Here is a 136,282-nt window from a genome sequence, read left to right on the forward strand (position 1 = left end):
AGGATTATAGGGTACCGAACCCCCTGATATGGGTTGTTTGGTCCCTATATGACCGATGTCAGAGTTTGGTCCGCATATCTGGCAGTAAGTCTGTCTCATTTCCCGTAGGAGTTGGTTCCGCCAAGGCTGCCCTTTGTCACCGATTTTGTTCACAATTTTTAAGTGCAGCCAAGGTGTAGCGGGGGTCCAGTTTGGAGGCCAAAGCATTGCATATCTGCTCTTTGCAAATGATGTGCTTCTGTTGGCTTCATCAAGCCGTGATCTCCAACGCTCAATGGAACAGGAGCTAAGTCGAAAGATGAAGCTCTCAATTTACCAGTGGATCTATTTTACTACCCTCAACTATGGTCACGAGCTATGGGTCGTGACCGAAAGAACAAGATCCTGGATCCAAACGGCCAAACTGAGTTTCCTCCACAAGGTGCCCAGGCTTTCCCTTAAAGATAGGGTGAGATGCTCTGTCATCCAGGAGGGGCTCAGTGCCGCTGCTCCTATGCATTGAGAAGTGCCAGATGAGGTGGCTGGGCCATCTGATTACTACCCCAGGTACAACCCAGGTCACGCTGGAGAGACTGTGTTTCTAGGCTCGCCTGAAAACGCTTTGGGATCCCTACGGAAGAGCTGGATGAAGTGGCTTGAGAAAGGGAGGTATGGGTATCTATCTGGGTCCTAAAGCTACTGCCACCACGACCCGACCCGGAAAAGCAGTTGAAGATGGATAGATGGAAATAATATATTTCTAGAGGTAAGATTGCTTTGCAAATTTTGGACTTAAGCTGAATTTTACATAAACCAGATCATTTGTAACAAGGTTCCACTCTATAAACAAATTGTTGTAATTCCTACACTGGTCACCTTTTTTGGAAATAAATATAATCAAATTAGACTTTAAAGTGCCACTGATACCTAAAACATAAAATTTAGTATGTTGTTAACCAACCTGACAACAACATGCTTTTTTTTTCTGTGTGAAAATGTTGATGTTTTTATATGAAGTAAACATACACCACAGAACTAGATTCATAGCATTTTTATTGAACTGTATGCTTACATTTTGTATAAATGTTCTATAACATTTGCACAGAATTATTTGCTCTTTCAATAAGAGTACTTTAAGAATGCCTGAGGTTGAAATACATGTTACAGTATTCTCTCTGCTGTTGGAAAGATATGTGTTCCTTTCGATGAATAGGCACTTCATCAGTCTGGCAACTTCTGGAATGGGCCAAAGATGGAGATTCAGCATCTGCTGGTTCGATGTCAACCTATTGTGCAGTAGATGCTTCCTGCAACATCTGTAATTAATAGAGAAAAATAAGGTTCAAAGTTTATAAAATAAGAAAAAAATGTGCACCTAAAGCACGGGTTCATTTCAATTTATTTCATGGTGCACAAATAATTTTTGATAAATTGCAAACAGAGCTCCTATTCTGTGAGTGACTAGTATGTAATACTGCTTGTTTTAATACTACTTAGTATTTTACTAAAATTAAAAGGTTTGTATACCTCCATTTTCTTTGCCGCTTATCCTCACAAGGGTCACGGGGGTGCTGGAGCCCATCCCAGCTGTCAACGGGCAAGAAGCAGGCTACACCCTGAGCTGGTTGCCAACCAAACGCAGGATATATTGAGACAAAGAGCCGCATTCACAATCACACCTAGGAACGATTTAGAGACTCCAATTAATGTTGCATGTTTTTGGGACATGGAAGGAAACCGGAGTGCCCAAAGAAAATTCACGCAGGCACGGGGAGAACATGCAAATTCCACACAGGGAGGGCTGGGATTGAACACGGGTCCTCAGTACTGTGAGGCCAATGCTTTCCAGCTGCTCCACTGTGCCGCCATTTGTACACATTATTATCCTGTTTTTCAAGCGCAAATGCAGCCCTATGGGGGCACAAACCAGTGCAATCTGTAGGCCGATCCAAAACCCGGATAAATGCAGAGGATTACGTCAGGAAGGGCATCCAGCGTAAAAACTGTGCCAAACAAATATGAGCGTTCATCTAAAGAATCCCATACCGGATTGGTCGTGGCCCGGGTTAACAACGCCCGCCCCCAGCACTGCTAACCTACAGGGCGTCGGTGGAAATTCAGCTACTGTGGGTCGAAGACAAAGAAGAGGAGGAAACCGGATCCATTGTCAGAAGAAAAAGAGGAATGCACACAGCCTACAACTGAGTGTAGGGACTTTGAATGTTGGGACTATGACAGGAAAAGCTCAGGAGTTGGTTGACATGATGATTAGGAGAAAGGTTGATATTTCTGTGCATCCAAGAGGGCAGGTGGAAAGGTAGTAAGGCTAGAAGTTTAGGAGCAGGGTTTAAATTATTCTACCACAGAGTAGATGGGAAGAGAAATGGAGTAGGGGTTATTTTAAAGGAAGATCTGGCTAAGAATGTCTTGGAGGTGAAAAGAGTATCAGATCGAGTGATGAGACTAAAATTTGAAATTGAGCGTGTTTTGTATAATGTGGTTAGCAGCTATGTCCCACAGGTAGGATGTGACCGAGAGTTGAAAGAGAAATTCTGGAAGGAACTAGATGAAGTAGTTTTAAGCATCCCAGACAGCGAAAGAGTTGTGATTGATGCAGATTGTAATGGACATATTGGTAAAGGAAACAGGGGCGATGAAGAAGTGATGGGTAAGTACAGCATCCAGGAAAGGAATTTTTGAGGGACAGATGGTGGTGGACTTTGCAAAAAGGATGGCGATGGCTGTAGCGAACACTTATTTCCCAAAGAGGGAGGAACATATAGTGACCGACAAGAGCGGAGGTAGAAGCACGCAGGTGGATTATATTTTGTACAGATGATGTAATCTGAAGGAGGTTACTGACTGTAAAGTAGTGGTAGGGGAGAGTGTAGCTCGACAGCATAGGATGGTAGTGTGTAGGATGACTCTGGTGGTGGGTAGGAAGATTAAGAAGACAAAGGTAGAGCAGAGAACCATGTGGTGGAAGCTGAGAAAGGAAGAATGTTGTGCGGCCTTTCGGAAAGAGGACAGCAGAAGCTCCCGTAAGACTGGACAACAATAGCCAAGGTAATCAGAGAGACAGGCAGGAGAGTACTTGGTGTGTCTTTTGGAAGGAAAAGGGAGAAGGAGACTAGGTGGTGGAACCCCAAAATACAGGGAGTCATACAAGGAAAGAGATTAGCAAAGAAGAAGTGGGATACTGAGAGGACTGAGGAGAGGCGAAAGGAGTACATCGAGATGCGACGTAGGGCAAAGGTCGAGGTGGCAAAGGATAAACAAGAGGCATATGAAGACATGTACACCAGGTTGGACACGAAAGAAGGAGAAAAGGATCTCTACAGGTTGGCCAGACAGAGGGATAGAGATGGGAAGGATGTGCAGCAGGTAAGGGTGATTAAGGATAGAGATGGAAATGTGTTGACTGGTGCCAGTAGTGTGCTAAATAGATGGAAAGAATACTTTGAGAAGTTGATGAATGAAGAAAATGAGAGAGAAGGAGAGTTGAAGAATCAAGTGTGAAGGACCAGGAAGTGGCAATGATTACTAAGGGGGAAGTCAGAAAGGCACTACAAAGGATGAAAAATGGAAAGGCATATGGTCCTGATGACATACCAGTGGAGGTATGGAAGCAATTTGGAGAGATGGCTGTGGAGTTTTTGACCAACTTATTCAACAGAATACTAGCGGGCAAAAAGATGCCTGAAGAATGGAGGAAAAGTGTTCTAGTTCCCATTTTTAAGAACAAAGGTGTGGGAAATATAGAGGAATAAAGTTGATGAGCCACACAATTAAGTTATGGGAATGAGTAGTGGAGGCTAGACTCAGGACAGAAGTAAGTATCTGCGAGCAACAGTATGTTTTCATGCCTAGAAAGAGTACCACAGATGCATTATTTGCCTTGAGGATGCTTGTGGAAAAGTACAGAGAAGGTCAGAAGGAGCTACATTGTGTCTTTGTGGATCTAGAGAAAGCCTATGACAGAGTACCAAGAGAGGAACTGTGGTACTGCATTCGTAAGTCTGGTGTGTCTGAGAAATATGTTAGAATAGTACAGGACATGTATGATGGCAGCAGAACAATGGTGAGGTGTGCCTGAGGTGTGACAGAAGAATTTGAGGTGGAGGTGGGACTGCATCAGCGATCAGCTCTGAGCCCCTTCCTGTTTGCAGTGGTAACGGATAGGCTGACAGATGAGGTTAGACTGGAATCCCCTTGGACCATGATGTTCGCAGATGATATTGGGACATGCAGTGAAAGCAGGGAGCATGCAGAGGAACAATTAGAAAGATGGAGACATGCACTGGAAAGGAGAGGAATGAAGATTAGCCCAAGTAAAGCAGAATATATGAGCATGAATGAGAAAGGTGGAGGGGGAAGAGTGAGGCTACAGGGACAAGAGATAGCGTGGGTGGACGACTTCAAATACTTGGGGTCAACAATCCAGAGCAATGGTGAGTGTGGTAAGGAAGTGAAGAAACGGGTTCAAGCAGGTTGGAACAGCTGGTGAAAGGTGTCTGGTGTGTTATGTGACAGAAGAGTCTCTGCTCGGATGAAGGGCAAAGTTTACAAAACAGTGGTGAGGCCGGCCATGATGTACGGTTAGAGACGGTGGCACTGAAGAAACAGGAAGCAGAACTGGAGGTAGCAGAAATTAAGATGTTGAGGTTCTCGCTCGGAGTGAGCAAGTTGGATAGGATTAGAAATGAGCTCATTAGGGGGACACCCAAAGTTGGATGTTTTGCTGACAAGGTTCGAGTGAGCAGATTTCGTTGGTTTGGACATGTTCAGAGGCAAGAGAGTGAGTATATTGGTGGAAGGGTGCTGAGGATTGAGCTGCCAGGCAAAAGAGCGAGAGGAAGACCAAAGAGGTTTATGGATGTGGTGAGGGAAGACATGAGGGCAGTTGGGGTGAGAGAGGAAGATGCAGAAGAAAGGCTAAGATGGAAAAAGATGACACGCTGTGGCGACCCCTAACGGGACAAGCCGAAAGGAAAAGAAGATTATCCTGTTTTTCAAGTTGAGAATGGTCAAACGATTTGCAGAAATAAAATATTTGTCGCTAAAAACAACATGTGCTTCTATCATTCAACCGCGTTAACGGTGTAAAAGTTTTCAGGAAAAAATAAAAATACATACCTCCGTAACTTGTCTTCTAACAAAAGCTCTTCGCAGTTTTGGTACTTTCTGTGGGGAAGGGGGGCTGAGCTTGTCGAAGCGTGTCAAGGTTCAGCAGCTGATCCAAGTTCGTGTTTGGTCTCTTTCACAACACCAATCTGTTCAGGTGTCGGAACAGGTTGTATAGTTGGCACTAGTCCAAGTTTTAACATTTAAAACCCATCTCAGTCCTGAGACCACCAGTATAAGTGTCTGGGGTGAAATGTTCACTGCATATAACAAAGTGCTGATCGGGTTTTGAAAAATTAGCCCTCTTCGTTTGCACAAACCTTATCTACTTTCATCTGTGGCTTGGGTATTTTGGAAAACAATGTAAACTGTGACCAGAATAACTTGGAACTGCTACAAAACTGAACCACACACGTCTTCACCATTTTTACGGCTTGCTTTTAGCTCACAATCACTGAGGAACTCTCAAAACGAATGGGTTTTTCTTTGGCGTGAACAAGCAAGGCGCCAGGCTAAATCTTGTCGCACAACAGCAGGTCTACTACGTGTGATGTCAGCCACACAAAAGGAGAAGTTTTTCAGGTACAGGAAACTAGGTCAAAGTTCCCAGACTTTAATTCATGGACATATTTTTTGGTAAAAACATCGAACAAGATGTGCATTTTACGTAAAAGTTGAACGTATGTATATTTTTGTCTCGATAGGATAATTTGCGTTAGAAATTAGACATTCCATACACTTGAAGCTTATACAGAGTTCCCTTACCCGATCACAGTTCATGTTATAGACCAGTGCAATGATAATTGTGCAAAAGGAGCAGTTTAAAGTGACGAGTCGTGTGAAAGTCTACAGAATATATTACTAATACTGACTCACACACAGGATATGAGGGTGTGTCCCAACAATGGCACAGGGCAAAAAATAGTAGTTAGCTTATCAAGAATTTAGTGACTTAATTGCCAGAGAGAGAAAAACTGACCTATGCATTGCCCGGTGCAGCGCCTCTGCGTACCTTGTGCAAAGTTTGCCCCACCCAAAACAAACAAACAAACAAACACACACACACACACACACACACACACACACACACAAAAAGGTTGCTATGTAGCAAGAACCGCGGAGCACATCTATCATGATTGGCCTGTTGAGTCACATGTTGTGATGACGTACTCACTGTTCCTCCCGGGTTTATATGATGGGTTCCTTGTTAAGCAAAGGGAAGTAAAAACGGGGAGCGGAAGTAACCAAAATGTGCTGAGGAAACCCCACCCGGTGGCATCCTTGCCAATCCAAGTCGTAGCACCACCAATGACTTGGAGAAGAACTGCAGTACACTTTCACAACTGAGCGTGTGGGTTGCACTCAAGTATAAGGGTTAACTACACGGAAGAAACCCGCGATCACATCAGCGTGCTCGCGACGCGTGTGTATAAAGAAGCCTTTAGTGTTTACATTGATTCACCATTTAACTGAAACGATTGGGCGACAAGATACAAAAAATTAAATGTGTGGCAAAACAGAGAGAAACGTTCTGGACCCTCCATGTCCTGGTCACCAGCTCTTCCAGCTCCTTCCTTTAGGTAGACGCTACCTAACAATACAAACTAAAACTAGCCGAGATTCCAACAGCTTCTTCCAATTAACTTCTTAAACAGCTAACTTACAATTCCACTGCAACATGCTGCCAAATTTTGGTGATTTTTGTCAACCCAATTATACATTACATTGGCTGTAGGAGTCTCACCACACTGCATTATTTGCATAAATGCTCTTGATCAATACTGGCCACTCATATACCTGAGCAGCATTTGCACCACTTGCAACATTGTCTCCGATTATCACAGAAGTAGTCACTTTAAACTGCATACATTTCTTGAAGTCTCAGTGCCCTTTGCACAATGGTCAGTGCATCAGAATAGTGCTCTATTCTTCATTCAAACTGCTCTTGCTGGAGGACTGCATTTTTTTTTGCACAATTGTTTTTATTTATTGTACTGTCATTACCAAGTTACTACCAACATTTAATTGATCAGTAACTCATTCACAACATCTTTTCGTTTCAAAAGTATTGTCTGTCAATTGACGGTCTGTTGTACTTGAGCGCCTCCAACTACCGGAGACAAAGTTCTTGTGTTTTTGACATATTTGAAAAAATAATGATGCCAAAACCACAAATTGCGCATCTAAAAATTATTATATTTGGGCACTGAGAAATCATAGCACTGTCAAGCAAAGTAAGGGGTTGTTTTTTTTGTGTTTCCAAAAATTAATGGGTATAATGAAATACATTTTCCTCACAATTGCTTCACAAATCATGGCATTATTAGGTACCGTTCCTTGGTATGAAATCAAAGCGGTATCAGTGTACTTGTGGACTTTATTCTTCAAGTACAAAAGACCATGGAAATCACACAAATATGAGCAATTCAAGTCTCTGGGATTTGTATTTTCACTGCATTAAAATCCTTGCTACAGGTGTGAGGTGTAATACATTTCCACACGTTCATAACTTCAAGTATTAGGGGAGTAAAAAGTCATTTCAGCATTTTGCGATTCATATAACCATTCATTGCCAATTTGATTATAGGCTATTATTGATTTAGAACATTCTGATTTGAAACAATTCATCCATCCATCCATCCATTTTCTTAGCCGCTTCTCCTCCCAAGAGTCCAGGAGTGCTGGAGCCTATCCCAGCTGTCAACGGGCAGGAGGCAAGGTACAACCTGAACTGGTTGCCAGCCAATCTCAGGTCACATAGCGACAAACAGCCGCACTCACAATTACACCAAGGAGCAAGGTCAAGGTCTATTTAATGTTGCATGTTTTTGGGATGTGGGAGAAAATTGAAGTGCCCGGAGAAAACCCACACAGGCACGGGGAGAATATGCAAACTCCACACAGGCAAGACCGAAATCGAATCCGGGATCTCAGAATTGTGAGGCTGACCCACCGTGTCGCCTGAAATATTCAGTGAATGGAAATTAATTCAGTACCTTTTTAGCAAAAAATGTATCCATTGTGTAGTGGAATAAATTCCTGCATAATGAACAGTGATTATTTTTTCTTTTTATCTTGTACTGGAATCGGAAATATATTCCTGGTTAGTAAAAACTATTTTAAATGTATTGGAAATGAATAACACGGTGAAGCTATACTTTTACAAATACTGTGACCACAAAACAAAGACATGAAAACTAGATTTTGAGAACCGCTATACCCCAAATTTGTATACACACATAGATCCTAAAAAAAATGTTGTAAGTGAGAACACATTTCACTTAATTAAGTTTCAATATTTTAATTTTGTACATGAAAGGGTAGAATGACAATTTCCGCATTTGGAGTGAGGCAAAAACCAATACCAATAAAAATTAATACCAAATGGCTGTTTAATACTTTTTAAATACATCTATAGAATGTCAACTTTTTTTATATAATAAAAAGATAATAGTTTTAAAGATGGAAAACTTTCCAGATTTTTTTTTTTTAAACTCCATACTAGGAATTTTAATTTTAAAACTCCACTGATTCGAATGAATTGTTTCAGGATGAACAGCTGTTTTTGTAATCGCTCTTACATTGGCCCAGAATGCAAAAAATGTTGTTTTCATTTTATTTCGTTTTGAGGGTCTGCATGATATACGCACAGTAGTTTTTTTTTTTTTTTAAATCCTTACATAGGACACAAAACGTCAACAGAATCTAATCGAGACAAACCTATAACGTGTAAAGGTTTGTTGAAAGAAAACTTTCGCAGCCACAATTAAACAGGATACTTTTCTCTGGTAGAGAAAGACCAAGCAAATGAAAAATCCAACAAGGTGGTTCAGTAATTAATTAGTAATCTGTAATTTGCTGTGGGCTGTTATGTTGGCAGAGCTGACCAGAACGACCATGTCGCTCAGTAATTAGTGGAGAACTTCTTAATGCTTGTGCAAAATTTAATTTTACGTACGTGCGATGCTACAACCCAAATCACAACTGTCAACGACCATAGTCATTTGACCAGCAGCTGCACCAACCACATCAACAACGTCAACCTTCAAATTTCAAGTCACCTATACAACGCTGGTTTTTAACATGAAGTCAAATAAATGCATATTTTGTGTTTGCCGGAGATAGAATCGCTGCTGATAAGTCGTTAGTGCAGCACCAAACATGATGCGGTCCGGCAAGTGCACCTACCAACAAATTTCTGAACGCCAAGTCTCACATTTATACCTTTCCAATAATCCAGCGACAGCTATGGGTCCCAAACAAAAATCCAAATAAAACGTAGTGGGAAAATAAAACATTTAAAAATGACGTGAAGTGGTTAGCAATGGAGGATCCTTTCAAGATGGCGTTCCCGTCCAGTCAATGGGATCAATCCCTTCCCCCACAGCATTTAAGGGGTTGGTTGCTTAGGCGCATACAGGAAGACCATTGGTTACAATCCAATCACTCTAAACTGAACGGTGTGTTTTATTGGCTGCCAAAGCTCCCTGTGCAACAAAAATAGAACCAATCAAAGTGCTGGTTGCTATTTAGTTTTGGATCCGCCATTGGATCCGAAGATAAAGAAGCCTGCCCCATAGATAAAAGTCGGGAGCTCAGCTAAACCGACATGGCTATAATTGCCATGTTGGAAAGGTCATAACAGGCAACGTGTGGACACTGAAATTAAGTCGTAACTTGCTTCTTCCTCAATCAGTTTTCTTGACTATTACTGTTTTGTCAGTACCAAAGTGTATGGTATTAATAAAGAACATTTTTTAAAAGGCAAAAAAAGTATGAATGTGAAAAAGACAGAGCAGCACATTGACGTAGCTGGAGAGTGTTGGCCTCACAGTTCTGATGACCGGGGTTCAAATTCCGGCCTCGCCTGTGTGAAGTTTGCGTGTTCTTCCCGTATCTGCGTCGGTTTTCTCCGGGCACTCTGGTTTCCTCCTACATCCCCAAAACATGCAACATTAATTGGACACTCTAAATTGCCCCTGGGGGTGATTATGAATTCGTCTTTAGGTGCCCTGCGATTGGCTTGCAACCACTTCAGAGTGTACCCTGCTTCCTGCCCGTTGACAGCTGGGATAATCTCCAGCACTCCCGCGACCATTGTGAGAATAACCAGCTAAGAAAATGGATCGATGGATGCTTTTCATTGCAGCCCTATGTGGGCACAAGCCAGTGCAATCTGTAGGCCAGTCCCAAGCCCAGATAAATGCAAAGGGTTGGGTGAAGAAGGGCATGATTGGGGAGAACGCCCCCCCCCCCCCCCCGATCAGGTTTACTGTTACTGGACTTCTGTGCTCATCACGGATTGTCCATAACAAACACAATGTTCAAGCATAAGGGTGTTCATATGTCCACTTGGCACCAGGACACCCTAGGTCGCAGTTCGATGATCGACTTCGTAGTCATGTCATCGGACTTGTGACCGCATGTCTTGGACACTTGGTTGAAGAGAGGGGCGGAGCTGTCAACTGATCACCACCTGGTGGTGAGTTGGCTCCAATGGTGGGGGAAGATGCCAGTCTGATGTGGCAGGCCCAAACGCATTGTGAAGGTCTGCTGGGAACGGTTATCAGATTCCCCTGTCGGAAGGAATTTCAACTCCCACCTCCTAAAGAACTTTGCTCATGTCCCAGTGGAGGCGGGGGACATTGAATCCGAATGGATTCCGCGCCTCCATTGCTGAGGCGGCCAACCGGAGCAGTGGCCGTAAGGTGGTCGATGCCTGTTGTGGCGGCAACCCACGAACACGTTGGTGGACACCAACAGTGAGGGATGCTGTCAAGCTGAAGAAGGAGTCCTGTCGGGCATTTCTGGCCTGTGGGACTCCCGAAGCAGCTGATAGGTATCGGCTAGCCAAGCGGAATGCAGCTTCGGTGATGGCTGGGGCAAAATTCCGGGCGTGGGAGGAGTTTGGTGAGGCCATGGAGAACGACTTCAGGATGGCTTTGAGAAAATTCTGGTCCACCGTCCGGCATCTCAGGAGGGGGAAGCAGTGCACCGTCAATACTGAGTATAGTGGGGACGGAGCGCTGCTGACCTCAACTCGGGATGGTGTGAGTCAGTGGGGAGAATACTTCGAAGACCTCCTCAATTCCACCAACACGTCTTCCCACGAGAAAGCTGATTCTGGGTGCTCTGAGGCGGGCTCTTCTATCTCTGGGGTTGAGGTCGCCGAGGTGGTTAAAAATCTCCTTGATGACAGGCTCCTGGGGGTGGATGAGATTCGCCCAGAGTTCCTAAAGGCTCTGGATGTCGTGGGGCTGTCCTGGTTGGCATGCCACTAAGACATCACGTGGACATCGGGGACAGTGCCGTTGGATTGGCAGACTGGGGTGGTGGTCGCCCTTTTCAAGAAGGGTGACCGGAGGGTGTGCTTAAACGAAAGAGGGATCACACTCCTCAGCCTCCCTGGTAAGGTCTACTCAGGGGTACTGGAGAGGATGTTCTGTCAGGAAGTCGAGTCTCAGATTCAGGAGGAGCAATTTGATTTTCATCCTGGCCATGGAACAGTGGACCAGCTCTACAACCTCGGAAGGATCATCGAGGCTGCATGGGAGTTCCACCCCAGTCTACTCTGTGTTTTGTGTCCCTCAGGAAGTTCTGTGGGGGGTTCTTTGGGACTATGGTGTACCAAATCCCCTGATACGAGCTGTTCGCTACCTGTACGATCGCTGTCAGAGTTTGGTCCGCATTGCCGGCAATAAGTCGGACTCGTTTCCGGTGAGAGTTGGACTCTGCGAAGGCTGCCCTTTGTCAGCGATTTTGTTCATAACTTTAATGGATAGAATTTCTAGGCGCAGCCGAGGCATAGAGCGTGTCCGGTTTGGTGGCCTCAGCATCGCATCTCTGCTCTTTGCAGATGATGTGGTTCTGTTGGCTTCATCAAGCCATGATCTCCAGCTCTCAGTCAAGTGTGAAGCAGCTGGGATGAGAATCAGCATGTCCAAATCAGAGACTATGGTCCTCAGTTGGAAAAGGGTGGCATGCCCTCTCCAGGTCTGGGATGAGATCCTTCCCCAACTGGAGGAGTTCAAGGGTCTTGTTCACGAGTGGGGAAGAATGGAGCGGGAGATCAACAGACCGATCGGTGCAGAGTCTGCAGTGATGCGGACTTTGTATCGGTTAGTTGTGGTAAAGAAGGAGCTAAATCGAAAGGCGAAGCTCTTAATTTCCCAGTTAATCTACGTTCCTACCCTCACCTATGGGCATGAGCTATGGGTCATGACCGAAAGAACAAGCAGCCGAAATGAGTTTCGTCCGCAGGGTGTCCGGGGTCTCGCTTAGAGATGGGGTGAGAAGCTCGGTCATCCGGGAGGAGCTCAGAGTCGAGCCGCTACTCCTCTGCATTGAGAGGAGCCAGATGAGGTGGCTGTGGCATCTGATTCAGATGCCTCCTGGACATCTCCCTGGTGAGGTGTTCCGGGCATGTCCCACCGGAAAGAGACCCCGAGGACGACCCAGGACACGGTGGAGAGATTATGTCTCCCGGCTGGCTTGGGAACGCCTCGGCATCCCTCCGGAAGAGCTGGAAGAAGTGGCTGGGGAAAGGGAAGTCTGGGTATCCCTGCTGAAGCTACTTCCCCCGCGACCTGACCCGGAAAAGTGGTAGCTAATGGATATATTGATGGACAATATTTTCTTCAACTAAATCACAACAAAACTGAGACAATTGTTTTTGACCATAAAGAATAGAGAATTACTGTTATTAAAAACCTTGACTCTCTATCTTTAAAAACCAAAGACCAAGTCCGAAACCTTTGTGTTTTGATTGATTCTGACTTGGCTTTCAACAATCATATCAAATCAATCACAAAAACTGCCTTCTACCATCTGAAGAACATATCTAGAGTGAAGTCTTGTATGTGTCAAGCAGACCTGGAAAAGCTCATCCATGCTTTTATCTCAAGTAGACTTGACTACTGTGATGGTCTTCTGACTGGACTCCCCCCCCCCCCCCCAAAAAAAAAGAGGATTAAACAGCTGCAGCTCATTCAGAATGCTGCAGCTCGCCTTCTGACCAAAACAAAGTGGTCAGAGCATACAACTCCAATCATAAAGTCCTTGCACTGGCTTCCTGTCAGTTTTAGAATAGATTTTAAAGTTCTGCTACTGGTCTATAAATCACTAAATGATTTAGGTCCTGAATACACGAAAGAAATGCTTACGGAATAAAAACTCAGTTGAGCTCTGAGATCGACTGAATTAGGTCAAATAGTGAAGCGCAGAGTCCAAAGCAAACATGGTGAAGCAGCATTTAGCTATTGTGCTGGACAGAAATGGAATAAGTTGCCAGTAGAGGTGGTCAGCCCCAAGTGTGAATGTTTTTAAATCCAGGTTGAAAACGTGTTTTTTCTCATGCTTTATATATATCCACTTTTTGATCATATTACTTGCACTGTATACGGTGTTAATTGTCTTTTTTTTATATTTTGTCATTTTTATTCTTTTTATGCCATTTTAAATCTTTTATCTCTTTGTTTTCAAATGCCTTTAATCGTGTAAAACAACTGAGTTACCTCGTGTATGAAATACGCTATACAAATAAATTTGCTTTGCTTTGCTTTCGTGTGATGTTTTGTTGTAGTGAATGAAAGTGGGACACAGAAGACTGAAGAGAGGTGAAAGGAACGGATTGAGATGTGACACAAGGCAAAGGTTGAGGTGGCAAAGGCTAAACAAGAGGCATATGACGAGATGTATGCCAGGTTGTACACGCCAGGTTGGCCAGACAGAGGGATAGAAATGGTAAGGATGTGCAGTTGGTTTTGGTGAGGGGGGGGGGATTGAAGATTGAGATGGAAATGTGTTGACTGGTGCCAGTAGTGTGCTGGACAGATGGAAAGAATACATTCAGGAGTTTAATGAGGAAAATAAGAGAGAAGTGTAGAAGACGCAAGTGTGGTTGACCAAGAAGGAGCAACAATTAGTAAAGAGGAAGTTAGGAATTAAATAGAATGAAAAATGGAAAGGGAGTTGATTCTGATGACTTTTCTGTAGCATTATGGAAGCATCTAGAACAGGGGTCTCAGACTGTGACCCCCGGGACGATAGTTTGTGGCCCCCGTCTTAATATGAAAGATTAATTTTAGTGCGGTCCGCAAGTTTAATATGAATGACACTTGTATGCGGAGCTATACGAACCAATCACACCGAGCTTATTGCAAACTCACGACAGACGAAAGCTCGAGACACAGTCAAGATCAGTCCGTCCAGTGCCTCACCGCATTAACTCGCTCACATGCTCAGTACGTCCAATGCCTCACTCGAATCAACTGGGCGGAGGAGGAGCCATGAAGCTGCTGACTCTGATCATAATGATCTCAATCATCTGTGTGGACGCCTGCGAACACTCAAACTGAAATTTGAACGTGTCACTGACTCCAATTGGAATTATTACACAACCCTCAACATGTCTTTTTAAAAGCCCGCAGTGAAGAGAAAATCGGTGATGAGCACAGACTTCAGGAAAAGTGGAGTGCGCAATATTTCTTTGTTGAGCACAGAGGCACCACAACGTATCTTATTTGCACTGAGAAAGTTGCAGTGCACATGGAATAAAATTTGAAACGTCATTACACAACGAGACATGCTGAGCAGTATGAAAAATACCAGGGAGATGAGAGAGCCAACCAACTTGCGAATCTTAAAACAGGTCTACTGAGGCAACAAGATTTCTTTTAAGAAAACAACCAAAGAGAATAATGCAGCAGTTGAAGCTCACTACATGGTCTGTGAGATGATTGCTAAAGCAAGAAAGCTATTCACAGGTGAATTTGTCAAAAAGTGTATGTTACAGGCTGCAAATATTGCCTCTCCAGAAAAGAAGTCAGTTTAACAACATCAGCGTTTCTGTCAACATTGCGGCAGAGCGCATTTCTGACATGTCAAGTGATATTTGTGATCAATTGTGTGAGAAAGCAAAATCTTTCAGTGTATATTCAGTCGCTCTTGATGAAACCACAGACAGCACAGACACTGCCCAACTCGCGATATATGTCCGTGGTGTTGATGACAATTTTGAAGCAATATATTTCCAATGCATGGTCAGACCACTACTCGGGAGATATTTCCCCAGCTGTGTGATGCCATTGAGAATGCCGGTTTGCACTGGAAGAAGTTTGTTGGAATTATAACTGATGGGGCTTCCTCAATGACAGGGAGGGAAAATGGACTGCACTTGTTTAAAAGAAACTGGAAGAGGAGGGTGTGGAGGAGGCCATAGTCCTGCACTGCATTATCCATCAGCAGGCCCATTGCAGCAGATGCCTGAAGTTTGACAACGTGATGTCTTTCGCTGTGAAATGCATCAACAGAATTATATCCAGGGGCTTAAAGCACAGGAGGTTTCATGCTTTTTTTTTTTTTTTTTTTTAGAGGAAAGGGAGTCAGAATATGGGGACGTGCTCTACTTCACTGAGATACGTTGGCTCAGCTCGTGTTGAGATTTTTTGAGTTGAGAGCCTTCATGGAGAAGGATGGGATGGCGGTGATCCCAAATGGCAAATGAACTTAGATTTTCTTATTGATATCACACACAATCTTAATTTACTGAACAAGAAGTTACAAGGCCAGGAGAAACTTGTCAGTGCTGCCTATGACAACGTGAGTGCATTCTGCACAAAACTTGTTATGGAAAGCCCGGCTCTTTCAGACAAACCTTTGCCATTTCCCAGCATGCAAGGCACTCGTGGATGCAGGCACACCATTCAGTGTGTTGAGGCCATTTTGAAGCTGCAGGAGTAATTTGATGACGGATTTGCAGACTTCAAGACACACAGACCTACATTTAAATTTTTTTTTGCAGAGCCCTTTTCCTTGGATGTGCAAGATGCCCCTTCTGTGCTTCAAATGGAGCTCATTGACCTATAGATCAACTCTGAACTCAAAGCCAAGTTCAGAGCGGTGAGTGGAGAAGCAGACAAGGTTGGGAAATTTGAGAAAATTGACCCTCAGCTTCTTTGAACTTTCCCAAATGTTCAAGCTGACCACGTGCCTTTTTGGGAGCACATACTTACAACAAACACATACATACAAAAGAGCGAGAGGAAAACCAAAGAAAAAGTTGATGGATGTTTTGAGGGAGGACATGAGGACAGTGGGTGTTCGAGAGGAGGATGCATGAGATAGGCTTAGATGGAAAAAGATGACACGCTGTGGTGACCCCTCACGGGACAATCTGAAAGAAAGAAAGAAAAGTTTTCCTTGAGGATACTGATGGAAAAGTAGAGGGAAAGTCAGAAGGCAGTACATTGTGCCTTTGTGGATCTAGAGAAAGCCAATGAGAGATACTGTGGTATTGCAAGCCGAGGTTTGGAATGGCAGGGATGTAAGTAAGAATAATAAAGGAGAACATGTAGGGAGGAAACGGAAGAGTGGTGAGGTGTGCTGCAAATGTGACATGAGTTTAAGGTGGAGGTAGGACTGCATCAGAGATCAGCTCTGTGCCCTTTCTTATTTGCAATGTTGATGTATTGGGCTGACAGAGTCTTCTTCATTTCCTTTCAGCATATCCCGTTGGGGGTCGCCACAGCGTGTCATCTTTTTCCATGTGCACCTATCTCCCGCATCTTCCTCTCTAACACCCACCGCCCTCATGTCTTCCCTCACAACTTCCATCAGCCTTCCCTTTGGTCTTCCTCTCGTTCTTTTGCCTGGTAGCTCCATCTTCAGCACCCTTCTACCAACATACTCAATCGCTTGTCTCTGAACATGTCCAAACCATCTAATTCTGCTCTCTCACCTTGTCTCCAAAACATCCAGCTTTGGCTGTCCCTCTAATGAGCTCATTTCTAATCCTATCCAATTTGCTGACTCCCAGTGAGAATCTCAATCTCTTAATTTCTGCCACCTCCAGCCCTGCTTCCTGTTCCCCCTTCAGTGCCACTGTCTCTAATCTGTACATCATGGTTAACCTCACCTGTTGTATAAACTTTGCCCATCATTCTAGCAGATATTCTTCTGTCACATAGCACATCCGGCACCTTCATCCACTCATCCAGAACTGTTTGGATATGTCCCTTTACTTCCTTACCACACTCACCATTGCTCTGGAACGTTGACCCCAAGTATTTGAAGTCGTCCACCCTCGCGGTTGCTTCTCCCTGGAGCCTCACTCTTCCCCCTCCATCCCTCTCATTCACACACATATATTCTGTTTTACTTCGGCTGATCTTCATTCCGCTCCTTTTCCAGTGCATGCTCCATCTTTCTAATTGTTCCTCAACCTGCTGCCTGCGTTCACTGCAGATCACAATGTCATTTGTGAACATCATGGTCCTAGAGGATTCCAGTCTAACCTCATCTGTCAGCCTATCCATTACCACTGCAAACAAGATGGGGCTCAGAGCTGATCCCCGATGCAGTCCCACCTCCACCTTAAATTCTTCTGTCACACCTATGGCACATCTAACCACTGTTCTGCTGCCCCCATACATGCCCTTTACAATTCCAACAGGTTTCTCTTCCACATAAGACTTACGCGTGCAGTACCACAGTTCCTCTCTTGGTAGTCTGTCATAGGCTTTCTCTAAATGCACAAAGACACAATGCAGCCCCTCTGACCTTCTCTATACTTTTCCACTAGCATCCTCAAAGTAAATAATGCATCTGTGGTACTCTTTCTTGGCATGAAACCATACTGCTGCTTGCAGATACTTCTTCAGTCCCAAGTCTCACCTCCACTACTCTTTCCCATAACTTAGTGTGGACAATCATCTTTATTCTTCTATAGTTCGCACAGCTCTGAAAATCGTCCTAGTTCTCAAAAAGTGGGAACTAGGTCACTTTTCCTCCATTCTTCAGGCATCTTCTAGCCCACTTGTATTCTGTTGAATAACTGCCTATCCAAATTGCTTCCGTAGCTCCACAGGTGCACAAAATGTAATCCATTTGCGTGCTTCTACCTCTGCTCTTGTAGGTCAACCTATGTTCCTGCCTCTTCTGGAAAAAAAAGTGTTAGCTACTGCCATTTCCATCCTTTTTGCAAAGTTCACCACCACCTGTCCCTCCAAGTTCTTTTCCTGGATGCCATACATACCCATCACTTTTTCGTTGCCCCTGTTTCCTTCACCAACATGTCCATTACAATCTGCACCAATCACAACTCTCTCTCTGTCTGGGATGCTCACAATAACTTCATCTAGCTCCTTTCAGAATTTTTCTTTCGACTTTAGGTCACATCCTACCTGTGGGGCAGAGCTGCTAATCATATTATACATAAGTTTCAAGTTTCAGCCTCACCACTTGATCTGATACTCTTTTCACCTCTAAAACATTGTAAACCAGCTCTTCTTTTAAAATAACCCCTACTCCATTTATGTTCCCATCCACCCCATGGTAAAATAATTTAAACCCTGCCTCTAAACGTTTAGCCTTAATACCGGTCCACCTGCTCTCTTGGATGCACAATATATCAACCTTTCTCCTAATCATCATGTCAACCAACTCCTGGGATTTTCCTGTCATCGTACCAACATTCAAAGTCCCTCCACTTAGGCTCTGTGTGTTACTCTTCTTCTTCTTCTGATGACAAATCTGCTTTCCTCCTCTTCTTTGTCTTCGACCCACAGTAGCTGAATTTCCACCACCGCCCTGCAGGTTAACGGTGCTGGGGTGGGCGTTGTTAACCAGGGCCACGACCGATCCAGTGTGGTATTCTTTAGATGAACGCTCATTTTTGTTTGGCAAAGTTCTTCACCAGATGCCCTTCCTGACCCAACTCTCTTGATTTATCTGGTCTTGGGACTGTCCTACAGATTGCACTGGTTTAAGCCCCCATAGGGCTGCATTGATAGGGCTGACAGAATAATGCCATTTATTGTCATCGTACAACTGTACAATGAAATTGGAGAGCCTCTCCTCAGTCAGTGCATACACAAAAGCAGTATAAAAATGAGAACAAAAATACAAATGGTGTGTAAAACAGATTACATAAAAAGCATTGGTCAACCTATCAAAATCAGTGTGCCTTTGCATTAATAGCACAGCTTGAGGAAAGATGAGAGTTCACCGTTGTTGTGGCTCCCCGGGTTAAAAAAAAAAACAAAAAAACCACCCTCAGTCTGTTGGTCCTTGCTTTTGCGCATCAGTACCGACTTTCAGATGGCAGGAGCTCAAACAGTTGTTAACCAGGCTGTGTAGTGTGCTTCATAATCTTTTGAGCTCTGCTGAGGCACTGAGAGGAATAAATGTCTGCCATGGAGGGGAGAGGGGAACCAAGAATCTTCTCTGCTGTTTTGATTGTCCTCTGATGCCTTGCTTTGTCTGCTTCAGTGCAGCTCCCGTACCAAATGGTGACAAAGTATGTCAGCAGGGTCTCAATATATGAGTGGTATAAAGGCATTCTTAATCTTGTCTTAATCTTTAATCAGTGCCAAATTGTTGTCTGTGCACCAGTTTGTGATCATCTGGGCCTCCTCTCTTTAAGGTGGCTCGTCTCCCTCTGAGATTAGACCGATCACTGTTGTGTCTTCAGCGAATACAAAGGTTATTGACTGAGCTGCAGTCAAAGGTGTAGAGCCAGTACAGGAGGTGGCTTAGCACATAGCCCTGTGGTGAGCCAGTGCTCAGTGTATGGGTGGAGGAAAGATGAGTGCCGATTCTCACAGTCTCGGGTCTGTTGGTCAATAAGTCCTTGAACATGGTGCATGTGTGAGGAGGGAGGCCCAGATGTCCAGTTTAGTCATCCGAATGGCTGGAATAATTGTATCAAAGGCCAAGCCCCAATTCACAAAGAGCATCCTAGCATAGCTCTGCAGTTGTTCCAGGTAACAACACAGCGTGCAGCTATGCCGATGGCGTCTTCAGTTGATCTATTCGCCTTTTATACAAACTGGTGGGAGTCGACGTTGAGGATTGAGGGTCATTAATTGTAACATTGAACAAAAACCCACTTTTTCCTCTGCCCTTTTATCATTATATTGCGCTTGTGATACTGTGCAACCGATACAGGGAGTTCTCGGGTTAGGACGGTCTTGACCTAAAACATTTCGACTTTATGACACCTGAGTCTTATCCACCATGATGGCCACCATCGTGTTTCTGCTTAGCTAATGCATATTGGTTATCTGTGTTTCTGCGCTAGGAGTTTATTTGCCCTTTTCACCCAGCCCTTATTTTTACGCATAATGGCCCAAAAAAGAAAGCTGCTTTTTCTTAGCAATGCTGGTCCAGCCAAAAGAAAACCAATGACCATGGAAATTAAGCTTAATATCATTGGGGGGGGAAAAGAAAAAAAAAATAAAATAAAAATCGCAGAAAGGATTAACAGTGACGGACATAAAGACGGGCTTCAGTCGGATGAGCGCGGCAATTATTATACAGGACAAAGCCCGTATTTTGGTGGATGTGAAGGGTTTTGTCCCTATGAGGGATACAGTAATCACAAAGCAACTTTTTGTGTGAAGAAAAAAACCCCGAAACAACATACTTCTGTTGTTGCTGACATGGAAAGATTATTTACATTATGGATCAAGGATCAGAATCAATGTAGGCTTCATATCAGCCTAATGTTCATTAAGGGAAAAGGCACGGCCTATTTTCCTAACTTTGAAAGAGCAGAAAGGAAAGGACGCTCAGGAGGAATTTACCACTAACAATGGCTACCTGCACTTGCTTCCTTAGCAATAGCTGAGCGCAGCCTCCCTTCATTCTTCACCATCCCAGCTTCCCCTCCCAAATGGTAAGTGAAGCATCTTATATTTTTAATTTTAATGTATTTTACTTTTTTTTATATATATAAGTCCCAACACCCATCCATTTCTGAGCCCCTTCTCCTCTTGAAGGTCACGGGAACGCTGAAGCCAATCCCAGCGGTCATCGTAAATTTTGACTTTAACAATGAAATCAGACTTAAAGTCAAAATTTGAGTTAAGTCGCTACTGTAGGAACGGATCTCAGTCGTAGACCGAGGACGCCCTGTATATTGGTAGAAGGGTACTGAGGACCAAGCTGCCAGGCAAGATAGCAAGAGGAATACCAAAGAGAAGGTTGATGTATGTCGTGACGGAAGACAGGAGGGCAGGTGTTGTTTGCGAGGAGGATGCAACCAGCTTTCATGGGCTTGGAAAAATAAAATGAAATGAAAAATATATAATAATGAAAATATTTTTTGTATTCTTCACTTTCCTTTAGTTGTAGCAGGTATTTATAATAACAAATAAGGGTGGTCATTTTTTTTAATGACTGTATATATTACAGTATACTGTATATACTGTTTGTTGATGTACAATTTTATATACAAACGCATGTCATAAAATATGACAATGCCGGCATTGATCTTATTTCAACAATGACTATTGATAGGCTCATTTCATTACTGTATAATATTATTATATATGTATAAAGTTTGTCATGCTTTGAATGAATATAAACAAAGCATATTTTGAAGTTGTTTTAATTTTTCATCTCACTGGTTTTACTGATAATTTTGATTTCTGCCTTGGTATTGTTTCAGTCGAGGTACTTTGTGCAGGTCTCGAATCAGAGTCATAATTTTGGTAGTGTAACACCACAAAAAGAACTACTTTATATATAAATTAAGAGTTTTACAGGGTGTTTAAAAAAAAAGAATACTTGGACAAGTAGTGGTTAAAACATTTTCAACTTTATTCTTAAAGTACAATAACAGACTGGGTACCTGATTAATCAGGATGGGATAAAGAGACATAAAAAGTAAAAAAAAAAAAAAGAAAAAAAGCAGCAATTCCGGAAAATCCTGCAACTTTTGTGAAAATGATCAGATAACTTGTTGCAGTAATTGAGTCTCAGATAAAGCTACCATAACTGAGGGGTCCTGTTATTCATGAATTCAAAATGTGTTCACCACGTTGCAGTTATTGTCTGACTTTCAAATATTTTCTGTGGTTATTTCTGGCATTAACAATTCTGGAAAACAAAACAAAATAAACTCACAAAGGAAACAGCAACTGAATAGCCTCCAATATGTACACAATATCTGTTATCTATCGTGGCCAGAAGCAACAGGTAATATTATGTGCTAAGGACAAGGATTTGTTTCTTCTGCATAATTTTAATGCATTGAGAATACTCCAAGGCAGTATGGAAAAATAATAGTAAGATAATGGAGTTATATAAGGGTTACTTAAGAAAACTACATAGGAACAGTCATCTTTTCCATGCACATCATTATTACAGTCATAAGAAAATAAAACAGGACGACTCTGGGGAAGAAATAATGCCTTGGACTTACGCTCTTTTATTTAATAGGGTTAGGGCAAGCCTTTGTTGGTTATGTTGAAGCATTTTTATCCTATACTACACAAAATATCAACGATAAGGCTATATCTTTTTGTTCTTTTTACTTGTCCTGTTTGGTTATTTCGGAAATGGAAAATGTCCTTTAAAACTTGTTTCAAGACTTTGACAATAGACATCAGTTACATCACAATATCAAACTTTTTGGGGGGAGTTACAGTATTCTATAAAACACTCTCGACACCACTGAGGCTCTTGCATATCTTCAGTTAAACTCGGAAACACTGCAAAGAGAATGGTTAGATATCATTCTGGCTCTTCTTAACGTGTTTAAGTCTTAAAACACACAATTTATTGAAACACAATGACCTTGGCCCTAACAATGTATAAAACCAGAGAATGTCAATAGTGGGTGGGAATTAGTCTGAAATTAAATTAAACTCTTCTTTGGTAAACATGTCTCCGCCCCATGTACAGCCTGCAGTTTCAATAGTGTTGACCACTGAGAAGCAATACATAGTCATTGTTCTTTGTTAGCACAATGTCATCTTGCTAACTGACTATGACCTGAGCCAGCTCAAATAAGCAGCATGAAACCCACCAGCATGGTCTCAAATCGATAGCCTGTTGAGACACTCAGGGCTCTTTTGAAGAGTTAGATGTCTTCTATTAGATTATACTACATTTAGCCGTCTTATTTTGAAAAGTCATGGGCTTCAGTCCAACACTCAGTTTCTGATGTGACTTGGTTTTATTTCCAAAAGACATCTGTAGCAGTCCTCTTAGTCAATTACCTTCCCTTTTACTGCTTAAAAAATATTAGACCACCACCCAAATATACAGCTGATGACAATTTAACAAAAGTGACAATATTGGACATCAGCAAAATGTTTTATTATTTTAGGTGACTGTAATTTTTAAACTACCAGTGAGCTAACATAAAATTTGTGTACAAAAAAAGTGAGATTCCTGATTTCTGTTTATATTGCTAAACCATCAGGTGCTCACTGAAATTGAAATCGTAAATTTTAACAGCAGTTCGTGACACTGGTCTTTCTTTAATGACCGGTGGTTATTAGATTTTAAGCACTGTACAAACACGAAAGATTCTTTCAATATTAATACAAAGATATTTTGTGCTATAGCGGGTAATCTATTAAAAAGAGTCTACATATCTCAAAAACACAGGACGAGTATTAAGTATGAGAGTATAAACGCCCCACCATGTGTTAACACTAGACTAGCTCAGAGGAATTCAGCTTTCTCCTCTTTGTCAGGGCAACTAAGGATGTTTTACAAAGATTAATTCTCCAACAACATCACTGGGGTTCATTTTCAACAGTAGAACACTTTGTGACTTTCTTTATATGGTACCCATGATGCAGGAATTCTATGTAAAATCAGTAACTTATGTGTATGCATCTTTGTGTGTGTGTGAGTGAGTGAATTAGAGAAAAATTAGGATGGGTCCACAGCTTGAATTTATGCGGAAATCAACTGGTTCTTCAAAAGATTTTTCCTTTCTTCTTGTTCTTCTCCATTGTCCTATGTAAGAATAAAGAATGGATTAGAAAAAGGATTATTACATTCTCCAGTTTATAGGTACTGTAAGTCTTTTTTTTTTTTAAAACACTTGGACTTTTGAACTTTTCATTGAGACACATTGTCCAGACCTGAGACACCCACTATCTGTAAGATGTGAAGGAAGGTGGAAATGACAGATGTCATTCTCTGATAACAGTGGCTGTCTATAAATCATGGAACATGGAGTTTTCATAAAAATTGTGACCATCATTGATATCAATGAAAAAAAGATGTGTGGACCAGCAAAAAAATCTTCAGCATTGCATTCAACACCGTTCTTAGCAGGTATCCAAACAAACAAAAAAAATATACCTGCCAGTCTTTTTAGGTAGTATGGTAAATGGCAAACAAATCTGGTTAGCAAAGTTCAATTCCACAAGACTGCTAACTTGCTGAAAAGTGCTCCGTGAGCATTGTTTAGGGACTTTTGGATGAATCAGGGGTTAACTGAATATTCTTCACGAAGAAATCGTCAAATCATTCTTTTGTTCTCGTCATCCATGGCTAATTCCACTGAAAAGCTAATGGACACTGTGCAAGGCCTGTCACGATAGCACATTTTTCAAGACTATATATTTTCACAGAAACAAAAACAATTAAGGATAGTATTGCTTTTTTTAATGCTGCCAAGCCAATAATACCGCCATAAATTTGCCTATTTTGCTCCTTGCAAGATTTCTGACAGAAGAGTGCAAGGATTGGGCTCTGGGGGCAGTCCTCTTGAGAGGGGTTGGACTAAGTCTAGAGTTGTTCAGGTAGGAGGTGCCGAGCAGGGATACTTTTTGCCCCCGGGCTTGGCAGGAGTTTCAACTCCCACTTCATACAGAACTTTACTCATGTTCCAAGTTATGCAGGAGTCAATCCGTTCAAGTGGACTCTTCCACGACGCCATTACTGAGGCAAAGCAAAACAAAACCAAAGCAAATTCATTGATATAGCGTATATTATACACAAAGTAACTCAATGTGCTTTACATGATTAAAATGATTTAAATGCAAAGAAATAAAACATTTAAAAAAGGGAAAAGAATTTTATAAATTGACAAAAACTGTAAATAAGAGTACAATTAAAAACACCATACACTACAAGAAATATCATTAAAAAGTGGAAATAAAGCATGAGGAAAAAAGTTTTCAATCTGGATTTAAAAACTAACACTTGGGGTTTGACGTCACCTCCGTTGGCAAGTTGTTCCATTTAAGTGGAGCATAATAGCTAAATGCTGCTTCACCATGTTTGCTTTGGACTCTGCGCTCCACTATTTGACCGGAAGGTGTCGATCTTAGAGCCCTACTGGGTTAGTACTAAGCATTTCTTTCATGTATTCAGGACCTTAAGCATTTAGTGATTTACAGTGAAGAAAATAAGTGTTTGAACACCCTGCTATATTGCAAGTTTTCCCACTTAGAAATCATGGAGGGGTCTGAAATTTTCATCATAGGTGCATGTCCACTGTGAGAGAGATAATCTAAAAAGAAACATCCAGAAATCACAATGTATGATTTTTTTAACGATTTATTTGTGTGATACAGCTGCAAATAAGTATTTGAACACCTGAGAAAATATTTGGTAGAGTAGCCTTTGTTTGCAATTACATAGGTCAAACGTTTCCTGTAGTTCTTCACCGGGTTTGCACACACTGCAGGAAGGATCTTGGCTCACTCCTCCACACAGATCCTCTCTAGATCATACAGGTTTCTGGGCTGTTGCTGAGAAACACGGAGTTTCACCTCCCTTCAAATATTTTCTATTGGGCTTAGGTCCGGAGACTGGCCAGGCCACACCAGAACCTTGGTATGCTTTTTCCGGAGCCACTCCTTGGTTTTCCTGGCTGTGTGCTTCGGGTCATTGTCATGTTGAAAGACGCAGCCATTACCCATTTTCAATGCTCTGACTGATGGAAAGAAGTTGTTCCCAAAAATGTTACAATACATGGCCGTGTTCATCCTCTCCTTTATACTGTGCAGTCATCCTGTCCCATGTGCAGATAAACACCCAAAAACATGATGCTACCACCCCCTTGCTTCACAGTAGGGATGGTGTTCTTTGGATGCAACTCATCATTCGTCTTCCTCTAAACATGATTAGTGGAATCATGACCAAAATTGAACTTTTTGGTCTCATCTGACCACAAAACTTTCTCCCCTGATACCTCTGTATCATCCAAATGGTGAATGGCAAACTTAAGACGAGCCTTGACATGTGCTGGTTTCAACAGGGGAACCTTCCGAGTCATGCATGATTTCAAACCATTCACTTTGGAAACGGTGGTCCAAGCTCTTTTCAGGTCATTGACCAAGTCCTCTCGTGTAGTCAGTGGCTGATTCCTCACCTTTCTAAGGATCATTGAGACTCCATGAGGTGATATCTTGCATGGGGCTTCACTCCGATTGAGCTAGACCGTCATGTTTAGCTTCTTACATTTTCTAATGATTGCTCCAACAGTGGACTTTTTTTCACCAAGCTGCTTGGCAATTTCTCTGTAGCCCTTTCCAGCCGTGTGGAGTTGTACAAATTTGTCTCTGGTGTCTTTGGACAAGGCTCTGGGGGTCTACAACCAACTTAGCATTGAACAATGCTTTGTTTGACCGGCAATATGGCGACGTAAACAAAAGTCACGTGATTTTATGACGAAGGTACACGAGCTCCAAAGGTGATTGCAACCGACGATGAGTCTGACGTAACCGACGTAGAAGAGGAAGTCGCGCGTTGTCTACCTCTGGTGTTGGTGGACTTGTTTAGAAGTGACACCGAGGATGAAGATTTCATTGGATTTTAGTTACTGGGTATTTGGAGTGACACGGACGGTTTTAGTAAACTTCTTAGTATGTTATTTATGCTATAGTTATCGGAATAACTCTTAATATATTATGTTAACATACCAGGCACGTTCTCAGTTGTGTCATGTAACGTAACCATACTGTCCAGCCTGTTTTTGCCTCTATTCTATTTTTATTTTAAACTGTTCTTCATTTAAATTTTAAATGACGTCTGTTCTTGGTGTTGGATTTATCAAAATAATTTCCCCCAAAAATGTGATTTATAGTCCAGTAAAACATTTATGTTTTCTTATTCTTTTCTATGGATTTTATGTCTGGTCCGACTTGTACTACAGAGCGACATATATTGCGGAAAATATGGTATTCCAGTGAGTGGATGTATAATGGAAGACTAGATGTTAATATACCTTTATTCATGCATACTAATATGTCTTTATTCATGCATGCTTTAGGATCCGATGAGGCTCTTAGGGATGTTCAATTAAGTGATGGCACCCAATGGGTTATTAAGTGGGCTTCCTTCCGTCATCAAGTGTTTCATTGAAAGGCCCATGACACTCTCGAGAGGGTTCAGCAATGAATCCCAGTGTCCCAGGTTCACCCCATAGGTGTCATTAATTCTTTTGAAGGCCTAAGTGGGGTCTTTTCGCTTTATCCACAGCCACTGGCTGGCCATTTCCACCGCCTTGGAGAGATCTCTGCCTGCCAGCCTTCCCTCAGACTCCCATTTCTCTTAGCCTGGATGTTGAAAAGGCTATAAACCCTCTGCAGCCTACTTCCACCAGGCGTACTTCTGGTCTCCAGCCATGCTGTTGCACTTCGGCCTCAAGTCCTCCATTATCGCTGCCTCTTGCGCTCATACATCTCAACTGCAGGGCACCGTGAAACCGATGATGTAGATGAGTTTGAGAGAGGCAGACCAAAGCACAAGATCTGGTTGTAATAATATATGTAATGTAACAATGTATGATATTTAATAATAATTGGCCTGGCACAATGTGACAACAAACTCAAGACAAAAAATTGACAGCATGTTGCAGCTAAATTTTAAGTGAGCTGTTTAAGAATTTAATGGCCCTTTCTGACCTGTCAATCACTCATACAATAAAACTCAATCAGATAGCTGCATTGTCTTAACCCCTCTTTTGATACGCCCCTGCCACCAAGTTGTCCCACAAGCAATACTGGTTGTCAGTAGCGTGCGCTTGGAAAAGTTAATGTTATGAAGAAAATGGTCCTCAGATGTGCTTGTGGAACGTGCAATTCTAATGAAAGATATCCTGCTAGGTTACAAGGGGCCCGGTGGATTCATTTTCCGAAGCCTAAAACACAGTTGACGAAGTGTCTATGATGGATTAAGGCTTGCGGAAGACCGCACGTACAACTAAATGTGAACAATATGAACAAACACAAGGCTGTATGTTCAAAGGTAAGTGAGGTAGAAGTATCTTCTCTGAGTTTGATTTAATTATCAGTGCTTTATACATTGCAGGAGAACAACTTTCACTTTGTTAGTGCATCACTGAACTGCTGAATAAAGTGTGTAATGTTTTTTGTTGAAAAGTTAGTGATACGCATTACGATTCGGCAATTTTATCGTGTTGGATTTCAATATCAACTTTGTGAGGTGTCAAACTTTTTTGCACTGATCGCCAACATTTCACTGTACATTGCGTCTTGCACCGTCCAAAGTCTTAATTCCGTGTACATATCCTTGCGTGAAATAGTTGAGACCTCTCTGTAGAACTCTCTTGGACAAGTCTCACACATTTGGCAAAAAACATACCGCAATATTATCAGGAATACACGATAAGAGAATTAACTTCAAACCTGTTCTGTTCAGTCGCCATTTTGGAACCACGTGGGACATGGCAACCTTAGCTAAGGGGGCGGAGCTTAAGATCGCCAGTCGGAAATGTCAATTGCGACAGGCAAGAAGCTGTTTGGAGTAACTGGAAGTTTTGGTTTGCATTGTTTGGTAGCGCCTACCCGATGGAAGGAGTTGGAAAAGTTGGTGGCTAGGATGTGGAGGGTCTGAGAGGATTTTGTCTTAGTTTGGGTAGCCGCCAAGTCCTCAAGGGTGGGAAGGAGGGTACCTACCAACCTTCCAGGAGTTTTGATTGTCTGTTGCAGTGCGAGTTTATTCCTTTTTCTGGCAGCCCTAAACCAGATTTTTATGGAGGTTGACAGTACTGATTCAATTATCCCTGTGTAGAATTGTCTCTGCAGATCTCGTGGCACGCTGTGTTTCCTTAGGAGCCACAGGAAATACATCCAGTTCTGGGTCTTTATTAGAATGGAGTTGATATTGATCTCCCACTTCAAGTCCCGAGAGACGAATTCCCAAGAACATGAAGGTCTTGACGGGTGACACAATACAGTTGAACAGCGTGAGGGGAACCTGCTGTGAAGGATGCTTCCTGATGTTCACAATCATCTCCGAAATTTTTAGTGCGTTCAGCTCCAGGTTGTGTCAGACACATCAAAGCTCCAGCGTCTGCACTTCCTGTCAATACGCAGATTTGTCACAGTCTTTATGAGGATGATGCTGATGACTGTGGTGTCATCTGTGAACTTCAGGACAATTGACCCCTCCGTACAGGGCACTTAACCACGCCTCCTGAATTGACGTCACGCCACGTGCGCTGACGTAAGACAAACAATTAGTAAAAATGGCAAATACAATACAAAACAATACATTCTGAACTGAGACAGACGCCATGCTTCTGATTTCATTCAAATCAACGATATATTATAGATTCTAAATACAATACATTCTTAACTGAGAGAGACGCCATGCTTCTGATTTCATTCAATCATTCACACGTAGCAATGTTATACTAGCGAAGAATGTCTCATTCATTTATACGAGACGTGTATTAAAAATCAAATATAGGGCATATCTTCGTGCAAACACAGTCTGTTTAAGCATCGGCCGCGAGCCGGCAAGAAAGCGACACGTTTGTGCAGTCCGATCATCGCTAAATATCGCTCAACAAAGAATAAGTGTGTCAATCATTCACACGTAGCAATGTTATGCTAGCAAAGAACGTCTCATTCATTTATACGAGACGTGTATTAAAAATCAAATATAGGGCATATCTTCGTGCAAACACAGTCTGGTTAAGCTTCGGCCGCGACCCGGCAAAAAAGTGACACGTTTGTGCAGTCCGATCATCGCTAAATATCGCTCAACAAAGAATAAGTGTGCCAATCGTTCACACATAGCAATGTTATGCTCGCGAAGAACGTCTCATTCATTTATACGAGACGTGTATTAAAAATCAAATATAGGGCATATCTTCGTGGAAGCCCAGTCTGGTTAAGCTTCGGCTGCGAGCCGGCAACAAAGCGACACGTTTGTGCAGTCGGATCATCACTAAATATCTCTCAACAAAGAATAACTGTGTCAATCGTTCACACGTAGCAATGTTATGCTAGCGAAGAACTTCGAATTCATTTATACGAGACATGTATTGAAAATGAAATATAAGGCATACCTTTGTGCAAACATATCTGTTCCGGTTGATATTAGATGGATTTAGTTGATGATGCGGTCTTCCACAAAGTTTGATCCATCGAAGGCATTTTTCGTACTGGGTCTTCGGTTTTGGGAAGGGTACCGCATCATCAACTAAATCCATCTAATATCAACCGGAACACATATGTTTGCACGAAGGTATGCCGTATATTTGATTTTCAATACATGTCTCGTATAAATGAATTCGAAGTTCTTCGCTAGCATAACAGTGCTGCGTGTGAACGATTGACACAGTTATTCTTTGTTGAGCGATATTTAGCGATGATCGTACTGCACAAACGTATCGATTTCTTGCTGGCTCGCGGCCGTAGCTTAACCAGACTGTGTTTGGACGAAGATATGCCCTAAATTTGATTTTTAATACACGTCTCGTATAAATGAATGAGACGTTCTCCGCTCGCATAACATTGCTACGTGTGAATGATAAAATCAGAAGCATGGCGTCTCTCTCAGATAAGAATGTATTGTATTTAGAATCTATAATATATCGTTGAATTGAATGAAATCAAAAGCATGGAGTCTGTCTCAGTTCAGAATGTATTGTATTGTATTTGCCATTTTTACTGTTAGTCTTACGTCAGCGCACGTGGCGTGACGTCACTTCAGGAGGCGTGGTTAAGTGCCCTGTACGGAGGGGTCAATTAGTCAGAGCACACCTGCACCTTGATCCAGCTGATGCCTCCCAGTATATATAGGACTTGGGGGACGATTTGTCCTTCGCCAGATCGTCGTCTTTGATACTTCGTTCCCGCACTCCCGTTCGCCTGACTACTGCTCTCTGTGTACCGACCTCCGCCTGTTCCTTGACCCCGCTATTGAGCCTGCCGCACGAATACTTCTGCCTGGTTTGGATTGCCTACCTGAACACTGACCTTGGACTGAATAAAGGTTTCCTCTGCACCGTCTGCGTGTCTCTGGAGTCGTGCATTTGGGTCCGCCCTCGTGCCCCGTTCGTGACAGTAACAATATTATTTTGGGGGTGTACATATTTATGTAACCAGGTTCTTTTAATCTTCACATATATTTGTTTTTCAGTTGAATTTTACAGGTTAAACATACCTGTCAAGTGGTACACTTTTGGTGGAATTTGTAAAACTGAAAGCTCATTTTAAAATACACTAAACTTCAAACTTCGTCAAACTTACTATCTTTAGTGAAAAAGCCTGAAGCCGATATCTATGGAGCTTTACATTGATTCCGCTGACTGGCTGATTAAAAATTACCACGAGACTTTTCCTCTCAAGCATTGTCTGTTTTCGGTCACATTGATCACATCGATTCCCTAGTTGAAAAAGTACAAGAGGTTGTATTGTTTGAGACAAAAGTATTAAAAATGGCAGAACCACCAAGAAAAAAAAGGAGAGCGGATGGACAGCATCTAATAGGTGTGGGAAATCCAGATAGGTGAAAACGCAGGTTGGATTCAATCGTCCACAAAAGGCTCAGAATATTCCTTGTGTGGTGCTATGTAAAGCAGATGGAAAGGTGACTGCCTCTGGATTTTATAACCTTCGTAAGCTTTTTGATACAAATGCCCACAAGGAAGCTGCTCATAGGATGAATATATTCAAACCCATAAATGAACATTTTCCATCAAGTAAAATTGTGACCCCTTCAAATGGTTCGACAAGGGCAGAGATATTAACACAATTTTTTGCCGAACAATACCTGCTTGCCACAGTAGCTGATCATTTCAAAGGGTTGCTTAAAGAAATGTGCAGAGATTCGAAGATTGCATAGGTGGGTCTTTTTTACACTTTGACAATATTACACATTTATATTTCAAGTATCTGTTTTGCGGAACCTGTATTTTCAAACCATGTAAAACTAATAATCAATGAAACCTCACACATTTAAAGAATATTTCCTGCCGGAGTACAAATATGACGATGATTGCAGACCTTTGCCTGGCTCCAACCAACACTGATCCAGTCATCACAAGATGCAAGTCCAAAACCTTCACCCTCCTATTTGATGAAAGCAATGACAGAAATGCTGCTAAAAGACTAGTCATTCTGGCCAGATTTTTTGATGGCGAAAGTACAAAAACCAGGCTTCTGGATTTACCAGAATTTATCTCAGGTACAGCTTTGACAGTTTTTGAAGTTGATGCATTTTTTTCAAAAAACGAAATTCCTTGAAAAATTGTGTCCGATTTGCTAGTGATAATTGCAAAACTATGACTGGCCGCAAAGATTTTGTTTTTTCAAGATTAAAAGTTCAAAATCTAAAAATGTTCAATTTGGGATGGATAATTGTGGAGTTTGCATTTTCGCCCTGTGCGTAGGTTTTCTCCGGGTACTCCGATTTCCGATCCATAAATGATTCTTTTTCTTACTGGGCAGGACATGCCACCGAACATTTAGCAGATTATTTCTATCCAAATTATGGCAAAATTTCATGATACAGTAAGGTATTTTCCTGTGTTCAATCGTGGTGGTACTGCATGTGAAGACACTCAAACCGGTGATGATTTCTTTGTTTGCGCATGTAATATGTCACATCTGCACACGTAGGTCATGTGACTCGCCAAAATGGCGCCGCCGATGAAAATTCGGGCTTGCCGATAAAAATCTTCTCAAAACACCAATAAATGATCATGGAATAACCTCAAATTTTCAAGGTACAGTACACATGACATGACCTATCGGATACATTGTTCATCCAGATGACTGGAGTAACCTTTTAAAAAATTACAAAAATTGACTCAGTCAAAGGAGGAGGGAATACTCAAGCATTGCCCTACAGGGTGGCTGCCTTTGGGGAAAATAATAGAGAAATTTAAGTCAGTCCAGTGCATGCAAAAGTTATTTCACAAGCCATGCAGATGTCGAAAAGCCTGGCAATGTACAAAGTATTAGCAACCAACTTAATGGGCCAATAACAGAGCTGGTGCTGAACTCATTTGACTTCATTTTACTACATTTGGATGCATTTAGCGCAATTTTTCAGAGTGAGAGGTGCATAATCGGAGACGTACTGTTGTTCCATAAATGAGCAGGATTTTGAAACTACAGCACTCTGTGTGATGTTTGTGCAAATGAAACAGTGGCAGTAAAAGAGAGCTTGTGGGAGATCGAGTACACAGAGCATCAACATGACAATAACAAACTTTCTGTGGGAATGAGTGCAAGAAGGATTTTAACTGAAAGAGAGTTAGTCCAGCTGTCGGGGAGAAATTATTTCAATTAGTAAGAAATTTCTATCAAGCAATTGTGTCAGAAATGGTGGGCAAGTTTCCTTTTTAAAGATCCTGTACTGGAGGATTTTGCAGTTTTCGATCACAGTAAACCGCTGGATTAGACACATGCTGTTAATCTAACAAATATGAGGTTGAAATTGATGAGGAGCGAGCATTTTCAGTTGTAAGAAAGATGAATACTGAATACAGAAATACTTTGGGAATGGACACACTGTCAAACTATAAGCAAGTGAAAATGAATTGTGATAAGACGTTATGAGGTCTATAGCGATGATATAAATGGCAAAATCAGTCACTGCAAATTACAATAAACAGCATAAGTAGAAATAATGCGACTAAACTTTTCCATCTCATATTACATGAAATTATTGTCCATCCATCAAAATTCTGAGCTGCTTATCTTCACGAGGATCGTAGGACTTCTGGAGACTATCCCAGCTGTCATCAGGCAGGAGGCAGGGTACACCCGGAACTGGTTGCCAGCCAACCGTAGGGCATATGGAGACAGACGACTGTTGCACTCAATCAGACCTCGGGGGGATTTAGAGTGTCCAATCAATGCATGTTTTTGGGATCTGGGAGGAAAACGGAGTGCCTGGAGAAAACCCATACAGGCAAAGGGAGAACATGCCAACTCCACACTGGCGGGGCTGGGATTTGAACCCTGGTCCTCAGAAATATGAGGCCAATGCTCCAGACCTGCATCACCATGGCATCATGACATTATTGTATTTGATTTAAATCATGACGTTAATGGTCAAGTGCCATCCCTATAAACATTCTAAAATAGATATTGAAATGAAAAATACTTAACACTATTCACTTCAATCTCCACACGAAAAAATAAATATGAGTGGAGAGCGCGTCATCCATGCGCAAAGTTGCGGAAGTGTCATTCGACATCCAAGTGGTCACCATATTTGCTCTATCTACTGTCCGCCCGGACATTTGCAATTGAAAACATGCTGTGGCCCCGAGTATGGGACTACCCCTTCACACACGGAAGCTCTTTTCGAAGAAGAGAACATCTCACAGTTGAGTGAAGTGTCTGGGGCAATATTACCCTATAGTTTCGAGCCATATTCAGATGATATGTGGATGACGCTCAAACCACCTCCCCACCCGATCCACCTCCGCGCCGGCGAGTGACGACAACACCGCGGCAAAACCGCCTCCCCTTCCAATCCACTTCCGCGGTGGAGATGAGCCACCGCGGCCTGGTGCCACGACGTGGTCAAAAGGCTGCGCTCACGGGCTTAGTGTGTTTGCTCAGACACGTAAAAAAATAGAGGGAACGTTGAACATCAACCCATCATCCATCTCGTCGCTTGATTCAGGTGTGGCAGATACGTCGATCGCACGCAAAAAGGTGCGTTCTAGCAACTTGGCCTCTTATTTATGATCGCTCTTTTGCTTTAGGGTTACCTCCCTCCCCCCATCGATAGGTTGCAAGAGGCTGGCTGCTTGAAAATTAAATCTTGGGGTAAGAAAGTCTGGGCACCCCCACTCTACGTGCTTGTCTCTGTTACAGCAGAAAGCACGATCTTACTCATAAATGTGGAGGACGCGAAAAGTGAAGCATATGTGGACTGCAACATTTTATTTTAAGATAACATTTATAGTGTTAAAGTTGTTTAAAAAAAACAAAAACATTTCAACCTCTTTCAACCTGATACCGTCATAATATTGGAGAGCTCCATACATTGCTGTCTTCTTTACCACGTCATTACATTTCTCATGTCCCACAGCTCGAGACACTGGAACACCTGATAATTTTTTCCTCCATTTGCACCATAATATTTTCATTGTATGCACTTCAACTTCACCAAAATAGAGATGAAAGTGGACTTTTGTGAAAATTCCTGAAAATACAAATGCGAGCACCCCCGGGAAATTTTTTTGCGGTGAATTCTGGCGATATCTGTAAACAAAATTCAGACAAAAATTGAAAGTAAAATTTCCAAGTCCTAACAAAAAAAAAAGAAAAAATTGGGCAGAAGTTCCCCAAGGGCCAAGCCCAAATTTTTTGCCCGCCATCCCCCTATCTCTGGATAGCACAAAATCACATTTGTCATTAAAATATGCTTAAAATATGCTATCTTATCTCAAGACAAATGAATTAAGTGAACTATTCAGTAAAAAGACATCTAAAATTGTCCTTTTCCCCACATTATACATATTATAGTAAAGATATAGAATATACACGAAAATATATCCTATAATTTCTACACCGTACAGCAAAACATGTTAAAGAAGTTGATCTGTAGTAATTACTATCAACGTTTAAGTCTCAAACTTGTGACGTCCCGTTGTACTGATACACTCAACCACATTGCTCACTATCTTAGATGTAGATCGAGTAATACTAATAGTACAATCAGCTGCCTCTAATATATATATATATATATATATATATATATATATATATATACATACATACACACACACACACACACACATTTGAAAAATGTATGGATGTGGACAGTCATGCTCGCAGATAAAGTTGCGGGTGTGATTAACGATGGGCTTAAATTAACTTACTGCATTAATACAACCTAACTGTAAATTAAAAACAAAATAAATACATAACTAAAATAGAAAATGAAAATATAAATCTCAGAAATAATAATTTCCAATTTCAACTGACAACTGACATTAGTAGAACATTGATATAAAACGGTATTTAAAATTTTTCATCAATAAAAATTCTTGATCTGACAAACTATCTGAAGAAAAGTTAAATGTACTGCCCTGTCAAGGAATAAACACGAACGGTCTATACTCGTAATGTTTTGAAAATGCTGGAAGTTTAGTTCAACATAATCGGCGTTCGTGGCAACAAGCCAGCAATACATTGGAACAAACATTCCTGTCGGCAATCGTGACATATTGTTGGGGATGGGCACGCACCACGGGACAGCCGTAAATAGGAGGCCGGCTTACTAGAACGTCCCTTTATGTGTATGCGCTCGATTTATTGGCCACACCTTAATCAAGCGACGAGGTGGATGATAGTCTGTTTTTTTTTTTTTTTTTTTTTACGCCATCACACTGCCTCGCGATGGATGCAATGAGCACCCCTGGTGTAACTGATGGCGCTCGCATTACGTGAAACAGTTCTAAAAATGCACTTTCGTACTTGCTCCATACATGCTCAGTACGGTTAACTTGCATTTCCTGTTTACGGGTGAATACAGGTTGTTTTGGAGCAGACTCTTTTAGTTATCAACGTTTATGAAATAAACACGTAAATTAATGTTAAGACCACACAAAATAAGCAACGTCTTGAGAGAATTCGAGTGGCGGGGCGTTACTGTTACTAGTGTTAGTGCCTCAACATGGCTACGTTTGTGAAAGCAAAATAACAAATTCAAATGCATGTTCGTTCAAAGTTGTCAACTAATATCCGGATTAATTTTAGGCAATTTTTCCTCAATTTTTCAGAGCAATTTTCAGGAAAATAAAAAAATCCGAAATTCCGGAAAAATACGGAGGACTTTCATCACTGCCAAAAGCTCGTGCTGTGAACTTTAAAATAATTTCCCCACCACTACTCCAACTGAATGCAGTTTGTCGTCAAAGGAGAATACCACCTGAACGGAATATAGTGTTCCTTCGTGACAACATGGTTCACTTCACGAGACCTCACTGTTCAGCATAATTTTTTGTGTGCGTGGAATGTTTTTAGTGTAGCAGGATTTTTTTCTTTTTTTTTATGCAGCATATGAATGCGCATTGTGTTCTGGATCCTGATTCTCTCATGGCAACGCCGCATCGTGTTCTGCATCCCGATTGGCTATAGGAGTGGAACCATCGTCAATTGCCCTAAGTACAGGGACCACGGGGCCCGTGATGTTTCGGTGCAACTGTACAAAATGTCGCGGTCAGTTCTCAAACATAATCGAAGATGGCATGTCTGTTGAAAAGAATATTCTCACCCAGAGGAAAAAAAGAACAACAACGAACCATAAGAATGTTTTTCACTCACAAGACACCTGCACCAAGGATGCGACAGAAGAGCCGCGACAACCGGCCAAAGGAACTGTAAAATAAGCCCAGTCACTACAACTAATTTCTTGTGTCCAATGTCATAGATTGATCATTACAATTCTTCTTTTTCTTTCGGGTTGTCCTGTTATGGGTCGCCACAGCGTGTCATCTTTTTCCATCTGAGCCAATCTCTTGCATCTTCCTCTCTAACCCTAACTGCCCTCATGTCTTCCATCACAACATCCATCAGCCTTCTCTTTGGTCTTCCTCTCGCTCTTTTGCCTGGCAGCCCCATCTTCAGCACCTCACACTACCATTCTCTCGCCTCTGGACATGTCCAAACCATTGAGGTCTGCCCCCTCGAACCTTGTCTCCAAAACATCCAACTTTGCGTGTCCCTCCAATGAGCTAATTTCTAATCCTATTCATCCTGCTCACTCCGAGTGAGAACCTCAACATTTTCATTTCTCTTCAGTGCCACAGTCTCTAATCCGTACATCATGGCCTGCCTCACCACTGTTTTATAAACTTTTCCCTTCATCCGAGCGGAGACTCTTCTGTCACATAACACACCAGACACCTTCCGCCAGCTGTTTCAACCTGCTTGGACCCGTTTCTTCACTTCCTTACCACACTCACCAAGTCGTCCACCCTTGCTATCTCTTGTCCTTGAAGCCTCACTATTCCCCCTCCACCCCTCTCATTCATGCACATATATTCTGTTTTACTTCAGCTAATCTTCATTCCTCTCCTTTCCAGTGCATGTCTCCATCTTTCAAATTGTTCCTCCACCTGCCTCCTGCTTTCACTGCATACCACAATATCATCTGCGAACATAATGGTCCAAGGGGATGCCAGTCTTACCTTATCTGTCAGCCTATCCATTACCATTTCAAACAGGAAGGGGCTCATACCTCATCCCTGATGCAGTTTGACCTCCACCTTAAATTCTTCTGTTACACCTACAGCACACCTCACCATTGTTCTTCTGCCATCATACATGTCCTGTACTATTCTAACATATTTCTCAGACACACCAGACTTACGAATGCAGTACCACAGTTCCTCTCTTGGTTCTGTGTCATTGGCTTTCTCTACATCCCCAAAGACCCAATGTAGCTCCTTCGGACCTTCTCTAAACTTTTCCACTAGGATCCTCAAGGATAATAATGCATCTGTGGTACTCTTTCTAGGCATGAAACCATGTTGTTGCTCGCAGATACTGACTTCTGTCCTGAGTCTAGCCTCCACTAGTCTTTTCCATAACTTCATTGTGTGGCTCATCAACTTTATTCCTCTATAATTCCTACAGCTCTGAACATCGCCTTTGTTCTTAAAAATGGGAACTAGCACACTTTTCCTCCATTGTACAGGGATCTTTCCGCCCGCTAATATTCTGTTGAATAAGTTGGTCAAAAACTCCAAAGCCACCTCTCCAAATTGCTTCCATACCTCTACAGGTATGTCATCAGGACCAACTGCCTTTCCATTTTTCATCCTTTGTAGTGCCTTTCTGACTTCACCCTTAGTAATCATTGCCACTTCCTGGTCCTTCACACTTGCCTCTTCAACTCTTCCTTCTCTCTCATTTTCTTCAGTCATCAACTTCTCAAAGTATTCTTTGCATCTATTTAGCACACTACTGGCACCAGTCAACACATTTCCATCTCTATCCTTAATCACCCTTACCTGCTGCACATCCTTCCCATCTCTATCCCTCTGTCTGGCCAACCTTTAGAGAACCTTTCCTCCTTCTTTCATGTCTAACCTGGTGTAAATCTCATATGTCTCTTGTTTAGCCCTTGCCATCTTTACCTTTGCCCGATGTTGAATCTCAATGTACTCCTTTCGCCTCTCCTCAGACCTCTCAGTGTCCTACTTCTTCTTTGCTAGCTTCTTTCCTTGTATGACTTCCTGTGTATTGGGGTTCCACCACCAAGTCTCCTACTCCCTTTTCCTACCAGAAGACACACCAAGTACTCTCCTGCCTGTCTCTCTGATCACCTTAGTTGTAGTAGTCCAGTCTTCCGGGAGCTTCTCCTGTCCATCGAGCGCCTGTCTCACATTTCCAAAAGGCTGCACAGCATTCTTCCTTTCTCAGCTTTCATGACATGGTTCTCTGCTCTACCTTTGTCTTCTTAATCTTCCAACCTACCATCAGAGTCATCCTACACACCACCATCCTACACTGTCGAGCTACACTCTCCCCTACCTCTACTTTACAGTCAGTAACCTTCTTCAGATTACATTGTCTGCACAAAATATAATCCACCTGCGTGCTTCTACCTCCTCTCTTGTAGATCGCTCAATGTTTCTGCCTCTTCTCGAAAAAAGTGTTCGCTACTGCCATTTCTCACCACCATCTATCCCTCAAAGTTCCTTTCCTGGATGCCGTACTTACCCAACACTTCTTCATCGCCCCTGTTTCCTTCACCAACATGTCCATTACAATCTGCACCGATCAGAACTCTCTCTCTGTCTGGGATACTCAGAACTACTTCATATAGTTCTTTCCAGAATTTGTCTTTCATTTCTAGATCACATCCTACCTGTGGGGCATAGCCACTAACCACGTTATACATAACACCCTCAATTTCAAATTTCCGTCTTATCACTCAATCTGCTACTCTTTTCACCTCCAAGAAATTTTTGGTCAGCTCTTCCTTTAAAATAATCCCTACTCCATTTCTCTTCCCATCTACTCCGTGGTAGAATAATTTTAACCCTGCTCCTACTAAGTTGTAGGCTCTGTGCATTCCTCTTCTTCTTCTGACAATGTATCCGGTTTCCTCCTCTTCTTTGTCTTCGACACACAGTATCTGAATTTCCACTGATGCCCTGCAGGTTAGTGGTGCCCGGAGCAGGTGTTGTTAATCCGGGCCATGACCGATCCGGGATAGGATTCTTTAGATGAACGCTCATATTTGTTTGGCACAGTTTTTAAGCAGGATGCCCTACCTGACGCAACCCTCTGCATTTATCTGGGCTTGGGACCGGCCTACAGATCGGACTGGCTTGTGTCCCCATAGGGCTGCATTATAACAATTCAATTTATTTCTAAAAGCGACCATATTTTTCTTTTTATAGGAAAACGTTTATACCCGGTCCTCGATAAAGCGGAAGAAAACTGATGGAGGGATGCTTATATACACATCGTAATTTCTCGAGTATAATGCGTCCTGAAGTATCATGTGCACACCAAAAGTTGACCTAAAAAAAAAAAAAAAAAAAATCAGGAAACCCCTCTACCAATGAACAATGCGCAAGACCACTTTGCTCCTACTCATATGCTCAAAATATTAGGAATTATCTGTATTTATAGTTTGTCAGGTTTCTACTTGTATTGTTTTTCAAAAACTGTCTGTACAACAATCATTAATAATAATCATTGTGCATGTGCTGATGTAGCGGTAATATACAACTCGGGACAGGCCACAGGACACACTTGTCCTGGTCCCTGTAATTGTCAGAACAGAATCCCTCAACTGACTAAAATAAATGCTCAATCATGGCATAACATTTTATTAATACCGTTGATAACATATATTACAGTCTTAAATAAATGAACTTTTTAACACAGTTTAGCGTAAACATTTTCTTGCATTAAATATTTGTGCAAAAAAAATCAGTTGTGCACAGTGCAGTTTATCTTCTACATTATACATCCTTGGCCAAGACTTCAAAAGAAGCATCTGATTCATCTCCAATCTGAAAAATATCCATTGTGGCTACCTTTGGTGCATCACAGTCGAACTCATCATTGATGACTTGGTCCATTTCCGGTGCCTCCTGCATTGTATCATGAACATCCCATCTTACTCCCAACGCATGTCATCCTCTGTGCCAGCTATGGCGTTTGTGAGGAAGCATTTTTTTAATCCCAAGAGTTTTGGTTCAGCAGCGCACCCTCTCCCCCTCTCCATTCGGCTCCAATCTAAAGGAGCTTTCCCTACGGTGTCTAGTGGCTATCAAAACAACGTCAGCTCAAACTAGGTAGAAATTAACATAATGGGGACATTTTTAAAAAAGCAACGATTTCAAATGTGTGCCCTCTCATGTTTTTGTTTTCATGTACTCGTGACGCTCGTAGTATGTAGTTTGAGCTCCTGTTGTTTTGTACCGACGCATTGCTTCCGGGTTTCTCACGTCAGCGATGACATTTTTTTTAAAGCGGCTGCACAACTAGTCATTGTAGTCGACATTTTTTGTCTTAATTTAAGTTAAAACCAACTCAAGGGCAGCCGTTTCTGATCGTTGGTGCAGTAGCAACAAGCATGTTACACTAACAATCGTAAAATGTGAAGCTCCCCTGAGGAGGTAAGAGAGCTCAGGTTGGTGGTGCACATTACCGTAATATAAATAAATGTGTAACATAAGACAGGGTTCATACTCAGTCTGACCAAAAAAATTTAAGTGCTTTTTAGGGGCATCGATGACTGGACAACTGTAGGTGCGCATGCACTGCTAGTACCACTGCCTGAAGTTGATGCTTCACTATCTTGATATTTTAGAAACAGATTCATACCAACGGAAGATGAGAGTCTTCGCCAAATCAGCGTGTCTCCTGTTTTTCCGGTGCGACTCCAGCGCTTTGACGCCCATCTTTTCAAGCTGGTAACTCTGCTTGCACAGATCGCAGTAAAACATGTGCCGATCTTTTGGATCTCGACGAAACCAGCTCCCGAAATCCTTACTTTCAACCCAAGCATATTGAAAAATGCACTTCCCCATGATACAAGTTGGATCGATGAAAGAACTACACTACGTCGTAACGAAGATGAAGTGAAATGCCTGCTCACGGAAACAAACAATGGAATATCGACAAGATGGCGACAAGTTGTCAACACGATGACTTTCGTTGACAATTTCAGATGGATCGCTGTTTTTTTTTATATCAAAGATAATTTTTGGGCGGTAGAGGTCCTCCCTTTGATTTTTTTAATTTAAGGCCTTTTTAGGAGCTTGAGCGGTTTTCGCGTATTTTTAAGGACTTTTAGGAGCCCCTCAATGCACCTTCGAAAATTTGGGGTTTTTTAGGGACTTTTAGGGGTGCGTGCGAACCCTGTAAGACATCGAATATCATATCAAAATGTATATGTATATTTTTTTTACCACTCTACATACTTGTATGTGACGATTGAACGTGATTGTATTTTTAATTTTTTTCCACACCTCAACATAATGCGCTCCATTAACTTTTTGAAAATATTTTTGTAAAAGATTGCGCATTACTTTCGAGAATTTACGTTATATAAATGTGGAACATAAGACTTTGAATATCATTGAAATGTTTACCTTTCTTTTAACTACTCTATGTACTTGTATACAACTATACAAAGTGATAGTATTTTTTATTTTTCATCCATAGCTAAATAATGCGCTCCATTAACTTCTTGAAAATACCTACTTTCTTTTGGCTTGTCCCGTTAGGGGTCGCCACAGCGAGTGATCTCAGATGAACGCTCATATTTGTTTGGCACAGTTTTTACGCCAGATGCCCTTCTTCAATGAGAAGCGAGCTCACAACCCCTGGTTTTCTAAACCAATGCACTAACCACTGAGCTATGGGGCCTCCATTAACTTAAATATAAATAAATAAATATTCTAAAATATTTGGGGAAAAAATTGCGCACTATTTTCAAGAAATTACGGTATTTATTTCTCAAATGTTTTGGCCTAAAACAGATTTTGATCATTGGTTTTGTTGTACAATACAGGCGTGTACATTTTTTTTTATTTATTTACAAAGGTTTGAACTTTGAGAAATGGAGAAAAATATTAATGCCTGTCTGAGAAAAGTTTATAGTGAGTGTTTAGGGCTTTAACAGCGTTAAAACAAAACAAAAAACACTGTAAATGACAAAACCCTGCAAATGCAAAAAAAAAGAAAAAAAAAAAAAACAAAAAAAAAACCTGCAAACTAAAAAAAAAAAAAAACATGCAATGTAAATGAAAAAAAAAACATCCTGCAAATGAAAAAAACACCCTGTAAATGGAAAAAATGACAAAAAATTCAACCTTTACTACATGGATTTCACTGAAACCGGGTATTTTTTGGAGCGTAACCCCGCGTTAAACGAGGGAATACTTTTTCTATTTAAAAAATGTGCCAGCAGGATATAGACAATTAACTGACTGGTTGAGCTTGACACCATACTACAGTATGTTGTGCTAAGTGCAGTGTGAAAAGGCCTTTACTTTACTCAGTAGTTGACAAACCTGTACCATTTTCTCTGGCTCAAACTGCTTAAGGATTTTTGTTACTTACTTTGAGGCATCCAATTTCTGCTGCTCAAGGATTCTCTGATGAGCTTCCCAGTTGGCTTTCTCATCTTCAAACACTCTTCTCTTCTCCTCCAGCTCTTTGTACTGTGCCTCCAGGTTCCTTTTCATTTGTTCATGACGTCGTTCCAGCTTAAGGTTGAAACAGCAGACACGCACATATATATATATATATATATATATATATATATATATATATATATATATATGTGTGTATATATATATATATATATATATGAACCACAAACAAATTCTGAACATCTGGATATAAAATGAAATTAATATTTAGGCAACACAAGATTACCAAACACATACCTCGGCCTCAGAATCCTTCAGTTTCTGCTTCTTCTCCCTAACCTTCATTTCAAAGACTTGTTCCATTTCTGCCTCCATCTTCTTCATTTTCATCACATGTTCCCTCCGCTCTTCTTCCATCTGTGCCAAGGGACTCCTGTTGAAATGGTATCAGATTTTTTTTTTTATGTAATGTCTGATTATCATCAAAATAAGAATAGAGCCTGCTTAAACTAATGCGACACAATTATAGGATTTCATTACTTAAAGATCACATGAAAACATTCAGAAGGTGGCAGATAAAGTAAGTGAAGCTCAAAGATACGGATTCTCAAAAAGCTAATCAGAGTCAGGTTTTAAACAACCTGGAGTCCTATGAATAGAAGTTTGAAAAAGTGCTGTCAAGCTACTGTGACCACAAGAAAGACTACTGTAATTCCTCATGTATAATGCGTCCTGAAGTAGAATGCGCACCCCAAAAGTTGACTTACTAAAAAAAAATAAAAAATCTGGGAAACCCTTCTACCAATGCACAATGAATACCACCAATTTGCTGTTATCCAAATGGTCAAAATATTAGGAAATTACTATTGTTTGTACTCTTATTGTTTTATTAAAAAAATTGTACAACAATCATTCATAATAATCTTTGTGCATGTGCTGATGTAGCAGTAATATACAGTGAAGAAAATGAGGATTTGAACACCCTGCTATATTGCAAGTTCTCCCACTTATAAATCATGTAGTGGTCTGAAATTTTCATTGTAGGTGCATGTCCACTGCAAGAGAGAATCTAAAAAGAAAAATGCAGAAATCACAATGTATGATTTTTTGTAATGATTTATTTGCGTGATACAGCTACAAATAAGTATTTGAACAACTGTCTAACAGCTAGAATTCTGACCCTCAAAGACCTGTTAGTCCGCCTTTAAAGGTCTACCTCCATTTCATGTATTATCCTGAGTCAGATGTACCTGTGTCAGGTTGTTAGCTGCATAAAGACACCTGTCCACCTCATACAATCCGTAAGACTCAAACTTGTAACATGGCCAAGACCAAAGAGCTAGCGAAAGACACCAGAGACAAAATTGTACAATTCCACACAGCTGGAAAGGGCTACGGAGAAATTGCCAAGCAGCTTAGTGAAAAGAAGTTCCATTGTTGGAGCAATCATTAGAAAATGGAAGAAGCTAAACATGAAGGTCAATCTCAATTGGAGTGGAGCCCCATGCAAGATATCACCTCGTGGGGTCTCAATGATCCATAGAAACGTGAGGAATCAGCCCAGAACGATACGACAGGACTTGGTCAATGACCTGAAAAGAGCTGGGACCACCGTTTCCAAGGTGACTGTTGCAAAACATGCGTGTGTATAGAGCTATTAAAAAAAATAATAGTTGGGAGGGACAACATAATCCTCTCAGTAGTAACAAAAGATCTGCGTCATAATTTAATAAAGAATGTAAGTCAGGGGTGCTCAATGTGTCAATGTGCTGGGAAACAACGCTGCGGCCGCAGTGTTGTTCGTCGTCGCTCGCGGGCACGGGATTGTCGTTCATTGCTGCTGCGTAGGTGGACCGGGCAGTTTGGCCGTATGTGAGAGGAGAAAGGAGGTGTCCCCCCCCCCCACCGGCCAGTTACTTCGCCTGGCATGGGTCCCCCTGAGTAAGTTACATAGTGTCATGCATTCTGTCGGGGAGTCTGTTGTGAGTTAGAAGTGATCCGCATATCATCTAAATATGACTCAAAACGATTGGGAAATATTGCCCCGGTCACTCGATTGTGAGATGTTCTCTTCTTCAAAAACGGTTCCGTGTCAGACAGAGCGTCAGAAAAATCAGAAAATCTGTTGTTGTCTCCCATAGCAGGTGGCACAGCGTCTTCTCAATGGCGACTGTCCCAGTGGTCGCTCGATCATTCTAATGCAGTCACTGCCCAGCCTTCTAAGGACACTCACACCCGACGAGCGTCCTAGAGAATGACGGTATGATAAGAAAGGCACAGGTTGTGCAGACGCTCAGTCGTCCTTTCTTGAGAATAGACGAATGTGCAGTGCATAAAAACGAAGGGAAAATTGAAAAAAAATCGCTAAGGCGGCAAACCGAAAATCCCGACACCAGAGACAGACGAGTCTCACACCAGAGAAGAACATTGACCGATTTTGTTGAGCAGAACGACGCTGAATTGACTCAATACTGTTTCCGTCTGGAAACTTCACGATAAGAGCATTCGACGTGGCTCTCGAGAGCCCAAATATTCAAACCGTTTTTGAGTACAAATCGTGATGTGTTTTCATTAAATTATTTTGTTACATACATTTTTGACGTTTCAAGTTTTTCGAGAATACTGTATACAACTATACGACAATAGACTGTTTGAATTCGCACGCAGGAACTACTCTAACTGAATTCAAGATGAGAAAATCGTAGCATCTTTATCAGGGAGAATAAAAGTAAGTCTCAAATGCCGCTGATTTACGTTAGACGCTTAAAGCGTTCAAATCTTATGGTGAAAACAACTGCGTTAACCTCCTTTGCTGAGACAATGAGTTGTAGCAGGGATGTCAAACTCTTTCGAGGCGGGTAACATTATAGTGATGGATTCCCTCGGAGGTGTGTTTCTTTTCAGTGAAAAACAGAAATCGATCATGGCCTCGTCAGATTACATTTACACCACAATTCTTCTCTTCGTTTGGGCTTGTCCCGTCAGAGGTGGCCACAGGGTGTTATCTTTTTCCATCTAAGACCATCTCCTGCATTTCCCTGTGTAACACCAAGTGCCGTCATGTATTTCCTCACAACATTCGCCAGCCTTCTCTTGGGTCTTCCTCTCGCCCTTTTGCCTAGAAGCTCCATCCTCAGCACCCTTCTACCAATAAACTCACTCTCTCTCCCCTCTGGACATGTCCAAACCATCAAATTCTGCTCTCTCGAACCTTCTCTACAAAACATCCAACTTTGGCTTTCCCTTGAATTAGCTCATTTCTAATCCTATCCAAACTACTCACTCCGAGATCTTCATCTACATTTCTGCCACCTCCAGTTTTGCTTCCTGTTGTGTCTTCAGTGCCACTGTCTCTAAGACGTACATCATGGCCTCACCATTGTTTTATAAACTTTGCATTTCATCCCAACAGAGACCCTTCTGTCACATAACACACCAGACACCTTCCGCCAACTGTACCAACCTGCTTGGAACCGTTTCTTCACTTCCTTCCCACACTCACCATTGCTCTGGATTGTTGACCCCAAGTATTTGGAGTCATCCACTCTCACTATCTCTTCTCACTGGAGCCTCACTCTTCCCCCTCCACGTTTCACATTCATGCACATACAGTGAAGAAAATAAGTATTTGAACACCCTGCTATATTGCAAGTTCTCCTAGTTAGAAATCATGGAGGGGAGTTTTCGTAGGTGTATGTCAACTGTGAGAGAGATAATCTAAAAAGAAAAATCCAGAAATCACTATGTATGATTTTTCATGATTTATTTTGTGTGATACAGCTGAAAATAAGTATTTGAATACCTGTCTATCAGCTAGAATTCCTGCCCTCAAAGACCTGTGAGTCCGCCTTCAAAAGTCCACCTCTACTCCATGTATTATCCTGAATCAGATGCACTGTGTGAGGTTGTTAGCTCCATAAAAACACCTGTGCACCCCATACAATCAGTAAGACTCAAACTTGGAACATGGCTAAGACCAAAGAGCTGACCAAAGACAGACTCAAAGTTGTACATCTCCACATGGCTGGAAAGGGCCACTAAGAAATTGCCAAGCAGCTTGGTGAAAAAAAAATGTTGAAGCAATCATTAGAAAATGGAAGAAGCTATACATGACGCTCAATCTCAATCGGAGTGGAGCCCCATGCAAGATATCACCTTGCAGGGTCTCAACGATCCTTAGAAAGGTGAGGAATCATCCCAAGACTACACAACAGGACTTGGTCAGTGACCTGAAAGAGCTAGGACCACCATTTCCAAAGTGACTGTTGGTAATACACTAAGACGTCATAGTTTGAAATCATGCATGCCACGAAAGGTTCCCCAGCTTAAACCTAAACCACCACATGTCAAGGCCCATCTTAAGTTTCCCAATGACCATTTGCATGATACAGAGGAGTCATGGGAGTAGGTTTTGTGGTCAGATGAGACCAAAATTGAAGTTTTTGGTCATAATTCCACAAGCAGTGTTTGAACTAATGATGACTTCCATCCCAAGAACACCATTGCTACTGTGAAGCATGGGGGTGGTAGCATCATGCTTTGTTTTTTTTTTTTTCTGCACATGGAACAAAACGACTGCACTGTATTAAGGAGAGAATGACCGCGGCCATGTATTGTGAGACTTTGGGGAACAACCTCTTTCCCTCAGTCAGAGCATTGAACATGGGTCGTGGCTGGGTCTTTCAACATGACAATGACCCGAAGCACACAGCCAGGAAAACCAAGGAGTGGCTCCGGAAAAAGCATATCAACGTTCAGGTGTGGCCTAGCCAGTCTCCAGGCCTAAAATAATTGGAGGGAGTTCCATTTTGGTCTCATCTGTCTACAAAATATTTTCCCATGACTCCTCTGTAACATACAAATGATCATTGGCAAACTTAAGACGGGACTTAACATGTGCTGGTTTAGGTTTAAGCAGGGGAACCTTTTGTGCCATGCATGATGTCAAACCATGACGTCTTAGTGTATTACCAACAGTCACTTTGGAAACGGTGGTCCCAGCTCTTTTCAGGTCATTGACCAAGTCCTGTCGTGTAGTCCTGGGCTGATTCCTCACCTTTCGAGGGATCATTGAGACCCCACGGGGTGATATCTTCCATGGGGCTCCACTCCGATTGAGATTAAACATTATGTTTAGCTTCTTTCATTTTCTATTGATTGCTCCAACAGTGGACCTTTTGTCTCCAAGCTGCTTGGCAATTCCTCTATAGCCCTTTCCAGCCATGTAGAGCTGTACAATTTTGTCTCTGGTGTCTTTGGACAGCTCTTTGGTCTTGGCCATGTTACAAGTTTGAGTGTTACTGATTGAATGGGGTGGACAGGTGTCTTTATGCAGCTAACGACCTCATACAGGTGCATCTGATTCAGGATAATACATGGAGTGGAGGTGGACTTTTAAAGGCGGACTAACAGGTCTTTGAGGGTCAGAATTCTAGCTGAAAGATAGGTGTTCAAATACTTATTTGCAGCTGTATCACACAAATCATTAAAAACAAAAGCCATACATTGTGATTTCTGGATTTTTATTTTTAGATAATCTCTTTCACAGCGGACATGCACCTAAAAATGTCAGACCCCTCCATGATTTCTAAGTGGGAGAACTTGCAATATAGCAGGATGTTCAAATACTTATTTTCTTCACAGTAAATGACCATAATGGGCATATTAAAAAACTGAGCATTTTAATTATGTGCGCCTTGACACTTTTTTATCATTATGAAATGTAAATGTATTTGTATTTTTATATTTTAATGTATTTTTACCACCTTATGTACATGTATACCATAATACAATGATTTTATTTTTAATCTATACCTAAATATAATGCACTGTACACTATTGACTTTTAAAATATTAAATATTAAAATATTTTTCGCCTTACGCACAAGAAATTAGGGGAGGTGAGAAGTGTCTTATCAGACGGTATTACCTCAATTGTCCCATGCCTAACTCAAAAGGAGCTTCCAGAACACTTACCATTAGGAAATGTTGACTTGTATATACCTGGGAAAGGTTACAAAATATATCCCTGGTCTTGATGTTCATCAGGCCTCAGTTAGAAATGGATGGTTAAAAATTGAAAAAGTTTAGCATTGTTTGCCTTTCTTCTAAGGAGCGTCCTGTCAAGATAGCTGCAAGAGCATAGCACAGTATGATCAATGAGGTAATAAAAAAAAGAAAAAAGGAAAAAGTAGCCCTTTGGGTGTCAGCTGAAGACACAGAAGTCATTCGCACATCCTAACCTCTCTCTTGGCAAATATAACCTCAAAGTACTAAACAAAAGGGTTCAGGGGTGGGGTGGGGGGTGGGGGGGCTATCTTAAAACCCTAATTTTCCACAGGACATCTGACAAAACATTTGGAAGAAATCAAAGCTGAATTCATTAGGAGGAACACATAATGCCCTGTGTGGAGGGAAAATGTCACACGGCCATCAAGACCTTTCTACCAACCTTGACACATGGTGGAGTGAGAATCATGGTATGAGAGTATTTTGCTCCCTTTGGGGCCTTGAAAGCTTTCCATCAATGGAAAAACAAATTCACAAGTTGATCACTGTATTTTGCAGAAAAACCTAAAGCTCAAAAGATGATGGGTGTTGCCCCTGCTAAAAAAAATTCTGTAGAAATTCTATAAAAACCTATAGAATATGTACAATATCGAACTTTGGCTGTGACTTTCTATAGAATGTTTCTGTAGAAATTCTATAGAAAGTTTTGAAGAACAGATAGTGGCAGAGTGCTTGATTTCAAATTTCTATCGAAATTGTACGGAAAATAATTTCTGTAGAACAATTTTCAAGCAACAGAGTTAATATACATGCTGAAGTCCCATAATAAAATGCATCAAGTATTTGTTACAATATATAAATACTGTCATCACTAGGGAGATTTCAAAATAGGGCAAGTCCATCATGTAAAACAAGCCACTATTATAAAGCCTACATCTTGAAAAATCGGAAACCACCTGTCAGTGTGTTGAAGAGGGCACTATATTCACAACCCTTCAATTACTATCAACCAAATGGCCAAACAGACCAAGGAGACGTCATCTGATCAAATCCGGATTTGAACCATTATTCCACAGTTTTAAAGATGCGGGTTGTGAAAACCACTCAATCAACTGGATTTCCATCCATTACATCTTGAGTACCAACATGACCAACAAAAATAAACATGTGACATGTTTTTTTTCAAGTTCGAGTATTAAATTTTGCAGAGATAGCCACACTTAATATTTCCAACTGTTCTCTGGGTGTGGCATGTTTTGCCTGCCAGCAGCTGGCGGTGAGTTGTATGCTGATGCAGTTGACTGAAGGAGAAAAAGAAAATGCGTCATATCCTTAAATTAAAAAAAAGGCGGTGGCTGCTGCGAGTCTAGAAGATTCCAGTTTTCTTGCTGTGAAGGCAATAAATTAACGTTTTCCACACACCACCTAAGGCGTCTGTCGTGAGTGGTGTAGGGAATGTGCTAGAAAGCATGTGTTCGCCTTCAGACGGCTTTCTAGTTTATCGTCACAAACCTTGAATGTGCAGCAAGCTAGCCAGCTAGTTACCACGGTTTCGTGGGGATAACATAAGTAGACTACAACCCGTATAGTACTTTTTATTCAAAACTCAAAATCTGTCGGTAAGTATATATTTCTTTTCCAAATTACTTCATTTGTTTTATTTGTACTTATAGATGTAAATGTAAGTAGATGTAGTAGATGCACAAGTGAAATATGAAAGTGATATGACTGCTTGCACTTTTTTTGATGCTCGCAAAAATGTTGGTTGCGATGCAAAATCGATAAAATTGCCGAATTTGGTGCTTTGTATGCAATTATAATGAAAATAAGTGAAACAAAAAAACTCATGACATTTTAAAGATCCTATAACCGGGAAGGTCACAACTTATTGTTCTTTTCTATTGTTTTACCAATACCATAATTAGCCCATATTCCGAATCTTTAAATGTTCATAACGTTGGTTGTTGGAGCTATTCAGATATTTTAAGTCAGATTTTAAGGGGCTTTAGAAGCACTTTCCAATGATAGTTTTTTAAAATTCCATCCATTCATTTTCTTATATGCTCATCCTCACGAGGGTCGCAGGAGAGCTGGAGCCAATCCCAGCTGTTAACGAGCAGGCTCCTGGAACATCAGGCAAAGGTACCTTGGCAAATCCATCGAAGAAAAGATAAGTTTAATCTTGAGAGTGGTACGCAATTTTAGTAGATGGAATCTTGCTACACAACCAAATATATTTTAAATATCCTGAAACACTGGCCTCCACCATTGAGGATATATATTCCATCAATTAAGGGTGCCGGCTGTGCCGATTACATTTAGAATTAATCCAAAATATCTGTTCTTTTTTCAGCTAACACAAGTGGGTTATAGTACCCACCCAACTTCCTTGGGGCAGAATAAGACGGATATAGTAAAAGTGACCGGTAAGTTATTTTTCCGCAGTTATGTATGGTAGAATCATAATTGGCATGTCTCACTGCATGCATATCAATAGTGTCATTCATTTATGTAGTATTTTTTATATGAATGTATAATTTGGGATGTTTTGTTTTCATTTTTCAAAGAGTCCAGGAATTCAATGAATTTATGTCATGACTATATTTATAAATTTTCAGTGATGTGATATTGCAGGTCATGGTTTATAAACAGCTCCAAAAACCTCCTGAGGTGGAGGATTCGAAAAGTGATGCCAGTGTTGTAATTGCCCTGCAAGACCATCAAAGTAAATACATGTTCTGTTTAAAGCACTTTATAAGAAGAAATCTGGCCCAAAGAGCACAATAAAAAAAAAAACTTAGTTGCTATGATATTTTTATTCATACTGTTTTCGGCAGTGGAACAGGTGGGTTCACCTCACCATGAAGAACCCTAAGACATTCAAAACCAAGACATCCACCATCAACCTCGAGCCATCTGCCGCCAAGCATGAGCCTCTATCATTCCTCCAAAGAGAGTTGGCCCATGTAAGAAGCAAGTAAGCCAAAATTGTCTACGAATAACTCGTCTCAAGACCTTTTTGCCATATTTGTGCTTGTGCATTGTGCATGTTGTTGTTCTGGGTTCCAAAAAACACAATTGATGCTGCTTATTGAGTTAAGGGACACCGGCAGGAATCAAGACCATAGGGCAGCACAAGAAGAAGACATCAACGTACAGATAAAATATCTGGCTGACTTCATTGTCCTTGAACAGAAAGTGACGGAAGACCCTTGTGCTTCTGCAGAACTGCTATGAAGTATGGAAAAAGTTGTTTAATTTTAACGACAAACTAATTCCCAATTTTGTCACCCTCTTTTTGATTTTCAGAAATTCCAAATGTTGAAAACTGGATAGGTAAACCTCAAGGAAAATAAATGGATCCTGAAGAGGTAATTGAAAAATATATATTTTGCACAGAATGTTTTTTTTTTTTTTTACCAGTAATATACAGTTGAGAATCAGGTGAAGATTTTGTACTTTTATAAACTTTCAAACGATATTGCATTTATTAATACAATTATTATTATTATAAGTATTTTGTTTGCTGTATGCAGACTTCTGAACAATGCTCTTTCTATAAACACAATATGGATTCTTGTGTTTGATAGAGTCCTAACTGATAGTTATAGTGTTTGGCAGACGTATTAACCAAGTCTCTTAATTTTGAACTCAGAATGTGTCTTGAGAAACCACGAGGGGACCCTGAGTGATGCATGAAGTGCAGCCACGTCATGCCTGAAATATGCGCCTGACGGATGCGGTGGCAGTGGCAGGAAACAGGATGGGAGAAACCACGATGGACAGTAAATATGAGACACACATAGTTCAAGTTCACATAGTGGAATATTATATTTTAATTGTAACATAATTTAAGAAAAAGTTATTTGTTCTAAATGTTAAACATGTATTACTGTGGGCTGTATTTTGATTGAAAAACAGTCTGGCTTCACACTGCCTAATAAAGGTTTCAATCTGTTTTAATGGCTCAATTTCCATCTAGCATAGCAACGTTGTTTATGTTCAAAGGCAACGTTGATTGTATGTGGGATTGTCACGTTAATGCACTTTACAATACAATGTTGAAGCAATGTTTCGGTTCTTTAGAACGGTTCTGTAGAACTTTTTTCAGAACATAGTTCTATGGAACTGTTCTTCAGAACAAGTTCTTTTGAACTGTTCTATAGAACTTGGGTCCTAAGGTTCTATAACATTTCTATAGAATATTTCTAGAGAATTTCTAGAGAACCTGGGTCCTAAAGTTCTATAGCATTTCTATAGAATGTTTTTATCGAAATTGTTTTAGAAATGTTCTATAGAAATTTTTTCGCAGGGGCACCAGGTAAATGATTCAAAATAGAGACACAAATGAACAACAGATTGGCTTCAGAGGAAGAAAACACACCACAGTGGCCCAGTCAGAGTCCTGCCCTCAACTTGATTGAGATGCTGTGGCATGAGCTTAAGAGAGCTAGCTATGCACACCAGTGATCCAAAGAATCATGCTGAACCTCGACAGTTTAGTTAAAAGGAATTTTCAAAAATTCGTCCTGACCTGCAAATATAGTAAAGGAAACATTTGGTTGACGCTGCTAAAGGAGGGTCAACCAGTTAAATTCAAGAGTTCACTTTCTTTCCCCTTTTCTGTGAATTTTTACAGAACTAAAAAAAACAAAGCCTTTTATTGTATGGATGTTTTTTAGTTTAAGCAAACAGTTTAGTTTTGTGATTTCAATGAAGTCTAAACTACACTTTATGGCCAATTTTCACCTGCTTAAACCTATTTCACTACTGTAAACATATGGTCCTGTACTGTTTATAGCAGGGGTGCTCAATGCGTCGAATCAGTTTTGGTCAATTGTGTGATGGAATGGGAGAAGAAAAAAAAAAATGTCCACCAATTATCTACAACTTCGCTTGATTCAGGTGTGCCCAATATAGTGTTCCCATTATTGGCAGGGATTATGTTCCTGACAACCCGCGAATAACAAAAATCCACAAACATTGGATGCAGTATTAATATGCCTATGTATAATATGGACCATATTTTCGCATTCATAAGATGCACTTAAAAGTCTTACATCTTCTCCAAAATGGACATCATGCCTCATGTGCAAAATTGTTGTGTGACTTGTCCAATGAAGTACACTTGAACAGATGTATGTAAGCTATCATATGATGGCGCTCAAAAGGCAGACAGGAATAATTGCTTTTTACATCTGTAAGCAGACTCTTACATTTCCCCACACACTGCCCGTGTATACTGTATTACTGACAATGTTGTTCACACTCATGGTGTCACGTTGAAACTAAAATCATCACACCACAGCAAGCAGAAAAGCATAGCTAGTAATTCATAAAACAGATTAAAGAATGACTCATGAAATAATTGATACAAAACATGCACTTACGACACTATTTACATCCTGCTAGCATGCAAGGGCACACTGTACGTCGATGAACTGATAGTCTGTCTGACCAATCCTGGCCTTTTCTGACATCACTGCAAATGTCCACACAAAGGCGCGTTCTAGCAAATTGGCCTCCTGTTTTGTCTCTTGGTTTTTGTGATACACCCCCCCAACACACACACACACACACATACGCACGCACGCACGCACTGAATTACATTGGGTATGCCCCTTTTGTTTGGAGCAGTGGAATGTCTGAACTGCAATCGAAACGCAAGTCATTACACTCAAGTATCCTACACCTGCACCACCCAAAAGTAAATAAATTAATTTAAAAGATAAAATATAATTCAGGAACAGTCCTACCTTGAAAAATTGGCTCTCATAAGCCAAGGGATCACTATTTCTAATTGTATTTTTTCCAAAAAGAGAGGAATGCAGAACAGTACAGTACGCAGAAGTGTGATCCTACTTAGTAAGTTGTCCTTTGGTCTTGGTGTTATCCACTCCGTTACAGGTGACGGCAGCAAGTTTCTTACTGCGGTAATTCTCATAGTGGACATTGTTGGTCACATCTTTCAAATCCTGCATGTGAGTCCTGTTGATGGGAAAGAAAAAGGAAAGTTGAATATAAAGATTCATAGTGATCCAGGTCATTGCTCTGTCAGACAATTGAACCAAAAGGTAACTACACTTGACAAAACTGATACCTGACTCAAAATGGGAGGTAGAGTAGGTGCTAGTCCGTGATAGTTGAGATGTTATGTTCACGAGAATCTAAAATTTGATTTCACCAGTCTAATTCAATGTCAGAAACGTCTTACCTGATTAACATGTTGCGCAACACAGTGAAGTCGCAGTGTTCCCCATTCTCCACTGAAAAAAAGGAAAAATAAGGAGGTATAAAAGGGAAATACAGATAAAGGAAGAGGGAAAAGATATTTTAAACTTAAACGTTAACTTTTGAAATTAATAGGAAAGAAGAAAAAAATTTGTGGTTTTGGTTATTTGTAAAGTAAAAAAAAAAAAAAAAACTTTTTACTGGTTATGATGAATCCAGTTCATGAGTTATTTTGACTATGGTAAAATAGGAGTCAGTGTTTGTAATGAACTCATGATAGGTGCTGGATGGAGAAATCATTGAGATATTTAAAAAGACAATGTGTTTCAAGTCAAACCAAATATAAAACAAAATGACATTACAAATACACTGGTTGAAATAAGTATTTTTTTCAAATATTTTTCCAGAGCTGTAATTGAACTGAAAATTTCACCAGATGTTAGGGACAGCTCAAGTAATCTATACATACAAAAAAGTACAACAATTAAGATCAAAAATTTTATCTGATAACGTGAAATGTATTCAACATGTCAACTGGTATTGATTTAATATTTTGTACATAAGCCTGCTTGTAATGACAATTTCAAGATGCCGCTTGTATGGAAAAAGGAGTCACATGCATTGTTCCAGTATGATTTTGGTTGTTTACCTCGCTTTATTGCCGGTCAAGCTAAGCATCGCTCAATACTATTTCAACGGAAATATATCTTGTAGCACGACGCCCACAGTCTTCTCCGATACCGTCAAATATTTGGAAGGTGAAAATAAACGACGGTACATGGAAAAATTAGATAAACTCGGCATAGAGGACCCATACCGAAATCGATCTTTTCGCCGATAAGAAATTGGACTGTTAATTCCTTTCCGCTTGTCTTGGACAACTGGATATACACATGGATCTGGTGAGTAAGTTGTCGAGATTTACACGGAAAAGTTTGAAAGCGTATAAAAGTCTGGACGCATATGAATACTTTGTTGGTGGATCTGTTCTCATCAGGAATAAACATAGTGACGGTTTTGACAGCTTGTGAACGCGGAAGCATATTCGGATACACATTAACCTTTGCTGGAATACATCCACCTTTTTTCCGCTAGTATTCAATACAAATACCAATACTTAAATAAATGACCCCAGGTTTTACACAAACTCCAATTCATTAACTATGACAGGGGAAAAAAAAAAAAAAGAAAAAAAAGAGGACGGCGTCTCCATGGAAGGTGCATGGAAGCGATTGTGGTCACACCTAATCTCCGTAAACCTCTGCGACAGTTTTTTTTTTAATACGCATTGTTCTTAAATAAGAAAACTTGGCATTATAAATACTTTTGGTAATTTGAGATTGAGAAGAATAATTACTACCTGAAATGAAGTGATCGCAACACAGGCGTGTGTGTATTTTATGTATTTTCCATCATATTCAATTGTTGAAATCATTCGATATTTTCTGGTCTTTTCAGCTGGTATTCCATAGAAAGGTGTCTTGGAATATCTGTCTTGTCTTTTGTGAAAACCAACAGCACAACAGGTCTCGGGTATTGTAAATATTCTCCTCCGGTTAAATATCTCCCACAAGGTCGAGCAGCTCTGTTTGACCGGCAATATGGCACTGTGAAAATGGTGACGTCACGTGCACGAGCTCTATTCCTCTACACAAGTCATCTTAAAATCTTGAAGGTTCCATGGACTTCTTTTATGGACCTTTCAGTTTCATCCCTCCTCCAATTAATCTGAAATTCACCAGTACCATTTGCTGAAAAGCAGCCTCACACAATCAGGTTCCCACCTCCAAACTTCACTGTTGGTATAGTGATTTAAGCGTAATGTGCAGTGCCATTTCTCGTTCAAACGTGATTAGAGGTTAAGGGGCTACTATATACGTGTGCGTCCAGCGACCGTGCTGACATCATTGCGGCTCTGGAGCTGCACACCGCTCCTACTTCACGTTCTCTGACAGATTCTATTGACAGAGATTAGATTTTTTTTTGTGCACTAACAAATGGAATTGTCATTTGAAAGCCGTATTTTTTTAATTCCTTGGTTCGTCTCTGAGTGATGTTAAAATTGGTGTGTGATATGTAGGCAAAAAATGTGAATTTTTGTATGAACACCGCACTGTTAACACTTGGTGAACAACTAAACCAATTTGGGGGATGGGGGGGTCAAGTCATCTCTCAACATTGGGGAGTTTTATTAGTTTAAGCAAACAGTTTAAAACTAAACTCAACCACGAACTCCCTAAATACAACCACCACATTGACTGTCCTACCAGGGAAAACAAAGTTCGAGGCCACTGCAATACCATGGAAAATGAAACATACCATGATTGAATAACAACAAGCTGTGGTTCACTGCACCAGGCTAAAGAGGATGCCTGTTGTAGTGAGGACAGAACCCTGCGTTAGCAATCAGATGAAAAAAAAGTAAAGAAAAGTAAAGTCTAAAAAAATAAAAGGGTCATTTATTAAAAAAATGCCTCAGAGACAGCACCGTGGATCAGCTGGAAAGCATTGGCCTCACAGTTCTGAGGTCCCGAGTTCGATCCCGGACCCGCCTGTGTGGAGTTTGCATATTCCCCCTGTGCCTGCGTGGGTTTTCTCCTGGAACTCCGGTTTCCTCCCACATCCCAAAAACATGCAATATTAATTGGACACTAAATTGCCAGTGAATCACAATTGCACTCAGACCTCCAAGCATGTGAGTATTTCAGTGTTGCATTAGATGACAGTTGTGCCATACAAGAGAAGACTTGGTTGAACTGGTAGTTGGTCTGTGTGAGAAAGAGGACAGGTTTTTTTTTTTCTGATTACTGGCCTGTGGTCTTTGTACTCTGTAGGAGTTGATTTTTCTTATCATGTTGGTGTATGACATTTACAACAAATCAGGCTGAGCAAATATGTGTGTGAGGGGGGAATGATATCCTGTGTATGATAAGGCTCTTTGATTTGTAAGATGTGGCTCTCTGCCGTAACACATTAAAAAAATGTGGCTTTGTCTCCGACTGGTTGGCCACCCCTGGTCTAGAAGCTAAGCTGTAGCAGTTGGGAACTGCTTGGACAAATCTACAGTAAATCTGGGAAGGTGTAACCTGGAATGTAAAAGTAATAGCGGAATCACCAGAAATATAAGATCTGTAATTTTTTGGCGGTTTCAAGAAATTATTCAGTTGTGAATATTTCATCGAGGGGAAAAAAAATAAAAATGTGTATTTTAAATGCAGATTTTAGTTGATTACAATTTTGAATAAAGGTTTATTATTGCCACAAGATAAATTAAAGTTCTGGTTAAACCCATGGTTCATTCCACTGATTTTGTAGGAATAATTGTGAATATAATTATCATACATCTGCTTCCAATAAAGCAATGCTTTGCTCTGCTCTAGATAACATTCACAGGCTTTGCTCTGTTGTGCCTTCCAGCTCTCTCAGTCATGCTGTCCATAACCCTCGTCCCTAGAGACTTTATTATGTTTTTCTACTGGCTCCGTGTGTGTAAAACTTGGTGCAGCTGGACGTAGATAATTTTTCATCTTTCTCAGTCTCTCTCACTTTAATAAAACAGTGGGGCTGGGATTTGAATCCCGGTCCTCAGAACTGTGAGGCCAACGCACCATGTGCACCACACTTCCGCCCCCATAACAATCCACTTTTAAAAAATTCAGATGTTGAAATTAAGACTGTATTAGTTAACTTTGAATGCATCTCATAGTCAAATTAAGGTTAAAAAAAATATTTGAGAGCATGTCAATGCCCAGAGCGCTCCAGCATGTTTAATGGCTCTCGTCAGAGCACACTTTGAGGTCTTTTTGCAGGAGAAATATGTATCACAGTATTAAAAAAAAAAAAAAAGAGGGGGGGGATCCCCACGGGCCCCTCTGAAACATTAACATAAATTAAGCAATCTGGAAGACATTTAAGAGTACAGTAAGGCAAAAAAAAAAAAAAAAAAAATCTCACAGAAAGCATTGCTCACATACTTGTAGAAATTTAGATTGAAATTAAATTCCCCTCATTTCTTTGCTCCGTTGTTATGGGCTCCAAGTTGACCCAGGCCCATCTCAACCTGTACTTGATGCCTGCTTCAAGCTGTACCACATGAATAGAGTCCTCCTCTTTAAACACTCATTCTGAAATTTTATTTACTCAAATCATTTTGTTTTGCACTTCATTGTTTCACTATTACCAACTTCAAAAGCTAATCTGGTTGGAGGTGGGGCTCAAATGAGAGTGCCTGGTGGCCATGCCTGCACCCAAGGGCCCGGCTGGGGACAGCGTGAAAGGGTGACTTGTTTCCCCCCTTCCGATGGGCTCAGCACTTGTGGGAGAGGATACAGGGGGTCGGGTGCTGGTCGGGTGAGCTGAGCGGTGAGAGAAGGCACGGACCTTGGCAATCCCATCGCCAGCTACAGAAGCTAGCCATAGAGATGTGGAATGTCCCCTCACTGGCAGGGAAGGAGCCCAGGCTGGTGTGTGAGTTTGAGAAGTTTCGACAAGATCTAGTTGGGCTCACCTCCACACATGGCTTGGACTCTGGTACCATTCCTCTTGAGAGGGATTGGACTCTTCCACGCTACAGTTAGCCATGGTGAGAGCCGCAGAGCAGGTATAGGTATACTTATTGCCCCCTGGCTCGGCGCCTGTATGTTGGAGTTCACCCCGGTGGACGAGAGGGTATCCTCCCTCCCCCTTCGGAACAGGAACAGGTCCTGAACGTTGTGCTCATGCACCAAACAGTTTAGAGTACCCACACTTTTTGGAGTCCATAGAGGGAGTGGTGGAGAGCTTTCCTGCTGAGGACCATTCTGCTGGCAGACTTCAATGCTCATGGCGGCAATGACAATGAGACCTGTCAGAGCGTGACTGGAAAGAACACCCCTCACGCTCCCCCCAGCTGATCAGAACCCCAGCGGTGTTCTGTTACTGAACTTCTGTGCTCATCACGGATTGTCCATTCCAAACACCATGTTAAAGCATAAGGGTGCCCACATGCGCACTTGGCACCAGTACACCTTGGGTCCCAGTTTGATCATTGACTTTGTGGTCATGTTATCAGACTTGTGGCCATATGTCTAGGACATTCCGTTAGAGCTGTCAACTAATCACCACTTGGTGGGCGAAGTTGTTGGTCCGACCTGATAGGCACAAATTTATTGGGAGGTTTTCCTGGGAACATCAGGCAAATTCCCTGTCTGAAAGAGTTTGAACTCCCATCTCTGACAGAACTTTGGGGGGATGCAGAGGACATTGAGTCTGAGTGGACTAGGTTTCGTGCCTCCATTGTTGAGGCGGGCGATTGGAGCTGTGGCTGTAAGGTGGTCGGTGCCTGTCGTGGCAGCAACACCCGAACCCATTGGTGGACAGCAGCAATGAGGGATGCAGTCAAGCTAAAGAAGGAATGGGGAGAATACTTCAAAGACCACAATTCTACTGACACACCTTTTCATGAGAAAGCTGAGTTTGGGGTCTGAGGCAGGCTCTCTTATCTCTGGGGCTGAGGTTACTGAGGACTTTGAAAAGCTCCTCGCTGGGGAAGCGCATGAGATTTGTCTGGAATTTCTAATGTCTCCGAATGTTGTGGGGCTGTTCCAGTTGACACATCTCTGCAACATCACATGGACATCAGGGACAGTGCCTCTGGATTGGAAGAATGGGGTAGTATTCTCTTTTTTTTTAAGAAAGGGGACCGGGTGTGTTCCAACTACAGGGGGAAATCACACTCCTCAGCCTCCCTAGTAAGGTACAGTGAAGAAAATAAGTGTTTGAACACCCTGCTATATTGCAGGTTCTTCCACTTAGAACTCATGGAGGGGTCTTGAACTTTCATCATAGGTGCTTGTCCACTGTGAGAGAGATAATCAAAAAAGAAAAATCCAGAAATCCCAATGTAAGGTTTTTTAACAATTTGTGTGATACAGCTCCAAATAAGTATTTGAACACCAGTCTATCAGCTAGAATTCTGACCCTCAAAGACCTGTTAGTCCGCCTTTAAAAGTCCACCTCCACTCCATGTATTATCCTGAATCAGATGCACCTGTATGAGGTCGTTAGCTGCATAAAGACACATGTCCACCCCATTCAATCAGTAACACTCAAACTTGTAACATGGCCAAGACCAGGGAGCTGTCCAAAGACACCAGAGACAAAATTGTACACACGGCTGGAAAGGGCTATGGAGAAATTGCCAAGTAGCTTGGTGAAAAAAAGTCCACTGTTGAAGCAATCATTAGAAAATGAAAGAAACTAAACAACGCCATTTCCAATGTGTCTGCTGGTAATACACTAAGACGTCATGGTTTGAAATCACACATGGCATGGAAGGTTCCCCAGCTTAAACAAGCACATGTCAAGGCCCGTCTTAAGTTTGGCAATGACCATTTGGATGATACAGAGGAGTCATGGGGGAAAGTTTTGTGGTCAGAGGAGACCAAAAAGTTCCATTTTGGTCTCCTCATAATCTTTTGTGGACCAATCCACCAAACTTGTAAAACAAAATCCCGGGTACAAGCGGCAGAATTGACCCCTCCGTAGAAATTGTGTCATCCGCGTTGCTGACCAATCAGAGACCAGAGATCTGCATAAACCACGCCCCTTTTTGGCGTCCGCCATTACCTCAGACAACGTTGCATGGCCCAGAATAGCTTTTGTTAGCGTTTTATCGCGTATTTGGGTTCCTTAACAATAGATATGGTTAAGAGGTGTAGTCACGGACTTTGTAATAGTGACGACAGGTATCCTGAAAGGCTAGTTGGTGGAGTTCAATTCGTACCCTTTCCAAAACCGAAGACCCAGTACGAAAAATGTCTTCGATGAATCAAACTTTGTGGAAGACCAGATCATCAACTGAATCCATCTCATATCAACCGGAACAGATATGTTTGCACGAAGGTATGCCCTATATTTGATTTTCAATACATGTCTCATATAAATGAATTAGCAGTTCTTCGCTTGCATAACATAGCTACGTGTGAATGATGACACACTTGATCTGTGTTGAGCGATATTTTGCGATGATCTGACTGCACAAACGTGTCTCTGTTGTCGGCTACCGAGCTAAGCTAAACCGGACTAGCGAGTCCTAAAAGCCTTCGACATGCAACGAGACACCAAGACTGAAGGAAGGATGTTTGAGGACACTATAAAGTAGTGATTGTCGTACTTGGTCGGCACTTACGTAGGTTCGGCACTAATTCAAGAATAATTATTGAGGGGAGCGCGTGACGTTACACAAAGAAAACGAGAGAAAGAACTAGTAAATCAAGCCTCATCTTCTTTTCCTTCATACGGCGGTTCACAAACGGCTATACAGATACACATACATATTCTGCACACCAGTGTGATATGTAACATGAAAATAGGAAACTTTCAATGACGAATTTGTCTTTGGGTTATAATATGTGGCTTGTTGGTCTGCCTCTGACTCCGGAAAGATCTTGCGCTAATATCAATGGTTTCTCCGTCGATATGCATGTAAATACCATTGAAATACCCCTCGCTGAAATACTTGAAGCCCTGCTGTCTGCTTTTCAACGATATTTCACTGTTAGCTAAGAATGCGAGTGAGAAATTAGCTGGTAAATTGGACAGTTTTGCTCTAGTCTTTTCTTGCTGCGCCGCCATTTTTTCCAATTGTTTGTCTGAGGTTAGCACACGTGGGGTGATGTAACTTCAAGAGGCGTGGTTAAGTGCCCTGTACGGAGGGGTCATTTGAGTTTCCTCTGCAGGTTCTCAGAGACTGCTGGTCTACCAACCAGTCTACATGTGTTTTGTGGACATGGAAAAGGCATTCGACAATGTCCCTCAGGGAGTCCTGTGGGGCGTGCTTCGGGAGTATGGGATACCAAACTCCCTGATACAGACTGTTCGGTCCCTGTCTGGTGTCGTACAGGGGAGCCTGGGCATCGCTTCTAAAGCTACTTCCCCCAACACCTGACCTCAGATCAGCGGCAGAAAATGGATGGAAGGCTAATCCTATAGCCAAAAAAAAGTACAATATTTTTCCGTTTTTATTGGGTATTTCAGATTTTTTTTCCCTGAAATTAGTTCATTATGTGTTGTGACAATCCCAACATCACTCCGCCTGCCACTACATAGTTATCATTGACATCCATAAACTAGATAATCTGATGATCAAAAAGTGTTGCTTAAACGTAAGTAGCATGAGAGGATGTGAGTTCATTTGGTGGGTAGAATAGCCAAACGTGTTCTAGTAAGTAATGTTACTTGAGAATAATGTGACTCCTGTACATTAAAGTAAAAAGTACTAAAAAAAAAACTTGAATAAAGGTTCATACAAGTGCCGAGTAAATAGTGAATAACTTCTAATTTCTTTAACCACAAAATGTAGAGGCTCTCCTCCTGGGGAGCCTTACGAAGCCTGGTCACTTCACTCTGACTCGCGCCGTGGGAGGCGCCCTTTTCCCTGTGACTTCGCTTCGATCAGCTGTACCACCTGCCAATGGGGGTTCCACAGGACCTGCTCCGGCCAGACGCAATATTCAAAGGGACTTCAAGGCTTCGTTTGCAGTTTCTGCTTTAGTTCTCTACCGCTGGCCTTGGTGACGCAGGCTGGTCACAGCGCCCCCTCTACCTCCATATCTATCACCGTGTCATCATTTGCTCCAGACATTCTCTCGTCATCTTCTTCAACTTTTTTTTCCCCTCATCGGAGGACTACAGAGGCTCCCACATGAGTCTAGTGCTTCTGAGGGCCATCCTGGGGCGCCTCAAGTGACTCAACAACAACAACCACCACAACATATATATAAATAAAAAGAAATTACAATACAATATAATTATGACATTGTGTATTTCCTTGTATGCACAGTCAAAACAGTCAAAAAAAAAAGCTGAAATTTACTGAGTGAGATGAAAAATCCATGTTTGGGCAGACAATGCCAGACAAACTACAATACATGAAAGCTGCTGATTTTTGTTCAAACAAACATGAGCAGCGGGTATCTAGTGTTAATTCCTATGCCCAGTAAGCCAAATGGAAGATGTTGTGAGGTCATATGTGACTTGTGTCGTCTGATTGGAGTTTGCATGTTCTCCCCATACCTGCGTGGGTTTTCTCCGGGCACTCCGGTTTCCTCCCACATCCCAAAAACATGCAACATTAATTGGACACTTTAAATTGCCCCAAGCTGTGATTGTGAGCGCGACTGTTGTCCATCTCTTTGTGCCTTGTGATTGACTGGCAACCAGTTCAGGGTGTCCCCTGCCTCCTGCCCGATGACAGATGGTATTAGCTCCAGGACTCCCACGACCCTCGTGAGGATAAGCAGCTCACAAGATGGATGGATAGCGCTTAAATTAGATTTGTGCAAACAGCGCCCCATGCGTAATTCAAAGTCTTGCACACAATATAGTTGAAAAATAACTATAAATCAAGAAATAAAACAACTTATGACATTTAGATAAGTGTAACAGAGAAAATGTATCTTTACTTCTTAACAGCAGATCTGGCGGAAGTGGCTTCTGGTCTCGACAAATACTATGACTTATCCAAAGAATGTCCCGAGTGCATAACCGGAACCAAAGCCAATGTGCTTGCATATTAGTCCGCTGTGAAGTAATATTCATAAATGATGCGTGTGGATGGCGGATGTGTAGAATGCCCCTAGCTGCCAGGGTCCAAGGAGTACAAAACAGTGACCCCACCACACCAGCAGGAAAAACTTACCGGATCTATACGATTCAAGGAAATCTGCTATTTTGACTTAATAACGGAAAATTTCACTGAAAGGTGATTGACTTGCAAGTATGATGTATTTTTGGACAAAGCCTACATACAGTCATCATTATTGTGAGTTTAGGATTATTCTGTCAAAAGACCATTACGAGTAGCATATCAAAGCAGCTGTGCCTAACCACGAGCATGGGGATGTGTCATTCGACCAAAACATTTTCATTTATTTTTTCCCTTGAGTTGTTCACATAGTTCAAATTGAAGATGCATATAGTTCTGGAATAGTTTTTGTTGGCCTCTCTTTTTTTAAATAAACCAAAATCTTACTACACTTTCAATACAAAATGAATAAATATAAATTTAAAGAACTTTTAGTAAAATGCATATAGCTGTGGTTGCTAACCTTACTTTACAAAGACAAAAATTCCCCACAGCTGAGCAGTGACTCCCGCCTATCTAAGAACACCTCTGTTGTTTGATTACACAGACAAAAAAAAAAAAAAATGATAACAATATTGCTCAAACCAAACAGTGGAATGGTGGGATGGTTAGTGAGTTTAACTACACAGTCATGGTATATGATCAGATGGGATTCAGGAAAAGGACAGCAGAAAAACTGCCAAGAGTGAATGTAGCAATGTACATCATGGATACAATCTCCACCCACTTCGTTAAAAATGCTGCTCCTCATTGGTTTAATTCCCAAGTCCACTGGTAGGTAATTGATCATCAGGAGAGGGAATAAGGAGGACAACCTTACCATTGATGAAACTTAAGAAGTCTTGCCCCTTGGCCTCCCAAGCCAGCCACTGACCTCCTGTCTCTTCTAGAGGAGGGAGCTCTGACGAAGGGGAGGGGTATGGTCTTTCAGTTATGGTCTGTGCCCATTGGGGCAAAATCTGGGACTGGAGTAACAGGGGTTTTAAAATTTTCAGATGCTGATTCTGGCCCACAATCAGTCCAGATTTGGCCCGGGTCATCAACATAACCTACACGTGTCGAAGATGACTGGCTTAAGAGTGTCAGGGGTTATATAAAGGGAGTTGGATGTTTGGAAGATAGGGAGGATTTATGCATGACCAGCTGTGGGAGCAATTTTAGGGAGACAAAAAAGGATTTTATGGATTAAAAGGAGAAAAAAACTATATGGCTTGTTAATGATAGTAATCTGATCCTGTAGGCATAAAATACCTGATGAGTTGTTCTTACCAATGTATGTCTGTTCTATTTGTCTATTAATGCAAACTCTAAAAAATATTGTCACGGTCCATCAGGTGTTTTGGGCCGAGGGATGAATGTCCAGTCATAGAAGCATTATTTGAATTTTTAATCCATCATTTAATCAAAATTGTTAAAAGCATACAATTTTTTATTTGAAACATGCAAAAGCGTGGGTTTGTGTCTTCTGTATTGCTCTCGAATGCACACGAATAATGTAATGATTAAGGCATGTTAAAGAAAAAACAGATTGCTACATTGGGAGCTCATGAACTTATTATTCAAGATGCGTGGATCCCATTTTGGTCAGTGACAAAGGGAATTAAATCACATGGTACAGTAAGCAGAAATGTAGCAACCTTAAAAACTTGAAAAAAGGAGCAAGGCCAGGCCCTATGCAATGTATTGCTTTAAACAGCTTTTTATTTATTTTTCAAGAAAATAGCCAAAGGATCAGACCTGGGACAACAAATCTGACGTAACTTGAAATAACATGACTAGATGAGGAAGGAAGAAAACAAAAAAAGATTTATAACATTCAACAATATTGATGTCAGATAGATTGTACTTTGCGATCGGAACAAAAGGCACCAGAAAACACTCTGTTAGACCAAAGGCTCCTTTTCCTCATTATTAATATTTTTAGCTTCAACTAAATATAGGTACAGTGCTGTGAAAAAATATTTCCTGGAGAGAGAGATTAGAGGGTGAAGCACAAGGATGACTGTAATAGAAAGTTGACTGCTGTCTTGTTACCGTTTCTGATACTGAAGTAGTGTGGCAAAAAAAAAATCTAAGCACATATCACCATAAGAATATAAACCATTGAGGCTTATATCCTATGGTAGCCATTTTTATATTGCACAGGCCTAGGTTCAAGAGGGAATTAATTACAGTTTCACATTGGATCTGAATTTTATAAACAAAATCTGTATTTAGAAACTACATTTTATTTTCATTTAATCAGGTAGTCCTTGTGAAATTAAAATTAGTTGGTGTACTGTAAAACAAAAAAATTGTCAGAAAGAGGTCTGGTACTTTTTTTACAGCACTGTAGAGCAAATAGAGATGAACTGTTAGAGTTGCCAGTACCTTAAAAATACAGAAATATAATAGTTTGACTGCTAATGTTTACACCAACCAACAAGGTTTCTGTGTATTTCACTGGGATATAAATACAAACTCTGCACTGCAGTTGGATAAAATAAAAGAGCCATGCCATATTGTCATGGTGCATCTGGATGTTAATACTATCATGAAATATTTGGATACAATTTTTTTTTTAATATAGCTTCATCTTGTGAAAGTAGTGAATCTTGTAATATTTGAAAGTTGCAATCACTATCACGCCCAAGTCTGATAAAAGCATCAGTGTGATAATCAGCCTAATGATGTGAGTGCAGCAACAGAAGAGTAAAGAGGAAAGGAGGGATGGAAAGATTAAGGTTAGGGATGCTCTGATGGGGAATAAAAGGTGACAAAATTGGGTTAAAATAAAGATAAGGCTTGTTCTGTTTACCAAATATGCCCTCTGTCAGTCATGGAAAAGAATGAAAGAAAACAGAAAGGGGAGAAAATGGAAAGAATGAAAAAGTTATCTTTCAAACACTAGCGTAAATAAAAATCACAGATAAAAACATAAGGCTATATTCTCCCATATGCTTAAGTCAGAAAAGACACGCAGCTTGGTGCCCATTCTGCCGTCTGTTTAAAATCTATCACTTGCATGTCTTCTGGCCAAGTGAGCCTTTTGCGTGGAGTAACCCTAAAATGTGAACATTCTCACGTTTGGCCTTGCACGTTCCAGAGGTCGTATTAAATCATGTGCTCTTGTAATGTGAACAATCACACTCCACGTTATTTTTGTTCACGTGCCCGGACCCTCCGATGGCTGCTATTGGCGTGCTGGAGGCTGACTTGGCACGCTAACGGACACCTGAACCATTGCTGAGCTCAATGGTCCTATTTGCCTGACCATATGATGTCGATCGATGGCATAACGTCAACACATCATCTCATATTAATAATTTCATACACTTGCTGCAAGAGCCAATTTTGTTTCAAATATGCTGCATGGCGGGTTGGGAGTTTGTTGAAACCACCACTTACAAAAACTGCAGTCTTATTGATGGCACGAAGGTGTGTTGGATATGGAATAATTCTATTTATTTTTTTATTCATGTCATTTAAGTGACGTGCCCCCATGTGTGGCGCAAGTATGGTTGCTGGACAACACTGATCAACAGCTGGTTCACTCGCTTCATTGGTGGCCTTCCATATGCGTTCATTTATAAGCAAAGTATTATTATTCAATTATATATAATGCAGAGTATGTTATATAGGTTACAAGACAAAAAACATGACCCTAAGGGGGGGTACTGATGTCTCAAAAGTGACTTTTCACTTCTGTTACTGCTGAGGGTTGATTTCACATTCAAAGTGTGATATTCTTCAAGTAGATTTCAAAGGCTTTCACATCTGAAGAAAAATCCACATTGAGAATCCTACCCCCCTGCAGACAAGGAGTTACATGCAAAGGTTGTGTCAGAAGCCATGATGGTAGAATCCATGTAACTTGAAAATGTACAAACCAGGCGCATACAATATTGACTTACGCACCAACAAGAGAATATGGCCGATTGTGAATATTTTTTTTCTTTTTAAAAGATGGATGCTTAGTGTCATAAAGAAGCACTTTTAAAGGCACAGAAGGTCCTGCTCCCTTTTCCAGAATCCTTACCAGGTTAAAGACGAACATGACCAGAAGGAATGGTCTGATTTGGATTTGGATGTATTAACTGTCATGATAAACACCCACTAACTCAAAACGTAACATTTGATGGGATATGTTGGAATTATTCATTGCACTAATTGTAAAAATGCAAAAGCTGAATAGCTACAAAAAAGTTAGAAAGGTTGGCCATTACCCATACCTCTAAATTGATTCCCAAACCGACATAAAAGACTAAAAACTAACAAATGTGTCTCAAAATATTTTAAATAATAACAAAGCACTTATACATCTCCTTCCAGAAGGAAAAAGGCAATTATCAGCTCTGGCTTTGATCAATATAACTTTCTAGGTCACATTTTGACAAGATTAATTTATCATCTGGTAGTTAATGCATTTAGTGGCTCCAATGGGGATTTGACAACATACAGGTATGAGAATATGTTTTTTGACCATCCTATTCATCAACCTACAAAAACACTGCAAAATCCTTTAACATCAAAGAGCAATCACACAGTGCCTGAAAAGTACCTTCTTGTTGTCAGAAAATCTCCTTTACACCTACCTTCTGCTACACCCCACGGGTACTGGCGACCTCTGACCTTCTTTCCATTTACTTCAATTACCACGTTGCTGCCAACCACAGCCAGTGGCATCTTCTCCTGCAGTGTTAAAAATAATGTTTTTCTCAGCAAATTACCCCTAAAAATGAGTTATTCAGTGGTATTTTACGATCACACAATTATTTTCCTTTATTCGTCACATGACAATTAAGCCTTTATCCATGACTGACATCCCCATGCATCTCATTGAGGAAACAAACTCTAGATTAGTGTTTCTAAACCAGGCAACTGATACATGGCGTTTGATTTCTCCCCGGTGCGACATCGACCAATGAGAACGTGTGGATTTATCTCATGAGCTGATTGGCTGTGCATCATTGAAGCCTCACCCAGACACTTCCGTTCCACCCTTACCCTTGACCTTCCTTTCCGCCATTTTCATCTACGCTGTTGACTGTGCCATAATCTCTCTTTTTCACAATGCCGACGAAGTGCTGTGCTAATGCGAAAGCGTCCTCCGAAGCACCACGGAGGAAAAGGTAGATGGTGACTATCAGAGAAAAAGTGAAACTTTTGGATATGATCAAAGACGTAGAAGTTGCGCTTTTGTGGCATGCCATTATGGCGTTAATGAATCCAGCCCTATGGGAGCACAAGCCAGTGCAATCTGTAGCCCGGTCCCAAGTGCGGATAAATACAAGGAGTTGTGTCAGGAAGAGCATGTGGCGTAAAACTGTAACAAACAAATATGAGTGTTCATCTAAATAATACAAAATCGGATTGGTTGTAGCCTGGGTTAACAATGCCCGCCCCTGGCACCGTTAACCTGCAGACCTTCGGTAAAAAAAAAATTCAGCTATTGTGGGTCGATGACAAAGAACAGGAGGAAAGCAGATTTGTTGCCAGAAGAAGAAGAATGCACAGAGCCTACAACTGAGTGTAGGGATTTTGAATGTTGGGACAATGACAGGAAAAGCTCAGGAGTTGGTTGACATGATGATTAGGAGAAAGGTTGATATTTTGTGCATCCAAGAGAGCAGGTGGAAAGGGTAGAAGTTTAGAAGCAGGGCTTATTTTACCATGGACTAGGGGTTATTTTAAACGAAGACCTGGCTAAGAATGTCTTTGAGGTGAAAATAATGTCAGATCGAGTGATGAGGCTGAAACTTGAAATTTAGGGTATTTATAATGCGATTAGCGTCGATGCCCCACAGGTAGGATGTGACATTGAGTTGAAGAGGAAGTGTTTGGTAAATATGGCATCCAGGAAAGGAACTTTAAGGGACAGATGGTGGTGGCCTGTGCAAAAGGGATGGAAATGGCAGTAGTGAACACTTCCAGAAGAGGCAGGAACATAGAGGGACATAGAAGAGCAGAGGTAGAATCACCCAGGTCGATTACGTTTTGTATTGACAATATAATCTGGAGGAGGTTACCGACTGTAAAGTTGTGGTAGGGATGAGTGTAGCTTGACAGCATAGGATTGTGGTGTTTAGGATGACTGGTGGCAGGGAGGAAGATTAAGAAGACAAAGGTAGAGCAGAGAACCATGTTGTGGAAGCTGAGAAAGGAAGAATGCCTTTAGGAAAGAGGTGAGACAGGCTCTCGATGGACAGGAGGAGCTTCTATATAAGACTGGAGTACCACAGGCAAGGTGACCAGAGAGACAGGCAGGAGAGTATTTGGTGTGTCTTCTGGTATTAAAGGGGAGAAAGTGGTAGAACCCCAAATTACAGGAAGTCATACAGGGAAAGAGGCTAGGGAAGAAGAAGTGGGACACAAAGGACTGAGGAGAGGAGAAAGGAATACATTGAGATGCGACGTAGGGCAAAGGTAGAGGTGGCAAAGGCTAAACAAGACGCATATGACGGCATGTACACCAGATTGGATACGGAGGAGAAAAGGATCTCTACTGGTTGGCCAGACACGGATAAAGGTGGGAAGGATGTGCAGCAAGAAAGGGTGGTTAAGGACAGCCATGTACGGGAGGAAAAAGAACAGCCCCCCCCGGTGCGGGAGGAAAAAGGAGAGCCCCACAAACCCCCCCCAACCCCCGGGCAACGGTGCTCCACCCGGGATGGGTCCTCCTGAGTACGCTACATACTTTTATACATACTGTCGGGGAGTCTGTTGTTAGTTAGAAGTGATCTGCATATCATCTAAATATGGCTCAAAACGATAGGATAATATTGCCCCGGTCACTTCTCTCGATTGTGAGATGTTCTCTTCTTCAAAAAGAGCTTCCGTGTCAGAATGGGTGTCAAAAAACTCTGAAAATCTCTGTTGTTCGTCTCTCATAGCAGGTGGCACAGTGTCTTGTCAATGGCGACTGTCCCAGTTTGACAGCTGTAAATGACATAGCAGGGAATATGGCTCCCACTTGGATGTGGAGTGAGACTTCCGCAAATTTGCGCATGAATGACACGCTCTCTGCTCATATTAATTTTTTTGTATAGACGAAGTGAATAATATTATATGTAATTTTCAAAATATCTTTTTTATAATGTATATGGGCATGTCAGTAGACCTTTAAAGTGTGTATAGATTTTTTGGGACACCCTGTATATATCGAAAATATCAATTGTGAACTACTACTGGAGATGACAGAAATTTATTAAAGGCCATGTCGGCCATATCTTGGATTAAAAAGAAAAACAATTGGGATAGAGTAGGAAATTGAGAGCGTGAAATTGTCTGTTTTTTTTTTTTTTTTTTTCCCATATCCTAGAAAGGTTTATGCTCTGAAACATTATCAACAGTGGACATGAAGCATGGAAAAAAGCAAATCGATACCACGTTTTGTTTTGGCTAAAGGCAACAGTTACTGGGGCATGTTATATGAATGAACATCTCTGTAGAGTTAATCAATGAGTTTGTCTTTAAGCTAAAACTAGAACTTGGGCAAAACTGTAACAATGGAAGCAAAAGAAAGCACAGACTGCCTTTTGGCGTTCTTTTATACTCAGCAAAATATGAACAACATTTTCTGGTCCAGTACCTTGATTTTCCGGATCAGCTTGTTGTCCTCATCATCATCCATATCTGGAAATTCATAAATTTTGATTTTGTGCTCCTGGATCTCTTTCATAATCTAAAAAAAATGTTATTAAAGTCTAACATTATTTTCAAATATTTAGAATGAAATATTTTCAGAATACAGTACAGATTAAAAAGGCAAACATGGCTTTACTAGAGATCACAAATTCACTAAATAGAGTGGAAAATAAATATTTGAACACCGTGTGATTTGCAAGTTCTCCCACTTTGAAATCATGGAGGGGTCTGATATTTTGATCTTAAGTGCACGTCTACTATGAAAGACAAGCTAAAAAAAATAAAATCCCAGAAACCACGATGTATGATTTTTTAAATAATTTATTTGTATGTTACTCCTGCGAATAAGAACAAAATTTTGGTCCTCAAAGACCTGTTAGTCCGCCTCTCAATGTCAACATAAACTCCACTTGTTATTCAAATTGATAAGAACCTGTTTGAGATCGTTAGCTGCATTAGGACACTTGTCCACCCTACACAATCAGTAAGACTCAAATTACTAACATCAGAATCAGCTTTATTGGACAAGTATGTAACAACACACAAGGAATTTGTCTCCGGCAGATGGTGTTGCCTGGCTAAGATCAAAGAGCTGTCCAACGACACCAGAGACAAAATTGTAGATTTCCACAAAGCTGGAAAGGGCTATGGCGCTGCCAAGCAGTTTAGTGAAAAAAGATCCAGTGTCAGAACAATATTAAACAAATGGAAGAAACTAAACATGACTGTCAAGCTCCCTCAGGTTGGCCCTCCAAGCAAGATCACACATCGTGACATATCAATGATCCTACGAAAGGTGATTGATCACCCCAGAACTACACAGGAAGAGCTGGTCAATGACCTGAAGAAATCTGGCACCACTGTTTCCAAGGTTACTGTGCATGATACACGAGGATGTCATGGTTTAAAATTATAGTTGGCATGGAAGGTTCCCCTGGTTAAATGACCCTTTGAATGATCCAGAGGAGTCATTAGAGCAAGGTATGTGGTCAGATGAGACCAAAATAGGAGGAAGACTGATGGATACCATTTCATAAAAACCATCCCTACTTTGAAGGATGAGGGTGGAAGAATCACGCTTTGGGGGTGTTTTTCTGCACATGGGATCGAATGACTGCAGTGTATGCAGGAGAGGATGACTGGGTCTATGTATTGGAAGATTTAGGGGAGCAACCTCCTTCTTTCAGTTAGAGTATTGAAGATGGGTCTTCCAACATGACAATGACCCGGAGGACACAGCCAAGATAACCAAGGAGTGGCTCTGTTAGAAGCAAATCAAGGTTCTGGAGTGGTCTAGCTCATCTCCAGACCTAAACCTCATACAAAATACTTGAAGGGACCTCAAACTCAGTGTTTCTCAGCGACAGCCCAGAAATGTGGGTGATCTAGAGAAGATCTATGAGGAGGAATGAGCGAAAATCTTTGAGGCAGTGTGTCAAAACCTGGTGAAAAACTACAGGAAACTCAGTAATTCCTAACAAAGGCTACGGTACCAAATATTAACATTGATTTTCACAGGTATTCAAATACTTATTTGCAGCAGTAGCATGGAAATACATTTTTTAAAAAATAATTTGTTTTCTCATTCACAGCGGTCATGGACTTAAAATGAAAATTTAATTCCCTTTCATGATTTCAAATTGGGAGCCTTTGCAAAATCGTAGGGTGTTCAAATACTCATTTTCCTGACTCTATGTAGAAAATATGTCTAAGTTGATACATACAGTATTTTCTTACAGTTCATGAATACCTGTTTCTTAAAAAGCTGGCATTCCTCTGGAGTCAGAGTATCTGCTTTTGCAATAAGTGGAATGACATTAACTTTGTCATGAAGCCTCTTCATGAACTCAATGTCAAGTGGCTTTAGTCTGAAGAATAGAGAGACAAAAATCATGAGAAAAACAGATATGCAACAATTTGTGGAAATTTCAAGAACTGAAGAGGCCCACAAAAACTTTGATCCGATTGCATTCCCCCCCTCGCCCCTCTTGCAGGGGCACCCGTCTGACACCTATTTGCATGTGTATATTACGTGAAGAAATAAAAACGGAAGCTACAGTAATAGAAAGTACATTTTATTGGGCCACTAGCAGGGAACCACAGAATGATGCACTAAAAAATCTATGTTGGCACTAGCCTTGACAGCACAACTATTACCAACTTGACATAAATAAATATATGGGAAGTTTAAAAAATAGGACATCAATAACACACAAATGAGGGAAAACAGTGTCATACTTCTGCTGGGCCTCATTTTTTCAGACCAACATTAAAACATGACAGAAATAATGGGTGCTAACCTTACGTAAACTTTATGCCGATTTAACTGGTGAGATTGGTATTGGCTGATCATGAGCATGTTATACAGATTGGTTGACCGGTTTTATAGTCATAATTTGTGGATCTGATAGATCAATGACGTAATTGATTATTTTACTATTCCATCGTGCCATCGTGTCGCCATTGTGCCAGTATATTTAAACACAAAAGCGAATTAATTTTGAGCCCAAGTGAATGTCTTTTGATGTAGAACAGTAAATATGTGATGGCGATTAAAGGAAGACTCTCCACAGATTTCATATGTACAATAAACCCTCCAATGTGAAGTAATATTACATATATTTTGTACAGTAATTGAAAAAAAAAAAAAGTTGGAAACATTTGAAATCCAAGCAAAATCTGGATATGTGCCAACTTTCAGAGCCAAACTGAAAGAAACATCCTTGATGTTGCCGGTGCTTAGCATAACACACCATTCGTTCAAGCTAATCCAAGATGCAGACTTGTTCTGCACCAAAACTGAGAAAACGCTCCCAAATTTGTCCTTCTTTAACCTCCCGTGGGGTCAACCTGGCAGGATAAAGCTGTGGCTGTCACAGTTGAGGCTCATTGATCAGTGGGGAAATTTGCACGCATTTAATCATTACTGGTTATTAGCCACTAAGTTATATAGCCTCTTGTGATGGTACGGTAAAGCAACAACATACGTTATGAGGGTGGTGCAATCCCGGACCTCCGTCTGTGGAGTTTGTATGTTCTCCCCGTGTCTGCGTGTGTGTAACCTTCCTCCTGCTCGTTAACAGCTGGGATAGGCTCCAGCAGACCTTTGACCATTGTGCGGCTAAGAAAATGAATGGATGGATATATACGTGTAACACTTCCAGGTTTCGATTTATCGCAATCCACATGTGCAACAGCACAACCCCCCACCTCCGCCACCGGTGGATCGCGAGAAGCTTTGCTGCTTGAAAAGTACAACTTGGTGTTAATAAAAAATATGGCCACCTGCTATATATTCTCTATATCTAAACCAACTCCTCAGCAAAGTACCAAATCTCCACAGTCCATTTCATGGGACTGTTGTTGTTTGTCGTCAGCGCCACGTCCCTCCCAACACGTTGACTTCTGCCTGTCTGTGTGTTCTGGCTCAAACGCTTGAACATTGTACATTGTTATTTTTATTTTCTTTGCTCAATGGTCGGTATAGTAATAACACAGAGCATCAACTCGCTTTGATACTCACTTTGCTGGCAGTCAGAACACAACACTTCCCGGTTACCATTTACGGCGATCCGCGCGTGCAACCCTACTGCTGCTGAATCGCGAGAGGTTTTGCTGCTTGAAAAGTACAATAACAGGCTTGCTGCTGCTTGGGGTTTAAAAAAAAAAAAAGTCAGGCCACGTCGGCTGTATATTCTCTACATGTAAACCAACTCCTCACAAAGGCGTCAAACAAATCTCCCCAGTCCATATAATGAGATTATTGTTCGTTTTTAGTCCCACGTCCCCTCTCCAACAAATCACCTGGCGGCTGAGTGTATTCTGGCTCAAGCACCCAGGCTTGAACATTGTAGGTCATGCTACTTTTCTTTTTATTGTTTGTAATTATTTTTTCACAAAAATCGGCCACAAAATGCCAAATAGTGGACGTTCTCTGTTCGGTGAAATGTATCCACAAGCAATGTGGGGTCAGAACAGGAAGCACTGCAGGCGTGGCAAACGCTGATTGGCTGTCAGTTTTCCAGCCGGTCTCATTGGAATGTCTGAGCGAGAGAGGAATTTTGATACTTTTCCAATTTAGAGATGTTTCTCGGTGAAATCTGCAGATAACGCTGGCATTAAAAGAAACACTGAACCCTCATCTACTAACTTGTAGTGTGTGCTACCATCCCCATTAGTTTCGACAAAGTCTTCCTTTAAAGTTATTAAAAAGAAACATCGGTGAATGGGAAAGACAAGATGGGTGAGACAAGACACTTAATGCGCCGATCAGACTACAAGACAAATTGCTCTTATTATAATGTCAGACTACTGCAATAAAATCTTGTATTTCGATATCACCGCATCTCGTTTTTATGATCATTCGGTTTTATCTTGTCAACTCAAATGCGACCGGAGAGATAGTTCGATCATGAAAGAGCAAATTTGTCTTGTCATCTGATGCGGGAATTATCTGTCTGTAGCAGATGTGTTGTCTGTCCCATGCCTCTGACATATTTCTTTTTAAGAACTTTATTGGCCGTCAGATATTTTGTTTACGTGAAAAGATGCACATGAAAACTAGATTGTGGATTCAGATATAATGTGCACGATGGCAACGTGGAATAAATGTCTTTTACGAGCCTGACTGATGGGCGAATTATGGCTAAATCGATTGGCATGAAATGCTAGTTATCAGTCGATACCAATCAGGCCGATGAAATCGGTGTTAAGTCCAAGACATATTTGTGTTGAGTATCATGGTGGTTGTGTTTTACCACTTGCACGATTACGGGAATTAACTTCTTTTGAGCTCATGCCTCACTCAAATACCTTCCTCCATTCTCAACACCCCGTATCTTGTTGAGGGTTGTGGGGTGCTAAAGGATTTGCCAGATAACTTCAGGTGAAAGGTGGACTATGCCCTGAACTGGTTGCCAGTCAGTCACACACAGTGCACATGTAGACACGGAGAACCATTCACATGGTCTCTGAGTGGGAACTGAGCCCAAGCTGCTTGCACCAAAACCAAGCAAATTTCATCATTACGTTACACCATCAGTGACTATATTTTTATAGATGCGCCTGCATATATTACTGTTAAATATTACTTTGACTATCCATCCATTTTCTTAGCTGCTTATCCTTACAAGGGTTGTGGGAGTGCTGGAGCCAATCGCAGCTATCAATGGGCAGGAGGCAAGGTACACCTAGAACTGGTTGCCAGCCAAAAGCAGGGCACATGGAGACAGACAACAGTCACACTCACAAACATATCGGGACGCAATCTAAAGTCTCCAATTAATGCATATTTTTTGGGATGTGGGAGGAAACCAGAGTTCCCAGAGAGAACCCAAGCAGTCACGGGGAGAACATGCAAACTACACAGAGGGAGGGCCGAGATTGGAACCCCAGTCCTCAGAACTGTGAGGGGAACGCTATACAGCTGTTTCACCGTGCCGCCATTACATTCGCCAGTTGAACTTTATTTTTTAGGCCATATATTGTAATACAGCAGTCCGTCAACATGGTGTCCAGTGTTTTGATGGAATCGTGTGCTACATACAAAATAATCTGATTAGATGTGTCACCTACCCGTGTCCAGAGGGGGCAATGAAGTATAGACAGCAGTGGACCCTGTTGTCTGGCATCGATCTGCGGTTCACCCTTGATTCTGCATTCAGGAAGTCCTCACACTTACTGTCAATGTAGTTGATAACTGGCTGCCAACTGAAAAAGTGGAGAATATTGTATCAGCAGAAACTTGAAATAACAGTTCTATACCATAAAAATTGGAGTGAATAGAACAAGAACACAGACAATAATGCTACTAACCAGTTACTGTTGTCTACTGCATCTCCAAATCCTGGCGTATCAACAATTGTCAGAGTCAGCTGGACTCCTCCTTCTTTGATGAGCACCTTAGACTGCTCCACCTGAAACACAACCTTTCCATTAACTTAAAACATTGCAATTCCAGGGGTGCTCATTATGCAAGATTGTAATAATTTTTAATCCAAGTTCACATACGAAAGGGTCAGTAAAAAATGTACTGAATAGCATAGAGTAGAACAGTCTCTCAAAAACGAGTTTGAAGACTAATGGCAGTCTGTGAGAAAGCAAATGGATGTAGAAAAATCACATTTAAAATAACCAACGAATAAATTAAGGATTTCTCAAACTATTGAGATGAGTGTAAAGTCCATTTTATACTCCCGCAGTTAACAACACCCTGGATTGTTTCATCCCCTCCCGCTTGGCAATTTTTCAATTCCCTCTCAAACCCCCAAGCAGGTTGAGGGGGGATTAATCTCCAAAAAGTGGGGTGTGCCCCAAAAAAGTTTGAAAACCACCGCCTGAGTGCCTCTTCTCACTGTCTCGCACGCATAGTCCTCCAAATCAAGAGGCAAAGCCATGTAGTCATGACTGCAAGTTTAACTATAAAATTAACACTGAAAGAAAAGGAAATAAAACACTGATTACATGTATATTTAAACAAATGTTTAATGAAACCATAATTTGTAAAGGTCTGTTAACGTGATACGAACACAATGCAAAACACCATTGACAAGCTAAATCAGCAAAGATGTTACAGTAATCATAAACCTTCAAACAGCCACTATGTTTGAAGGGGAAATAAACCCATTTATCCATCCAGCCATCCATTTTCTTCATCTTATCTGAGGTTGGGTTTTGGCGGTCTCTCCCACTAGGCATTTCATCCAGGTCTTCCGGGGAATTCCAAGATGTTCCCTGGCCTTCCACAGAGCCGGGTGTCTCTAGGATGTCCTGCGTCATCTGTGAGGACGCCTCTCCATGGGATTTGCCAGGAACACCTCACCAGGAAGGAATCTGGGGGCATCCTAAATACTCGGAACCCCTCCTGGATGACCGAGACCATGCAGAGGAACTTCAATTCTGCCACTTGTATCTGCAATCATCTTCTTTTGGTCACAACCAGAGCTCGTCACCATCAGTGAAGGTAGGGATTTCGACTAACCAGTAAATTCTGAGTATTGGCTTTTGGCTCAGCACTTTCTTCAACAGACCGATAAAGAGTTCGCATCACTGTAGATGCTGCAACAATCCACCTGTCAATCTTCCGCTACATTCTTTCTTCACTCATGAACAGGACCTAAAGATACTTAGACTTCTATGTTGGCAGATTTATGTTTTGCATATATACTAATTATTAGTTCTATCTTCAACTTTAAAAGGTTTTATCCTGTATGGGCTCTAGTTCTCCCGGTCAGGCTATTCCTCATGTGATGGTGTATTTACCGGCTCCTTGTGTATACACCTGGAAATAACTGTCTTGTCTTGTGTCTTGTCTCTCTCTCTGTCTCTCTCTCTCTCATATATTCAAAGGACTTCAAAGGACTAGTCTGATCTTGAGTGTAAGGGGTGACAAGACTTGTACCTTTGCCTCTCTTCACAAAGAATTTCCTCTGTTTTGTAATAATCCACAAAGACAAAATTCTCTCCTTGCTGATGTGTCAGAAAAATATTTTGCCAAATGTATCCAAATTGGTGTCAGAAGTGGGATTCCAGTATTGATCGTCAATCCAGAGGCTCTGCAGACCAGTGACTGATCATCCGGGACGGGCACACTAGTCCTGCCCTTACCCAAGAATTTGGACAGGGGACTTCCCAGCTGCCTTCCTGGATCGGTTATGGTAAAGAATTTGTATTATTTATTTCTTGATTTTTGGTGGGAACAATCTTGTCTTTGTATTAAGCGGCATTGGTAGTTGCTCTCCCCATGTTCCATTGGTTGGGTCCGAATCTGTACCGTGAGTACAGTTCTCTGAGGTTTCGAGGCCACAAGATCTGACTGTATGGGGTTCAAGGTCCCAGGTTTAAATTTAGTGAGGGGTTTGGTGCCACAAGACCTGTTAGCGAGGAATACAGTTCCCGGGCTTAAATTCAGTGAGGGGGTTGGTGCCTCAAGATCTGACGGTGAGGGGTTTGTAATCTCAGGACCCAACTTTTAGGGGTTCGAAGCTCTGACAATTTCAGAGGCGCTTGAATCTTGTGATGGAGGGAGCCGCTTCCATAAAATGGAGAGTGGGAAGAGCAAAACCAGTGAAAAGAGACAAACCAGTGAGAAGAGCAAAAACAGGGATTTACCAGTGTACACATCACTAATTATGATCAATATGAGGGGTAATATGGGAAGAATGTATAGCGTGGATAGAGAAATGGGTAACTGACTATGGTTTTGTAGTTATGGGAAGTTTGATTATCCGGAAGTTACAACATTTAAAAGAAATGTTGGAGGAGCAGAAAAGTAGTTTAAAGAAGAACAAAACAATTAAAATTAAGGATTTAGAAGACTGAGAAAAATGGAGAATTGTCTGGAAATATGGTTGACAGAACTTAATAATGGAGGGAATAGTCAAAAGAATTTAGATAAGGGAAAAGTGAAAAAACAAAAGGAGTCTAAAGAAACTGATAACTGTGCATCTCCTCCTGTGACACTGTATCTGAGTTTTGCCTGGTGGAATACGTCGTGACGACAGCCGTGACCGCAAGTCAAACAGCAACCTGAGCAACCAATTGACGATGATGGCCAGTGGCCCCCTGTCTGCTTCCAACTGCTGCGCTCCCTCCCCTCTGCACACAAGTTGCTGCTGCTGCTTCTTCCTGCTCTCAGCCTGCTCAGCTGGCTCCTGTTGGCAGCTTGCCAACTCCTGTCATGAGACAGAAAAAATGGGTTCTGGGTCCGCCATTACTGGCAATTAGCAGACAGAAGGCCAATATGGATCTGAACTTCCGCATGCCAATGATCGAGTTCCCTGGTCCGGACTGTCAGCCTGTCATAGCATACAGTCACATGGAGCCGGAAATGAAAGAGACAATAAAAGAGTACCCACATCCCAATGACGGTGGCCAAAAGCTGCGTTATGCAACACGCCAAACATGCTGAGACCAAAGAATGGAACCAGAAGAAGAAGAAAGAAGAGGATTTGGCAAAGACATCGTTGAATATACACCAACCGATGACGGCACTTGCTCAATTACAGTTTCAAAGCTGGGGAAACGGTAGACAAGGCATGAAACATGGAGGGGGTAGAAGAGGCTGTGACAACACCAATTGGGAGAGTGGTGACTTCAATGATAACACTTGCCACGACTGTGGAGAGAAGGACCCAGGACATGCTAGAGATACGACGTATATCTCCCAGATTGCCTCAGAACACCTTGGGATAGTCTCGGCCTCCTGCTAACTTGACCATGAATAAGCAGAAGAAAAAGGATGCATGGATGGATGATGGGATATTTTATATAGACTTTTTTTTTTTTTAAAGTACACTCAAATCAGCTTTAGAATTAGTCTAACAACAAAATACTACATAGCCACATACTTTCACAAGGACATCTAATTTTAGGATCACCCCTTGACTAACTGTAGCATTCATATTCTCAAACAAACATTCTTCAGCTTCTGCAAACCTTGAATTAAATTGTCTGTATAGCTGTCCATGCAAACATAGGTAATTTGACATTGCTCTGTTAATTCAACCAACTCATGTTGCAAGGGATGTAAGGAATGAACAATGGACAAAATCTGTTCAGTCAAACAGAGGGACAAACCCCTCAAAAATGTTGGAAGTCCTAATAGATAATTAAAACACAACATGATCTTTTGGAACATGAGCTATTCTGGAATATAAATACACCAACCCAGTCCCTTCCATTTTATACAAGAACATGCATTATCATACAACGCAGACTCTCACAACATGCACCACTCATTAGCCTCACTTGAGTAACTGGGCAAGAATCTGAAATTTCAGTTTGAACACAACTGCCTGTATATTGAAGAAATGCACCAAATTTGGTATTCAGTAAGATAAAACATAGGAGTGAATGAAATAATGCATCTACAATGTACAAATGACAAATTTTAAAATGCTTTCATGGTAAAAATGGGCCAAATCAAAATTGAGCCAGATTGCAACTGATGGAATGAAAGCACTTGTGTTTTATTTAGTAGGGAAGGGTGACTCATGCTGGACGCTTAAGTACTTGGTCATAGCCATGGCAAGAACATCCAAATGGTGAAAAACTGTTTAACATTATACAGGGATTCCTTGGTCTAAGACCGAGATCCGTTCCTGCACTAGCAACTTAACTCGAATTTTGCCGTAAATCGGATTTCACTGTTTAAGTCAAAATTTATGATAGCTGGGAATGGCTTCAGCATTCTCGTGACTCTCATGAGGATAAGCAGCTCAGAAAATGGATGGGTGTTGGTACTTCATATAAAAAAACTAAATGACAAAAAGTCAGATCGGCACATAGTCCGTACTATATTAGGAGAAGGCGCATTGATACTCGGAGAGGTCTCGAGCGCACATGGACCAATGAAGTGTAAATTAAAAAAAAAAAAAGCCACATTGGCTTTTTGGAACTGATTGGCTGTGCATTCTTGGAGCCCCACCCAGCCACTCTCTCTGCCTCCTTCCTCTCTCTTGTCCTTTCTAGCTGCCATTTTCTACACTGTTAGACTGTGTGCATAACCTCTCAAGTTCACAATGCCACCAAAGCGCTGTGTTGATGTTAAAGCTTCCCCTGAAGGACCCAAGTGGAAGAGGATGATGTGAAATGGGAGCTGCGTTCGCTTTGTGAAAAGCGTATTGCACAAAATTCAGCCTGGTGAAAAGGAAGCTGATGATGATTGGCGAAAAAGTACAACTTTTGGATAACATCAACGACGGCAGAAGTTACGCTTTTGTGGCACCATTATGGCGTGAATAAATAAGCAGTGCGCTACACAAAGAATGATATGGTAAATATCCTGCTATGCTTAATATGCTTACATTGCATCACGTTTGGTTTGTGTGCCACAGTTGCTTTGTTTATCACCTCACAGTTGCTTTATCAATCACGGTTGCTGTGTTTGCTACATTTTAGACCACCCTAAGGAAATAAAAAAAGGATTTGTGGAGATGGTGAGAGACACATCGCGCATTCTCCTCGCGAGCAAAAGTTCCTCTTGTCGAGGAGGGGACACCACAACGGAGAAACAGAAATGCCGTCACAATGGCGTAACATTAGTGGCATCACAACGGTGCGACAGAGGAAACGTCACAACTATGCATCTGGAACATTCTGTGCACTCCAAGAGACACGTTTGCTTTGCTTGTCACTTTCTGTACTGCAGTAAAAATGTTATTGTTTTATTGTTATTGTTTAACTACACACTTGACCGTTGTAATTTTTTGTCTCTAGTATGCAAAGTATAAATGGTGTACTGTTGATTAAACATTCTGGTACCCACACAGCGCCTCCAGTAGAAGTCTCCGAGTGATGAATGGTAACTATAAGTAATGTAATACAGTACGTGTTTTATAATTTATATTCATGTTATAAATTCATAATGCAGCATATATTACATTTATAAGGTTCTATAACCAAATATTTAACTAAATACCTCTTTTTGTCTCAAATATGCAAAGTGCAAATACTGTCCAAATATTTTAAACGTTCTGGTACCCACATAAACATATATCCCCGCTACTTCGCGCTTTTTCACTTTTCACGGATGGTTCTGCTCCCAAATAACCAAGAACAAAGAAGGATTACCGTAATTTCTCGAGTATAATACCTCCTGAAGTATAATGCGCACCCTCAAAGTTGACCTAAAAATAAATAAATAAATAAGATTCGAGAAAAACCTTCTACCAATGTACAACACACACGACTAATTTGCTGCTATTCGTATGCTCAAAATATTGGGAATTATATATTTCCATTTTGTTAGGTTTGTATATTTAATGCGTGTACCTGTATTGTTTTACAAAAAGTCATCATTAATGATAATCTTTGTGTATGTACTGATGCAGCGGTAATATATATTTTAGGACAGGCCACATGTCCTGGTCCCTGCAATTGTCAGAACAGAATCCCTAAACCAACTAAAATAAATACTCAAAGATGGCATGACATTTTATTAACACTGTTGATAACACATATTACAGTCTTAAGTAAATACACTAAAGTTTTTAACACTTGAACATTTATTGCATTAAATAGTTGTTTATAAAATGTTTGTGCATAGTGCAGTCCAAGACTATACACATCCTTTCCCAAGACTTCAAAAGAAGCATCCGACTCATCTCCAATCTAAAAAATAGCCATCGTAGCTATCTTTGGTGCACCACTGTCAAACTCATCATTGATGACTTGGTCCAGTTCTGGTGCCTCCTGCATTCATGAACAGTGATCCCATCTTGCTCCCACAGCATGACATCGTCTGTGCCCTCCATGGCGTTTGTGGGGAAACAGTTTTGGAATCTTAAGAGTCATGGTTCCCTTTATTCCTTATTATTGTCAGCACTTTGAGTGGAAGGTCCACCATGCTACCCGACCAGCCTCTTTCCCCCGTTCGGAGACAATCTTCATAGTGTCAGGTCGCAATCAAAACGAGAGCTCAAAAAAACGTAGAAATGAGCGTAATGGGCACTTAAAAAAGGCGAATCTTTCAATTGTGTGCGCTATCCCGTTTTGTTTTTAAATGTGCCCATTACGATCGTGCTACGTAGTTTTTTTAGTTAGCTGTTAACAGTTAGGTCACGTTGTTTTGCTTCCGGTTTGGCCACGTCATAGGCCAGAGTGAGGTCACATTTCTTTTGAAAGCGCCTGCACAACTAGGCCTTGTAGTCGACATTTTTTGTCTTCGTTTAAGTTAAAACAAACTCACAGACTGTTGTTTCTGATATTTGGTACAGTACCAAAAAATATGTGATGCTAACAATCATAAAATGCAATGCTCCCCACTCCTCCCAAGGAGGTCAGAGTTCAGGTTGGTGGAGCACATTACTGTAATTTATATAAATGTGTTACATAAGACATCAAAGATCATATCGAAATGTATTTGTACAGCTTTTTTTTTTTTCTTTACCACTCTATGTACCTGTATACAACTATACGATGTGATTTTATTTTGTTTATTTTTCATCCATGCTTAAATATTTGCTCTTTTGATTTTTTTGAAAATATTTTTGGAAAATGTTGTGCATTATTTTCAAGAAATTACTGTACTGTAAATAGAATTCTAAAGTCCTTACACTAGCTTCCCGTCATATTTACAATATATTTTAAAGTTCTGCTACTGGTCTATAAATCACAAAATGAATATGTGAAAGAAATGCTTACAGAGTACAAACCCAGTAGAGCTCCGAAAGCGACAGAGTCGGGTCAAATAGTGGAGCTCGGAGTCGAAGAGAAAAATGCTGAAGCAGCATTTAGCTATTATGCTGCACACAAATAGAATAAGTTGCCAACAGAAGTGATGTCAGCCCCAAGTGTGAATGTTTTTAGATCCAGATTGGAAACTCATGCTTTTTTTAGTGTTTCAAATTTTTAATACCTCTTCAACTCCATTTTGTTGATAATTGTACTTTTATTTTTTTATAAATTTTTTAAATCATTTTTAAAATATTTTTCCCCATGTTTTAGATGTTTTATTTCTACGTATTCAAATGCTTTTAATCATGCAAAGCACATTGAGTTACCTTGTGTATGAAAATTGGTTTGCTTTTTGCCCAAGTGGCTATATTTACTGTTTGTTCGCATGTGTTTATAGAACATTTGTGTAACGTGTACCAATATTCTTAATTTTCAGAGAATTAAGTGTCGCAAATTCAATACTAATTTATGTTAGCTTATCAATGGTGTTTTCATTCTTTGTGTGAGAGCTCTACGCTCGTAATTTTTGTGAACAAAGACAACAAAAGAAAAAAACGTCAATGATGCGTTTGAAAATGCAATGTGTGGACCATAATTTCTTGTACATAATGTGCAAAATTTTCAAAAAATATTTTCAAAAAGTCAAGAGCATTATACTTAGATATAGATCAAAAAATAAATAAATAAATAAATAAATCACACTGTATAGTCGTATAGAGGTACATAGTGATAAAAACAAGCCATACATTAACATTTCAATATGGTATTTGGTGTCTTATGTTTCACATTTATATGTAACAGTAATGTGCGCCACCAACCTGAGCTCCCCGACCTGCTTGCGGGAGTTTGCCATTTCACAATCGTCAGCATAGCACATTTGTTGCTACTCCGCCAAATATCAGAAACGGCTGCTTGTGAGTTTGTTTTAACTTTAAGACAAAAAATGTCGACTACAAGGACTAGTTATGCAGATGCTTCGAAAAGAAAAGTGTAATCATTCCTACCGAAGATCGGGGCAACCCTGAAGCAGTACGACAGTTCAAAAACAAGCTCAAACTATACTATTTATCCATCCATTTTCTTAGATGCTTATCCTCATGAGGGTGAGGGTCGCGGGGAGTGCTGGAGCCTATCCCAGCTGTCAACAGGCAGGAGGCGGGGTAGACCCTGAACCGGTTGCCAGCCAATCGCAGGGCACATCAAGACAAACAGCCACACTCACAAGCACACCTCAGGGCAATTTAGAGTGTCCAATTAATGTTGCATGTTTTTGGGATGTGGGAGAAAACCGCATGCCCAAAGAAAACCCACGCAGGCATAGGGAGAATATGCAAACTCCACACAGATAGAACCCAGGACCTCAGAACTGTGAGGCCAACGCTTTACCATCTGAACCACCGTGCTGCTAACTAAAATATGTTAGAATAGTACATCACATATTAACTTACAATTTCATTGTAACATACTACCAAATTTGTCTTGACATTGTCTTTGTTAGGACCACAATACATTATTCATGCACTTAGAGTAGTAGTCTCGCCACTCTACATTACTTGCATATTTGCTGTTGAAAAATAAAGGCCACTCATTTCCTTGAGAAGTATCTGCACATTAGACAATGTTCAAGATTGTCAGACTACAAGTCACTTTTCTGGATGAATTTCTTTTTGCGCCATTTGCACAATGATCACTGCACCAGACTGTTGTTCTCTTTGTCATTTCAAACTGCTATAAAAATCTAGAGGACCGGGCATTATTTGTACAAATGCTCCCCACCTTCCCCCAATAAATAAATAAATAAATAAATAAATAAATGTATCCCCATTAACACATGAATGGTAACCTTTTATTGCTTGGTGACTGTTACATTTTCATATCTTAGAAGTCTTCACTGTCAATTGACTATTGTCGCACCAGAGCTGCTCCAATTACCAGACACAAATTCCTTGAGTTTTAGGGTTTACTTGGCAGTAAAGATGATTCTAATTCTTAGATTGTTTTGGCTCACCTGAACAGTCTTCTTAATGCGCTGTGATGGCCCAGGATAGTCCTTGGAGTAAAGGTCAGTCAGAAAGAGGGAGTTAATAAGCGTTGATTTCCCAAGACCGGACTCACCTATCAGGCACACAAAGGCAAACATTTTCAATTACTTTATAATACTTATTTTGAAGGGGTGAAGGAAATCAAAAAAATTATTATTGTGCTTTGTTGGTATAATCTGTATAAAGTTAAATATTTTGATTGCATAAATGCTGAAAATGGAAACATTTGGGGTGGAACAACAATTGCAATAATTTTGAGAAAGTGGTCATGGATTTATGGCGTATTCCTGAAATGGTAAACTGAAAAAAGGGATCTAATGTATGCTTACAAAATAGATTAACTTCTCATTGGTCCGATGGATTAGTTTTCTCCACACATACCTTTTAGAATTAAGGGCAAAACATTCTATCCTGGTCTCATCAGTCCAAAGAACCTCATATCTCACCATCTCAAAGTCCTTCGGGTGTTCACCTACGATGAAAATTTCAGACCCCTCCATGATTTCTAAGTGGGAGAACTTTTGCTGCAAATAAGTATTTGAAAACCTGAGAAAACCAACGTTAATATTTGGTACAGTCGCCTTTGTTTGCAATTACAGAGGTCAAACGTTTCCAGGAGTTGTTCACCAGGTTTACACACACTGCCTGAGGGATTTTGGCCCACTCCTCCACACAGATCTCTAGATCAGACAGGTTTCTGGGCTGTCACTGTGAAACACGGAGTTTCAGCTTCCTACAAAGATTTTCTATTGGGTTGAGGTCTGGAGATATGCTTCTTCCGGAGCCACTCCTTGGTTTTCCTGGCTGTGTGCTTCGGGTCATTGTCGTGTTGAAAGACCCAACCACGACCCATCTTAAATGCTCTGATTGAAGGAAAGAGGTTGTTCCCCAAAATCTCACAATACATGGCTCCGGCCCTCCTCTCCTTAATACAGTGCACTCCTCCTGTCCCATGTGCAGAAAAGCACTCCCAAAGCATGAGGCTACCACCCCCATGCTTCACAGTAGGGATGGTGTTCTTGGAATGTAACTCATCATTTGTCTTCCTTCAAACATGGTTAGTGGAATTATGACCAAAAAGTTCCATTTTGGTTTCATCTGACTACAAAACGTCCTCCCATGACTCCTCTGTATCATCCAAATGGTCATTGGCAAACTTAAGACAGGCCTTGACATATGCTGGTTTAAGCAGGGGAACCCTCCGTTCCATGCATGATTTCAAACCATGACGTCTTACTGTATTACCAACAGTCACCTTTGAAACGGTGGTCCCAGCTCTTTTCTGGTCATTGACCAAGTCCTTTTCTGTAGTCCTGGGCTGATTCCTCACCTTTCTAAGGATCACTGAGACCCCACGAGGTGATATCTTGCATGGGGCTTCACTCCGATTGAGATTGACCGTCAATTTTAGTTTCTTCCATTTTCTAATGATTGCTCCAACAATGGACCTTTTTTCACCAAGCTGCTTGGCAATTTCTCCGTAGCCCTTTGCAGCCGTGTGGAGTTGTACAATTTTGTGTCTGGTGTCTGGTGACAGGTCTTTGGTTTTGGCCACATTAAAAGTTTGAGTCTTACTGATTGTATGGGTGTATGGGGTGGACAGGTGTCTTTATGCAGCTAACGACCTCACACTGGTGCATCTGAATCAGGATAATACATGAAGTGGTGGACTTTTGTAGGAGGACTAACAGGTCTTTGAGGGTCAGAATTCTAGCTGATAGGCATGTGTTCAAATACTTATTTGCAGTTGTATCACACAAATTAAAAAAAAAAAAAAAAAAAAAAAAATCATACATTGTGATTTCTGGATTTTTCTTTTTAGATTATCTTTCTCACAGTGGACATGCTCCTACGATGAAAATTTCAGACTCCTCCATGATTTTTAAGTGGGAGAACTTGCAATATAGCAGGGTGTTGAAATACTTATTTTCTTCACTGTGTGCACATGTACACATTCTTGATCCCCCCCCATAGGTGAGATATACATACAATAATTTGGGGGAAAAAAATATATTTGATTTTTAGGTTGATAAAAACTCAAATTGGCATGCTGATTCCAAAATTGCAGTAAGTTTCTCTCTAGCATGTCAAGTTTTTTTTCCCCACAGATAACCCGCTAGATAAGCAATATTCCACTGATTAGCTGGAATAAGACTTGGCATTTCATTGTAATTGGACTCATATAGAGCTATGTGGTAAATTGTTTGTGCATGGTCAATTGAGACGGTCGCATAAAAGGTGTCTGGAGCTCCCAATAGGTCAGGACCATTAATATCTGCAAACAGAAAGGTAGTTAGGACCGTAGCAAATAAGACGACTTGTGCCATATACTTTGGAAAACGTAAGTGTCAAATTCCTGCCTTGTGCTGCCGTTGGGACACACCCTCATATCCTGCTGGTCCAATCTGTATTAGTAATATAATCTGTGGACTATCACTCGATTTGTCAGTTTAAAGAGCTCTCTTTGCACAATTGTCATAGCACTGGTTTATAACGGGAATTGCGAACAGGTAAGTGTACTTTGTACAAGCGTAATAATGTGGGGCACACTCTTTACTGTTCTAAATGAAGACTGCATCTTGCACATCTGTGATTATGATAATATTTTTTTTCTATTAACTGAATGTCTTTTTTCTCTGTTCTTGTTAGTTTGTTCTTTGTTCTGAATGTCGTACCAGGGCAACACCGACTGCCGGAGACAAATTCCTTGTGTGTTGTTACACACTTGGCCAATAAAGCTGATTCTGAAATAAACATTGCAGTCAGACCCATTTGTTTTATATTACCATCGAACGCTTTATAGCTGACCCACCATGCCGCCCCTTTAATATTTTATCCATCCATCCACTATCCACTGCTTTTCCAAGTCGGTGACGGGAGAAGTAGCTTCAGCCTGGATACCCAGCATTCCCTTTCCCCAGCCACTTCTTACAGCTCTTCCGGAGGGATCCCGAGGTGTTCCCAAGCCAGCCAAGAGGCATTGTCTCTCCAGTGTGTCCTGGGTCGTCCTCGGGGTCTCTTTCCGGTGGGACATGCCCAGAACACCTAACCAGGGAGGCATCCAGGAGGCATCTGAATCAGATGCCACAGCCACCTCATCTGGCTCCTCTCAATGCGGAGGAGTAGCGACTCGACAGTGAGCCCCTCCCGGATGACTGAGCTTCTCACCCTATCTCTAAGGGAGAGCCCGGACGCGCATGTATCCGGGATCTTCTTCTTTCGGTCACAACCCACAGCTCATACCTATAGGTGAAGGGTTGGAGGGTAGTGGGGGGGCAACAAGTATACCCACACCTGCTCGGCGTCTCTCCCCGTGGGCAACTCCAGGGTGGAACAGAGTTCAACCCCTCTCAACAGGAGTGGTGTCAGAGCCCAAGTGGTGTGTAGAGCCGAGTCCGACTATATCTAGTCGGAACTTCTTGACCTCACGCACCAACTTGGGCTCCTTCCCTGACAAAGACGGGTTTTCTAGTAGCCGGGGATCGGAGCGCCAAGGTCCCCGCCTTTGGCCACCGCCCAGCTCACATTGCACCCGACCCCTATGGCCCCTCTCACAGATGGTGAGCCCATGGGAAGAGGGACCCGTGTTACCCTTTCAGGCTGTGCCCGGCCGAGCCCTATGGGTGCAGGGCCGACCACCAGGCGCTCGCCTTCGAGCCCCACCTCCTGGCCTTGCTCCAGAGGGGGGCCCCGGTGACCCACGTCCAGGCAAGGGAAACCAAGATCCAATTTTTGTGGTCATCATATGGGGTTTTGGAGTCGTACTTTGCCTGGTCCCTCACCGAGGACCTGTTTGCCATGGGTGACCCTACCAGGGGCATGAAGCCCCAGACAACTTAGCTCATAGGATCATCGGGACACACAAACTCCTCCACCACGATAAGGTGACAGCTCGAGTAGGGGAATTTATCAACATTGATGTTTAAAACCATTTTTGTGCCATTGTCACGTTGGTGTGGCGGTCACAGTCTTTTTGATTTTTTTACACCGGATGCCCTTCCTGACGCAACTCTTCTGCATTATTCGGAAGGAGAGCTGGAGCCTATCCCAGCTAACTTCGGGCGGAAGCAGACTACACCCCGGAATGGTTGCCAGCCAGGCACAAGGAAGATAGACACCATAACTCAGCGGGAATCGATCCCACGCTGTCTGCACTCAAAAAGGCCCTCTGAGGGAAACCCAACCTACAACGTGGTCTGCGAGAGAAATGAGTTTGACACCTCTATACTACACCGTCAGAATGAAAAAAAAATGTAGACAGTTACTGTGCTTTAACTTTATGATTGCCATTTACCTATTCATCCTATGTCTGTTTATGAATTAACATTTACTGTACATGCAGTTTTACCTGAACACTTGCATAGACTGAGGAGGAGCCGAATGACATGGACAAAATCGCAGAAAGAAACATGCGGATACACCTTACACACTGTAAAAAGGTCATCTCAGCTGAGTCACCCAAAGGGAAAGGTGAACAAAGTCCAGCATCAGGTGGGTACAGATTGAAAGTATCTGAAAATACCCGAAGGCTGGCTAGCTCATACATAGTGTCTGGGAGTCTGTTGTTATTTAGAAGTAATCTGCATATCATCCAAATATGGCTCGAAACAATAGGGTAATATTGCCCCAGACACTTCACTCGATTGTGAGATGTTCTCTTCTTCGAAAAGAGCTTCTGTGTCTGAAGGGGCGTGTCCCATAGTAGGGGCCACAGCCTGTTTTCAATGGTGAATGTCCGGGGTGACGTCACCGACCGTAGATGCAGCTAATATGGCGACGCCTTGGATGTCGAATGACATTTCTGCTACTTTCCACATGGATGACGCGCTCTTCGCTCATGTTTATTTTTTCGTATAGACATTGAAGTGAATAATGTTATATATATTTCTCATTTCAATATCTATTTTAGAATGTTTATAGGGATGACCCTTGACCTTTAACTAGAGGTTCTTTCACTTCATGCTAATATTTTCCAAGATAATATAGAACTGTGCAATATAACCCTCAATCATCCCCCAAAACACAAGATTTCTGCCGCAAAGGTCTGGGGAAAACAAAGACTTTACAACCTGGTGCCATGTTTGCATCGTGGTAAACTACCTTAATTTTCCGAATATAATGTGTCCTGAAGTATAATGCGCACCCCCAAAGTCGACCTATTACAATCAGGAAAACCCTTCTACCAATGTACAATGCGCACCACCAATTTGGTGATACCCATATGCTCAAGATATCGGGAATTATCTGTACTTATATTTTGTTAGGTTTGTACTTTTATTGTTTTTCAAAAAACTGTCTGTACAACAATCATTAATAATAATAATCATTGTACACGTGCTGATGTAGCCATGATATAATCTCAGGACAGGCCACAGCAGACGCTTGTCCTGGTCCCTGTAATTGTCAGAACAGAATCCCTCCAAAAACTAAAATAAATGCTTAACGATGGCATAACATTTTATTATTACTGTTGATAACATATTACAGTCTTCAATAAATATTTAACACTGTTTGACTTGAACTTTTTTTGCATTAAATATTTGTGCATAAAGCATTTGTGCATAGTGTAGTTTATCCTCTATATTACACATCCTTGGCCAAGACTTCAAAAGTAACAACTGGGTGATCTCCAATCTGAAAAATATCAATTTTTGCTACCTTTGGTGACTTGGTCCAGTTTTGGTGCCACCTGAATTCATGAACAGTGATCCTATTTTGCTCCCACAGCATGTCATCCTCTGTGCCATAAACATTTTTTTAATCCCAAGAGTTTTGGTTCCGCAGCGCACCCTTACGCCCACCAGGTGGCTATCATAACAACGTGAACTCAAACTACGTAGAAACGAAAGTAATGGGCACATTTTAAAAAAAAGCAACCATTTCAATTGTGTGCGCTTTCCCGTTTTTTTAATGTGCCCATGACGCTCGTATTACGTAGTATGAGTTGTGTTTATACCCACATGAAGCCATTGAGGCGAGCTCGGACAGTGGCGCTACTTCCGGGTTGGCGGCGTCATTGGGACGAGTGATGACATTTTTTTTAAAGGGGAAGTCCACTCATTGACCTATCTGATACATTGTCATTTTCAATGAGTGGACTTCCCCTTTAAAAACAGCTGCACAACTAACCATTGTAGTCAACATATTTTGTCTTGGATTAAGTTAAAACAAACTCACGGACAGTCGTTTCTGATCTTTGGTGCAGTCGCAACAAACGTGCTACGCTCACGATTGGAAAATGCAAGCTCCCCTAGGATGTCATAGAGTTCATTTTAGGTGCGCACATTACCGTAATAAACAAATATGTAACATAAGACATTGACTATCATTTCGAAATGTATTTGTATACCATTTTTTCAACCACTCTATGTACCTGTATACGACTAAAAAATGTGATTGTATTTTTTATTTTTCATCCATACCTCAATATAATGCACTCTATTAACTTTTTGAAAATAATTTGGGAAAAATTTGCACATTATTTTCGAGAAATTAAAGCCTGTTTCACACAGACATTGTTGAGCCAGTGCTAAATATTCCCAAAAATGACCAAGGAGCATCTGTAAGTGTATCTTTAACACACTGTTACATGTGAAATGTACATATGACTGAGCTGAATGGTGGCTATCTTTTTTCTTTTATTTTGTACTTGAAATAACTAATAATACTATAATAATAATAATAATTTTGCCATTTTACATAAAGATGCACACCATGTTGGTACATTTTACCTGAAATTCAGGCAAAGATTTAATATTCACATCCCCACCCCCCACTTTGGCCACGAACATTTTTTATAAAACACAATTAAATGGTGACCTCTGGTTACTTCTAACAGTGTAAATACAGGTCAATCATAATATTTTGCAAACTTAAAATATGAGTCCAAACAACCAAAATGGGGGGTTACTTTCGGCTTGTCCCTTTCGGGGTCGCCACACCGTGTCATCTCAGTTGAACGCACATATATGTTTGGCACAATTTTTACGTCGGATGCCCTTCTTGACACAACCCTTCTCAGGGAGTGGAGCCCCCAGTGGGATACGAACCCACAACCCCTGGTTTACCAAACCAGTGCTCTAACCACTGAGCTAAAGGGGCCCCAAACAACCAGAATAATTTTGCCAAACCTCAGACATAAAAATGTAGACTGCGTGAAATTTATATCAAATAGCCTGTTGCACTTACAAGTAAGTTATACTTCAGAAATAAGTAACAAGTAATTTGTTTTTTTACATAGATATATGAATATGAATATGAGAGAAAGAGAGCGAGAGAGAGAGAGAGAGAGAGAAAGAGAGAGAGAGAGATCATGAAATATAAAAGTGACCGATAAAATGTGTGATCTACAGTGCCAGTGCTACAGATAGGCCTAATCATATTAACAGTCGTCACTTATATAATATTTGAGAAATTTACGTCCAACTTACCTTTGTGTTTTCCTGGTTTGGATATGCTCCTGGATAAGTGCACAGCACTTTACCGGCAACGTCCACTTTTTGTATGTGTTCGGTTAGACATGTTGATACCGTTTTCATTCCTATCTGCCCGGTTACACTTTTTTCAAGGCATGTCCATCTGAAACAGTTTTTACCCCGTGGTGTTTCTCAATTTCCCTGACACGATCTTCATCTTTTCGCTCCAAGACTTTCGCCATACTGGATAACGTGCAGACCGCTCAAAAACATATGCGTACGTATGGCTGTAAGTTATATCTATACCATAGTAAACAGAATGCTTCTCTAAGAAATGTTAACATTAGAGTGAAAATACTGATGAAATACCACCAAAATGCTACTGGAAATCGGAATGTTGTTATTATAAACACCAAATTTAATGCAAACAGATAGCAATGCCATAAACAGGTATCAATGCCATTTTCCGCTATCACAGCTGTGACTAATTTAAACGACGAGTGTTGCCGATAGATGCTGGCGGATGGTCTTGGTCACAGCCTCGCAACGCATCGAGCCGTAAAAATTTTCGCAACGAATCTACACATTTCACAATAACATTTTCAGGTGAAAAAACTCAGAATTCCGCGAAAATTCTCATCCGTGCCAAGTACATGCAATACAGCCTCACAACACAGGCTACCCAAGGGCATTTTAAAGAAATATTTTTATCTTTGTGTGTGTATTTTTTGTGCATCGCCAGAAACTACATTATCCTTTCCAAATTGACACAGAGCTCTTACACCAATACCTTGCTACTCCTTTGCCAGATCAGTCAATCCAAACGAAGAATGTGTGATTTTATGTAAGATGTCTGCAAGAATGCCTTATTGGAAAACATTGTAACTCTTCAGCTCAGACAAGTCATATTTACATACATTACTACAAGTGGATGACTTACAGCATAGCCAACACAGAGGGCTAGAAACCCATGCAGGAACCTTGTCTTTTTTTAACTGCCAGCTCCTCCCCTTGAGGAGCTGACTGTGTTAAACATCTGACATGCTTTGAGTTCTTTTAAGTTGTACACCAACACACAAAAATGAATGTAGAAAACATGCTGAGAAGAGCAGACACAAATGTAAAGGATTTCTTACTTACCAACAACCATTAAAGTAAACTCAAAGCCTCTTTTAACGGACTTCCGATACACCTGGTTGGGAAGATTAGCAAATCCCACATAGCCCTCCAGGTTCCGCTGCTGATGCACAGAAGACACAAACATTGATTTCATGTAAACACAGTCCAGAAATAAGCCAGTAGTGAAACTTCAGTTTTTCCTTTTCCATAAAATATTTACAGTACATAAACAGCTCAGTCAAAACATTAAAAAAAAACTGCAACTGATGTAGCAAAACTTATTGGGCAGATGTATTCAAACGCTTAGAACTGGAGCTATTGATCGTTGTAACAAGTCAAAACAATCCTCTTTGAAATAAACCTGCAATCAGAATTGTGGTATCCTGCAGAAAATACTGCTTTTAAGTAAAGAGCAACTGGTATTGCACAAAGGACGGAGGTAAAGGGATGGTACTTGGAAGGAAAACAATGCTGTTTTGGTTGCTGATTGTTGACGCAATAAGAAATGAAAGGAAATGGTAGCAAAAAGTTTCATAAATAGCAATACATACAGAGTAAAGCTGATGCACAGGACAAATACTCTACATTTTGAAATCAAGCAATCAACCCTAACCCATGATTTCAGGTTAACAGCACCTGCTGCTATCTGTCCCATCAGTGATGGATAGTCCAGCTTCTCTTCACTGTAACCGCCTCTCAAGTATTTTACCCTCAAATAAACGTCTTCTGCATACACCATTGCCTGCAAAAACTGTCCTGCATGCTGCGAAATGCAAAAACAATTGATTGCTGGATTGCATGTCTGAGCAACTGCTGCTGTGCACTCCCATGATTGAGAATGTTTCATAACATACAATCAAACAAAAAATTAATGACAAAAAACACCCATCCATCCATCCATTTTCTGGGCCATTTAGCTTTACAAGTGTCGTGGGAGAACTGGAGCCCAGCTATCTCCAGTCACAAGAATCGCCAAGGGGTACACCCTGAACTAGCTGCCAGCCAATCACAGGGCCCATATAAACAACCATTCTCACTCCCAATCAGACTTATGGGCAATTTAGAGTCTTCAATAAACATACAAGTTGGAAATCATTACAACAAGAACAATGAGATGTTTTGGTGTCCCTGAGGTTGTAGATGGGTTGAACTCAGAGCATGCTTATAATATCCTCACAACAGTAAAAGTATTCAATTAAAGTCCCTTTACAATTAAAGCTCTACAGTTACAGGGTTCACACTCACTCTGACCAAGAAAAATTATGGGCTTTTTAGGGGCATTCTTAGGGGCCGACACGAAAAATTTAGGGCCATCGTGGCAATTCAAGAATAAGGAAAAAAGACTCACCCAATGGTGCCATCAACCATTATTGGTTATTCAAAGGTTCCAGTACCTCAGTACCTGTTACAGTGATCACCTGTCGCCCCTTGTGGTAGTTCTCATTGATATGACCATTGTCAATGTCTTCACATAACAGTCTACAGAAAAACAGATTCTAACTACAATTGCAACTATATACACAAATGTCTTCTACTGATGTCTGTCTCAGCACCCCTACTCTAGCTCTTTGAGCCTACCCAGTGTCTCCTCTATTTATTCCTGCAGAGGTGCCAAGGTGGCTCTCTTGTCCTTTGCTCTGCCTCTGAGTGCATTGGCCTCGGTGATAAACCTCTGATTCCTCTTTACATCTACCTCCTCACACAGCCTGTCAGCCTTCTCAATCAGTGTAGATATGTCAGTCTCTATTCTGGCTTTGAGGCTGTCTATCTCTACCTTAGCTGCCTTCCTCTTCTCTGCCTGTTTTGATCCATCCTTCTTCTTCTTTTCTTCCTCTAGATGCTGGACGTAACTACTTCTGGCAGAAGACGCAGCGACCAACAGCTCCTTTGTGATAGGTACAATGTCAGCCCCTCCATATTGCTGGACCACCTCCACTATTTGCCTCCGAGCAATCAGTGACTCCTTGCTGAGGTTGTCCTCGGTGACCTCGTTTGTGGAGAAGCCTCTTTCCACAGATGCCTGTCCATGGGACAGGAGCAGCAGCTGCTTTATGACGTCCCATAGCTCCTGGAACTGCCGTTTTCGTGTATTGAACTATGTTCATAAAGCCTGACCTCTGGCTGGTTGAAGTCGATGACTGGACAACTGTAGGTGCACATGCACTGCCAGTACTGGTACTTGGTTGATCCCTACTACTTCCTGAAGTTTATGCTTCACTATCTTGATATTTTGACAGAAACAGATTCATACTAACAGAAAATGAGACAGTCATCAGCGTGTCTCCTGTTTTTCTGTTTCGACTCCAGTGCTTTGACGCCCATCTTTTCAAGTTGGTAACTCTGTTTGCACAGATGACAGTAAAACATGTGCCGATCTTTTGGATCTCGACGAACCCAGCTCCTAAACTCTTTACTTTTAAGCCAAGCATCTTGAAAAATGCACTTCCCCATGATGCAAGTACTCTTATTGGATCAAACAAAGAACTACGCTATGAAGAGGAAATTAAATGCCTACTCACAAAAACACACAATAGAATATCAATGACATGATGGCGACAATAAGAAAAAAAGTTGTGAACACAGAGTGACTTCCCTTGGCAATTTCTGGCTGTTTTGGACGCCAGACGGATCGCTATTTTTTTAAATAAAAAATAAAAAAAATTTGCGAGAATTTTGGCGGTTGACTCTGTAACAGCATCTTGTTTCAGTCAGCTTTACCTTGGTATTGAAATGCTTGAGGAATTGCCTTTAATTTTTATTGGGGAAACATTCTTTTCAGAAATGCAAATACCAAAGGCATGGAAAAGTTGGCAAAATAAAACAGTAGAGCATGGTTTGGGGGCAGCCCATGGGCCCATAATAATTTTTTAATTATTCTTTTAACAGAAATTTAGCAATCTGGAAGAATGACAACTACAATCCGGCAAAATATTTTTTCTTTAACAAACATTTACTTACACTGAATAAATCCATGTTGATGGTCAGTTTAGGATTAAAATTAAATTTGCCACATTTCTTTTTTTTTTTTCTGGCCTCCAAATTCAGATAACCCCACCTGCACCTGAGGTCTGCTTTAAGTTGCGCCACATGAAGAGCACCTTCCTCTTGAAATACTCATTCTGTAAAACAATTGATTCAAATCTGTGTTGATTCTTCTTAATTTTTTACTATTACCAAATTATCTGTCTGAGTTCATTTTCTACTATTACCAACTTCATAGCTAATCCCAAATGCATACTCCAAGAAAATGTTAAGTTCAGTATTTATCTGTTTTCTTGGCAATTTCTGATTTAGTTAGTTCATTCTGTTGCGACATAATACCAAACATAGCTCCATCGTTTATTACACTTAAAATCAACATAAACGTAAACGAATTAGACAATTGTAGGGACATTTCCAAAACTAAAATGTACGAGAGAATCACCTCTTGCCACCAATGTTAGGTGTGCTTCATGGTTCCCCTGGGACCACAACCAGGCCAACGATTCACAGCAACTCAACGCTAAAATACAAATAAGTAGTGCAAAAAATAAGACGCACTATTTCATTTTCGATTCATTGTAATGGGAAAACGTGTTTTTTTTAATGAAAAAAAGTCAGCCAGAATGGACCCATCCCTTTTTGCACAACACATCATGATGTTGTCATACATCGATTTTTGTATCTCCCGCCATGAAAATCCACGTGAGGCCTTCGTTTTGGAGAGGAAGCAGGAAGTGACATTTTTTTTCAGACGCCCATACTGGTGGCTTCGTGTGTTTATACCAGTTTTACCGGTGGGAAGGTAGCTGTTTTTTCCTGCGTGTTAGCCTATATGCTGTCTCGTTGTATTGCTGGATATTGCTCGCACACTCGGGAGGATGGATTCACTCTTCACACTTTTCCAAAACACCCGGTTCATCGTGAAAAATCGATTGCACAGGTGCAAAGGACGAGAGCTTTGTGGGTTCTAAATGACAGGTACGTTGTGTATAGAGCTATTAAAAAAATAATAGTTGGGAGGGACAACGTAATCCTCTCAGAAGTAACAAAAGATCTGCGTCATAACTTAATGAAGAATGTAAGTCAGGGGTGCTCAATGTGTCGATGTGCTGGGAAACAACGCTGCAGCCGCAGTGTTGTTCGTCGTCGCTCGCGGGCACGGGATTGTCGTTCATTGCCGCTGCGTAGGTGAACCGGCTAGTTTGGCCGTATGTGAGAGGAGAAAGGAGGTGTGTCCCCCCCCACCGGCCAGTTACTTCGCCTGGCATGGGTCCCCCTGAGTAAGTTACATACTGTCATGCATTCTGTCGGGGAGTCTGTTGTTAGAAGTGATCCGCATATCATCTAAATATGACTCAAAACGACAGGGAAATATTGCCCCGGTCACTCGATTGTGAGATGTTCTCTTCTTCAAAAATAGTTCCGTGTCAGACGGAGCGTCAGAAAAATCAGAAAATCTGTTGTTGTCTCCCATAGCAGGTGGCACAGCGTCTTCTCAATGGCGACTGTCCCAGTCTGACAGCTGTAAATGACGTAGCAGGCAATATGGCTGTTGTAGTAAATGCATGGTTCACTACATTTAGATACATGAAATAACACACACACACACACACACACTCACACACACGCACACACACACACACACAGAGAAATCCTTCGAGTGATGCGAGAATTCAATCTGCTCAATTTGCCTTTGCAGCTTTCATCCACCCATCAATCCTCGACCAACTTTATTCTTAAAAAACGCATTCCAAATAGTTAAACTATTTATGCTCCAATTTACAAGAGACCATTAAAAATTCATTTTTCCCATGTAATGTACAGTGAAAAAATGGCAGATGTGGCTTACGTTTCAAGAAAATGTAATTTTGACAAATTCGAAAATGCGTGGAAACTGGGGGGACTAAGCTAACAGATATAAGAGGGGAAAATTTTTTGACAAAAAGGGTCTAGATTTTGTGAAGAGATTGCAGCTGTTCATGTTTCCTGAAACCATAAAACGTACTCTTCGCCTAGAAGCCCGGCTATTTGGAAGAAAATTGGACTTACAGCAATGCTGGGAACCGCAGTTTCTGGTCGCTCGATCATTCTAATGCCGTCACTGCCCAGCCTTCTAAGGACACTCACACCCAACGAGCGTCCTAGAGAATGACGGTATGATAAGAAAGGCACAGGTTGTGCAGACGCTCAGTCGTCCTTTCTTGAGAATAGGCGAATGCGCCGTGCATAAAAACGAAGGCTAAATTGAAAAAATCGCTAAGGCGGCGAACCGAAAATCCCGACACCAGAGACAGACGAGTCTCACACCACAGAAGAACATTGACCGATTTTGTCGAGCAGAACGACGCTGAATTGACTCAATACTGTTTCCGTCTGGAAACTTCACGATAAGAGCATTCGACGTGGCTCTCGGGAGCCCAAATATTCAAACCGTTTTTGAGTACAAATCGTGATGTGTTTTCATTAAATTATTTTGTTACATACATTTTTGACGTTTCAAGTTTTTCGAGAATACTGTATACAACTATACGACAATAGACTGTTTGAATTCGCACGCAGGAACTACTCTAACTGAATTCAAGATGAGAAAATCGTAGCATCTTTATCAGGGAGAATAAAAGTAAGTCTCAAATGCCGCTGATTTACGTTAGACGCTTAAGGCGTTCAAATCTTATGGTGAAAACAACTGCGTTAACCTCCTTTGCTGAGACAATGAGTTGTAGCAGGGATGTCAAACTCTTTCGAGGCGGGTAACATTATAGTGATGGATTCCCTCGGAGGTGTGTTTCTTTTCAGTGAAAAACAGAAATCGATCATGGCCTCGTCAGATTACATTTACACCACAATTCTTCTCTTCGTTTGGGCTTGTCCCGTCAGAGGTGGCCACAGGGTGTTATCTTTTTCCATCTAAGACCATCTCCTGCATTTCCCTGTGTGACACCAAGTGCCGTCATGTATTTCCTCACAACATTCGCCAGCCTTCTCTTGGGTCTTCCTCTCGCCCTTTTGCCTGGAAGCTCCATCCTCAGCACCCTTCTACCAATAAACTCACTCTCTCTCCCCTCTGGACATGTCCAAACCATCAAATTCTGCTCTCTCGAACCTTCTCTACAAAACATCCAACTTTGGCTTTCCCTTGAATTAGCTCATTTCTAATCCTATCCAAACTACTCACTCCGAGATCTTCATCTACATTTCTGCCACCTCCAGTTTTGCTTCCTGTTGTGTCTTCAGTGCCACTGTCTCTAATGCGTACATCATGGCCTCACCATTGTTTCATAAACTTTGCATTTCATCCCAACAGAGACCCTTCTGTCACATAACACACCAGACACCTTCCTCCAGCTGTACCAACCTGCTTGGACCCGTTTCTTCACTTCCTTCCCACACTCACCATTGCTCTGGATTGTTGACCCCAAGTATTTGGAGTCATCCACTCTCACTATCTCTTCTCACTGGAGCCTCACTCTTCCCCCTCCAACTTTCACATTCATGCACATACAGTGAAGAACATAAGTATTTGAACACCCTGCTATATTGCAAGTTCTCCCAGTTAGAAATCATGGAAGGGATTTTTGTAGGAGTATGTCCACTGTGAGAGAGATAATCTAAAAAGAAAAATCCAGAAATCACTATGTATGATTTTTCATGATTTATTTTGTGTGATAGAGCAGAAAATAAGTATTTGAATACCTGTCTATCAGCTAGAATTCCTGCCCTCAAAGACCTGTGAATCCACCTTTAAAAGTCCACCTCCACTCCATGTATTATCCTGAATCAGATGCACTGATTCACATGCATGGTCACGGAAGGTTCCCCTGCTTAAACCAGTACATGTCAAGGCCCGTCTTAAGTTTCCCAATGACCATTTGAATGATGCAGAGGAGTCATGGAAGGAAGTTTTGTGGTCAGTTGAGACATAATTCTACTAAACGTGTTTGGGGGAAGACAAATGATGAGTTCTATCCCAAGAACACTATCCCGAGTGTGAAGCATGTGGGTGGGAGCATTATGGTTGGGGGTGTTTTTCTGCACATGGGACAGGACGACTGCACTGTATAACGGAGAGGATGAGCGTGGCCATGTATTGTGAGATTTTGGGGAACAACCTATTTCCCTCAGTTAGAGCATTGAAGATGGGTCCTGTCTAGGTCTTTCAACTTGACAATGATCCGAAGCACACAGCCAGGAAAACCAAGGAGTGGCTCCGTAAGAAGCATATCAAGGTTCTGGCCTGGCCTAGCCAGTCTCCAGACCTAAACCCAATAGAAAATCTTTGGAGGGAGATGAAACTCCGTGTTTCTCAGCGACAGCCCAGAAACCCGTCTGATCTTGAGAATATCTGTGTGGAGGAGTGGGCCAAAATCCCTCCTGCAGTGTGTGCAAACCTGGTGAACAACTACAGGAAACGTTTGTCCTCTGTAATTGCAAACAAAGGCTGCTGGATCAAATGTTAACATTGATTTTCTCAGGTTTTGAAATACGTATTTGCAACTGTATCACACAAATAAATCATCAAATTATCAAATGTTAACATTGATTTTATCAGGTTTTCAAATACTTATTTGCAGCTGTATCACACAAATAAATCGTTAAAAAAAATCACACATTGTGATTTCTGGATTTTTCTTTTTAAATTATCTCTTTCACAGTGGACATGCACCTACGATGAAAGTTACAGACCCCTCCATGTTTTGTAAGTGGGAGAACCTGCAATATAGAATGGTATTTACCGGGTCTTTTCCAGAATAACTCAGACCCCTATGGAGATCAGGCATTTTTCACCCCTGTAATTTACCAGGGACAGAAAGTTGATCAAAAAGATATGGCACCAAAGTAGAATGTCCAACTTAGTGAGGATAAAATGTTAGTCTACTGAACCATTCTCTCCAGCCATCTCTGCGAGACTGTGACTGTTTCTTTCGGCTTGTCCCTTTTGGGGTCGCCACAGTATATGGCACAATTTTTATGCTGGATGCTCTTCCTGACGCAACCCTTCTAAGGGAGTGGAGGCCCCAGTGGGATATGAACCCACAACCCCTGGTTTACCAAACCAGTGCTCTAACCACTGAGCTCCAGGGCCTCCTAGCCATCTCTGCAAGACTAGCTCTTTTTAATATCAGGTTCCTGGGTAACAAATCAATCTTGATCAATGACATAATTACAACCCATGGTCTGGACTTTTTGTTATTAAATGAAACGTCGTTAATAGAAAGTAGCTGTAATACCTTTTTAAATGAGGCAACACCAGCAGATTTAAATTTTATGAACAAGTGTCGAACAGGGAAAAAAGCAGGTGGTATTGCTGTTATTTTAAATCATTATTTCAATGTAAAGAAATGATACTGGGTGATTTTAGCTCTTTTGAATATCTGTGTTTTTTAGTTCAGGGTGACCCAAAGCTCATCATTTTCATAATTTATACACCTCCAAGATACAATGGAAAATTTATGGAGGATTTTTCAAAACTGCTGTCAGTTATTTGTACTGAGTACAACTATATTGTCATAACAGAAGACTTTAACATTCATGTTGACAATAACATGGAAGAACATCCAAAGAACTCTCTGGAATACGAGAAACATTTGAACTCTCTCAACATATTAAGAGTCCAACTCACACTCAAGGTCACATCTTAGACCTGGTCATTTCTAAGGATGTTGAAATTCTATAGATTTACATTAAGGGTATGGCTATTTCTGACTATTTTTGTGCATTTTTTCAATTACAGATTCTTCCAAAAGTTCAGACAACCTCTATCTCTATGAAGAAAAGGTATATAAATGAGAGTACTCCCACTGAGTTTATGAAGAATGTTGCTGTACCACAGACTGTGAATGCTGAGGGTATTGATGAAGTTTTGGACAATTTTACATCAAAAATCACAAATGCCATGACTGCTGTCGCTCCTGTTAAAATTAAGACCATCCTAAGGTGACCTGGAACACCGTGGAGGAGCACAATGATGGTCAAGAGATCTAAATTGGAGTGTAGGAAAGCGGAACACAAGTGGAGAAAAACTACATTCCAAATTGACTACGATATCTACAGACTGTGTCTTTTTTTTTTCATTTTAACCAAACGTTAGTTAGAAATAAATGCAGATAGTTGCAGCAGAAGGGGCATTCAGTGTAAAACTGTGCCAAACATAGATGAGCGTTCATCATACGAAGTCCATAACGGATAGGTCGTGGCCCATGCTAACTATGCCCGCCACCGCCGCTGTTAATCTGAAAGGCGTATGTAGAAATTCAGATAACGTAGGTCAAAGACAAACATGAGGAGGAAAGGAGCTTAGTCGGAAGAAGAAGAAGAGAAATGCACAAACCCTACAGCTGTGTGTAGGGACTTTGAATGCTGGGACTATGACAGGAAAAGCTCAGGAGTTAGTTGACATGAAAGGTTGATATATTGTGCATCCAAGAGAGGAAGTGGAAAGGGAGTAAGGCTAGAAGTTTAGGTGCAGGGTTTAAATTATTTTTTTTTTTATCATGGAGTACATGGGAAGAGAAATTGGAGGAGGGGTTATTTTAAAAGAAGAGCTGGCGAAGAATGTCTCGGAGGTGGAAAGAGTATCAGATCGAGTGATGAGGCTGAAATTTGAAATTGAGGGTATTGTGTATAATGTGGTTAGTGGGTATGGCTCACAGGTAGGATGTGACTTTGAGTTGAAAGAGAAATTCTGGAAGGAACTAGACCAAGTAGTCCTGAGCATCCCAGAGAGAGAGAGAGAGTTATGATTGGTGCAGATTTCAATGGACATGTTGGCGAAGGAAACAGGGACGATGAAGAAGTGATGGATAAGTATGGCATTCAGCAAAGGAACTTTGAGGGTCAGATGGTGGTGGACTTCGTAAAAGGATGGAATTGGCAGTGGTGAACACTTATTTCCAGAAGAGACAAGAACATCGAGTGACCTACAAGAGCGGAGGGAGAAGCACGCAGGTGGATTATATTTTGTGCAGACAATGTAATCTGAAGGAGGTTACTGATTGTAAGGTAATGGTGGGGGGGAGTGGAGTTCGACAGCATAGTATAGTGGTGTGTAGGATGAGTCTGGTAGCGGGTAGGAAGATTAAGAAGACAAAGGTAGAGCAGAGAATTAGGCGGCAGAAGTTGAGAAAGCAAGAATGTTGTGTGGCCTTTCGCAAAGAGGTGAGACAGGGTCTTGGTGGACAGGAAGCGCTCCCAGAAGAGTGGAATGCTACCACCAAGGTGTTCAGAGAGGCAGGCAGGAGAGTACTTGGGGTGCCTTCTGGTAGGAAAGGAGGGAAGGAGACTTGGTGGTGGAACCCCAAATGCAGGAAGTCATCTAAGGAAAGAGATTAGCGAAGAAGAAGTGGGAGACAGAGAGGACTGAGGAGCGGCGGAAGGAATACTTTGAGATGCGATGTAGGACAAAGTTGAGGTGGCGAAGGCTAAACAAAAGGTATGTGATGACATGTACACCAGGTTGGATACAAAAGGAGAAAAGGATCTCTACAGATTGGCCAGACAGAGGGATAGAGATGGGAAGGATTTGCACCAAGTAAATGTGATGAAGGAAATATGTTGACTGGTGCCAGTGGTGTGCTAAGTGGATGGAAAGAGTACGTTGAGAAGTTAATCAATAAAGAAAATGGGAGAGAAGGTAGAGTAGAAGAGGCAAGCGTGAATGACCAGTAAGTGGCAATGATTGGTAAGGGGGAAGTTAGAAAGGCACTGAACAGAATGAAAAATGGAAAGACAGTTGGTCCTGATGACATACCAGTGGAGCTATGGAAGCAATTTGGAGAGGTGGCTGTGGAGTTTTTGACCAACTTATTCAATAGAATACTAGCGGGAAAGAAGATGCCAGAAGAATGGAGGGAAAGTGTGCTAGTCCCCATTTTTAACAACAAAGCCAATGTTCAGAGCTCTGGAAATTAAAGAGGAATAAAGATGATGAGCCACACAATGAAGTTATGGGAAAGAGTAGTGGAAGCTAGACTCAGGACAAAAGTAAGTATCTGTGAGCAACAGTTTGGTTTCATGCCTAGAAATGGTACCAGAGATGCATCATTTGCCTTGAGGATGCAAGGGGAAAAGTACAGAGATGGTCAGAAGGAGCTACATTGTGTCTTTGTAGACCGAGAGAAAGCTTATAACAGAGTGTTCCAAGAGAGAAACTGTGGTACTGCATGCGCAAGTCTGGTGTGGCAGAGAAATATGTTAGAATAGTACAGGACATGTATGAGGGCAGCAGAACAGCAGTGAGATGTGCCGTAGGTGTGACAAAAGCATTTCAGGTGAATCAGGGATCCGCGGTGAGCCCCTTCCTGTTTGCGGTCGTAATGGATAGGCTGACAGATGAGGTTAGACTGGAATCCCTTTGGACTATGATGTTCGCAGATGATCTTGTGATCTGCAGTGAAAGCAGGGAACAGGCGGAAGAACAATTAGAAAGATGGAGGCATGCAGTGGTAAGGAGATGAATGAAGATGAGCTGAAGTAAAACAGAATATATGTGCATGAATGTGAGGGGCGGAGGAGGAAGAGTGAAGCTCCAGGGAGAAGAGATAGCAAGGGTTGACGACTTCAAATACTTGGGGTCAACAATAGAGAGCAATGGAGAGTATGGTAAGGAAGTGAAGAAACGGGTCCAAGCTGGGTGGAGTATTTGGCGGAACGTGTCTGCTGTTCTATGCGACAGAAGAGTCCCCACTAGAATTAATGGCAAAGTTTATAAAACCGTGGTGAGGCCAGCCATGATGTATGGATTAGAGACTGTGGCACTGAAGAAACAGCATGAAGCAGCGTTGGAGGTAGCAGGAATGAAGATGGTGAGGTTCTCGCTTGGAGTGAACAGGTTGGATAGGAGTAGAAATGAGCTCATTTCTTAGACAGCCAAAGTTGGATGTTTTGGAGACAGCGTTAGCGAGCGCAGACTTAGATGGTTTGGACCTGTCCAGAGACGAGTGAGTTTATTGGTAAAAGGGTGCTCAGGATGCAGCTGCCAGGCAAAAGAGCAAAAGGAACACCAAAGAAAAGGTTGATGGATGTTATGACGGAGGACATGAGGACAGTGAGTGTTAGAAAGGAAGATGTACGAGATAGGCTCAGATGGAAAAAGATGACACGCTGTGGCAACCCCTTATGGGAGGAGCTGAAGGGAAAAGAAAAAGACTCATCACTCAATCTGATACTCTTTTCACCTCCAAGACATTCTTAGCCAGCTCTTCCTTTAACATAACCTCGACTCCATTTATTTTCCCATCTACTTCTTCTTTTCCTTTCGGCTTGTCCTGTTCAGGGTCACCACAGCGTATCATCTTAGATGAACGCATATTTGTTTGGCATAGTTTTTACAGATGCGATGCCCTTCCTGACTCAACCCCTTTGCATTTAGCCGGGGAGTGTAGCTTACAGCACTTGGTATTCCCAGGCAGTCACCCATCCAAGTTCTAACCAGTGTAAAACCCGCTTAGCTTCTGACATCTGACAAGATCAGGGGTTCTCATGGTAGCATGGCCGTAAACCCTTCCCATTTACTCCATAGTAAAATAATTTATAGGTTAATTTAAAATTCCAGCCTTTCTACCTTTCTATCTGTTCTCTTGGATGCACAATAAATCAACTGTTGTACTTATCATCGTGTCAACCAACTCCTGGGCTTTTCATGTCCATGCTCTACTTGCTTTGCCTCTGTCGACATTTCTTGCTGATAAGCTTCTTTTTCTTCCAAAAAGACTCCTGGATACTTTTAAATCTGTGGGATTGTATTTTAATTTTTTTTGTGGATCATCAGTTGTTTCATTATCACATGAGCGTGGCCTGCTAAATAGCACAAGCCCTGTGTTAAGAACAGGACCAGTCGTCAAGATGCCTTCCTTCTCTACTCAGGACTATTTCGGAATACTGCAGAGAGGGGGTCAATTCTGGAATAAAAAAAATACTGTCTTGAAGTCTTTGTGGATCTAAATGGACAGTCGGGGAATGAAGCCACTCTGCTGATGTCTCAAAATGCTGAGCAGAGGTGTGATAATAGACAGCCACTTAGCTCAACAAAGAGGAGAGAGAGAGTAGACTGTGGAAACAATCATGGATCTTCCAGCAGTTCTCCCTGGAATTTACTGGGAGCAAAGCTCAAAGATACGGGGTACCTACAAAGAAAGACACAACAGCACCAGATTACCGAGGAATTCATCCTACTTTGCAGGCTACCTCAATTTATGCATTGCCACAGCAAACAGGAAGGAGCTAGAGGCAGATAACGCATCTGTGGTACTCTTTCCAGGCATGAAACCACACTGTTGCTCGCAGATACTTACTTCTGTCCTGAGTCTAGCCTTCACTACTCTTTCCCATAACGTCATATTGTGGCTCATCAACTTTATTCCTCTATAATTTCCAGAGCTCTGAACATCACCTTAGTTCTTAAAAATGGGAACTGGCACACTTTTCTTCCATTCTTTCAGCATCTTCTTGTCCGCTATTATTCTGTTGAATAAGTTCGTCAAAAACTCCACAGCCATCTCTCCAAATTGGTTCCATTCTCCACAGGTATGTCATCAGGGCCAACTGCCTTTACATTTTTTATCCTTTGTAGTGGCTTGCTAACTTCAACCTTACTAATCATTGCCACTTCCTGGACCTTCACATGTCCCTCTTCTACTCTTCTCTAATTTTCTTCATTCATCAACTTCTCAAAGTATTCTTTCCATCTATTCAGCACACTACTGGCACTAGTTACCACATTTCCATCTCTATCCTGAATCACCCTTACCTGCTGCACATCCTTCCCATCTCTATCCCTCTGTCTGGCCAACCTTTAGCGATTCCTTTCTCCTTCTTTCGTCTCCATCCTTGTGCACATGTCATCATATGCCTCCCGTTTAGCCTTTGCCACCTCTATCTTTGCCTGACATCACATTTCATTGTATTCCTTTTGCCTCTCCTCAGTCTTCTCAGTGTCCCACTTCATCTCCACTCATCTCTTTCCTTGTATGACTTCCTGTATTTTGGGGTTCCACCAAGAAGTCTCCTTCTCCCCTTTCCTCCCAGAAGACATCCCAAGTCCTATCCTGCCTGTCTCTCTGACCACCTTGGCTGTCGTAGTCCAGTCTTCCGGGAGGTCTTCTTGTCCATCGAGAGCTGTCTCACCTCTTTCTGAAAGGCAACACAACATTCTTCCTTTTTCAGTTTCCATCACATGGTTCTCTGCTTTCCTTTGTCTTCTTAATCTTCCTACCTACCACCAAAGTCGTCCTACATAGCACCATCCTATGTTGTCAAGCTACATTCTCCCCTACCACTACCTTACAGTCAGTAACCTCCTTCAGATTACATTGTCTGCACAAAATATAATTCAACTGCGTGTTTCTACCACCGCTTTTGTAGGTCACATTCTTAGCCAGCTCTTCCTTTAAAATAATACCTACTCCATTTCTCTTCCCATCTACTCCATGGTAGAATAATTTAAACCCTGCTCCTAAACTTCTTGCCTTACTCCCTTTCCACCTGCAAAATTGATCAACTTTTCTCCAAATCATGATGTCAACCAACTCCTGAGCTTTTCCTGTCTTAGTCCCAACATTCAAAGTCCCTACACTTAGTTTTAGGCTTTGTGCATTCCTCTTCTTCTGACGACGATGAATCCGGTTTCCTCCTCGTCTTTGTCTTCGACCCACATTAGCTGAATTACCACCGACCCCATGCAGGTTCGCGGTGCCGTGGGTGGGGGTTGTTAACCCGGGAATTGACCGATCCAGTATGGGATTCTTTAGATGAACGCTCATATTTGTTTCGCACTGTTTCTACCCCGGATGCCCTTCCTGACGCAACTCTCTGCATTTATCCAGGCTTGGGACCATCCTACAGATTGCACTGCCTTGTGCCCCCGTAGGGCTGCATCACATCACATCACTCTGGAGGAATTTTGTCCCTCTCTGCAGAAATGCTTCAACTCTGCCATATTAGAGGGGTTTCTAGCATGTACTTCCCATTTAAGGTCACACTACACCATCTCAATATGATTTAAATCCAGACATTGACTTGGTCACTCCAAAACGTTAATGTTGTTTTTTTTCAGCTGTTCAGAGATGGACTTGCTGGTGTGTTTTGGATCGTTGTCCTGCTGCATGACCCAAAGAGTGCTTGTGTTTGAGGGCATGTACTGATGCTGGATGTTTTTCTTCAGGATTTCTGGGACACAGCAGAATTCATTCTTCTATCAATCACAGCAAATTGTCCTGATCCTGAGGCAGCAAAACAACTCTGGACCATCACACTGCCACCACCAGGCTCCACTGTTGGCATAATGTTCTTTTTATCAAATGTTGTGCAATTTTCCAAAAATTTACATTTTTGACTTGTCATTCCACAGAATGTTTCTCAAAAAGTCTAGAGGACCATCAAGATGTTTTTTGGCAAATGTGAGACAAGCATTTGTATTCATTGCTCATAGCAGGTGTTTTCACCTGGGATCTCTCCCATTGATGCCATTTTTGGCCAGTGTCTTTCTTATGGTAGCGTCAAGAACTCTGACCTTAACTGAGGCCAACAAGGCCTGCAGGTCTTAATATGTTGTTTGAAGTTCTTTTGTGACCTCCTGGATGACTTGTTGGCCCTAAGGTAATTTAGTTGACCGTCCACTCCTGAGAAGGTTTGCCACTGTTCAAAGTTTTCTCCATTTGTGGATAATGACTCTGACAGTGGTTCACTGGAGCCCCAAAGCCTTGGTAATGGCTTTGTAACCTTTTTCAGACTCACCTTTCCCAAATTTGTGGTTAGTCACAGTTATGCTGTGATTTAACAAGTGGGGGCAATTGCTATTTTACAGAGGGTCAGAATGATTTGGATTTTTTTGTATCTAAATAAATTGAATTGTCATTTAAAAACAGCATTTTGTATTTCCTCCTGTTGCCTCTGAGTGGTGTTAAAATTGGTTTGATGTTTTGAAACCTTTTTTGTGTAATAGATGTGCAAAAAAAAAAAAAAAAAATCAGGAGGGGACAGATACACTTTCATGGCACTGTACACTCAGCCCTGAGATAAAGCGAGTAGTATGGTATTTGTAATAAGTCTTCTGAATTCATCCATCCAATTTCTTAGCCGCTTATCTTCACAAGGGTTGCAGGAGTGCTGGAGCCTAATGCAGTTGTCAACGGGCACGAAGCAGGGTACACCCTGAACTGGTTGCTAGCCAATTGCAGGGCACATAGAGACAGACAACATTCACACTCCCAATCACGCCTAGGGGCAATTTACAGTGTCCACTTAAAGGGCCACTGTCATGAAATGCATGATTTTTAGTATGTTATTAATGAAAAAATGGGTGCTGACATGGACCCACGTGTTTTATCACCACAAAACATGATTTTGACATATACAGATTTTTGTAACTCCCCCCATGAAAATCCTCTCGAGGGATTTGTTTTCGAGAAGAAGCGACGTACATGACAGGACCGTCCTCAAGTGAGCTCGTTTGTTTCTATTAGTTTTACCTCCGGGCAGGTACAGTCGCTCGTTGTTTCTTTGTGTTAGCCAAAATACTGGCACGTTACATTATTGGACATTGCTTGAACACTCGTGAGGATGGATTTACCCTTCATAAGTTTGCAAGAGACCCGGTTCATTGTGAAACTTGGATTGCACGGGTGCAATGGGCGAGAGCTTCGTGGGTAACAAATGACAGGTAGGTGTGTATACAGCTCCTAAAAAAGCAATAGTTTGGGGCCGACCACGTAATCGGTCTCTCATAACATAACAAAAGATCCGCGTACGTATGACAGGCATGCTAATTGTATCAATGTGCGTTGGACGGTGTCCGGCTCGCTTGCGAGGCAACACAGCAGTCTTTGGGCTCGTGCACGGTGGCGGCTCTGAAGAATGCTGCCGACAATGCCGCACTCAGCTGCGAGCGACGACAACGCCGTAAAGCGCCGCAGCTCGACGGTGTTGTTCATCACGGATGGCGGCAGCTATGAACAACGCCGTAAAGGAGCCTGGCTCGGCTCCGTGATAAGCCACATTGGCGCCGAAAATGAGCCACCCTGGCCGAGGTGCCACATACGCTGTTCACGGCTTCGGCGAAGGCTGCGTGTCGGGCTCGTGGACGGCAGCGGCTCCGCCCTGGCTTGAAGGTGTTGTTCATCACGGACGACGGTGGCTCTGAAGAAAACTGCTGACAATGCCGCACTCAGCCGCATGCAACGACAACGCTGTAAAGCGCCCCGTCTCGACGTTGTTGTTCATCGCGGACGGCGACGGCTATGAACAACGCCGTAAAGTGGCCCGGCTCGGCGCCATGATAACCCACCCCAGCTGGCTGCGGCGAGCCACCCCGGCCGCTGGCCTTGTTGGCCGGGGTGGCTCATGTCGGCGCCGGGCCGCGATGGCTCATCTCTGCCACGGAAGTAGATCGGACAGGGAGGCGGTTTGGCCGTGATCCCATATCATCTGAATATGGCTCGGAACAAGAGTATGATATTTCTCCGTTAACTTCACTCGGTTGTGTGATGTTCTCTTTTTCGAAAAGAGCTTCCGTGTCAGAAGGGGCGTGTTCATCTCCCATAGGGTCCACTGCGTGTTTTCAAAGGCGAATGTCCGGGTGACGTCACGCCACTTGGATGTTGTCGAATGACACTTCCGCAACTTTGTGCTCCGCTCATATTTATTTTTTCGGATAGACATTGAAGAGAATAATGTCATATGTATTTTTCATTACAATATATATTTTACAATGTTAATAGGGATGACACTTGTCCTTTAATGTTTCATGGTTTTGGGATGTGGAAGGAAACCGGGGAGAACACAGAACTCCACACAGACCGGGCTGGGATTGAACCCTGGATCTCAAAACTATGAGGGCAACACTTAACAGCTCCGTCACTGTGCCACCCTTTTGAATTAAAATAGAACCAAATCAAGAAAATGGAAAAAATATGACACCTGTTTGATTACTCAATTAATTATTTGAATATACAGGAGAGGAGATGCAGTCACATTCACATGCTACATGTTTCCGGGATTAGTCCACCATCCCCAGTGTGTCGAGTGTTACAGATGTGAACGATTCATCCAGCATCCATCCATCCATTCATTCATCCATCCATGCATCCATTTTCTTCACCACTTATTCCTCACGGGGGTCGCGGGGAGTGTTGGAGCCTATCCCTGCTGTCAACGGGCAGCCAATCGCAGGGCACATTGAGACAGACTACAGTCGTACTCACAATCACACCTAGGGGCAATTTAGAGTGTCCAATTAATGCATGTTTTTGGGATCCATCCATCCATCCATCCATCCATCCATCCATTATCTACCGCTTTTCTGGGTTGGGTCAGGAGGGAAGTAGCTTCAGCAGGGAAACCCAGACTTCCCTTTCCCCAGCCACTTCTCCCAGCTCTTCTGGAGGGATCCCGAGGCAATCCCAAACCAGCCGAGAGACAGTTTCTCCAGCGTGTCCTGGGTCATCCTCGGGGTCTCTTTCCGGTGGGACATGCCCGGAACACCTCACCAGGGAGGCGTCTGGGAGGCATCCGAATAAGATGCCACAGACACCTCATCTGGCTCCTCTCAATGCGGAGGAGTAGGGGCTCGATAGTGAGCCCCTCCCAGATGACTGAGCTTCTCACCCTATCTCTAAGGGAGAGCCCGGACGCGCATGTATCCGGGATCTTCTTCTTTCGGTCACGACCCACAGCTCATGCCCATAGGTGAGAGTAGGAACGTAGATTGACTGGTAAATTGAGAGCTTCGCCTTTTGACTTAGCTCTCTCTTTACCACAACGGACCGATACAAAGTCTGCATCACTGCAGACGCTCCACCGATCTGTCTGTCGATCTCCCGCTCCATTCTTCCCTCACTTGTGAACAAAACCCCAAGATAGTTGAACTCCTCCACTTCAGGAAGGATCTCATCCCCGACCTGGAGAGGGCACGCCACTCTTTTCCGACTGAGGACTATAGTCTCGGATTTGGACGTGCTGATTCTAATTCCAGCCCCTTCACACTCGGCTGCAAATCGCTCCAGTGAGATCTGGGGATCATGGCTTGATGAAGCCAGCAAAACCACATTATCTGCAAAGAGCAGAGATGCGATGCTAAGGCCACCAAACCAGACACACTCTATGCCTCGGCTGCGCCTAGAAATCTCCGTCCATAAAAGTTCTGAACAAAATCGGTGACAAGGGGCAGCCTTGGCGGAGTCCAACTTTCACTGGAAACGAGTCCGACTTATTGCCAGCAATGTGGACCAAACTCTGACAGCGGTCGTAGAGAGACAAAACAGCTTGTATCAGGGGGTTAGGTACCCCATACTCCCGAAGAACCCCTTACAGGTCTCCCCAAGGAACATGGTCGAATGCCTTCTCCAAGTCCACAAAATACATGTAGACTGTTTGGGCGAACTCCCATGCACTCTCGAGGATCTTGCCGAGGGTGTAGAGCTGCTTCCCTGTTGCATGGCCAGGACGAAAACCACATTGCTCCTGAATCTGAGACTCGACATCCCGATGGACCCTCCTCTCCAGTACCCCTGAATAGACCTTGCCAGGGAAGCTGAGGAGTGTGATCCCACTATAGTTGGAAAACACCTTCCAGATCCCCTTCTTAAAAAGAGGGACCGCCACATCAGTCTGCCAATCCAGAGGCACTGTCCTTGATGTCCATGCGATGTTGCAGAGGCATGTCAACCAGGACAGCTCCACAATACCCAGAACCTTTGGGAACTCCAAGTGAACATCACCCACCTCCGGGGCCCTGGCCCCAAGGAGCTTTTTAACCACCTCTGTGACCTCAACTCCAGAGATAGAAGAAGCCGCCTCATAGCACCCACACTCAGCTTCCTCGTGGGAAGGCATATAGGTGGAATTGAGGAGGTCTTCGAAGTATTCTCCCCACCGACTCACAACATCCCGAGTTGAGGTCAGCAGCGGCCCGTCCCCACTATACACAGTGTTGACGGTGCACTGCTTCCCCCTCCTGAGACGCCGGACCAGAATTTCCTCGAAGCCATCCTGAAGTCGTTCTCCATGGCCTCACCGAACTCCTCCCACGCCCGGGTTTTTGCCTCAGCGACCACTGAAGCTGCATTCTGCTTGGCCAGCCGATACCTATCAGCTGCCTCAGGAGTTCCACAAGCCAGAAATGTCCGATAGGACTCCTTCTTCAACTTGACAGCATCCCTCACTGTTGGTGTCCACCAACGTGTTGGTGGGTTGCCACCGCGACAGGCACCAACCACCTTACGGCCACAGCTCCAGTTGGCCACCTCAGCACTGGAGGCGTGGAACATCGTCCACTCAGACTCAGTGTAGTGGTTCCGGGGCATGAGGAGGAGGTGGGAGTTGAAATTCCTTCTGACAGGGGTATCTGCTAGCCGTTCCAAGCAGACCCTCACAATACGTTTGGGCCTGCCACGCCGGAATGGCATCTTCCCCCACCATTGGAGCCAATTAGCCACCACGTGGTGATCAGATGACAGCTCCACCACCTCTCTTCACCCGAGTGTCCAAGACATGCGGTCGCAAGTCCGATGACACGACCACAAAGTTGATGATCGAACTGTAACCGAGGGTGTCCTGGTGCCAAATGGACACCCTACACCCTTATGCCTGAACATTGCATTTGTTATGGCTAATCCGTGATGAGCACACTCCGATTGAGAATTACTGTAATGTTTAGCTTCTTCTTCTGTCAATTTCTCTGTAGCCCTTTCCAGCCATGTGGAGTTGTACAATTTTGTGTCTGGTGTCTTTGGACAGCTCTTTGGTCTTGGCCATGTTACAAGTTTGAGTCTTACTGATTGTATGGGGTGGACAGGTGTCTTTGTGCAGCTAACGACCTCACACAGGCGCATCTGATTCAGGATAATACATGGAGTGAAGTTGGACTTTTCAAGGTGGACTAACTGTTCTTTGAGGGTCAGAATTTTAGCTGATAGACAGGTGTTTAAATCCTTATTTGCAGCTGTATCACAAATAAATCGTTAAAAAAAATAATACATTGTGATTTCTGGATTTTTCTTTTCAGATTATCTCTCTCACAGTGGACATGGACCTACGATGAAAATTCCAGAGCCCTCCATGATTTTTAAGTGGGAGAACATGCAATATAGCAGGGTGTACATTTTCTTCACTGTATTTGCTTCATTACCACCTCCCAGCGTTCCTGTACCACCACAGTCAAGCCTAATCAATTCTGGTTTCTTCCTGGTAGTTATCCAACCTTGTTTTCATGTTTTTGGAACTTCCCTTCTAAAAAGTGTTTTTGTGCCTTTGTCCTTGTTCGACTGCTTACCTGTGTATGACATCTGCCTGGAACTAAACCATCCTCGAAAATCACGTCACTGGCTCAGAGTCCTGCATTTGGGTTCTATCCCATCTGCCATGTTCATGACAATGAGTCAGTTTTGGATTTATTTATCTATCTATTTTTACCCAAACACATGACTTTGACATCACAAAATAATTTAACCATATGTTAAATCATTATCAAACACTTTAATTTCCGAAAAATAGTCAAAATACATTATGTTTGGGGTGTAGTGAAGGTTACAAATTTGTTGCCTTTCCTAGCAGTACTTTGGAATCCATAGTGTTGATGATGTCTTTCACCCAAGAGGCTGAAGACCTTGCACACATGTAACGACCCATCACTGTCTTCAGTCTGTAGAATATATAAACAAGAGACTTGGTGAGGTTTATTGTAATTCACAACTGTTATGATAATGCCATATGTTTTCAAGATTGGATACCAACCTCACAGCAGGAATGGGGCACTGCTGTGGAGTCTTAACATAACTGACTACCCTTTTTTGAGGAATAGGGTTCTTATTGAAGTGATAGCAACAATCCTTTGGTCCAGAACCTCGCAAACCTAGAAACAATAACAACTCACTATTATGAGATCACCACAAAAGAGGAAAAAAGAGTGTTAATTAGCTGATATTTAGAGTATATGACTTTTTACTAATGCAAAAGACCTTGATAATTATTTTCAAAACTTCCAAATGATAAAATGTGACCTATTACTTGTACAACATGGTCCATTGCTTCTTAAATGGTTGCATAACTGTTCACACCCTAAAACAAATACTTTTATAATCTTTAAATTGTATTTTTTTTTAATGCACATTTAACCTTGTCCTTTTATACTTTTTATAACCAGGTAAAATTGTCATCCAAATCTTTTTGGATGTCTGGGAATCTCTTGTACACAACCCTCTTTAGGTCTCCCCACATATTTTTTTAACGATGGGCTCCATCTTGACCAATTTGAATTTTCATCAGATGACACCATTCTTTTGTTGATTTGGACGTAAGATTGGGGTAATTTTTATGCTGAAAAGTGAAAGAGCTTCTTCACCGTTACTAGACAGATGGTTTTGGGTCAAAATCAACCGGCACTTGTAGTGGCGCGTTAAGTTGTCACACAGTGCTGATCCCACTTGCCTAAAACCAATCTTTAATGAGTAGTAGAGTGTTGCTAGTGGGAATTTCCCCTGATGAAAAAAAAAAATAGTCGAGGGAGGTGGTTGGGTCAAATGGCCATCCAAACCACCAACTCATTCCCTATATCCGGTACTTCACTTTATATCACAACTTCTTTAACCTAATCTTAATTTTATTTTCTTAATTCATTGGAACTATATAAACCGCTACATTGTATAATTCAGCACTGTTAACTTAAAATGTTACCATAGACATAAAGTATCAAAACTGCATTACTTTGTAGATGGAAAACCCCCCAAAAACAATTCAATAGAAAAAACATCCTTACCTTCACTTAAAGTGATGGCTACTAGCAGCATCATCAACACAGACAGAGGAAAGTGAGAAGTCATCTTGAAGTGTATATGTTTAAATCTGCTTCAGTAAGTTTTCTCAACTGTCAGTGTACATAGTTTGCATTCACCTTATAAAGAGATGAAGAACAAATTAGGGAAGACCCCAGCTTCATCTTGGGAATTTCTCTCTCTCTCTCTCTTTGTCTTCGGGGTTGACCAGAGTGTACGCCTTTTCGTTGTCTGTTCATTTCACTTCTCTAAGTGCAACGTAATGGAGGGACTGAGCAATATCAAAGGTGGAAGTACTATTTGTTTTTCCCAATGTTGTTCCTCTACGTAGAAGTGATACTGAAGTAAAAACAAAACCTTGACTTTCACCTCCTACATGTCATGTAGTCATCTGGACTCATGTCATCAAAGTATACTTTGCAATGATGTGTTTGGAGTATGCTTATCGATATTCACCATTTAAGATCATACATTTTTTTAATGCAGAGTAGCTTAGTTTAATCCAGTTAAAACATTTTTGGTCAAAGTGACATAATTATAAATATAAAAAACAATAATTTTGTATGAATAAAACGTGTATTTTTTTAAAATGAAAATCAGTTAGTCAAGGCAGCACGGTGTTGTAACTGGTCAGAGCGTTGACTTCACAGTTCTGAAGACCCGGGTTCAATCCCAGCCCCGCCAGTGTTGAGTTTTTATGTTCTCCCTATGTCTGCGTGGGTTTTCTGCAGGCATTGCGGTTTCCTCCCAAATCCCAAAAACATACATTAATTGGAGACTCTAAATCGCCCCTAGGTGTGATTGTGAGTTTGACTATTGTTGTTTGGTGCATGGCCAAGCCACTGCCCTGGGTGGTGCAGCCTGTTAGGGCCATGGACAAACCACAGCCCTGGGCAGGACTGCCTCTGGCAGCAGTTCCACAGCTGCTCTGCATTAAATGCCAATTAGACTAGGCATTTAAGCTTTGAATGGGTTATCAGCATTTGTCAGTTCGTTGCCTTACTGCATGTTGGATTCTCTGCTATTGTGCGTATGTTCGTAAGCCTTGTGTAGAGCATCCAGTTGTCACAGCGAGCCTGAGGCACTTTGGTCTAGTTATTTATTGCTCATGTCTCCAAGGTTGCCTTGTAGTCATCGGACCTTGTACTTGTTTTTGGATCTTGCCTGTAACCTGGTGTTTTTGTGCTTCCGTCTGTTTTGGACTGCTTATTGGTGTACGACCTTGATCTGGAATAAAACCACGCTTAATATCATGCACTTGCCGCGGAGTCCTGCAATTGGGGATGGTCTTTTCATTTTTTTCATCTTCTTAACTAGCTTCGCGAGCAACAGTAATGTCTTGAGTGCCACACGCCAGCTCTGCAGTGAAAGAGGGATGCCAACAAATCAACTGGCAATGGAAGACACCAGCGCTTCTATTCCGCTCCCAGTTAAAACGAAAAGTGATTCCTCCACTTCACGGGTGTCCAACCTTTTTGCCATGAGAGCTAGATTCGGTAAGGTTAAAATGTGCAGGGGCCGACCAGTTAACCTCACATTTTTTTTTTGACTCAATAACCCATCCATCCATCCAAAATCACTCAATTTGAAGATAAGATAAATTGAGGGGAATATTTGTCTGGAAAAAAAACTTTTAGGAAGATTATTCATCCATCCATTTTCTTAGTTGCTTATCCGAACAAGGGTTGTGGGAGTGCTGGAGCCTATCCCAACTGTCAACGGGCAGGAGGAAGGGTATACCCTGAACTGGTTGCCAGCCCATCGCAGTGTACATGGACACAGACAACAGTCACACTCCCAATCACACCTAGGGGCAATTTATAGTGTCCAATTAATGCATGTTTTTGGGATGTGAGAGGAAACTGGAGTGCCTACGCAGGAGTGGTGGGGTGTGGGTGTGGGGGGGCTGATTTAAATCCCGGTCCTCAGAACTGTAAGTTCAACGCTCTAACCAATTGCAGCACCGTGCCACCATAAAAATTAATTATTTAATATGTACAGTCTCTCTCTCTCTCTCTCTCTCTCTCTCTCTCTCTCTCTCTCTCTTCTCTCTCTCTCTCTCTCTCTCTCTCTCTCTCTCTCTCTATATATATATATATATATATATATATTTTTTTTTTTGCAAATGGCAGACTGGGGAATGGCATACAAACTTTTTTCCTTTTCAAGTTTTTAACCGAAATCAACCAATATGAAGATAAGATTTTGGGAAGATTAAATTTACCAAATATCTTTGAAACAGTACATATTCAGAATCAGAATCAGCTTTAATGGCCAAGTATGGAACAACACAAAAGAAATTTGTCTCCGGCAGTCGGTGCCACCCTGGTACAACATTCAGCACAAAGAACAAAGAAATTAACAAGAGCAAAGAACAAGACACATTTAGTTAATAGGAACGATTCTATATAAGAATCACAGATGTGCAAGATGCAGAGTCTTTTTCATTTAGAGCAGTTAAGAGTGTGTCAACACATCACGTTATGATAAGCTTGTACAGAGTGCCTTTACCCGTTCACAGTTCCCGTTATAAATCAGTGCAATGACAGTTGTGTAAAAATTTTGGTCTTGTTGTCATATGAAGAGTGAAAGTGAGCGCTGAATGGATTGTCGGCACCACGCTACCCACTATGGAGGACTGACTTGCATGCAACGTGAACTAGGTCCAGAGCAGGCAGGATCCTTTCGGATCCTCCTTCCACGGGAAAGCGCTACAGATCAATGCAAGTCAAAACCAGCATACATTTGAACAGTTTTTTTCCTCTGGCAATGAAGTAATTAAATTCTTGATCAGCAAATTTACTATTTTATGCCTTGTGCTATTTTTGGGATACTCACTCACATCCTGCTGGTCCAATCAATATTAGTATTAGTAATACATTTTGCAGACTATCACACGATTCGTCACTTTAAACTTCTCTCTTTGCATAATTGACATTGCACTGGTCTATAACGAGAACTGCAAATGGGTAAAGGTACTCTGTGCAAAGTTAACACAAGTAAGACTTTAACATACTTATCTCTTACCTGTTCTAAATGAAAAAGATTTTCTTGCACATCTTATAAGGAATAGTTCCTATAAACAGAAATGTCTCCTATTCTTCTCGTTGCTATGTTGTTCCTTGTTCTTTGTTCTGTAGGACAGCATTGACTGCTGGAGAAAAATTCCTTGTGTGTTTTTACACAGTTGGCCATAAAAGCTGATTCTGATTCTGAAAAAAAAAAAAAAAAAAAAAAAAAAAAAAAAACCAAACAAAAAAAAAACGCATAAAAAAGAAGATGAGAATACCGTAGAAGAGAATCCTTTTTTTCTCAGCAGCTCACCAGTCTTTCTCAGGAATCGATTTTATTTTCTCAAACAACTCAGCTGCTCAAAGGATTACTTCAAAAATGGCTCTCTGGGGCTCCAGATTTTATATGTAGGTCTTGGGGGGCAGGGGTACTGATTCATAGGGCCAATGACCGTCAGTCAGGGTCCTGGTAGACATAGTAACAGAGGTAGGTGAGTTTTACACTTCGCTACATGGCGGTGATCCTGATGCCAGGGCCCCCGGGCTGGATAGTTGCTTGGCGCAGGGGTTCCCCTCTCATGGCCCGTGTGACCCCTATCCTCCACTTCTGTGTTTTTTTGGCATCCAGTACTTGGCAAATAAAAATTATTCGGAAATCCAAAGTTTCTCTACTAAAACTTCATAGGCTGTTTATTTTATTCTTCAGACTGACAAACTAAATTCTGAATGAGACTTTGAAAGACTATCATGTAAAACATAAGGCTCTCCCAGTGAACTACAGGTAATAGTGGTTCTGGAATTCTGCCGTGTCTTCCGTGGGGGTTTTCTCCGGGCACTCTAAATCAGGGGTGTCAAACTCAAATTCACACTGGGCCAAAATTTTAAATGAAACAAAGCCGCGGGCCAAGGTTGAACAAATGAACCTTTTAATAAGGGAGCAAACAAGTGTGTAATACTGTGGTGGGGGGCAGCTCTAATATTAATTTGAAATTGCATCACAGGCCAAATCTGGCCCGCGGGCCAGAGTTTGACACCTATGCTCTAAATTGCCTGTAGATATGATTGTGAGTGTGAATGGTTATTTCTTTCTATGTGCCATGTGACTGACTGGCGGCCAGTTTGCCTCCTGTCCGAGAATTGCTGTGATCGGCTCCAGCACTCCCGTGATCCTTGGATGAATGGATGTTAGCTTGTAAGGCTAACAAAAATGTTGATGTTTATCGACCAAAATATTCTGCCATCAACATTATGTTCCTAGTTTTTGGAGAATTCAAATAATTTGAATAGTCTTTTATGATCAAATAATTTGAATAGTCTTTTATGATCTAAACCCAATAAAGCATGCTTTATTTGACTGACAACATCCATCCATCGTTCCATCCATTATCTGAGCCGCTTGTCCTTACAAGGGTCACTGGAGTGCCGGAGCCTTTCCCACCTATCGTTGGGCAGGAGGCGGGGTACACCCTGAACTGGTTGCCAGCGAATCACAGGGCATATGGAGACAGATGACTGTCAATGTCACCCAGCAAGGGACCTGACCCAAATGCAGGACTCCCAAGCAAAGCCATGTAGATGACACACTTAAGGCTTAAATGCCTGGTCTAATTAGTGTACAATGCAGCGCAGCTGTGGGACTGTAGCCAGGGTGGCACTGCCCAGGGCAGAGGCTTGGCCATGCCCCTGACAGGGAGCACCGCCCAGGACAGTAGCTTGGCCATGCCCCTGACAGAACTCCCTCCCAATGCGTGGATCCCAGATGTGACAAAAAAAAAAAAAAAAAACAACCAGGGGAAGGCGGAGGCTGGCCCGGTGGAGGTCTGTCAGGTGGCCGTCCAGAGAGCCAAAAAGAGGAGTCCAGCTGAGCAGGTCAGGAGGTCGTCCAGGACGCCAAGCACTCATGCGGACGTCCTCTAGGGGGGACCCAGAAGCACAGCGGGAACCAGACAGGAGCAGGTGACGGCTGAGGATGAAGGGCTCCCAAAATGTGGTTGAGAGCTGGCGGCTACCGATGCTGGCAGAGGGCCGCCAAGGCTTGGACAAAAGACTGCTGTGGTTCGGGCGCCTCCGAGGCGTGGGCGGAGGTCCCTGAGGATCGGGCCCTGCCGAGGCGTGGTCATCAGGCGACGTGGATTGTTTGCCGTCGAGACGTGGAGGTGGGGTGGCCATGGATTGGTGACCGCTGAGACATGGCTGTGAGGCGGCCATGAATTGGTTGGTGCCGAAACAGTAGTGGGAGGTGGCCAAGGATCGGTCACTGCCGAGACGTGGGTGTGAGGCAGCCGTGGATTGGTGACGGCCGAGACATGCGCATGAGGTGGCCGTGGATCGGTCGCCGCCGAAACAGGAGCGGGAAGTAGCCGAGGATCATTCGCTGCCGTGACGTGGACGTGAGGCAGCCGTGGATCGGTCGCCGCCGAAACAGGAGCGGGAGGGGGCCGAGGTTGGGTCGCCGGTCAGAGCAGCGGGTGTGGAAAGGTCGCCGCCGAGACAGGACCCTTGTGTGAATGAGCGGCTAAGAAAATGGATGGAGGAATGGATGGATTTCAAAACTGTCAGGATGGCCGAGCGGTCCAAGGCAGTGCATTCAGGTGAGAGTCTCTGCTTATGCGTGGGATTTGGCGGCACAATGGCACAGCTGGAAAGTGTTGGCTTCACAGTTCTGAGGACTCAGGTTCAATCCCAGCCCTCCGTGTGGAGTTTGCATGTTCTCCCCCTGCCTGTGTGGGTTTTGTCCGGGCACTCCAGTTTCCTTCCACATCCCCAAAACATGCAACATTCATTTGACACTCTAAATTGACCCTAGGTGTGATTGTGTGTGCAGGTGTTTGTCTCTATGTGCCCTGCGATTGGCTGGCAACCAGTTTGGTGTGTACACTGCTTCCTGCCCGTTGACAGCTGGGATAGGCTCCAGCACCCTCGTGAGGATAAGCGGCTAAGAAAATTGATGAATTTGCTTTCACAAGCCACATAATATGATGTGGTGTGATAGATCTGCCCCCGAGACCTTGAGTTTGTCACCTATTCCCTCATGAATAGTGACATTTTTGTAAAATACTGTTAAATAACCCATATGAAATCAGTAAAAATTATAATGTTTAACGAAAAGTATTATCACTTTAAAAACAGTCCATTGGAGATTTCAAACATATTAGCTGTCAGTGAATTATTTCAGAAAAATGTAATTTTTTTTCTTTTTTTTCTTGATTTAATTCCTGTGCAATTGAAGTGTTATTTTTTTAGATTACCTTACTTGTGTGACCTTTATTTATTTATTTTCCCAAGTGTCAGTATCATATGTAAATTCTTGACTTTCCCCCTTTTGAATGAAAAGCAGAAGGACGACTCATAGTCATCTTTCACTTCCCAATTTGTTTTGTCGTGATTTTTTTGTTTTTGTATGTGTGTGTGTGTATACACGAGGGTCATTCAATAAATAAGCTGAATTTTTCGGTTTAAGGATTTCTTATACAGATAGAAGCTCTCTTTTTTTTCGGTTTACTTTTCAATGTAGTCTTCCAGCACTGTCACACACTTTTCCCATCTGTGCACAACCTTCCTTATTCTATTTTATGTATATATATATCCTTACACTTGGAAAATCCCAAGTTGCTTATGAAATCAATCCAGTCTATCCATGTTTCAGAAATTAAATTTAGTCATTACATCAACACAGTGAACTCAAAAACAAAAATTCCAGAGTTGATCGTGTCTCTCAAATTGATAAAAAAACTGAATTTAAATTATTGATCCAGCAAACAAAAATGCCATTAGCCATCATCCTTTGGGCTTTCACAGAGTGTCGAGGAGCCATTATATGAATTTTAAAATACAGTATTCTAAGATTTGAAATTATGAGTGCACCCGTTTTGGAGCGTAGGGGGGCGGAGTAAAGTGGACGAGCAGCTTGTTGTTGGAGAGTTTGGTTTGCTGACGGAGTGTTACTTAAAGAGCAACTGACACCAAAATCTTCTTTTCCTTTCAGCTTGCCACATCTAAGCCTATCTCGTGCATCTTCCTCTCTAACACCTACTGTCCTTACTGTCCTCATGTCTTCCCTCACAACATCCATCAACCTTTTCTTAGGTCTTCCTCTCGCTCTTTTGCTTGGCAGCTCCATCCTCAGCACCCTTCTACCAATATACTCACTTTGTCACCTCTGGACATGTCGAAACCATCGTAGTCTGCTCTCTCAATCTTTGTCTCCAAAACGTTCAACTTTGGCTGTCCCTCTAATTAGCTCATTTCTAATCCTATACAACTTGCTCACTTTGAGTGAGAACCTCACATTAAAATAGGTATTGTTATCAAAAGTACATATAAAATTAATCACTTTGATGATAATAGTAGTCCAAAAAAGTGAGTGGAGAGCATTATTATTCATTATTATTTTATTATTAATGCGCAAAGTTGCGAAAGTCTCACTTGACATCCCAGTGGTGGTCATATTGCCTGCGATGTCATTTGCTGATGTCACACTGGGACAGTCGCCATAGAAAACATGCTGTTACACCTGCTAAAGCAGATGAACAAGAGAGATTTTTGGATTTTTCTAACGCTCCTTCTGAGAATTGTTTGATTTCCTAACCCTTTTGCCAGTCTTGTGTATATAGCGTGCTCAGTAGGACCCATGCTGGTCGAAGTAAGTACGTCACGGGTGCCCAGACACAAATGGCTAGTGGGCGGTAGAGCTCCTTTCTCCTCCCCGCATGTGGCCCCCCACCTATACGTCGCTTGGTTAGTTAGCTCGTGTTACACGCTACTAAATTGTCTTTGTACTTCTATTTTGTTATTGTTTTGTGTGTCTTAAACGCAATAGTATATTATATTATATTTTGGTGGTTTGACCAAGGGTTTTATTCTAAATTCATACATAACATATGCTATAAACTGAGACAAATTAGTACCCCCCAACAATTTTTTTAAAAATAGCTCTATACACACCTACCTGTCATTTGGAACACACAAAGCTCTTGTCCTTTGCACCTATGCAATCTATTTTTCACAACGAACTGGGTCTTTCGGGAATGTGTGAAGAGTGAATCCATCCTCTCGAGTGTTCGAGCAAAATCCAGCAATACAACGAGCTGGCATTTTGCTTTACACTCAGACCCCCCCCCCCCCCAGCTAATTTCTCACCGGCAAAACAACCTGCAAAAAACATCACTACCTGGTTCTCCTCCAACACAAATGCCTCGAGGGAATTTTTATGGCGGGAAATGAAAAAAATCCACATGTAGAAACGTTCTGTGATCAAACGGATGTATCCATTCAGGGTGACATTTTTTTTTTGGTCAACAACATACTAAAAATTATGTTTTAGGTGTCAGTGGCCCTTTAAAAAAGCAACTAAGCAGTGACTCCTGTTCTCCATTGCTAAGTGTATTACAATACAATAGAAAAAAAGCACTATTTCACTGAACAATAAAAATAAACATTTCCAGAATATATGCCTGAATAATTATTTTACCTGTTAAATGGGACTTCTGCCCAGAACCCACAGAATATGAGCAAGACACGATCACACAATCACTACTCCCAGAAACATAACCCCAATAATCACTATTACCCCTACCCCCTCACCCCCACGACCCACTGTAGGGCACTCGGACCAGGAAGCGCAGACAGCCACGGTGTCACGTCCCATCGGAACGGGAGTAGGACCCAAAATGCAGGACTCGGAAGACGCAAGGTAGTTCAAGGAGACACGTTTATTATATGCAGAGGTAGGGGATCGAGCAGGCAGTCCGGTGCAGCAGCGGTAGTTGGGACGTCGGGTGAAGAGAGGAGGTGAGCGGGCAGGCAGGAGTCGGTACACAGGAGAACAATCAAAGCAGGCAGAAGTAACGAAGGAGTCAGGCTTACAAGGTTGGTCGGAGAACGGACGAAGGTCGGTACACACAGGTTCAATCAGGGATACCGGAGCACACGAACGGGACATGAAGATCAACGAACTGGGGCCGGCCAATTGTCATCGCGGTCATATAAATCCACAGCATAATCAGGCTGCATGAGGCGCAGGTGTGCACCTCCCAATCAGCGCACCCGCACAGCTCGTGCTGGAGCGGCAGGATCATGACACACGCGGAACGAAGAGAAGAGGAGGAAGCCAGCCCGAGGAGCAACACAGGGGCCTCACTCAATCACAAGTCCATTTTCACCATTAGAAAAATATTCTTTTTAATTTCTGAAGGCACCCTACCTAGCCAAAGAATTCAAGAGTCTAGATTTAGCATGTGAAGAAAAGGTGACAAGTTGTCTGTGAATATATGTAATTGTTTTTTTCATTTTGCTTATATTTTTCCAACTTGAAATATTCTATGATGAAATTTAACCGATGATTAATGTTAATGGCTTGTTTGTTTTTCCAGTTTAATAGAATTGTTTTCTTGGCAATAATTAACACGACAACTAATGATTCTGTATATTTATTAGGAAGGATGATTAAGCTTAAATCGGCAAGTATACACACTGTATTGATTTTGTGTAACCAAACTCCAGAAGCATTGAATTGGTCTGCATTCCCATATAACAGGGGTGCGCAAAATTTTTGGTTCGGGGGCCACATACGATACATATAAAAAATGCATTTTTTAACAGCACATATCAAACATACCCAAGAAAAAGCATTGAAGTATTAACATATCTTTTAATGAGAAAAGTGCTGTTGATAACCCATTTTAGCCAACGCATCAAAGTTTGGTGATAATTCTGTTGTGGCAATTCCCAGAACAGATCTGAGGTTTTCAACACTCATCTGAGATCTTTGGGGTGCTTTGTTGGTGTTTATCACACTAAAAGTCTGTTCACAAACATATGGAGAGGAAAACAATATGCACAACCTCTGTGCCATCTTCTGGATGTCTGGAAATTTGGCTGCACTTAGTGAAGCAACATCTAGGCGACATCCAGTTACAGGGAGTTGAACGTGTCCTTTAACACCATGTCACATTTGGGATTAATCAGTTCAAACTGCAAATCCTGTGGCGCTGTTTCCGGGTCGTGTGAGAAGTGAGATGACACCATCTGAAGCGCCCTGTCAATTTTCCAAAATCACAAAACTGACGGCAGAATTCCTCATGGAGGTCATCCAGTGATTCTCTATAGTTTTTGACACGTCATATGGCCACTCTTAAGGTAGCCACTGTGAAGAAATTTGTAAATAACTTGTCTGACATTTGCTTCGAAAATAAAACAAGCAGGGTTTTGAAGGCTCTGACATTTGCTTGCATTTAATGAACTAACTGGTTTTCTCCCCTGTAGTTTAACATTCAGACACACTGTTTTTTTGGGGACTGGTATAATGGAGCACCATATGAAGTAGGCTGGTACTTCACACAGTTCTAGAGACCTGTTGAAGATTTTTGCAAAGACAGGAGAAAGTTGGTCTGTGCAGACTTTGAGGCAGGATGGCGACACAAGGTCTGGGCCCTCCATGATTGTTTTACAAAAAAGTGGCGCCACGATTAGCCAAAATGTATAATGAATTCAACAGGGATTCGGTCCAGGCCAGTGGACCGTCCTAATCGCAATTTTTATGAATGTGTTATATAATATGTGATGGTTAAAGGAGCGTCAAGGCTGTTTTCAGCTTGGACTATTTCATTGAGAAATAGTTAGAGCCTGAATAAAAGTTTCTATGACATTTTTGATCTGTGTTGTTCAAAAATGTCTATCTTCTTTTTCTTTTACGGAGGAGGAAGAGTGAAGCTCCAGGGAGAAGAGCTAGCGAAGGTGGACAAATTCAAATACTTGGGGTCAACAATACAGAGCAACGGAGAGTGTGGTAAGGAAGTGAAGAAACGCGTCCAAGCAGGGTGGAAAAGTTGGTGGAAGGTGTAGGGTGTTCTATGTGACAGAAGAGTACCTGCTAGGATGAAGGCCAAAGTTTATAAAACAGTGGTGAGGCCGGCTATGATGTACGGATAAGAGACTGTGGCTCTGAAGAAACAACAGGAAGCAGAACTGGAGGGAGCAGAAATTAAGATGCTGAGGTTCTCGCTCGGTGTGAAGAGGTTGGATAGGATTAGAAATGAGCTAATTAGAGGGAGAGCCAATGATGGATGCTTTGGAGACAGCATTAGAGAGAGCAGACTTTGATGGTTTGGACATGTTCAGAGGCAAGAGAGTGATTATGTCAGGAGAAGGGTGCTGAGGATAGAGCTGCCAGGCAAAAGAGCGAGAGGAAGACCAAAGAAAAGGTTGATGAATGTTGTGAGGGAGGACATGCGGAGAGTGGGTGATAGAGAGGAAGATGCACAAGATAGGCTTGGATGGAAAGCCGCTATAAATATTGTTTTTTTTTTTTTCGAGCAGCAGTGACTGTGTACAGTTGCCTTTTGTATCTTGAATAGCTGTAATTACTACATTTTCTTTATTGCGCTGAAGTTGATGAGCAAGGAATTTTCTGGATGTATTATTGTACTTAAAGTTAGTGTTGTGGTGGTCTACTTAATTCATCCACGGGACCTCGAGTTAGGTTACTAGGTTCCGCACGGACTGTTTTTGTTGTTACACTTCCGGTGTTAGTGTTTTTAAAGAGTTCCCGCCGTAATGGGTTCACGCTGTCGATTTCTGCATTAAAACGAGGTTTGCTCCTGTGTTCAGCACTCTGCCTCCGACTCCTTTTCTTCGGCCCTACAGTGTACTGTTTTTGTAGAAAATCGGCATTTAGATAAAATGGTATCTAATTGATCCTGACATGTTGAGACCTGTTCTGCCCGTATTACAAGTATTACACACTTGTTTGGTTCCATATTAAAAGGTTCATTTGTTCAACCTTGGCCCGCGGCTTTGTTCCATTTAAAATTTTGGCCCACTGTGAATTTGAGTTTGACACCCCTGCTCTAGACCAATGTTACACATCCATTTTAAACGCATATCGTGCAGTCCCCCGCGCACCCATTGGCTCCTCTGATCACTGCTTTCTGTATTTAATACCTACATACTGGCAAGCACTTAAATGTGCAAAGCCTTTAGTAAAATAAGTTAAAAAGTGGACCAACGGGGCAAAATTAGAACTTCAAAGCTGCTTTGACTGCACTGACTGGAGTGTCTTTGAAAATTTAGCGCGCAGCCTAGATGAATTCACGGATATTGTTACCGCGTATGTCAGTTTCTGTGAGGAGGTGTGTATTCCAAGAAAAACTTTTCGCATGTTCAATAACAACAAGCCGTGGTTTTCATTCAGACTTGGGCAACTCCGCCAGGCTAAAGAGATTGCATATCGTAGTGGGGACAGGGCCCTCTACAATCACACTAGAAACCAACTGACTAAAGAAATTACCATTGCAAAACTACTATGCAGAGAAATTTTTAATTTTTTTTGGTCAGACTGAGTATGAACCCCAACAACAAGTGATGTTCAAGAGCGGGCTAGCCAACAACCTAAATAGCTCTTACTGTAGATTCGAAATTGACACTTCCACTCCACACACCCACCAAGCCACACCACCTTCCACGCCACCATTTAACATCAATGAAAGGGACGTTATACAGATCTTCAAACAACAAAAGATCAACAAAGCACCAGTCCCAGAACTTGTGTCCCCATCCTACCTCAAAGTCTCCACAGACCAACTTGGTCCTGTCTTCACAAAGATCTTCAACAGTTGTCTACAACTGTATGAAGTACCAACGTGCTTTAAATGCTCCACCATTATACCGGTCCCCCAAAAAGCAGCAGTCTCAGGTCTTAATGACTACAGGCCTGTAGCCTTGACATTTGTGGTCATGAAGTTCTTTGGACACGTTGTGCTGGACCACCTCAAGAGTGTTAAAGGCCCCCAGCTGGACCCACTGCTGTTTGCCTATTGAGCAAACAGGTCAGCGGATAATGCAGTCAACATGGGCCTGGCACTTCATCCTTGAACATCTTGACACTCTACACTAATGTCTCCACCTCATGGCATCCGACTGTCAAATTCTTGAAGTTTGAAGGTGACACCACGGTCATTGGCTTCATCAAAGACGGCGACAAGTCTGCATATCGACAGGAAGTGGCGAGACTAGAGCTTTGGTGTGGTCAAGGCAACCTGGCGTTGAACACTCTAAAGACTATAGACATGATTGTGGACGTCAAGAGGCATCCTGCACCACAGCTGCCCCTGACGCTATTCAACTGCTTTGTGTCAACTGTCGAGACCTTCAAGTTCTTTGGAATTACATTCTCAAAGGACCTGAAGTGAAAGACTAACATCAACTCCATTCTCAAAAAAGCTAGTCAGGTTAGGGTTAGGGTTAGGTTAGTCACCCTGATCAGGTGAAGCATTACTGCTGCCGTGACCCCCACGGACAACAACTGGGCTCTGGGCAAAGCTCAAGAATGGAGACCTATGAAAATTCCATCACCAACCTTGAAGGAGGACTCAGTAGACCATGAAATGGGATTACAGGACCTGTTTTCCATACGATGGATGACGGTCTCGGTGCCAATCCTCCCTCCGCCCCTGCTGCGGCAGACCCCACTGTGGTTGTTCTTAGCCCAACCTCTGTTTCCCATGCAGGAAGTGAGGAAAGTGGGGGTGCAATGGGTGAGTCACGCCCTTTGGGCCTGCAAGGGCAACAACGTGGATGTCACTGTCGGGCACCCAACAGGTATGGTGTGTTGGTCACGTACTTGGACGGTCCTTCCATTGCCTGACTGTTCTGGTAGAGACTAGTTTCTGGTCAAGGTGTTGTTGTGTTGGTTTTCTACAAAGTTTATGTTGCTGTTTTTGTTGTTCTCCTGCTTAAAAAAAAAAATGCTGTTGGAATTGTGCTTTTGATCCCAGACCCTTTGTCGATGCTACACCTCATTGTCTATTAGTATTTCTTTTATTTTTTTCCGGTCGCCACATAATGACTGTTAATTTCCACTTTAGCTTCTATCTCATCTTTTTTTTTTATTATTGCGTACCTGTGTAAGCCTTAAACATTAAGCCAATCTTGTCATTGTTTTACTCTACCTCAGTCTGTACACGTCAATGGTGTCACAGTTATACAATATATACCAGTTCATACGTTGGTGTGCTGGAGTGGCATTATTTTATTGCCATCCAGAGTGGCGGTAGTGTTGCGGGCTCGGTGCAGGTGGGCGTTTGTATTGATGTGTTGGTGAGATGGACTGCGCATGCGTTTGGTGAAAAGCGAGTGTGAGAGGAAAAAGAAAAAGTTTGTTTCACAGCGACCGGGGAAGTGTTGTGTGCTAAGAGCCAATAAAACGAGTATAACAGTGAGTGTGTGATCACTACTCTTGCCAGTGAGCTTCGGAGTTGCGACGCGAGAAGGGAGTTAACCACGAGGAGGACAACCTCGGCCCAGGAGAACACGTCTCCCTTGCGTCTCCCGACCACGGTCAGGCGATCGGAGCAGGAACGATATAACACAGAATTTGAATTATTAATTTCTCTTTGCAAGTGCCATTGATATTCCAGGACACGAAAGTCAAGTGTGGCATCACATGGGTGTTTGCATCATAATTTTAAACAGATTTAGAAATTTGCATTCGTTGTTGCTTTTATGACTGCTTTCAGAACTTTTTTTGTTGTCATATTGTGGAATTTTATTGCGATAAGTTAAAGATATATTCTCTTTAAATCCTGCAATGCCAGTGTACATTGGAGAATAATGAACATACACTGAAAATAGGACACAAACGGGTAAACTAGGATAATATGTGAAGTGGTGGTGATTTATGGTGCGTCAAGGAAGATTTGGGGGACTTGTGTTTTTAATGCCTGTGGAACTAAGCAGAGCAAGAAAAGAATGAAGGAGTGAAGGTTCATGCTGGTGGCATTCGTAATTCCTTTTGTTGACCTAAATTTAAGTAAAAGAATGATACAGAATGATATACACTTATATACATACATATACATAAAAATCTGTAACATCAACAAATCAAAACAAGTACTTAGAATAGCCAGAAAATGATGTTAGAATCTTGAAATAGTTGCCCGTCGACATAAACCTTGTTGACCACCAACCACGCCGTTTCCCTTTATCGCGGAAATTCATCAGTGGGTATAAAGTTTTAGGCCTCTTCTTGATTTCCTTGGGGAACTGATCATTCACTCCAAACGAAATTCCTTTAAGCTCCCGATATTTGTATTTTAAAAACACTGTCTGCTGAAAGTGTTTAAACTTTGCGATGAGAGGATGAGGTTGATTTCCTGGAAGAGGGGCTCCTCATTGGTGGACTTGATGAAAAGTCATCTTGTCGACTGTACCTTTCTGTATCTTTAGTGCAGACTGTCATGATCCTGCCGCTTCAGCGTGAGCTGTGCAGGTGCCCGCGCGGCTGCGCTGATTGGGAGGCGCACACCTGCTCCTCATGCTGGCTGATCATCCCCTGTATAGATAGGACCCGGTGACGACTGGTCCTCCGCCAGTTCGTTGAGCTTTATGTCCCGTTCCAGCACTCTCGTATTCCTGACTGAACCTGTGTGTACCGACCTCCGTCCGTTCTCTGACCAACCTTGTAAGCCTGACTCCTTGACACTTCTGCCTGCGTTGTTTCCCCGTGCACCGGACTGCCTGCTCGATCCCCGAACTCTGCATACAATAAACGTGTCTCTTCTTGAACTACCTTGCGTCTTCCGAGTTCCTGCATTTGGGTCCTACCTCTCGTTCCGATGGGACGTGACACAGACATCCTACACTTTTAAACTTGAATTTCAGCGTCTTCTGAAGTATTTTCTTGAATTCCAGTGAACATGAGGTTATCACACATACTTTTTTATTAAACATCTGGCATCATTTCTTTCAAAACTTTACATTCTAATGTGAGAGTTTTCAATTCGGAATTACCTTGACCAGGGTGCTGCACTAATTGTAAATCCCTCACTTACTGCTGTGCCAATTCCAAACTCTTTCGGAGTTCGCTGAGTTCTTGACGAAGTAAATTGAGTGAGAGGGATAATTTCTGAATAATCAAGATGAGGGAGACTCGTCTCTGTTCAATCCAGTAAATCTTGATGTCTTATGTAGGAGTTGATGTCTTATGTAGGAGTAGATGCATATTCATGCATGAGGCTCTGACAAGGCTCTGTCAAATGTTGAATTATGTTATGGCACAGTATGGGTTATTAAGTGGGCTTCCATCTGTCATCTCAAGTGTTTTTCTGATAGGCCCATGACACTCGAGAGGGTTCAGCAGTGATTCCTAGCATTTCAGTTTCACCCCCTGCGTGCCATCAGTTTTATTGAAGTCGCAATTGGGTAATTTTATCTAAAGCCACTGCCTGGCCTTTTCTGCAGACTTGGCGAGATAGTTGACTGGCTGCTGATGGGCCTTCTCTTGGACTCTCATCTCTCTGAGTAGCCTGGATGTGGAGGAGGCTATAAACCTTCTGCAGCCTACTTCCACCAGGTGTACCTCTGCTCTCCAGCCTTGCTGTTGCACATCAGCCGCAAGTACTGCATACCTCAGCCTTTTCCACTCATACGCCTCCTTGACTGCCCCCTCCCAGGGCACTGTGAGCTCGATCATATAGACGAGCTTGAGAGAGGCAGACCAAAGCAACAGATCTGGTCGTAAAGTAGTCGTTGCAATCTCAGCTGGAAAGCAGAGCTTCTTGTCCAAGTCTCTCAGCAGCT

At 41.9% G+C, this 136,282-nt stretch overlaps 3 protein-coding genes and 1 long non-coding RNA gene across 8 annotated transcripts in view; 1 reads left to right on the plus strand and 3 right to left on the minus strand.

The window, feature by feature from the left end:
• Positions 1-9,535, minus strand: part of ppp6r3 (protein phosphatase 6, regulatory subunit 3) — a 111,181-nt gene extending 101,646 nt beyond the window's left edge. For 2 of the 4 annotated variants that reach the window (XM_061823705.1, XM_061823704.1), the window contains exons 1-2: positions 9,328-9,535; positions 5,116-5,252 (exon numbers count right to left, since the gene is read on the minus strand). The gene's annotated coding sequence lies outside the window, so the exon portion shown is untranslated. Of the gene's footprint in view, positions 1-5,115; positions 5,253-9,291 lie in introns of all 4 variants that reach the window. The other 2 variants (XM_061823707.1, XM_061823706.1) reach the window with 2 other exon arrangements.
• Positions 9,536-21,681: 12,146 nt separating this feature from the next.
• Positions 21,682-102,276, minus strand: LOC133501915 (septin-7-like). 2 transcript variants are annotated; one of them, XM_061822085.1, is made up of 13 exons: positions 101,986-102,276; positions 96,976-97,072; positions 88,387-88,493; positions 79,017-79,117; positions 78,777-78,911; positions 74,953-75,070; positions 73,147-73,239; positions 70,151-70,247; positions 55,935-55,986; positions 55,583-55,708; positions 44,009-44,144; positions 43,680-43,825; positions 21,682-23,859 (listed from the first exon to the last, which is right to left on the minus strand). In XM_061822085.1, the coding sequence occupies exons 1-13, from the start codon at positions 102,022-102,024 to the stop codon at positions 23,820-23,822; spliced, it is 1,287 nt and encodes a 428-aa protein (XP_061678069.1). In that variant the 5' UTR covers positions 102,025-102,276; the 3' UTR covers positions 21,682-23,819. The 2 variants fall into 2 exon arrangements, with proteins under 2 accessions (XP_061678069.1, XP_061678066.1); XM_061822082.1 differs by having other exon boundaries at positions 96,976-97,075; positions 101,986-102,275.
• A 152-nt stretch (positions 102,277-102,428) lies between these two features.
• LOC133501916 (uncharacterized) lies at positions 102,429-112,479 on the plus strand. The gene is made up of 3 exons (XR_009795316.1): positions 102,429-102,556; positions 105,668-105,711; positions 112,094-112,479. It is a non-coding gene; the product is annotated as an uncharacterized LOC133501916 (long non-coding RNA).
• A 5,973-nt stretch (positions 112,480-118,452) lies between these two features.
• ccl35.1 (chemokine (C-C motif) ligand 35, duplicate 1) lies at positions 118,453-120,498 on the minus strand. Its single transcript, XM_061822900.1, has 3 exons — positions 119,681-120,498; positions 118,660-118,777; positions 118,453-118,567 (listed from the first exon to the last, which is right to left on the minus strand). The coding sequence occupies exons 1-3, from the start codon at positions 119,742-119,744 to the stop codon at positions 118,453-118,455; spliced, it is 297 nt and encodes a 98-aa protein (XP_061678884.1). The 5' UTR covers positions 119,745-120,498.
• Between the last annotated feature and the right edge of the window lie 15,784 nt (positions 120,499-136,282).

This window comes from Syngnathoides biaculeatus, chromosome 6 (genome assembly GCF_019802595.1).
Source record: "Syngnathoides biaculeatus isolate LvHL_M chromosome 6, ASM1980259v1, whole genome shotgun sequence".
NCBI classification, from domain to species: domain Eukaryota; kingdom Metazoa; phylum Chordata; class Actinopteri; order Syngnathiformes; family Syngnathidae; genus Syngnathoides; species Syngnathoides biaculeatus.

Coding starts and splice junctions, on each gene's coding strand:
- LOC133501915 (XM_061822082.1), bottom strand. CDS start 102,024: ATGATCGAGCGACCAGAAACTGCGGTTCCCAGCATTGCT. Junction 55,987..70,150: donor CCCGTGGGGTGTAGCAGAAG/GTAGGTGTAAAG, acceptor CCTTTTTTTCAG/TGGAGAATGGGGAACACTGC. Junction 23,860..43,679: donor CAGAAATTGGATGCCTCAAA/GTAAGTAACAAA, acceptor ATTCTTACATAG/GACAATGGAGAAGAACAAGA.
- ccl35.1 (XM_061822900.1), bottom strand. CDS start 119,744: ATGACTTCTCACTTTCCTCTGTCTGTGTTGATGATGCTGCTAGTAGCC. Junction 118,778..119,680: donor AGCCATCACTTTAAGTGAAG/GTAAGGATGTTT, acceptor TATTGTTTCTAG/GTTTGCGAGGTTCTGGACCA. Junction 118,568..118,659: donor TGCCCCATTCCTGCTGTGAG/GTTGGTATCCAA, acceptor TATATTCTACAG/ACTGAAGACAGTGATGGGTC.